This window comes from Diadema setosum, chromosome 8 (assembly GCF_964275005.1).
Source record: "Diadema setosum chromosome 8, eeDiaSeto1, whole genome shotgun sequence".
NCBI lineage: Eukaryota > Metazoa > Echinodermata > Echinoidea > Diadematoida > Diadematidae > Diadema > Diadema setosum.
Window position 1 is genome coordinate 25,647,266 of NC_092692.1, and position 107,293 is coordinate 25,754,558.

The 107,293-nt window shown below is 38.2% G+C and overlaps 3 protein-coding genes across 4 annotated transcripts; 2 read left to right on the forward strand and 1 right to left on the reverse strand.

Annotated features, from left to right (window-relative positions):
* The first annotated feature begins 1,672 nt into the window (after positions 1 to 1,672).
* Positions 1,673 to 16,339, forward strand: LOC140231420 (enoyl-CoA hydratase, mitochondrial-like). The gene is made up of 7 exons (XM_072311544.1): positions 1,673 to 1,818; positions 7,795 to 7,989; positions 8,668 to 8,795; positions 10,563 to 10,662; positions 12,009 to 12,113; positions 14,085 to 14,272; positions 15,352 to 16,339. The coding sequence occupies exons 1-7, from the start codon at positions 1,698 to 1,700 to the stop codon at positions 15,415 to 15,417; spliced, it is 903 nt and encodes a 300-aa protein (XP_072167645.1). The 5' UTR covers positions 1,673 to 1,697; the 3' UTR covers positions 15,418 to 16,339.
* Positions 16,340 to 21,448: 5,109 nt separating this feature from the next.
* Positions 21,449 to 82,465, reverse strand: LOC140232165 (polycystin family receptor for egg jelly-like). The gene is made up of 31 exons (XM_072312306.1): positions 82,300 to 82,465; positions 62,285 to 62,851; positions 57,269 to 61,601; positions 56,620 to 56,771; positions 55,367 to 55,537; positions 53,370 to 53,665; positions 52,875 to 53,012; positions 51,868 to 51,897; positions 50,236 to 50,370; positions 49,379 to 49,469; positions 48,786 to 48,919; positions 46,331 to 46,576; positions 43,711 to 44,197; positions 43,025 to 43,218; positions 42,473 to 42,697; positions 41,137 to 41,307; positions 40,254 to 40,414; positions 39,412 to 39,508; positions 35,273 to 35,509; positions 34,700 to 34,927; positions 33,908 to 34,183; positions 32,872 to 33,022; positions 31,886 to 32,127; positions 31,165 to 31,369; positions 30,054 to 30,220; positions 28,144 to 28,488; positions 27,276 to 27,474; positions 26,311 to 26,573; positions 25,316 to 25,483; positions 23,376 to 23,538; positions 21,449 to 21,675 (listed from the first exon to the last, which is right to left on the reverse strand). Exons 1-31 carry the CDS (start codon positions 82,463 to 82,465, stop codon positions 21,449 to 21,451), a joined length of 10,665 nt encoding a protein of 3,554 aa, XP_072168407.1.
* A 14,938-nt stretch (positions 82,466 to 97,403) lies between these two features.
* On the forward strand, positions 97,404 to 103,754 carry LOC140231431 (uncharacterized). Of its 2 annotated transcripts, none has more exons than XM_072311554.1 (5): positions 97,404 to 97,474; positions 97,929 to 98,235; positions 99,467 to 99,616; positions 100,931 to 101,132; positions 101,471 to 103,754. In XM_072311554.1, the coding sequence occupies exons 2-5, from the start codon at positions 97,981 to 97,983 to the stop codon at positions 101,575 to 101,577; spliced, it is 714 nt and encodes a 237-aa protein (XP_072167655.1). In that variant the 5' UTR covers positions 97,404 to 97,474; positions 97,929 to 97,980; the 3' UTR covers positions 101,578 to 103,754. The 2 variants fall into 2 exon arrangements, with proteins under 2 accessions (XP_072167655.1, XP_072167656.1); XM_072311555.1 differs by lacking the exon at positions 97,404 to 97,474 and adding an exon at positions 97,785 to 97,821.
* Positions 103,755 to 107,293: the final 3,539 nt, after the last annotated feature.

Genomic DNA, 107,293 nt, shown 5'->3' on the forward strand with positions numbered 1-107,293 from the left:
GAATTACCATTTTGGTAAGTTTTTGTTTTTTTGTTTTTTTTGCCAGCGGATGGGGGGGGGGGGGGGGGGCACGTGCCCTCCCCCATCCCCCCCCCCGTAGTTACGCCACTGACTTTATATATTGTTAAAGAGCATCCAATTCTTATTCAAAACTTGATGAAAATCGGTTTTGAAATGGCTGAGATATCCAAAAAAATAAATAAATAAATAAAACAACAACAACAAAGCCATCAAGACGATAGGTCCCTTTTTCTTTTTTTTAGTAGGATCGCTTTGGTTTGGATATCTCAGCCATTTCAAAAGCAATGTTTTCAACCTAGACAATAGACCTTAGTCTTTACACAGTAGAGTTTCTCTTAGTGCTCTATCATTTCATAAGATGTTTCTAATCTCAAATCACCATCAAAGAAATTGGACCCGGAAGCATCATCTCGAATTGTACCATGCGGCGAGAAAAGGGGAAAATTAATTTTCTTTATATTTTCTTTATGTAAATAAAATCGTTTTACACATGTTACATCCTAGCAGTAGTAGTCTTCTCATCCACGGTGACTGAGAAGAACCCTACTTCGCTACTTCAAAAAAAAAAAAATGAATCGGATTAATCCGATTTTCCTCAAACTCTCACTGGGGTGTTTTACTAGTATTGCTGCATTCACTCAATTCATTATGTCTATCATTGGAGTGGTGAATTTGTACATAATATAGTTGATTCCCCCTGATTTCTGAAAGAGGTAAGTCAAGCGCTCTTTCTTTATGCTGGGAAGGTAAAAATATGGTGAATTTTCTTCTTATTTTCTTCATAATGTTGCGGACTTGCCCATTATAACATAAAACGTAGGGTTTTAGGTTTAGGCCTAAAGTTTGATGTGAGGATTAGAATGTTATGTTTGTGGGTAGAATTCATGTTTGACTTTATAGAAATACATGAAGAAATTTATGAAGAAATATTTCATGGCTCTGTCATTTAGAACCCGCCCTAATTATAACCGTCACCCACATCGGAAGCCGTTAGGAAAAAAATAGGGCCTATAGGCCTAGATCAAAGAGGTTCTATATAGAACCTCTTTGGCCTAGATCCAGAGGGGGTGCAGCCGGCGTTTCGTTATAAACAAAAGAAAAAAAAAAAGGAAAAAAAAAGAAAGAAATGAAACCCGGAAGTGGCACCAAAAATATAAGTTGCCCCCCCCCTTTACATAATTCCTGAATCAAACTGACCCCCCCCCCCCAGAAAAAAAAAGAAAAAGAAAAGAAAAGTGTTAAAAAGTTAAATTTGTTCAAACTGACAAAAACAGTAAAAAGAGGTTCAAGTGGTTCACACTGACACGGAATAAAGATCTACATATAACACAACAGAGCTCACTAAAGTGTCTTGCATGCGCCACTGATGAGACTTTATTTTTCGAGTTGATAGCAAGTGGTTGCTCTGATATTACGAGAGGATTCTCGTTAAATGATATCCGAACGAAACTGCGATTGCTTCAGAGGTTGTACTTCCGGGGTCCTCCCCCTTCCTGCGACGCAGTTGCACGCTAAATGTTGATACTCTTTTGACCTCTGTTTACACGTGAGCGTGCAATTCGCTACTCCAGCTTGCTGCGCTGCATGCACTAGAATGCTGCTGCGCCGCCGGTTGGTAGCTAGTTACTGTACTAAAAATACACGCACGAGAATCCCGCGATCGAGACACAGGTAACATGGCAGCTTTACGTAGTATTTTGACTTCGGCAACTCGTGCCTTTATGGTGCCAGGCCTTAAGATTTCTGCCAGTCCAGCTGTGCATCAGTCATCGAATATTTGCAGATGTCTTTCGACAGGTAAGAAAGTGAAAAAAGTGAGAAACTAATGACATGTTGCATTCAAAAAGAGACTTGATGACTTGCGTTTTCTATACGCTGCAGCCCAGTCGATGTAAAAACGCGACTGGCATCTGGTCGACGGCGTCTGCCTGGTCGACGTCACGTCAGGCTACTGATAGGCCCTACCTTTGTTTGTTTGTTTCTTCATTTTGTATCTGAGAAGATGGCTGGATAGCCCATATAGGCCTACTAGTATTTCAGCTACACTAAGATGTGTTGCAGCAAAAGTTTTATTTGCTGCCTGTCAATCATTTAGCTAATGGCAATGCGTGCACGGGCCTATATTGAGGTAGGGCCTAGACCTATGCCTTGGTCCTACGGCTACGGTTTACAGTTGTGGCAAAAGATCCAGGGTCTTCCTCACTTAACGTTAAAGGGAAGGTAAACCCAAAGAGCAATGCGGATTGAGTGAAAGCAGCAACATTAGTAGAACACATCAGTGAAAGTTTGAGAAAAATCGGACAATCGATGCAAAAGTTATGAATGTTTAAAGTTTTGGTGTTGGAACCGCTGGATGAGGAGACTACTAGAGGATATGACGTATGAGTGGACAACAATACAAAGAAAATATAAAGGATATTCAACAAAAATTCACTTTTCTAGAATTATGAAAGACCAGTGGACCAACCGCTTTCAGAAAGCAGGGGGAATAATTGCTACCCTTAACATTATGTCAATATCAAGTTGATGGAATTTGTAATTTTCATGAAAAATGGATTTTTGTAGTATTTTCTTTATATTTTCTTGATATTGTAGTCCACTCATACGTCATAACCACTAGTAGTCTCCTCATCCAGCGGTTCCAACACCAAAACTTTAAAAATTCATGACTTTTGCATCGATTGTCCGATTTTCTTCAAACTTTCACTGATGTGTTCTACTAATGTTGCTGCTTTCACTCAATCCACATTGTTCTTGGGGTTTATCTTCCCTTTAAAGGGATCGTATACAATGTAGTTTTAGTTGAGACCTAATTTCAGGTTTCTAACAGCTTTTGGCGAGATAATGAGAAACCTTCCATGAGGAATTCAACGTTTATTTAATGAAAATTGGTTTTGAAATGGCTGAGATATGATATCCAAAACAGAGCAATTTTAATAGACCTTATGCATTGACGTCATCACTCGCTTGACAACCTCTCGCGGTGAAGGTAGCTGCATACAACCAACTCGTCGGACCTCAGCTTGAGTACGCAACCTGCACCTGGAACCCACATACCCAGAAAGACAGCCAGATCTTAGAAAACGTCCAGCGCCAAGCAGCCAGGTTCGTGTTCCATGATTACTCAAGGGAATCCAGTGTCACCCCCATGCTCTCTTCTCTCGGCTGGGATACACTACAGCATCGTCGCATCCTCCATCAAAGCGAGATGTTGTACAAGATCCACTATGGTTTTGTCAACATAACCATGCCAGAAGAAATCAGGATAGCACAAAATAACACAAGGAACCACAACCTGTCATACAGTACCTCCAACCATACTCCAGAGTCAACTGCCACCTCTACAGTTTTTACCCCAGAGCCATAAGAATTTGGAACACTCTCCCTGCCAAAGTAGTAACATCAGGTACTTTGATGACCTTTAGGAGTGCAGCCCTACCTGTCATTAGACAGATGGCACCGCCCCCTACTCTTAAGATGCTGTAATGAGAGGCACACCCGCACAGCACAGCCCCCTCCAGGACAGCGTCTTCGCTTTTGGGAGAGTACTCATTCAAGGTTCAAGGTTCAAGACGCCATCTTAGAGGGCAAGCGAAGTCCTTGACATCGCAGAGGCGTGCAGCTAGTTATGTGCTTTTCCTATGCGTGCTAGCGGCGATCGCCTCACTCGCCGCCAGTCCCCAGGCTAGTAGTGGCAGGTTTTTTTTTTACCATCAACAGAGATGCCAAGTTCCAAAAATTTCTATGCGTGAGATTTTCATGACTTGGCGTCTTCGGCGCGAGAGCATTCGCGCGAGCGAGTGAGCGAAGCGACCGAGTGGGGGAATCAGGAGCACGGTAGGGAGCTTTTTCAATTCTTAGCCGCCATAGTTTTGGTTGAGACCTAATATCAGGTTTCTAACATTTTTTTGTGAGATAATGTGAAACCTCTTATGGAATATGAAAGAGCATGTAATTCCATGAGGAATTCAATTTATTTGATGAAAATTGGTTTTTAGATGGCTGAGATATCCAAAAGAGAGTGATTCTAATAAGTGTGGGACGCACACTTTATTGCGATCGCTTTGTTTTACTTTGTTTTTGGATGTTTCAGTCAAACCCGATTTTCATCAAATAAACTTTGAATTCCTCTTACAGTGGTATGCTCTGTACTATTTCATAAGTGTTTTCTTAGTATCTCGCAAAAAGTTAAAAGCCCAATTCTCATCTCCACCAATGCTGTACTATCCCTTTAATGGTGTGATCTGGTGCATACTTAAGTGACTATTTTTAACTTATTTTGAAAGACAAAAGGGATATATACCTTCAATTGCAACTATCACGTTAATCCTTTGACCTATGCTCCCGATGCGTGAGAAAAAATGGTTGCCATGCGTGAGATCGTGAGACGGACCCTAAATGCGTGGGTCTCACGCAGAATGCGTGAGACTTGGTAGCTCTGCATCAAACAAGTTTGACATGACATGACACATTATGCAGCAATATTTGGGTAATTTTCTCACATTGTGCAATCGAAATACAGTAACTACAGAATTCCTAGGTTATATCGCAGAAATTTGTATCCATAGCGCAACATCGCCGTTCGCTGAATGTATGTCGCCATTTTGAATTTCATTAGCCAATCACATGTGAGGTACGTGTTTTAGTAAAAAAACACATAGAAATCTACCTCGCATGTGATTGGCTAATTAAACGGATTCGTAGGTTGATGAGCTGTTACGACCGCTGGTAGTTGCATATTTGTTCATGAAAATTGTGCCAAAATGTTGGATATATCATTAACCTGGTGAGTGCAATGCATACATCAAATGTCGATTTTGCTATACAAGTTTGAATTTCCCGATCTAGGGCTGTAGATTACATGCAATAGAAAAGACAGTAAAAGAAACACCGATGTTGTGTGTAAATGCCCATTGCCTCGCGTGTAAAAGCACGCTCTAGCAACGCATCGCTTGCCCTCTGAGGGAGGGCGCCCTTCAGTTGGTAAGACCGTGTGACGTCATATGCATAAGGTCTATAAAGTGTGGGACCCACAATCTATTACGGTCGCATTGTTTTACTTTGTTTTTTGATGTTTCAATCATTCCAAACCCGATTTTCATCAACTAAACTTTGAATTCCGGTTAAAATGGTATGCTCTGTACTACTTTAGAAGTGTTTTCTTGGTATTTCGCAAAAAGTTAAAAGCCCAATTCTCGTCTCCACCAAAAAAGACCATACTGTACCATCCCTTTAAACGAGTCCTAACTGGTTTAATAGTACTAGTAGATCCCAGGAGCTGGGATTGAATCCCCCATGCCATAGGCATAGATGCAAAGTCATACCTCACCACGACACAACGCTTGCATGTTGGTGTTAGGAACTTGTTTAATTCCCCAAACTGCCAGTTCGTTGGTGTCAACTATGTGTTGACACAGGAGTAGGACATAGCTACGTAGGGAATATTAAAAGCCAAAAGAACGCCTTCGCTTCAGATGATTAGGATTAGGCTAATAATAATACTAATAGAAATGGGAATTGATTTGTACATATATGGATGATGGACATGGACTGATAGAGCTTGCTGTCGAGTGGATTGATTTTATGATAATAATTGATACGCTGTATGATGAACCCAGATTTAAAATAATAATTAGGGCCTGGGGCCTAGAGTAAAAGCCCCAATTTTCGGCTGGCCTCCAAAATCCGGACACTCATCACTTATCACAAGCCAGCAAATTTGCACTGTCACAACACACGCATATCACGTCGTTTCACATACTGGCACACTCGTTCACCACGGGAAAGTGCCCGAGTCACCTCCAAAAATCCATCTAGAATTCCAAATTTTGCCGTCAAAAACGCAGAATCACTGCAACTTTTCCAAAGCGCGTGCGAATTAGGTCCCGTGGAAAGAATAGGGGTTTCTGGAAAAGCGCTAAAAATTGTAAAATTACGCCATTTTGTTGCAGGATTTTTCACTTATCGCAAGCTCAGAGTGTGATGGTATCCTCAAAAACTCAAAAGAAAAACAAAATCTCAGTGCGTGTTGATGCAGTGAATAAATGTACAGGGGCAGAGTGCAAAAGCAGAGTCACCAAAATTCGGACACGAACGGGCGCCCCAACGTCCCCGATGCAACCTTGCGCCAACAAGGTATGGCGCGCTCATTTTTCAGCGGCCTTGTATGCATATTGACATTGCACGCGTGTCCAAATTTTGAAGCGGCTGTCCGAATTTGGGGGAATTGACAAGGTGATAATATTTGGGGATTCTGTGAAATTTTATGATGTATTTAACGAAATCAATATTGGGAAAAAATAGTTTGATTATAACATACATTATTATAGATATGATTTTGTGGAGTATTATTTGAGTTGAATAAATATTGTAAAAAAGCTTAAGTGTCCGAAAATTGGGGGTTTTACTCTAGATCTAGTCTAAAATAGATTCCAGCCTAGGTTTACCCTACACTCAGTGCCACATCCAATATGTCCTGGCCAAATTAACCTACAGTGTATGTTAATGTAAGTAATCATGTTAGCCCCAATTCTTAAATGGGTGTACAAATCAAAATGCATGCAGTTAGACCTACATGTAACTAGATTGACAATACAAATATTGTCAGTCACAAGAAAACAATCTTGCAATTTCCCACACACTCATTACTCAACTTTAGTCCACAGAAATGTACTGTTGGGTTTGAAGCATTGATCTATGAACAGTACATAACAGGCAATAAATGTTTTAGTTACATTATTGTTGGATTAAAGTAAGTATAAGCAAGTCCACGTAGCATAGATCTTATGTATTTGTATACAATGGATTATCAAAAGACCGTACTATTGATAATACATGTAATTGGTTGCTACTTATCCAGGTACCTGGTATGTCAAAAAGACCACTTATTAATGCAGATAATGATAAACTGATAAATGCTTTTTGGCCTTGAATCTATGACTCGTGAGGTTATTTATTCCTCATGAAGGACTTGTGTCCTGATGAAACAGAATTGATATGCCTGAATCGCCTTTGTCTACTCAATGCCTTTATTCCAGGTCATACTGTTGTAAGCCCTCCTTTTACTGTATTCTACTCAGGCATCATAGTAATACTAAAGCTGATATCTCAGTATTTTCCTATTTCTGTCCTATTTAGATATTTAGCTAGGAAATGATTTGCATTTGAGAATGAATATCAAGAGTAAAAACTAAAATTATGTTGAAAATGCAATATATACATATTCAAGTGTACTTTAGCTGCAGTGGAAAAGTTGATTTATGTGCAATAAACTTTTTTGAGGTTTGTGAAATTCTAATAAGAAGTTGGTATAGAAACTATTTTGAATGTTTATGATCCATAATGTCATTTTTTTAGTTATCAGTTGCACACATTTATAACAGTTTTCAACTTTCAAATTCTGCAAATTTACAGACAGTACAAATGTCTTCTTGATATTCTCATTTCTGATGGCCACCTGGAGTTTCTGTTTTAAATACAAGTTTGTACATACAGGTGTATATTAAAAGAAGATTGTAGGTGTGCATGTCTGCATTATAATAGAAATCTCCAACAGATAGTCAGATAAGTTAGAGCATAATGGTAGATTTAATCATACATGTACTTTGCCAGTGCCTTGGAATAGATTGCACTGCATGAATGTATGCATGAGTATACTGAGGTCAAAGTGTAGGTCTGTATTCTAAAGTAGTCAGAAACCCCCTCTCTTCCATCATGTGCAACCTTTTCTACGCAACGACAGTAACTACATGTTGTGTTGTGAACCATGTTCAGGGGCTTACCAGAACATCCTCGTGGAGCATGTTGGTGAGAAGAAGAGTGTAGGCCTGATCCGGCTGAATCGACCCAAGGCCCTTAATGCCCTGTGTGATGCCCTCATGAACGAAGTGGCCCAGGCTCTGGAGGACTTTGAGGCAGACAAGACGGTGGGAGCCATAGTCCTCACAGGGAGTGAGAAGGCCTTTGCAGGTCAGCTGCTCTGAAATTCCTTCCATTTCACTTCATATCTAGTGTGATGGTTGTTGTGATTGTAACACAAACTGTAGGTTCTTTGCTTCACCATGAATCAGGTAATATCAATGTTCAGGGGTGGATCCAGAAATTCTGTGAAGGAGGGGAGGGGGGAGCGCAACTAATATTTCTGGTGCCATTTCCACGTTTCATTTCATTTTTTCTTTTTATTTCTTTTGTTTTTAATGAAAAATAAAGGGGGGCATGCGGCGGTTGCACCCCCCCCCCCCAAAGTTACAATTATGGTAACTTTGCCATTCAATGGTAACTACCATGGCAACAGTACTAGATAATGGATTAATTCACCCCCATCCCTACTGCTTCATGAACAGGAGAAAAATAAAGGGATTTCTTATTTTTTATGTGAACCATATGAGCTGCAGTGCTATAAAGCTTGAAGTTGAAGTGCATTCATATATATACCAGTATATGCAAATACTGTTGTCAATGTTAGCAAAATATGGAATTTAAATTACTTGAAACTTTTCTTTTTTTCTCTGTGCCATTGCATTATGGAAGCATGTATAAAATGATTTAGTGTTTGTAGTGATGATAGAATAGAATCTCTTCAGCCAACAAATGCCATGATACAAACGGGGGGTTATGGTTTTGGTTCGATTGTATTCTCTTCCTCAGCTGGGGCTGACATCAAGGAGATGTCATCAAGGACCTTCCAGGAAGTTTTGGGCGCCAACTTCTTGGCCAGTTGGAACAGACTCGCCACCACCAAGAAACCAACAATTGCTGCTGTCCATGGCTTTGCTGTAAGTCAGCTGTGGGGTATACTATCCTCACAGAAGAGACTTGGCATTGGAAAAGTTCACATTGCATGTGTTTTCCCTGAGAATGCTAGTGTTTGCTGGTGTTTAAATGTTCTGCTCATGCTGAGTTTAAGGCATCTGGTGTAACGTAATCATCATATTGAATTTTATATGAAAGACCTCCTCCCCATGACAAGAAAACAAAGTAAAATGCATGGAGGTCATATCAGCCTTTCATTCATTTCTGATCTTCAATTTGATATGCTATTAAAAGATATTATTTTGCTTCTGTGTCTTTGTAGATCACTGAAATGTGCAATATTGAGGGACTAGTGAGGTTTTGCATATAAAGACATATTGGTATTCAATTGAAATTGTCAAATATGAACTACATTGCCACCATTTAACAGTTTTTATGCCTCCGCCACGAAGTGGTGCCGGAGGCATTATGTTTTCGGGTTGTCCGTCCGTCCGTCCGTCCGTCCGTCCGTCCTTCCGTCCGTCCGTAATGAATTTTGTGGACAAGGTAACTATCGAAACCTGTTGAGGTATCCTCATGAAACTTGGCATGTATGTGTATTAGGGGGTGAAGTTGTGCCTATCAACTTTTGGGTGCACATGCTCAAGGTCAGAGGTCAAAAGGTCAAGGTCAAATACATAAAATTTCACTATTTCCACCATATCTATTGAATGCCTAAAGATATTTTCTTGAAACTTAGTGTATACATGTATTACCCAATTAAGATTCTCTGGTGAAAGTTTGGGTCATGAGGTCAAAGGTCAAAAGGTCAGGGTCAAATACATAAAATTTCACTATTTCCACCATATCTATTGAATGCCTGAAGATATTTTCTTGAAACTTAGTGTATACATGTATTACCCAATTAAGATTCTCTGGTGAAAGTTTGGGTCATGAGGTCAAAGGTCAAAAGGTCAAGTAAAAATATTAAAACTTCTTTTTTTTCTCCGTACCTTGGAAAATTGTTCAAGGTATCTTCATGGAACATAGTATATACATGTACTGACTGGAAGTGATTATCTAGAGAATGTAGGGTTCATGGGGTCAAAGGTCAAGTGCAAGACTTCAAAATTTTACTATTACCCTCATATTCATGCAATGCCAGCAGGGTTATTTTTTACACTTGGTGTATGCGTGTGTAACCTAATAGAAATTCTCTGGAAAGTTTTTTTTTTCTCTTTTTGCCTCAAAGGTCAAAAGGTCAAAGATCAAGTGAAAGTGCTGAACTAACTTTTTCCTCCATATCTCGGAAGTGGCTCAAGTTACCTTGAAACTTAGTACATTATGCATGTTCTACCTGAAAGTAATTATCTTATGAATTTTAGGGTCAAGGGCCAGATGAAAATGGTAACAATTTACTATTCAATTCAGAAATTGCACTTTTTCTCCACACCTGTACCTTGAAAATTACTCAGTGCCTAAATGTATGAATGGGTCAAAGTCAAGTTAAAGTCCTTAAATCCCTAGATACATACTCTCTTATTCATCCAATTAAACCTACGTCAAGGAAGGTGAACATTCAACACATTTGTGACAAACTTGTCATTCCAATATTTTGCCAATTTTGTGAAAAATGTAATCACACAGTGTCCACATGTACTATCTAGACCTATTGGGAAAATCATGCATTATGGCGGAGGCATACCAGTCGCCAAAGCGACATTTCTAGTTAAACATATTTTGCAATTAATATCATTGGCCAATTTAAAAGTGTTGTTTGCTGTATTTTGCATAAATTATTTTTTTGCTAGCTTGGAGGTGGCTGCGAGATTGCTATGATGTGTGACATCATCTATGCTGGAGAGAAGGCATCGTTTGGACAGCCAGAAATTCTCCTTGGGCTCATTCCAGGTGAAATAAAAAAAAAAAACAAAAAAAAAACAAAACACTTCATACAGAGATTTAGTTCAGAAAGTAGACAGGTGACTGATGAAAAAAAAAAAAAAAAAATTGCTAGCAACTTCCATTCTAACAAAGTCCTTGGGACTGACATTTTTCTTCTGTTACATCAAAATGTCATTATAACTGAACAGTAAAGTACACAAAGATATACACTGTATGATGATTTTATGACCAGGGCCCCGTTTTATCAAAAGATATAATCGATTATAAATTTCCTTACCTCACAGGCTGCCATAGACATATGACAGAATCAACTATATAATCAATTGAAACTCTTCATAAAACAGGGCCCTGACTTTGTACTGTGTTGTATCAAAGATATTGCTATAACTGTGTTTGTTATAACTGGAGTGCACAGTACTTGTCTCTAATGGTCAGCAAGATGCATGTTACCCATCAGTGTGAGATGTTTGCATTGCACTAATTTGTAGAAGGGATTAGGATTCCATTGAGATTTAGAGTTTTGAAGTCAGGCAAGGAAATGCGCCTTTAGGGCAGAATATACCAAGCTTTAAAGCTGCAGATGTGCTGGTAATTTAAGCAAGGCTTTCCTTCTTCTTTGACTGAGATAGGTGGGACAGGGTGATCTTGTTTCATGATGATTATTTGTGAATGAGGGAGAATGTTGCCATTTTTATGCCTCCGCCACGAAGTGGTGCCGGAGGCGTTATTGCAGATAGAATCGGACACAAGGAACTGGACTTTGTCCATACTGTGATGAATGAATTCTTCATGTATTTCTGCAGTTGTAAACTAGTTCCGTCGCAACATGTTGCTAGCATGCAGCTAGAAAATGGCTTTTGGCTGTTTTAACAAGTCCTCCGCACCCCCTATAACTAATATGTTCTATCTCAGAAGCACAGAGTGCATTACCTGGTACGTAATTGATGTAATATATCTGGCTATTTGAGTGATTTTGATCAGCTTGTTCTTTGCATTGTTAAAGACTTTTGTTTTAGCTTATATCTTTGTGGTTGTTGACTTAACATCGCATCTTAGGTGAAGCCTGAAGAAATGTTCTCTCTCTCACTTAACATTTTTGAGTAGTATGAAAATGAGTTTCTGAGAAACAATTCCCCCCTCAAATGGCTATCATAAGCATAATAACAATACATTTCTTATTGTATAACCCCAGCTCAACAGGTTCTATGCCCAGAACTTTTATTACAATTACAAAGTCTGCCATCATATAATGAGTAAAGGTGCCCACTTTAGATGCTAGCCATCTAGCTCCCCTGTGCACTATTATTGTTGCAGACTTGTGATTTATATATGAGGTCTTGTTATTTCTACAGGAGCTGGAGGCACACAGAGATTGCCCAGAGCTGTGGGGAAGTCTCTTGCCATGGAGATGGTACTTGGTGGTGACAGGATTACAGCACAACAAGCCCTCCAGGCAGGTAAAGTGAATCAAATCATTTTTGGTTTAGAGTAAACTTTATGGGGTGAACATCCTCCTGGATATTTGTCTTTTGAAAAGAACCCTTTTCTAGATGTTTGTCAAGAAAAAGTTTCATGCTTATTTTTTTATTTTTTTTTTGTCAGCCTAAATGTAAACTCAAAGTATGTTTCTCTGTGACATGTGTCTCAATTGATGTTTGAGCACATGTGGGCAGAAGGTGTTTTCCAAATGATTTTAGGTATTCATTTGTATTCTGAATACTTTCACCTCCAACACAAGATCAAGGATCAGAGCAGATGCCCATCATGATGTTGTATTCACTACCACTATAGTCTGAATTAATGCCTCTGTACTCATGTATGTAATCATATGTGACCCGCTACAACAAAAGGATCCTAAAGTTGCTGACGGCCGAGCCAAGAAAATCGAGTTTGAAGTCACATCATCAAAATTAGTCAAAACAATCGGATTTCTGTTTTTGGCATAATTTTGTAGTCTAATGTTTTGTCCATCATCTGCCGAAATTTCGAAGCTAAATGATTACAGGAAAGGCAAGAAATTAGCGTTTTTCTGGGCCATGATTTTTCTGACTTTCAATGTAAGAGAAACATGTCCGAAGATTTGGATTTAGCGCCGCAGCTAGACTCCGCCCCTAGCAACGACGGAGCGATCTTATTGGTCAGTGCATGGCATCCTGATTACCGATTGGTCGTGCATAGACCGCTGGCGCTAAGCTTGACTGAACGTGGCGGAGGTCGCTAGGAGCGTGCCTTCTATTGTCAGGCGGTGAAAACTGTCTCGGCTCCCCATGACCATGATAGCGTCGGACGGACAACTATGAAGGCGTTTTTCTCGAAACTGATTTCCTCAACCACTTGACATGCGCTGATAAAATCATCAATATCCCCGCAACCGAGTACTTTTCTTGGTTGTGCTACATATGAAATTAAAGTAGAAGAGTACGGGAAGAATATCATGCCATTTTCGGAAAATCGTCCTCCCCTGACTTTCGGATCCTTTTGTTGTAGCGGGTCACATATAGAACGTTGTATCTCTGATTGACAGGCAATGGTGTTTGTGATACAGCTGTCGCATGGAATGTTGTTTGCAGCTAGCGTTCAGCGAAGGAGACTCATTTTCCATCTGATATCCTGACCCGCTAAACAGTTTTCGAAATCTGTTTTAGAGACATGATTACAAATGCATTCTGTCATGAATATCGACCCATCCTTCCAGGTGTGAGAAATGGCATGAGGATATAGAATCTCTCCCTTCGAGGCATTTGTATGATAGTAACTGGTGTTTTACTGCACTTTACTATCGATGAACATATATTAACCTTTCAAGTGTACAGTAGATACATTAATATGTATTATGAGAAATTAACAAAATTAGTAGTTTTCTGAAATATTCGCCAACATTGTTTGACCAACATTTCCATCAGCATTTGTCCTCTGCTCTGCAATAAATATGTGTTTCACCTGCAATACAATCCAGGACTTCATTAGCAGATGCTTTTCTTGTGGCTTACCTTGGTAGCTTTCTGTAGCTGAGATTGCATTGATTGATCTTTATAATTGTACAAACCAATGCAGAATTAGATTAGATGATTAATGATTATACATTCTTTCCACAAAATATAATTCTTTCTTTGCTCTTAAATTATTGATGCGGCCAGAAAGAAAGATGGCGAAATTTGGGTATTTGTTTTAATGTAATTACGTTACTGCCGTGAACTGGCTTTCACACAACTAGTAATGCCTCTGCTCAGTAAGCAGCAGGTGGTGGGTTCATTTCCAAGGTGGATACTTCATCAGAGATTCCTATTTATGATTGCACACCCTGTGCAAGTTTAGATACAGTAAATGAATGGGTAAATGAATGCATGGATAAATAAGTAAATAAGTGAATAAATAATTCAATTGTTATTGAAGTGAATAACAAAAAGATCCTATTTCATTCATTGTAGGTCTTGTGAGCAAGGTCTACAAGACAGAAGAGCTGCTTGACAAAGCTATAGAGTTGGCAGACAAGATCAGCAGGAATTCCAAGCTGATCAATGCTCTGTGCAAGGAGGCCATCCTCACCGGCTATGACGTGACCCTGAGTGAAGGGATGCACTTTGAGAAGAGGCTCTTCCATGCTTGCTTCGGAACGGTGAGTCCGTACAAGGCATACCAAAATTGATCAAAGCAAATCAGTCAGATCAGGGTCCCGTTTCATGAAGCTTGTTATCAGTGGCAGCTGCCACATTTCTATGAAGTATTTGCTCTTAACCAATCAGATGCAAGGATTTCAGTAAATTATAACAACTATGAAAACTTGTCACTGATAACAAGTTTTATGAAACGGGGCCCAAACCAGCTTCAAAGTCATTCAAGCCACTGTTGAGCCGGGATATTTTCTGTAACTGTAGCCAGAGTTGGAAGATGAAAATACTGCTTTTTGTTGTGCATCATGAAAGGGCAAAAGCCAAGCTGTCTACTCTAAAAGAGTACATGTAGTTCAAAATTCCAAAGATATCGCTGAGAATTCATTATTTCTGAATTGAAACCAATAGGAAAACAGTTCACATTCCATTCATCACAAAGACCATTCTCTGTATATTGTATAAAACTTCAGTATTTTTCAAACCCACAAATCCAAACCGCGCTTATGTGATTCAGATATGTGCACTCTTATTCATTTGACCAAAACACCTCTACGAAACCTCCAAATTAATGTGCAAATGATATTTGCAACTTTCCATGTAATTTACTTCCTTTTGCTGCATCAGGTACTGTTCTTCTTGATGTCAATATGAAATGAAACAATTCTTTCTCTGAAGAGTGTAAACAAGCTTTTAAATTATTAGATTTAGTGTGTTTATGCCTTCTGCATGCCTCATGCATGACATTTTGTTCTGATATATTCATGCATGTGGCAATGTTTGCTCATTATGTCATTATATGCAACCCACTAGGAAAACATGTTGAAAATTGAGTTTAAAACACATCAAATCTAATCAAATTATTTAAAAGTACATAGTCATCTGTTCATATCTGGTATGTTTTTCACGTCAATGTATCTTGATATCATCATACTTGTACAGTGCTTTTGATGTAATCATAATTCCCAGTGGCATTGTAAAATTCCGTAACCGTTCAGTTGCATATCTTCCAGAACTGTGAGGCTTTGTTAGTAGTGACTGCTATTTTGAACATCACATTTTAATGCCTGTACTTCATTTCTTTCAGAATGACTCACGAGAGGGCATGGGTGCTTTTGTGGAGAAGAGGCCAGCTAACTTCAAGGATGAATGAAATAAGCCTGATCTTCGAGGTGCGGACGAAGTCAAGCAAAGATTGCGCAGATTCGTAGGAATGGGGTTGATGTCATCCATACTTTGAGATGAATATTTTTGAAAACTGTTCGCTGTTTGATGGTGATATAAAGGTAATGTATGGGGATGCAAAAGTTTTTTTACTTGCTGTGCAAGACGACTGTACAAAACACAAATTATGTTAAATCTTTACTTGTGTGGAATCAATACACCTAGTAATCGTAATAAATTTCATAATTTTTGTGTGATCCTCTGGGCATGTCTTCCTTCTGTCCAACATGTGGCAACTCTGTATTCATAATTATGTCAATGATACATATTCCCAAACTATGCTGGGTGCAGATTTACAAGACAGTGAAATCCCATTCTGGTGACATCAGGTATAAAGAGGGTGTTGTGGTAGAACCATATTCATTCAGTGTTGTTGCTGGGAAATTAATGCTCATATTATGAACTCAATGTAACGCATTATCATGTACTGTATACGCCATATTTTTTGCGAGTCTAAATTTTCGCGAATTGTGAATTCCTGACGATATTGCGAGTGGTTAAATTGGCAATCGTGGAGTCCTGCACCGAACAGAGAAACACACATGCGCACGTCACATTCACATCGGGATCAGAGTCAATATTTTCATGTGTCTTTAATTTCCCGAATAGCACCTGATTTGCAAAATTCGCGAAAATAAAAACCATGCAAAATATTCATCGTATACAGTATTTAGAATTGTTGTTAATGATCTGAGACATTTAACTTTCCATACAAATAAAGAAAGGTAAACGCTTGGCGGACTGTCACACGTGATGATTGTTTTGGATTCCCTCCAAATAGACTGTGAATTGGTTGCATCAGTATTGTAGAAATGACAAATTGCAATGTACTAAATCCTGCAGTAACATTATTTGTGTCACTCCAGTCTGTACTGTGGTCAGCTTTTCAACTAGGGTGCAGCATTTGCTGGTATGTTAAATATCTGTGTCATGAAACGTGCTGTGATGTTGTCCTGTAATGCTTTAAGGGCACTCTGATTTTTGGTGCAGGGGAAACTCGGTATAACGAACACTGCTATAACGAGATATCATCGGTTATTACGAGGAAATTTTCCCGGTCCCAAATTTCCTTCCACACAAGTCTATGTAAAATGCTACTCTTATAGCGAGATCGGCTATAACGAAATAACTGCTATAACGAGATGAATTTTGTGATTTCCAAACAAAGTAAAACATAGCCAATCAAACCTATTATAGCGAGATAAAGCAAAATGTCCTCGGGTAAAGCTTTACTTCGCCTGTGCTATCATGTTACGAGATTGTAAAGCTGGATGCGCCAAAAACTGTCTTGTACACACATATTTTCTTCAGTGCACTCCAGCTACATCTGTAGCACCGCATGTTGTACGTGTATGTGTGTGTGTGCGCACTGATACATGTAGAAAATGTGGTGGGGCGGCCGTAAGTATACATGACATCATCATGACGTTTAGCAGGTGTGAGGCCATCTGATGCTGTGATTGGCTTTCTAAGTAGGGAATTCCCCATCTTCACACACATGCAGTCATAATGTACACAGAATGTGTCACATACACACACAGCTTTGTGCAAACCATACTCGTACACCCTACCATAACCACATACCAATCCACAGACGATCTTGACACAATCGCAAGCTATATAAATTTACAAATTCAAACATCTACAATTAATAAGAAACACATTCTACATATTGGATTTCATTGCGAAAAACATCTTCTTACCCATAAAGGCGAGTAATTCCCTCACACACATTACCAAGTTATCACTATTGATTGAAAGGTGATGGGTAGTCCCACATGTGAAAATTAATGTCTTTATGTTATGTTTATTTTATGCCTACTGATATAACGAGACATCGGCTATAACGAGGAAAATGACTCGGTCCCCACCATCTTGTTATATCGAGTTTCCCCTGTACTCTGATCTGGTATTCTGATTTTTAATCATAATGCATATTTCTGTTTTTTTTTTTTTTTTTCAGTCAAAAATTTTAAACTGAAAGTATTCACCAAAACCTGCATTTTTAGCCAATAGTCTATTCGAAAACTGGCACTACATTGTACCAATTAAAGCCAACATGCTGATGACAATGTCATTTAAGTGTTTAAAAAACTTCATGGAAATTCTAGAAGGCAATTTTCATTGACATGAATGTGCTTGATACAACATACCCTTGGAAGTTGATGTGAGTTAAAGTGTTGAGTTTGTATGTGTGCTTACGTTAACATTTATTGCTTCAAGCAATCAGCTTAATGTCTGTAAACCAGAGAGTGGCTACCCAAAGAAACTAGTACAAAGTACATAGAGATAAATCGAGTTCTCTGCATCAGGGTAGTGCTCTTAAAACCTGGGTAAGCAGTAACCATGCCTAGATAGGAGAATGGAGACAAGTACATACAAAGACATATACCAGTGGCGGATCCAGACGGGGGGAACACCGGATGTGCACCCCCTCTTTATTTTTTTGTAAAAATAAAAGAAATAAAGAGAAAAGAAATGGGGGGGGGGGGCGTGTGCCCCCTTTAATTTTGTAAAGGTGCCTCCCCTTTACGCAATTCCTGGATCTGCCCCTGCACACAACAACAACTACAATATCACCCCATTTAAAATGGCCAAAAAAAATAAAAAAATATGTGTACCGTGTCACCACAAAAAAAAAAGAGGCATACACATACAGTTAAGATGTGCCAGAATACATCAGTTTATTTCAAGGTGTAATTCATTTTAATCATGAAAGACAGATGTTTCAGTAAGTGCTTTGTCATTTCAGTTTGCTAATAAAGTATGCAATGTATTCTGTAAACTCTACTACCTTGCCTTCTTTGTGTGTATTCATTTTTACAATTCATTTTAGTCCATGTGTAGCTGTACCTGATATGTTGCCCATGGCAGGTATACACTGTTTTGTCAATAGGAGGGTTTACCTAGCATGAGTTTACATGATTTTTGCTTTTTTCCATACATCCAGCATGGTCCAGTCAGAATGTCCAGGCAAGCTGTTATTCAGTGAAAGACATGCCATATTTTGCAACGGAAAGTTTCTTCTAAAATTATGAGCTAACATTGCAATCTGGGTGTTATTTTTTATTCTAAGCTGTATTTTTTGTAGCCTAATAATTGCTGGCCAGTTACATGGCAGAGCCAAGTCGTCTAGCTAGCTGTTGTGATTTTGTAGTACAAATGTACATGCTATTGCATACGTGATCACAATCTCAGAGCTCGTTTTGCAAGATAGTAACTGCAGTCCATGGATGACTTTTTTTCTTCACATGCTAGGCTCTTGATCACCCACTGATTTCCCTTGTGTGTGTCAGGGTGTGTGTTTGTGTGTGTTATTAGAAGGGTCTTTGTGCGAATATTCTGTGTTTTTCATTTTGAGTGCAATTCATACACAAGTTTGGAAATTTACTGTGATTTGATATAGGGATGCTGCACTTTGATCTTCATTTCAATTTAGTTACCAAGTTGAAAAATCTAAAATGAACACAATATTATAACTTGCATGTTTCTTTAAAAAAAAACAACAACAAAAACACAAATGCTTATGTCATTCAGGTCTATTGCATATTGTTGACTTCTCGAGGACAACATACAAAGTACACTCGGGGGAGGGGTGTAATAAACTAGACACAAAACCTACTTCATAGCTTACATTCATTACCCATAATATGTTCTGTGAAATGAATGCATGTGTAAATAAATTGATGAATAAGTAACTGCCTATCAATTCCTGTACAGTGTATTTGTATTTATTTCATACCAACACAAAGATGACCTGATATTCTATTAATAGTTTTTCAACAAACCAGAGAATTTGTTTGGCGTTCTAAATATTTTGAGTGAGGGGATGTCATTCTGTTGGTTTTTTGCAACTTTTTTGTACAGCTGTGCAATGGAATTTGTGTCTCATCTATTAAAAGCAAAAACCCCTTCCAGATACACAATACCTTGTACAAGTTATACAACATCTCGCAACTCTTTCCTCAGGCCTTCGGGCTACAAGTAATAGTTACGTACGTGCCGAGGGAAAATTATGTACAAAATGACTGATGAAGAGAACTACAGCTGCTTATTGAAATTACGCAAAGATGAATGAATGAATGAATCAATCAATAAATAGATAATAAATAAGTAAATAAATAAATAAATAAATAAATAAGTAAGTAATAGAATTACCCATTTTAAACAGTTTTTATCAATAGGCACTGCATGGCTTAATTCATGAAAGATTATTGGGTTTCTTAGAGATCTGCGTGCTGGCTAATAACATGTCAATATACATAAACGTGTCACTTACAGGTATGATACTGTAGATTACTATACATTGTACAGTGGACCCTCGGTACAACAAACACTCATCATATCAAGCTCCCCTGGTAACAAATTTATTTTGCTGCAATTTTCTGTCTTTCTATTGCATGTTATGTCAAACATAGACATGAAAAATTTTCGATAAAACAAATTGATTTCCTGGATTCCAAGGAATTGGTCATAACGAGAGTCCACTGTGATACATATTTCTTAGATAAAGTCTCTCAGATTATAATTATTTACACTGCATACCTATTATGCCTACACAATAATTTCTTCTCCTATCAATACCTATGGTATGAAGCGCAGATTCAGAGTTCGCTTGAACTAGCTTAAAATATTCAAAATTTGCCAACGTGATAGGAATAATAATTGCAAAATTTGATGACCACTATGTACAAGCGACTTTGTGAACGCATATTAACCCTAACTTACCGGGGGGGGGGCATAATGCCCCCCCCCCTCGACGAATTCCGCAACCATTCCGCCGCGCAAAATTTTTTGACCGCGCCGCTCGCTGATTTTTTACTTTCAAGTCTCGCGCAACTTTTGAGACCAAATTTGTTGCGCCCGGGCATACCGTTCCGAAGCCACGCCACTTCAAAAAATTTTCGTCAACCCCAAAATTGCTCAAAAAAATGATTTTGTGTACAAAGTCAATACAAATTGTGTTTTTTCAATTAATTCATATAAAGATTCATATTTTTAATTTTAATGGCTGAAATAAATTTATTTTAGTATAATTATGCTTCTACAGATGCGTATGACAAATTCTGCTGGAAAAAAAAACAAAAGTTCAAAAAAACAAAGAAATTAAAAAAATGATAAAACAATAAAAAACATAAGAAATTAATTTTGATACTGATTTTTTTTTTTACGCACAAATGTTCGGAATGTCACTAGGAATATTTACACCAAAAAATCAGCATTCCATAAGCTTTTATAAGCCAATTACAGACGAAAATGAAGTTTTTTGCATATATTTGCATAATTAATTAATTTGAAAGAAAAAATGCAAATTTTTTGAAAATTTAACTTAACAGTCTTATAGATTACTTCCGGCTTTATGTTCATGCAAAATTTTGCGGCGATCGTGCGATCAACGGCCGAGATCTGAAGGGGGGCCCTAATGCTTCCCCCCCCCCCCTCCAGGAATTCAAGCTTGCTAAATAGCCCAGGTAAGTTAGGGTTAAGTTGGCATTAGAGGGTGTTTCACAAAGATGCCCTTCAGTCTTGACTTAAATCGCTCTCAAGCTCTGAATGGCCATCACTGCCCAAATGAAATATGAAAATTTCCCCGAAGTATGTACAATAATTGTATGACAACGGTCCAGAGGCATGATCAGCCAGCCATAAACCAAATCCAACGCAAGTCGAACTTAGTCTTTGTGAAACACGCCCCGAAAAGACACATTCGGCTGGCTATGATAGCATTTGAATATATTTTTTACAGGGCTACTGATATCCTTCTAATAGTAAAGCTTATTCTAAAGATTTTTATAAGACTTTGTGATATAAAGTGATAATTTGTGCGACCATACTAAGGCAAAATGTTATGCAAAAAAAAAAAACCAAAAAAACAACCTACGAATAATCAATGCACTGCATACACCAATGTTCTAGAATACGCTCGGTTATTCTTTCCTTTGATATATCTCCCTCCGTGGTTACGAAATCATTATATTACGGACCTTCTTCTGTCGTGCGTTCTCAATGTCCTTCTGCACCATCGCCTCGAAGGAGTTGAGCCCGTCGCGGCTCCCCAGGCTGGCTTTGCTCCCGATCGCCCCTCCCTTCACATTCTCGCCGTAATTCTTGATGACGTAAGTAATGAGCTGGTCGACGCGCTTCTCAATGGTCGACATCATGTCCTCGTACGTGGGTCCGTCTTCCTCTGTAGGAACAAATAGGCATCGAAATCGATGAACTCACAGGAGCACATAGTATTTGATTAATGTGTCAATGCCACTCCGATTTCTAAGCTTTAAATGAATATTATATAATTCAAACTAAATGTTAATGGACATTTTCCATCTAGAGTCAGTTCTTCTTCAAAGTCAGTACTTCTATGAGATTGCAACGCAGGTGGAAGCGAAGGATACGATTTAATTTTTCTTTTTGATTCATGAAAAAACAAACAAACATGCAATTAGCGAAGATTTTTATTCTTATTAATAATGAGAGACTGAGCGATGTCGTCAACTGCCTCAAGCAATACATTCTTGCAAATCACATTAGTCTCGAGAAAATATTACGTAAAGCTTTACATTTTGATTACACTTAACCATCCTGTTTGCTTGTTTTTTCGCTGAATTCGTTATCATGAGCCAACTTGACAATGAAGTAGACCATGCCCGTTAATTCGCCCAACTTTTCCGATGCACGGCATCATTGTACTTGGTTTTTCACATCAAGCGCAGCACATGCCGTTTCAACTAATCCTGATAGGCCGAATGCAGTCAAGAAACCCCAGATTGACATACCGTTGGTATGTGTATATGGGAACCATGATTATTATAAGTTTACTAAAATGGATATGGGAAGACAGAGGTTTTCGAAAATGGAGTTTCTTTCTTAAAGTGTTAGGCGGAATGATTGTACGTGAGGGCATCTCGTCGTGGGCTTCTTTAACCATGTCATAATGGAAAGAGCCTGCAGGTTGAATTTATTTTATAGATCCTTTAGAGAGAGAGTACTGAGCATACTGAACATGTTGTCCTCTACTTAATAGAGGTAAGAGGAGGGTTTGTCTGGAGGAATGTGGAAGAGCATCTACAGGAGTGTTATGGTAAGGAGCAGAGCGAGCCGTAAAGCAGGAAAACAAGACCTAAACAAACAAAAATATGAAAAAAAATGTTCGATTAAACTTTGACGTTTCACAAGCAAAACTCCTACTATTAACGCACACCCAGTCTATGCATAAGCGGGTTCTATAGGGCAATTAACCCCAGGACAATTATCCCGGACCCTTCCCCTAACCCTAACCCTAATCCAAACTCTAACCCTAAACATAACCCTAACCCTAATCTCTATACTGTATCCTCTCGGGGTAATTGCCCTGATACGGTATAAACGTCATAATTAGGGAGGGGGCATAAAACAAAAGATTATATTGTCGAGTTCGCCAGAAAAATAATGATACAGCAGAATTTTGCACAGTATGGCAAATGGACCCCCCCCAAAAAAAAACCAAAAACCAAACAAACAAACAAACAAACAAACAAACAAACAAACAAACACACACACATTCTTTAGAAATTAAAATAGTAAACTTGCCCCTGCTGTCCCCTCCACAACACATAATTAGATTAGATAGTATAAGCCCCTTTTTTTGTTTAAAATTCATGGTGAGAAAAACCAAGCAATTCCAACCTCTTCTATGAGTCAGATACATTATTGCGTCATCTTTCTATCTCTCCCTGTCTTTATCTCTCCCTTCACTATATCTTACTAACTCTCCCCTCTCTCCCCTATCTATATGTTTCTCCCTATGTATGGTCATCTCTATAGCTCTGCTCTTTCTTACTCTCTCTCCGCATCCCTCTATTTCTTCTCTTTGTCTTCCCATCTCTCTTTTTTTTTTCCTTATCTCACCTGCACTATTTTCGTCGTTCACTTTGTCACCATCCTGCGGCTTCTTTGGAGCAGCGCCCACAGAATTCGACCCGATGCCATAGCTGGCCAAGGAGAGTTTCAACTTCCGCCAGAGATGTCCCATGATCGAGAAGGTGCTGTCATCATCGGGGTCCGATTTCATCTTAGCCTATACAGAATCAAATGAAGACGATTTGACGTGTAATACAGACCGTGGGAACGGATGAAAATGACACGTTTTATCTTATTCAGGGTTTATCGTCATTATAATGATGATTAAGATCTTCGTCATTATGGTACCATTGTCATTATCATAATTCTTGTTTTCATTTATAAAGAAGTAGAAGAAGTGCTATACAAATGTATTGCGTTATCGCTCTTATCATATCCGCTATTTGTACCATCATTCTTCTTGGAATGAAGCGCTGTAGAAATGTTATTTATTATCATCATGGGCAATATTCGACAGGATGTTTCCTGGACCAACATATTTCAAATGCAACTGGGCATTGTTCAATTGTACAGTTTTGGTTTAGATGGGACTGCGTATTCCCAACTTTTGTGTGTGTTTGTGAGATAATGAGAATCCTCATATGAAATATGAGGATTCTCATGTAAAAGAACATGTAATTCTTAGGGGAATTCAGAGTTTATTTGATGAAATTTGGTCTCGAAATGGCTGAGATATCCAACAACAACAACAAAAAAATCCCAATAAAAGCTATCCTAATAAAATGTGACAGGGCACGACTTTTTTGGATCTTTTTGCTTTATCTGGTTTTGGATATCTCAGCCATTTCAAAACCGATTTTCATCAAATAAACTTTCAATTCCCCTTACAATGTATGCTCTTTAACATAGAGAGTGGTTTCTAAATGTCTCGCAAAATGTTAAAAGCTGAAAACTCACCTCAACTGATACTATACCATTTCTTTAAAGTAATCCACGCCCATTAGAAGAGAGTAACAGAGAATAATTATGTATATGATATCACTTTTGAGAATAACACACGACGTTCCTACGGTAATACTAACCAGTGTCTTTACAAATACTTTCTATCTCTATTAAATGATATAACAGTGACACAAAGAAGTTATTATTCTACATATTATTTTTTTTTGTGAAAAGCGTTGTGGAACTTTGCTGACTAAACTGTGCATTAACATCAAAATGGATGAATACACGATCGAAAACACAAAGTTTGGAAACATATTATAGCACAGTTTACAGTTCAATCACTGTCTAGATACATGTGAAATAGATTGCCGTGGACGTATAGACGGTTTTCAGTCACCATTATGGTTTACGGAGGAAAATGAGTGTGGTAAATCCAACCACTCAAAGACTTTCACTAATGGCAATTAATGGCAATTATCAACCATAATTAATAGGTGAAACTTCAGATTGTTTAACACAGTATCAGAGAGACTGTCAGAGAATAGGACAATAATTATATAGATGATGACTGGCGGGGGAGGAAACATACCGAATGTTCCATTCGAAAGGTTTGAAATGCTATTGAGGGAGGTTATAAATCCAGAGACGAAGTCGAGGGACTTATAGCCTACCGAAATGGCATTTCAGACCCTGAGGGTGGAACGTTTGGTACATGTTCCCGACAACAAAGTCATCATCTGTTAAATTATATGGGTTAGTCAAATACCATCATCTGTTATGGGTGGAATAGGCAAATTCATTCTATCGACTGCTTATGATCATTCAATTGTTTGGTATTGTTTGTCATTTGTTACGTGAAAATGTTTTCCCATGGGAGAACATTACAAAAGTGTTCTGCCCATGGGCGAACATAACCAATGTGCCTCCATCACGTGACTGTGTTTAGCCAATCACTAACCGGTATTTGACTAACCCATTTAATATTGCAGTTTAGATTTCTCGTGACAGGGAATAGCGCATTTAAAAGGCTTGATGATACAAACCCTCATGAAAGCCTCGACAATGATGGTGATGAGCATGTTTGACAGAATAAAGTAGACTGTGAAGATGTAGATGAAAAAGAAGATGGGTCCCACGTAGCGCTCGGCAGCCTGCAGGGCGTAGAAGTCGAATGATCCCAGCATCAGCGATAGCAGGGACTCGAAGGTTGCCTGGATATGGAAAGAAAATCACACACCGTATAACAAGGGAATTATCAGTGTGTCGGCCAAAAAACGAACAAACAAACAAACAAATTTACTTTCTTTTAAAACAGAATGAAAAATAAGTAAAGAAAGAAGGGAATTCAAAAGTCGGTGTACAATAGATACTGAGTTGTAGATATGTGATCGATATATAGATTGACGATTGGACGTAATGATGATGATAATGGTAATGGAATTTCAATGATTATAAGTTATATCGGCACAAATTTGCCCCCCCCCCAAAAAAAAAAAGAAAAAAAAAGAAAAGAAAAGACAATCCTGAAACATAGATGTAGACGTTACAATACAGAAAATAGATATAAACGTATCACCAAGCATGATAGGCCGGTCGACATTTTTAACAGGATGACAGACGCTTTGCTTCCGTGGTGTTCTTTTCCTTTCCTTTCTTTTGGTTTTCTATCATGGAACTCGTACTTCCGAATTGGCGTGTGTCTCTGGAAGGATTGCTCCATCCAAAAGAAAAGAAAAGTCTTTCAAAATGAGCATACAAAGGCAGAAAGGCACCGAAACTCCGCGTGGAATCGCACAAAACATAGGACTTCTCTGACCATTTATGCTCCAGCTAGTACAATTTCCTGTACTTTTCAATGGAAGAGTCAATATAGCGAATATGAAAAAAAAATAAAAATTATATTACACCACGGCTTCTTATTTTACAGAACATCAGCACAAAGTCTTGGTAAGTAACCCTGGGTAAATTGAGCATGATTACAACCCACTCAGACTCCGCTACATGTAGACATACAAGACCTGGAGGGAAAAAATAGTACCTGAAAAGTGTGAAAAGTATCGACGGATCTACTGAAGACGGCATAGGCCCAGAGACCGAACGCCAACAAGATGATGAACCACATCAGCAAGAAGTAGAACATGTCACGTGAAGCTAGGTGCAGCGCCTGCGCAATTTGGGTCGCACGTGAGCTCATGCGCAAGACGCGCATAAAACGCAAAACTCCGCAGAAGGCGAGAATAGCCAGCAAAAATCCGAAGAGTTGATCCCACTTCGCAATGTGGCTGAAATTCACGAAGTAATCTACCGGTTAAAAAAAACAGTTAACCAAAAACATTAACATTGTTATGACAAGTCCCATTTACTGTTTTCAGACGTCAAAGGTCAAATAGATTCTAATTTTCCTAAAGGCAACTGTTTTGATAGAATTTCAACCCGACATACTGTACATGTATTATGAAATCTGGCAGCAGACGAAAACGTTCTCTCTGCAGAGACAAAATTAAAATTAAAAAAGTGGATTTTGACATATTTTTGGAGATTTGGTTTTAGAACTACCGATTTTACATTCACTTCCAATGCTGAATTATCATTTTACATATTTTTAAAAAATAGTCTTCAATTCATATCCTAACAAAAAACAACGCGTGCATATTTTGAATGAATCATATATTTTTTCTATTCATCTTTGTAAAGAATATCTTTAGTGACCATAATGACACAATATCGAACTATCATCATCACCACCACCACCACCAACACCACCATCACTCTACCACCATCATCATCTTAAAGTAGAGTCGCAAACAACATCTCCATATTTATCATTTCAACGAAGATTTTTACTGCCCTACTCGATTGACTTAACTGTTCGGCACGTTTTAGCAATTTCTCACGGGAACCAATGTATGGAGAAGAACTACGTCTTGGAAGCCAATTGTTAAGTAATGTTTACCTACAGATGGAGGGGGGGGGGGTTCCCGATTGACGTCATTATTTGCTCACCTGGCTTTTCCTTGACTTCAGCTGACGTAAATTTGATAAAGAGCTGTCTCATAGCGAACATGGCCACGGCCCCGATCCCGACAACGAGCATACTCAACTCCAGGATGGACCAGAAGTTTTTCAGCTCCTTCCTCCCCTCCTTCTTGAGTCGGTAGATGAAGTGAGCCAAGAAGTACACGAGGTAGATGCAGAAAATTCCCTGCAAGTTCGAAAAAGTGAAATTGCCAGCGATAATCAACCACTTTCCAACACAATCTCAACAAATAGCCAAAAGAAATTTCGAAGGAAATACCAGTAAAAAACACGTTTCTTCATATATGACACCGACATCTACGCCAATGGAAAAAAAAAACACTATTAACAAAGGATTAAAACAATCACTTCGACTTCAGCACAAACATTTAAATCGGTGACCTGTTTTGAAACAAATGCTCACTTACATATTGACAGTTTTAATAAAAACTGATTAAAGCTGGTCTGTGGACAAGTGGTAGACTATCCACATACATTTGCGCAGAGTTCTCGTTTGAATTGGGGTGGGGTAGAGAAGGGGAGGAGTCGGGTGAAGAATAGAGTAGAGCGCGCATCAAACCTCTGTACCTGTGTTTAACTTGATCTCGTTGGTCTTGATTATTTGAGTGTGGATGTCTCAATGCTACCTTGTGCACTCAGTTATTTGGATGGTTATAATAATATGTAACTGCATAGTTTTAAAGTTTGCATACGGTATTTTGCATGACATTTCTTGATTCAGAGGGGAATTGATGTTGCTATCAATTAAGTGTGTTTTTTTAAGGCATGAAAATAATGATGAAAAGAGTTGTTTTAAACTTTCGTTTTTTGCAGATGAACAGACAGAATGACATACTTGTAATCCTAGAGAAATAATCCAGAGTGCGCCGATGTATTGATAGAGTCTGAAGGTATGTATTTCATTGGACACAATTCCGCCCCCTTCCGTTGGCGTCTCCACTAGCAACGTGACCACACTGAAGAGATTGACGTTTGCGTTGTACACTGTGAATTCCAAGAAAATGGCGCGCGTGTACTTGTCATACCAACCGCGTTCGCGCAGATATTGCGCAGTCGCGATCGCCTCGTCACGCGTTGTTCCAAACTGGGCGACATAGCCGCCTCCACTATAGATGTAGGAGTTGCTAGTATGAGGGAGCCCGTTCAAGGCTGATGCCGACTGGTAGCGCCATGGCTTCGTCTACAAAAGGAAAAAAAAGTATGCCAAATATCCATTGCATACAGTAAATTTATTAGATTATGATGGCACGTAAACTTCACAATGCTATTACGGGTGCTGTTCGTTATTCCGAAGGTTCGTTAATCCGAAACACACAAATTCCCTATACCCAGAGGTTCGTTAATCCGAAAATGAAAAAGGGTTCGTTAATCCGAACATTTGTGGCGTTATTCGGAAGGTTCGTTATTCCGAAGGTTCGTTAATCCGAAAATGAAATAGGGTTCGCTATTCCGAAGGATCGTTTATCCGAAAATGAAATAGGGTTCGTGATTCCGAAGGTTTGTTAATTCGAAAATAAAATAGGGTTCGTTATTCCGAAGGTTTGTTGATCCGACAATGAAATAGGGTCCGTAACGAACCTTCGGAATTGCGAGTTTGTTTCATTTTCGGATCAACGAACCTTCGGAATAACGAACTTATTTCATTTTCGGATTAATGAACCTTCGGAATAACAAACCTTATCACATTTTCGGATTAACGAACCTTCGCAATAACGAATCTTCGGAATAACGAACCTTCGGAATAACGAACTGTAACCGCTATTACTACTCCACGAAAGGAAACGGTCATGTGTAGTCAATTCCCATGCAATTTTTGCCTTAACGTTCCACGTTTCTGTCAGTATCAAGCCAAGATGATCTTACAATCCGCCGGACACAATGGTCGAAAGTCAAATGATAATATATTAAAAGGATATACGCGTTGGTATATATATAAAATTCGTTATTAATAGAAAAAAAAACTCAAATCCCTGACCTATTGACATTTTTTTTTGCAGCAGTTGTCATCAGCAATAATGATTATAGCAAGTCTCTGTCAACGTGAGTTTTCACGAATTTATATGTTTTCATTTATGCGATTGTACTCCAGAATGTGCATTGACGCAAAGGAACAATTCATGCTAATTACGGTATTTTTTAAATTCTGTTATGTATTGCATTGAAACAGAATGCAGAAATAAATTGAACCGAACTGAATTAAACCGGTCACTTTTAGTGATGAGTATTTGAAGATGCGTCTTTCTCTTCTTACTGATGGTATGAAGACTAATGATAACAGGAATATGACTACATTGTAATTGTAACAATGATTTTTACACAACTGTCCCGGATTTCCAGTTTGAAGGATGCGTAGGCTGAATGCATAGTTAGAAATGCCATTAATATTTTAAAGATGCATGTGTTTTGTATCAAATTGTATAATGTTGTCTACGTGTATGTCTGTTTGCAAAGTATTGTTCAATTTCTTTCTCCCTATCGTTTATTTCTTTTGATATCCAAACAATTCAAACTTTTTAGGTTTATAGTATACAGATTCTCAGCCCCCCCCCCCCCCAAAAAAAAAAAAAAATAAATAAACAAATAGATAAAATAAAATAAAATAAAACGAAATAAATAAAAAAATATGTCATGTTTGATCTGAAATTTGTCAAACTTTATGCAATGATACAGGAAACTTGAAGTGAAAGTGACATGCTGCAACAACCCTACAATCAAGTTATTTCCACTCATAGATAAACTCCACACCTCGTCTATTCCAGACACGCTGTTGACGATGGGATCGCTACTTCCGGTGGGGTCACAGGTATAGGTCCAGTTCTCGGCGAACATACCCTCATCCTGATTACTCCAGGAATACTCCAAGGTACAGTCATCGATGTGACCAACCATCTGATCAGCGATGTCACACGGTACTGGAAAAAAAGGGGCGCGTCGTTTGTAAAAGAAAAATCAAATCGTGGTTGCTACCTAAGAGAGATGAAACCTAGTTTACAGGTACAAACCCTTGTTGGTCATAAATGAGTCTGTGGCAAAGCATCTCTTTCATATTCCCTCCTCTGTAGGCCTATCTGCCTATCGGACAGTGCCGATGCCAGTGGTGCATGTAGTGATCTTGGCGCAGACTCCTTTGCGACCAACAAGGGTTTGTGCCTAACAAACTAGATGAAACCCATATGTATGGGGGATTGAGTGAATGCAGATATATAAGAAGATCAGTAAAGTTTTTAAAAAGATATTACAATCCGTTCAAAAGTTATGAACCTTTAGAGTTTTGTTAGCACCATCGCGTGATAAGAGGACTACAAGTCGTGAGTCACAGTAGAACAATAGTAACAAGGAAATACGAAGAGAATTCAGCATGAGGAAGAGGTTTGCGATAACACAATGAATTCAACATATCTTGATTTTTCAGCCATATTGTATCTCTCTTCCATCGATGGCCGGCAACACTTTAAAATTTTTTAACTTTTGAACAGATTGTAAGTTTGGTTTTTTTTTTTTAAATTTCACTGATGTGTTCTACTAATATTGCTGCATTCCTCAGTCCATAGCTTGCATTAAAGGCCACTGCTTCAAAACTCGCGATGCAATTACAATAATAATGATAAAAATAATAAATGTTGTACAACTGAGAAAAAGAAGAAGAAAATGATGACAATCATAAATTAACATGAAGAAGAGGAAAAAGAAGAAATAGAAACAGAAGAATAAGAAGAAGGAGAAAAGGAATCCTGTGGGAACAAGAAAGCCAATAAATACTTAACTAATCTCTGTAGCAATTTTGTACAGTGTCGTGCTGGCCAAAGAAATCAGACCCTGTATAGGTTCTCGACACTCTCCTATACCACATACTTACGAGGTTTAACTCTCAGCTGACGCAGTCTTGCGGGACCGACTCGGTAACTCTGCCAGTCCCTCAGGTAATTGGTATCCCGCGGCAACATGTTTTCACCATTGTAGTACCTGTCACCGTAAAGTCCGGGAATGAATCGCTGCTCCACGTAGTCCCAGAATGCCTCGGGAGTAGACTGGGACAGGGAACTGAAAGAAGCTGGGTCATCCTGCAGTAGGTGGATGGAAGCCACGTTTGGTTTCTTAGTGGGCGGGTCTCAAATACAAAGTCATGTGTATACAGCAGAAACATTAGCATTACGACCCTAACTTTGCATTTGATATCATATTCTGAACATCTCCTCTACCAATGAAATTTCTTTTAATACGCCCCTTTCAATTTACGATAAATGAATTGCTCATTATTTTCTACTGGGCAACATTTTTTTTCCTTAGCACTACTAATTTGTTGAAACGTAAAGTAATGATCGAATTAAAACATCAAAGCAAGGCCAAAACAACTGGCTCTGTCACAGGCATGTATAGGGCCTACATATTTTATTCATCACAGCCTTTTTTAAACCCTTTCCGTTCCCATTACAATTATTCCATGTTCATAGGATTATGTATCCGTGCTGTTATTGGCACAAAAAGAGCTACTACTTTCTGGTAGCTATACTGAAAGCAGGAAATACAGACATTGATATATATCCATTAATCTGATTTAATGATTCAAAGAACTATACCCCGTCGACGAGATAATCCACGTGTTCGGACACGAAGATATTTCGGATGGACTCTGACATGAAGAAAGCGGCTGGGTCTCGGTTGGTGTAGCACAACGTCAGGACGACTCCGAGAAAGAAGGCGTAGAGGAGAACGTCGCGGAGTATGCTCAGCATCTGTATGTCTCGAAGTCGCTGCTTACGGGCCTCCTGTAAAAACTGTTTCGACGGCGGAGTCGCCGGCCGGGCTGTGTAGGCTGGGGCTAGAGAGAAACGTCAAAATGTGAATGGAAGCGTTTTATTTGACTGACGATACTGAATGAAAAACAGATAATACAAATAATGATATAGGAGCAATTATTTTATTTATTCACTACCAAAACTTGCTTCCAATGTTTTCGTTTGTTCGTGGGTTCACATCCCTTGAGCAAAAGAGTGATGTATTCCTTCACGCAGGTGCAAGCTCTAACTGAAACAATATGTGTGTAAAACAAAGAAAAAAAGCACAATCAAAGTCATTGTTACGCGACCAAAATCGTGATATCCATGGTTATTATGTTACTCATACTACGCATTCTAACAATATTCCCTTGCATTTAGAGCGAACATGCAATTTATGCAGAAAATTGTCTTAATACATTCAAATTTGTTGTTATAATCCAACGTTATGTTTCACTACAGCTGTTGAAATACAAAACGCCTTCATTTTTTTTTTCCAGATATATAGAATAATCAATTCAATTTCTCTTTCTCTGCGTATATGATACCTTCACATTTTTATTGTGTTATCAATTATCATAGCTCCATTTTCATCCGTGCCTTCTTGTTTATAATTCGTCATTCTGACATCCACAGTGGCTGCAACACAGCCACCCCAGCATAGCAATAACTTCACAGATACGACAGCTGTATGTATGAAGCAGTGAAAAATGACCCTGAGCATTAAAATGGCCATTGTCTGGCCATCGTAAACCACGCATGCGACGTCCACCTCGTTGATGACGCACCTTTACCGGCAGTCAGTGACTCCTCGTGCAGGTACTCCTCGTCGGTTTGCAGTCCATTGGCCGATTTGTCCTTGAGGTCGTCCACCTCTACGTCGTTCATTTTAGACGGCTTCTTGAAAATGATTGACACTATGAACACAATGACGATTACCTAGGAACAGCCGATGTCCAGAAAACAACGTTAATTACTTTTGTGTGAAAGGACAACGTTTGATTAAAGTTTCCCATTCACAAATACATAGAGCAAAGTTCATAAAAAGAATTAACAATAGAAGGTTGAATAAAAACAGAGGTAAAATGAAAAGCTGTTGAATTTGAAGGTCAATATCTTATACAAATTAGTGTATTGATAATATGCACTTAATATATCACCGCTTACAAAATAAATGTACTTCCATTTCATTGCACACAAATCGTGTTCCTTCATTTGTATCATATACACTACAATATCAAAACACCGCAAGGAACAAAGGGAACTCAGAATTGACATAACGAATACGAATACGAATTGACGTATCATCGGAACGATAAATAATCATACTCGCAACTTCATCCTTTCAAAACAGAACTCATCGACTTTTTTTGATATAGAAGAAAAACAATGCAGAAAGGAAATTAGACAGGAAGGTGAAGATTAAGCACATGCTGGTTTATATCAGTCTCAGTGTATCATTTAAAACGAGTCAGGAAGACAATGTGAAACTTATACTTTTCCTTTATTATCAAATTGCTATTACATCGACTTTGAAGTCCCGTTGATTAATTTTTTTAAAGCTCAATTTAGGATGAGAAAATGATGAAATAAAAACTACACGAATGAATACATAACTGATTGTATAGACATCCCATAGACATCGCATATTGCTACTTCAAGTTCTGCAAACAAGAACAAGAACAACAAGAACAAGAACAACAACAACAACAACAACAACAACAACAACAACAACAGCAAAGAAATAAACAGTGATAAAGGATTGATGATACACTGGAAGACAAATTATTGTTCTCGCATTGTACATGTTGTATAAAAACTTGCCTTCATGGGCTGAATTAGAAGGGCGGAGCTAAAGAAGGAGGTAACCATGGAGACCAGCCACTCCTGAGACTGCTCCTTGCCCCACTGCAGACTGTAGAGCACGATGAAGAAGCAGGAGACAAAATTCGCCAGAAAAGCGATCACGTAGGCAACGTACACCATCCAATGCGGCATGGGATACTTCTTCTTCGCCGCCAGTTCGGCGCCCGTCGGCGATGAGGACTGCTCGTCTTCTGATGTCGGTGACGATTGCGATGATGCGCCCTTCTCTTGTTCCTGTCAAGTAATTTGTTGACACAAAAAAGTAGACAACACAAGAATCTACTAAATATAGACTAGAATCGCTGAACCAGAAAGTGTGCTTTTCATCCCTGATTGCCTACTTATGAGGTATAATCTTCGTTTTCCTTTTTTTTTTTTTTTGGTGTTAATTTATTATGCGAGGAAAACATCACGTCTGACTCATCGTTTTCCGTTGCTAGTAATCTCGTTATTTCAGACGAATTGTTCTTCCTCCTCACATTACATTGGCAGTGCTTTCTCTTTCTCCAATCAATAATCGCAAAAGTGGACAAAATTGTCTGAAACGAAATATCAATAAAACAAACACACTCATGCATAATTTTACGAAGTTCGTCTTCATGTCACTTGATGATATCAATTGAATGAAATCTAATCCATCTCCCTTGGAAAGCGATCTTTTAACCTTGTTTGTTCGTTTGTTCTTCTGTTTTGTTTTGTTGTCTTTGTTTGTTTGTTTCTTTATATGGAATGCTCTGTAGATATACCAACCTTTTCCGGAAGAGGAGAACCGTGTTGTTTTTCCTCGTAGTTGTACTGGTCTAGTTTCTTATGAGCGTTCGACGTGCATCTTGCCTTAATTCCCTTGAATTTTCGCCTGAACCAGTCGTACAGAGGGTCTGGCTTCCCTGCCTCCAGCGGTCTAGACTTGCGGAAGATTTGGACTATAATCATGTTGACAGGCATCACAACCAGGGAACTTATGATTCCAATATAGATCTGAGTTTGAATGAAGTATGAATACCAAGACAGAGAGAGGAGAGAAAGTAATTCTGATTCAGACGGGTGTATCACAAGCCCTTCGTATTAGAAAAGCGGGGAAAACATTAATCACAGTGGCAGGAATCCCTTTAAGACTTATTTTGATCAAATTATGTATTATCATAATGGTTATGCTTAAATTAGGTCAATGAAGAGACATTTGTCATAATTAGTCAACAAAGACAAAAAAAAACATGTCAGCCTTTAAGGTTAAGACAAGCATTAAAATGATCCTTTCTCAGAATATACTGTGCACTATTTAACAAAATCTCTCAGCTCCTTCACCGTCAAGCCCGCCCTTACCTGTTTCGGGTCAACGTTTATCCCAGCGATCCTAATGATGGTCCGAGATCCTCGCTCGTCGCCAGAACTCCTCCAGAACAGGGCGTTGGCAATCATCGACGTGTAGAGTAAAGTTAGGCAGCAACAGAGCCGCTGGCACCGATTGAATTGGCTACGCGTGGGTCGGCTGAAGATCGAGAACCAGAGGTGCTGGTCCGACAAGTTCTTGCGACCGCTGGTGTAGACCAACTGGCCTACCTATGGAGGTAACGACATTGTAATGATAGTCATTGAATTTATGTATTATTATCACCAACGTCAGCTATGTGTTCCTTTTTGAGGGAGAAAAAAAAATAAGAGAAATGTTCCAATGGTAGCTGGTCATGCCTCCGCTATATCGCACAATTCTTCCTTATTCTTACAATTCATCTTGCCAATGTGAGACGACAATTTCATTGGATTGGCAAATACAATTATTTGGTAATCATACGTCTTTTTCGGCGACATTTGTGTTATTTTCAAAATACGGAAAAGGTGAATGTTTTGCATTTCCGCTTGACTTTAACCCCATGGCCTAAATCTTTCCCAGTAGAATTATTGTAAACTTGGTATATCATAAACATACAACGATCAAGTAGATACACTTAGTCATTTTGACGGTATGGAGAAAATTGTTTATTTACAGCAAATAATTTTACAACTGTAACGTGACCTTTGACCTTGACCTTCGACCACACGACTCAAAACTTTCAAGATAATCATTTTCAGGTAGTACCTGATATAGCATGTATGTACTAGCATCATGATGATACCTGGAGCAATTTCCGAGATGTGGAGGTAAAAGCTCAATTTTAGCAGTTTCAGGTTTTTTTTTTGTGTGTGTGTGTGTGTGTGTTTTTTTTCTTTTTTGATAACTAAGCATGTTTCCCAAATCGACATCATTGTGCTAAGAAAACTCACGAACGACGAAAAACGCCTACGGAAATTTGCATGCCCAAGGGCAATTATTTTCATTACTCTGCGATAAAATAATGTTGCCGTCATGCGCAAATTGAATGCAAGGCAACAATTATGAAGCAACGGTAAGACCGTAAGAGACATACTGTAACTGAAAAGAATATGATCTTAAATATAGGTTTTCCCGGCCAATTTCGCACTTTTGTCAGTCTATTTGATAAAAGGTTCATTCAATTTAGCGAAAATCCTCGTCACTGCACATTCTGTCATTCAAAATTGCAACTTGTTCATTCAATTTAGCATTTCGATCAATGAAATTCGCACATGTGCCTTTCACATTCGTAAAACGGGCATTCAAATTGGCACGTGCTCTTCAGTCATTCAAATTCGCCAGCACTGGCGGAAAATGGTATTTCAGTCATTCAATTTCGCGTATGGGCAGTCAAATTCCAAACATGTTCATTCAAATTGGCGTAATGTTAATTCTATTTTGAAAAGGTGAGAACCGTGGTTTATACGTATTTAAAGGTAGATTTTTGTTTCATCCCACACTGTTAAGTATATAGCAAAGGTATCTTTGACCCTAAATGATTCAAGTTTGTTGTTCTGTAACGCCCCTCTTCTTTTATACATGTTATCAGAACTAACATGCACCAGTACCATAGATCACTTCACTTTCTTATGTCCAGTCATGGCAGTACGAGTAAGATACAGGCGTATCTTTCAAGAAGACAGGGAAACAATCATAGAAGCATTTGAGGGTAACAACCTTGACAAATTGATGGCTAAAGCCGATCCAAGAACTTTATTCTTAATGATGATTAACGCAATATAGCACCCACCAGATGAAAATAATGAAACATGCGGATGAAAGAAATAATCAAGATGTAAGAAACCTCCTTTTCCCAATTAATGTCAAAACAAAACAAGATTAATGTATCTGTGAATGAAATAATGCTATCCAACAGTTTAAACGCATACACATATTTTGAAAGTACTGTTGCAAAGGTGATATCAGAATAAAGAATGAATACGAAAAATGAAATGTTAAGATGCTTGCAAACACTACCTATGATGAATGAAATGGAAAAAAAGGAATAAATGCTTAACGTGTCTGCTAAATTGACTGCAGTAAATGCGAAATTGGATGCCCGAGAATGAATTCGAATGAACGAGCGCAGAGTATACGTGATCACGTGACTATATCATGCTAAATTGAATGAACGATTTGCGAATTGGTGCTTGTCTTACGAATTTGAACTGAAAAAGTACTGATTCGAATGATGTTAAATGTAATTTGAATGCTCCAAAATGAATTTGAATGAAAAGATTACAAAATTGAAATACCGAACATGCCCTCTAGGCTAAATTCTGCTAAATTGAATGCACAAATTAGGAATTGGACTGAAAAAAGTGCGAAATTGGCCGGGAAAACCTATATCTACAAACCCATGATAAACTCGCCGCCTGTTGTGTCCCTGTTTTTATTCTAAAGGGCACCAAGATCATCGGAGTCGCAAGACGAGCCTTAGATTATGATGATCACATAGTATAGGTTTTCCCAGGCCAATTTCGCACTTTTGTCAGTCTATTTGATAAAAGGTTCATTCAATTTAGCGAAAATCCTCGTCACTGCACATTCTGTCATTCAAAATTGCAACTTGTTCATTCAATTTAGCATTTAGATCAATGAAATTCGCACATGTGCCTTTCGAATTCGTAAAACGGGCATTCAAATTAGCACGTGCTCTTCAGTCATTCAAATTCGCCAGCACTGGCGGAAAATGGTATTTCAGTCATTCAATTTCGCGTATGGGCAGTCAAATTCCAAACATGTTCATTCAAATTGGCGTAATGTTATTTCTGTTTTGAAAAGGTGGTTTATACGTGTTTAAATGTGAATTTTTGTTTCATTCACACACTGTTGTATTTATGGCAGCACTGGCGGAAAATGGTATTTCAGTCATTCAATTTCGCGTATGGGCAGTCAAATTCCAAACATGTTCATTCAAATTGGCGTAATGTTATTTCTGTTTTGAAAAGGTGGTTTATACGTGTTTAAATGTGAATTTTTGTTTCATTCACACACTGTTGTATTTATGGCAGCACTGGCGGAAAATGGTATTTCAGTCATTCAATTTCGCGTATGGGCAGTCAAATTCCAAACATGTTCATTCAAATTGGCGTAATGTTATTTCTGTTTTGAAAAGGTGGTTTATACGTGTTTAAATGTGAATTTTTGTTTCATTCACACACTGTTGTATATATGGCAAGGGTAACTTTGGCCCTAAATAATTCAAGTTTGTTCTGTAACGCCTCTTTCTTTTATACATGTTATCAGAACTATACATGCATCAGTACCATAGATTCACTTCACTTTCCTATGTCCAGTCATGGCAGTACGAGTTAGATACACGCGTATCTCTCAAGAAGACAGGGAAAGAATCATAGAAGCATTTGAGGGTGATAACCTTGACAAATTGATGGCTAGAAGAGCTGATCCAAGAACTTTATTCCTAATGATGACTAACGCAATACAGCACCCACCAAATGAAAATAATGAAACATGCAGATGGATGAAATAATTACGACGTAAATTGGAACCTCCTTCTCCCAATTAATGTCAAAACAAACAAAGATTAATGTATCTGTCATGTCTGTGAATGAAATAATGCTATAGGAAATTTTTAACACATACACAGTTTTTGAAAGTATTGTTGTAAAGGTGATATCAGAACAAAGAATGAATACGAAAATATGAAATGTTAAGATGGTTGCAAACACTACCTATGATGAATGAAAATGGGGGAAAAAAGAACAAATGCATAACGTGTCTGCTAAATTGACTGCAGCAAATGCGAAATTGGATGCCCAAGAATGAATTCGAATGAACGAGCGCAGCGTATACGTGATCACGTGACTATATCATGCTAAATTGAATGAACGATTTGCGAACTGGTGCTTGTCTTACGAATTTGAACTGAAAAAGTGCTGATTCGAATGATGTTAAATGTAATTTGAATGCTCCAAAATGAATTTGAATGAAAAGTTTATAAAACTGAAATACCGAACATGCCATCTAGGCTAAATTGTGCTAAATTGAATGCACAAATTAGGAATTGGAATGAAAAAAGTGCGTAATTGGCCGGGAAAACCTATATTACTCCAAGACACTCGGGGTACTATAGCTGTGGCAGTCTTACCTTGATCATATCCTTCTTGCTGGCCACAAAGAGTGTGCGATCAACCGCTCCGTCTCCTTGTTCTACTGCCAACCATTGCTCGCAGAGGAAGAAGAATCTGATTGGAGATGATACCATTAAGGTATGGAAGGAGAATGATTAAAGTCTCTTTCTCTCCCTCCCTCCCTTTTAATCCTCTCTCTCTCTCTCTCTCTCTCTCTCTCTTTCTTTGCCTCTTGTACTTTGTGCTGCTATTGCTTCTACTAACTACTTGGTACTGCTAGCACTACTGCTACTGCTACTACTATTACTACTACTACTATACCAGCCGCTACTGCTGTTGCTGCTGCTACTACCACCACCATTTCTTCTTTTTCTTCTTCTTCTTCTTCTTCTTCCTCTTCTTCTTCTTCTTCCACACCTTTTTGTGATTTTACACTTTTTGTCTTGACAATTGTATTGATCGGCCTTTCAAGTTATCATCACTGGCATTTCAAAAGCCAGTGATGATAACTTATGATCACCTGGTCTCATTGAGTCACAATGTCATAGTGATATGCCTGGTAATCCTGCCAAACTCTAACCCTCTGTTTGTCTTCCCATAATTCACCTATTCTCCTTTTCGCATGCATAGCTTTTGATAAGTCACGAAAAGGTTGACAAAGTTTCCACAATCCCGTTATGATCACGAATTCCATTGTTTTGCATATAGGGCTATTAACTCATTCTGTGCCAAAAGTTCAAATGTGCACAAATCTCAAACTCAAACCTATGGACAGATAATCAATGAGGCACAAAGAGGGTTAAAATCTCTGTGGGTTCGTGAAGGCAAGTCTTTGATTGCTTAGGACTTTGGAGCTCACTCCTTGCCAGTCTGCAGATCCATGATAGAGATCCTAGAGAGAAACCAGCCAGCCTGCCCGCCTCCTCCCGAGTTGTCGTGCCAGATGCGGACGTAGGTGAGAAGTCCAAGTGGGCGTGGCACGGTCATCAGAAAGCTGTTGATGCTGCCTACTTGAAAGATCTGCGAAATGTAACAGGAAAATTTGGACGTTGCTTATAATTATCATAAATATCTGCAGTTCTTCACGCTTCCCTAACATACGTGATGAGTAAGTCAAAAGTAGAGGCGGCAGATCACTGAGAACAAAAAATGATGAGATTTGACCGTTCAAGTAAGGATGTGTAAATCTAACAAATTGTGTAAATCCCATTCTTAGCAGTAATGTGCATTATAAATCAAGTCAGTATAGGGCCTACCAGTGTATCTACGTTTTTGTGCTACTGGCGCTTGACAAGAGCTTTCCAATGCTGAGTGGTGTGATCTCATAAAAGCTTCCATACGTCGCTAGCTGTTGGTGATGTGAGCATTGTATACATTTGACGACACAAGCTAATGTAATAATGAAATTATAATTGTTTGTTCCTCCCCGATTGCCTTGTCATACATTCACTGAAGTCATTTCCTTTTTAAAGCTTGTTTTTTTGTCCGTTACGAGTGTAGTGGGTTTGTTAAATCCTTTCAACACCTGAAAATATTGTTTGCGAACAAGCTGATCGCTCTCTATCATGTCTATGAATTTAAATTGTTGGGTCTTTTTTCGAAGGATAATTGTCTACGTATATAGCAACTTTCATGAGATGTATTGACAGCTTGTATTATATTGCAACGGATCGACGACGTTCCGTGTATAATGGTCCGTGTTTGCACAGCTGTAGTTGACGGACGTGACCCTATACGCTCACCGGTCTTTTGCTGTCCTCGAGAACCCTGGAGCCGCTGTCGGCCTCCTCCCCAGTGACGATGATGCCCACTTTGGACTTGGTGCCCGCTCCAGGCCGCACCCCCGTCTCCACGGTGATCTGATAAGCGTAGGTATGGGCCGGGTGGTTGTCACTCATAGGTGTCACTCCCCACTGAAATACAGAGTACCATTAGGGCGCAAAAATGTTCAGAAAATATTTATTTTAAGAGTGACATTCGACGCCACGTTCAAATTGGCTTTAATCATAAAGTAAAATCAAGCAAAATAGATAAAGGAGGTTTCCTCAACTATCTAATTTTAGACGTGAAAATTTATGAAGTTTTACGTCTTTAAACAATAGCATACACAAAGGCAAATCATATGATACTATGATCCTGTCAACCCGACAATTTAAAAGCAAGGTTAAGGCGGCTTATCTCGCCTTCTCGCTTTTCGTCATTGTATAAGCTCGCGCCTCGTTCGGGTGATCACGCCGCTCTCTTGTAGTTTAACGTAGCGGACATTCATTTATTTTTTGTTTGTTTGTTTTTTCTTATATTCATTCATTTTCTAACGTCATATTTTGTTATTCTTTACAACTGCAAATTTCATGTAAAGGCAACTTAACACTAGAGCGAATTCCCAACGAATTCGAAAATTTGAAGATACTTTAGCATCCGTTGCTAGTACTAGAATAGTTTGTAACAAATTTTGACGTCCTGTGTATTTATCAACTATCGTGTATGGTGATTCGCAGAGACACGTACGCTTGAGATTTTGGTATCTTTTCAAACTCGTTCGGCAAGCGTTGGTCATTCGCTGTAGTATGACGGGCAAATCAGTTTGTGGGTATCTACGCCCTACAAACAATACTTCTATGTGGATTCCTCATATTTCACATGTATTAATTCTCTTAGTTGTTGCATTCATCAATTAACTCATTAATTTTCTTGGTATGTCTAAGGTTCATTTGTTACTAAACGTGGAATATGGAACAATAATAAAAAAAAAAAAAAAACTTTGCCACAATATACATTCACCGGTCATACGACCTAGTGACCACAAGTGTGGCCAGAAGTGTGTTTTCAGTCTTGCGACTGGGTCGCAATGCCAGTTTGAAGATATATGACATGTCGAATTTTCACAAACGGTCGTAGACTTTCAGTCAGTCACGCTCCTGTATGTAGACCTACTGACGCCCGTCCCATCGTAGAGTATTGTTCAACTGTTTAGTCTAATCGTATACTGTTGTGCGGTGTCGAGTCGTGCGACTTGTCTTACGACCGGTTTGATTGTGTATTGTTCGGTGGTCTTAAAAACGAGAGATATACATTAACCTTTACGATGTCTTGCTTGTCCTTCCTCCGGGCGTAGATGAGCAAGAGAAGATACACGCCGGCGAAGCCCACGACTGTGCCGAACACGAGGGCGTTGTCTGTTATGGACTTGTCGAACACTGTGTTGAAGTCGATCGTGTTCACCGGTACGTAGAAGGTGGATGCGAATGACGTGAGGTGATTGCACAGACATTCGGTCTGGAAGCGAGTAGTCTGTACTCCAGACTAGTGAGAAAAAAATGCATTGCGAATTTAAGAAGAGTGACACGGTGGACATATTTGATTATGAAACCTCATGACATTAATCGTATATAAGATATAGTAGCATAAAGGTATTTATTCATCAAACCTGTATCATTGGCAAGTAGATTGCGTGATAGTAGACCTCTTCTACTGATGCCATTATTCTGCTACTGTGAATTAACCGTGAATACTATACTGCTGCTACTACTACGACTACTACAAGTAGTTTACCATAACTATCAATACACTGATTTTGACATGACTGACAATTAAAACGAACAGTAAAGGTTCACACAGCAAATGAAGTACCTCGCATCCCTTGCCGCTCCATGTTTCCGCTTCCTCGTCGAAGTACCGACATGAAGAGAAGTAAATGCTCAACCAATAGGCCAGTGGAGTCACAGTGTTGTTTTCATTCTTAGGGAGTGGTATCGTTTCGTTGTAGGAGGACCGATTGCAACCACTCACCGTTGAGTTTAGCTCATCAAAGTGTGCATCCGTCCCTGATAAGTACATGACACGTAATTTGGACAAGACGTCACTTTACAGTCTACAACTGTCTCTTCCATTTGGTCACACACGCTCTCTCCCTCCGCGTCTTTTCATCCTTCTTCATCTACCTCCAAAACGTATATACTCACTCATCCTCTTTCTTATATGTGTTATCTCTGTTTTATAATGATCGAAGCAAATAAGCGCATACAAATAAAATCTTAACGTACGTTTCAATCACATTTCAGTCATTTTCTAGGGGTGGCGTTTATCTCAGCATGCTGTTTCAAGGTCTCTGCATAGTTTACGTGACAGATACAGCCAAGTATCAAAATAAATTACAATTCACAAACAACATATCACTTTTCTTCTCAATGAGCACAATATCGAACCCAGTGCATCCGTATAATATTATGCTATGTATATGTGACAGTAATGTGATAAGCACAGTGCAATTGAGCTTCTATACTCTTTGGTGTTAAGGGAGTGGTTTTGGGTCTTACCTGCAGGCATTATGCCAATGACGTACTTTCCTTTCCCGCAGAGTTCACTTTTAGTCATGCTGAACGTGTAACGGCTTTCCTCTCTCAATGTCTCGTTTTCCCAAGATTCATCCGGCGAGACTTCGCGCGGGAGTTTCTTCACTGCGTAGTACCTGTCAAGCTGAGGCGGTCTGAGCAACCTGATGAACACCCAAAACCGTTGCCCTTCTCTTTCCGGCAATACGACTGCTCGAATGTCGATGTAATCTTCGTCAACATCCACTCCATGATACGACATTGGATCCTTTTGCGTCAGATTTGCCTCCGTCAAGTTCACCTCTGTAACTTGCTCGGGTTGCGTCTTCATAACGATTCGAATAGGACTTGTTGTATTGCTCACATCTATCTTATTCGCTGATTCGCTCTGGAAACTCAAGCTAACCACGGGTGAGGATATATCTCCGCCATTATTCGCATAGCTGAACGGGTTACCGGACATTGTAACGGCCTGAAAACGAGATTAATCAGCAACATTTTTATGCACAGTTTTCCATGGATTGTAAAAGGCTAAGTAATCACTTTTCACGCCAAAAGAGGTACAGTATAGTGCGGAATAATAAAATATTTGCTGTATTTGCGTATATACTGTATAGAACTATGATGAATGTAAAGGTTACTACATGTATACAATAAGAAGGGGACTGTCAGTGCGTTCATCAGAAATAATTTACACTATTAAATGTTTTGGCAAATGATTGTCAGATTGTCATCTCAGCCTCAGGAGCCAGGTTCCGTGAAGGTAACCTTAGAATGGGGTTTTCTTTTTCTTTTTCTTGAGAATTTGTTACTTTTCATCTGCAAATTTCGTTTTCTCGTCCAAAATGATATGTTTCGAAGTCAGCTCATGACTCCTTCCCACCTCAACCCTGGCTGTCAGAAGGCGACCTTGTGAAGGGCTTTGTAGGGTTTTATTTCTGTTGTTAATGTTCGATGTATCTTAGTCACTTTATATTAATACTTCTGTTACCTATACATGGTTATATTTTCGTACTTATCGTAGTTATCATTGGTTTTAAGGGGAAAACATATTTCAAGCTCTGCTTTTTAGCTTCCCTCCATTTTCAACATTATGCAGTAAATAGCATGTACACGTGCATTTATTTCTTCCTCTGATCATTGTGTTTATATTATATTTCGATGTATTGAGAATATGTATCTCTATATTGTTTGTACTTTGTCGTGCTATGTTTTGTATATTGGCACTCTCAGTTGAAAAAAAAATAGAAATTAAATTAAAAAAGGAAAATCTTCGACAGTACATCCGCCTAATATAGATGAGATGATAGTTGGCATTAAAGTCCCCTAGCCTCCAACCCCGGGATTGTCAATCCCACTCCAAGGTGTATATTCTGCTGATGTGGATATGTTTTCACATCACTACTTCTGGAATTTATTAAGATATCGATCCTTTTTAAATCACACATTTCCCCTTTCTCAGCACCAACTGACTTCCGCCCCTTTTTCTTTTTATCATAGTCAGCTAAAATAAGCATAAAACGCCAAATGCAGTACACCATACCATGATCGTGTGAGTGATCTATGCACTTGGTCTACTCCCACTTCGTCTAACAGCCATTTAGTCTCAACCCACATGGTCTAGTCCTGTTTCGTCTACAACCAGTTCGTCTAATGATCATTTAATCCAATTGCCACTGAGCCTCATTACCAGTTGGTCTACTTCCAGATGGGCTATGCCCACTTTGTCTAATACCCACAGTTTCTTAGACAAAATGGGAAAAAGTTCAAGGAGACAAAACTGCAATGAGACCATCTGGTCATTAGACGAAACGATAAGTAGCCAAACTGGGCATTAGGCCAAGTGAGAAGTAGACCAAACGGGCATTAGACGAAATGGATAGTAGACCAAGTGAATTTAGCCGTAGTGGTGTTAGACGAACTGGGAAGTAGACCATCTGATAGTAGACCAAGTGGCAATAAACCATAATGTGTACTAGCTCACCACAGGTTGCATACAATTCCACATCTCCTCACCGTGGAATTGTATGAATATCATAGAATTGTATGAATATCATATAATCTTGAATGAATATCATATAATCTGAAGATTCTGATGTCCTTCTCGGACACCTGCCTTTCTTATAATGAGTTAAAAGCATCGTGGTGCTTATTTTAGCTGACTTGATAGCTGATGAAACCATAAAGGGCGGAGGTTAGTGGAGTGACAAAAGTCTGAAATAAGATGTCTACAATTTCGTGATACATATTTTTTATCGCAAAATTCAAGAAATATTAATACGATTTGCAGACGTATTCAAATAAGCTTTAGAAACATGGAATTTGATGTCAGTGGATCTCTGTTGACGATGACTTGTGTTTGTTCTTTGTGTGTTTACTCTCTTAGCAAGCAAGGACATTCTTGTTCTTTATTTACCGTTTGATTTTATGGTTGATCCTTTCCTAAGATGTTTGAGGAGAGAAAAAAGAATCGGCAGTTTCCTGCTAATCAGACACTTTTCCATGAAGAAAATGATTTACCAGATCCCGTTGTAATAACATGATCTCTGTATGGGGCTTTTTCAGGACGTGGCCTTTTTTCCACTGCAAATCAACTCGTTAATACCTTTAATTGCACGCTGTCCTGTGTGACGCCATCGCCGAATAACTCTTCAGCGCTGGGCATTCTGATCTCAGACCCGTTCGCTGAGATGTTCTTGTTGCCCATATCTGCTTGTGATTCGACCAGGAGACTTGCTTCGATGGTTTCTGTCTTGGACACCACAGGCTCCTGGCCAGGCACCATGTTACGAAGGACCAGATCAACCATGGAATTGAGCACGTCCTGAAGCATGTTACTTATCATCATTTGCTACAGTAAACCCGAGCAGATAAAAAAGGACAAAACACATGAATGAAAATGAAATATAATTCTATAGGACAAAAAAAAAATAGTTTACTATAAGCTATCTCTCCAACCGAAGTCAATATGTTGTTTTTAAATCAGAATCTTCATGCAATTTACCAGTTAGATATGGCGTCCCAAAAGGTTCGATTCTTGGACCATTATCATTCCTCATATATATTAAAGGGGATGGTTAGTAACTGATCAGTGGGAATCAGTGGGAATGCTGGAGGATGATTGTTCCAATCCTTGTGGGATTCATTTTAGAGTACATTATATATCTATTGTTGTGTAAAAATTATTTGCTTCAGAATGGTCTCATATTCAAGTAATGTGCAGTTTAATGTTTCCAGGTTAGCATGCCTGTACAGTGACGGGTTCTTAAACTGCACATAACTTGAATATGAGACCATTCTGAAGCAAATGATTTTCACACAACAATAGATATATTATGTACTCTTAAATGAATCCCACAAGGATTGGAACAATCATCCCCCAGCATTCCCACTGATTCCCACTGATCAGTTACTAGCCGTCCCCTTTAACGATGTTGTTCGTTCTTCCTCCCTGATATCTTTTATTCTGTTTGCAGATGACACCAATATCTTTTATTCCCACACATGTCTTTCCACACTAGTCAGCACGTTAAACACTGAACTTAATAAAGTAAAACAGTGGTTTGATAGCAATAAATTGTCATTAAATATTAATAAGACAAATTTTATTCATTTTACAACAAAAAGTATACCGATTCTACAAATTTAACCATAAAATTGATTTTATACCTCTTGAGCAAAAGGATTCCTCTAAATTTCTCGGCGTTTATTTGGATAGAAATCTTACTTGGAAAATGTACATTCAAAAAATTGTTTCTTCAATATCTAGAGTTATCGGTATTCTTTATAAACTTAAAGATTATCTTCCACCTCACACACTTTTTCTTCTTTATAATTCACTCGTACTTCCACATATTTCCTATTGCAATATAGTCTGGGGGAAAAGCTCTAAATTAAACACTAATATCATTTTACATTTACAAAAGAAAGCCCTTCGTATCTGTAAGGGTTCCCATTATCTTGCCAACACGGATCCTCTATTCCATCAACTCAACACTTTAAAAGTATGTGATACAAACACTCTACAAACGGCATCTTTTATGTTCAAATTTGTTTCTAATCTATTACCCCCATTTTTAATAACATATTTGTGTATAATAGAAATGTACGTAAAAATATCCAACCCGAATTTCTGACAATTTTCATGTTACTAATCCCAGAATTCTCATAAATCACCGCTCAATAAGTCACTACGGGCCAGATATGGAATCCCCTACCGGATCACATCAAAGAGTCCAAATCGGTCAGAACATTTAAGAAAAAGCTTAAGAATTACCTAATTTCGTCGTATAATTATTGAATAATTTTTAAATCTCCAAAATGCACTGAAGGCCTCACCACTTTCAAGCACTCACCACTCTGCGCATGCAATTCACCTCGCACCCCTCCACACCCCCCCCCCCCCCCGGTCCCCACGCTCCCATCCCAATACTCACCCTGGATAAACAGTCATTATCTATATTATTTTGTCAACTGGGCTTTTTCCGCTCTCAAGCCATGCAATGGTAAGCTTATAGGATACAGCCTTTTTCTGCAATTGCTCCCCTTAGATTGTACCTTTAAATTATTTTTCTTTTTTATTGATGTACCGTGTAATTTGTATCAAACAATTGTATTTTGCATTCATCAACTTTATTAATTCTTTTTCAAAAATCCTATGGTTTGTACAAAAGAAAATATATTTGTTCGTATATTACGCTTGTCGTGGAATTGCAGAAATGAATAAATATCAAATATCAAATATATATTCCCGTCATGGGGGGGGGGGGGGAGGGGAGGGAGGGGAGAGGAGGAGGGGGAGGGGAGTTACCATTGACTTTGACATCCCCGTACCCCCAAGCGCCCCCCCCCCCCCTTGAAGAGCGGACCTTGCGGACCTTGCCCATGGCATGTTGCAAGTCAGACATTTGTTGTTTATTTAATTAAATACAATGAGAGAACAAAAGTGGAAATGAAATCAACTCAACTTATCTCAATTCTTCATCTATTCCTAGGGGGTAAGGAGAACTTAACCGAGCCATATGACAACACATCAGCGATTGAGTGGCCATTGCCCTTACTTCGTACGCCTTGTCGGTCATGTTGGAGGTTGTTGCCTCCGTAACTGCCTCTTCATCTTCCTCTTCCTCTGTCGCCGAAGGCTCTGAGATATCCCCGAGTTTTGCGACGATGTTGCCGACAACAGCGACCATTGCTAAAGGAGAGAAGGATATTCGTCTTAGATCTGTTATCGTAATTGACTTTCGGTTTTTTTGTTTGTTTGTTTTTTTGCAACTGCCCGTTTCTCCACATCAACAGAAAGGAGATCTTGAATGGAATCATGAGGTTCGTCATCATGTTTTGTTACTGGAGTTTGTTATTGCTCAATAATATTATTGCCCAGTTTGTATCCTGTCTGATGATTACTTGAGTGATAATATGTAGCTTCCATCTTCACAGTTTTGTTACTGTTATGCAGGAAATTAATAAAAAATAAGCATATTGAATTCAACTGTCTTCGCAGGTAAAAATATAACGTCGTACTAATTACGAAATCGCGATAAAAGCGTGTTCAAAAATCCAGCTTTTATCGTTAGTATAAATTTTCAAATGATTTCTTCGGCTATGATTTCATACGGGATCTTTTGACCCAAGGCTAAAACTGCCGAGTTACCGTCGGTTGTCCTTTTCTTGTCTTCTGAGCTCTCTCGTGGTAGGTTCTGGTAGGTATCAGTCATCTCGTTTATTGAACCCGCAACTTTGGCCTGCCGGGATTGACGCAGGCAAAACACATGACATCGTTGTATGCATGATCGATTAACTATAATTTATCAAGCTTGGGGAATCAGTATCTACTGTATCTCAAATACATTAAATATTTTGAAAACAGACACGGCGCGATATGATGTTGAGAGATGAAGTGAATAGACCTCATCAAGGACCTTAAAGTTAGATAGTGTCGCTTTCATAAACATGCGCATAACAGTGATTTGTGTCATCTTGGGAGTTACGCCCAAAATGTGTCCTTATCGTTAAGTATTATGTATTTCCGCGATTGTCTTGACCATTACAAATACTGGGGCAGATAAAAGAATTAAGCTCGTCTTGCAGACTAATGCGGAAACATTTATTCAATTATATCCCATATCACATGAATGTCATATGAAAATGAGGAAGGAGTCTGACGAGCCAGCAATACTGTATCACCTTCAAAAAGTGGGACAGCGACATATCTGGGCTTTGAAACATGTATAACCTCTGTCATCTTGGTGGCTTGGTGTGCAAAGTGTCATCAAACTGATTAAGCAAACATTTTTTAATATCTTCTTGCTTCTACGTACTTGAATGCTACTGCCGCATACTTTCAGAGCTGCAAGCTCATTTTCTTCGGGTCATCAATAACTTTCTTCATCCTGCTTCCCAAGGTTCTCATATAGTTTTACCATGCTCTTACTCAACTATCTTTATTACACTTAACTTGAACATAACATCACTAAGTTTCCCAAAATATGCGTTAATGCAAGTGCTTACCGTGGAGCTCGCATCAGGTGGCGGCGATCCAGCCTTGAAGATATTTTTGTACGTGCCAGCGAACATCAAGATGTCGCCAGCTGACTTTGCCTCGGCACTCATATTTGTCGTGATGGGTACAATAGTGTTTTTCAGCTGTCAAATAAGTAGCGGATGTAAATTGATATTTTTTTTTTGCTCAATAATGGATAACCAACACAAAACACACAAGTGGTAAAAACAGGGAAGACCATGTATCTCATCTCACTGAAAATTATGCGATAACACATTGGTATCTTAAGAATTGATACATGAAATAACATTCCTTGTATGTATCTTTATTCCTCAACCTGTCCTTAGCCGGTAACATACAATTTGACACAGGTAATAAAGTTGCAGCTTCGCACTATAAAGAGACTTAAACCTGGCATCCGCTAGAGCCTAAAAAGACTCGGAATGAAAATGTAGTAAATATGCCATTCATTCAGTAACCTCGTCGCATTTATGAAAGATTCCTTTAAGTTTATCGTTCTGGAACACTTTCCGGCGTTTTCGTACTGTCAGGAGAGGAACTTTCCGCGTCTACATTTTGATCAAGACTAAACACGAAATTAACTCTCTGATATGTTCTACAATTTGTCTACATTGTCGTGCGGACAACGTCAGGATATCATGCCTTTCACTAACACTTCCGCCTCTTCCGTAAACGCTTCTGCCTTAGCAGTGAGGGCAGATTCTCAAAGGCAAATGCGGGCTATACGCTCATAAGGAGAAACGTGGTGCCGATAAGGAACAAGAGTGCGAAGCCCCTGCAGACATCTGCGGTGAAGTCTCGGAAGAGACAACAGGTGGCATAAAGGAATTTAATGTCTAATTTGAATTCAGCATTATGCCAATAAAATACGAGAAGTCAAAGACGGAATGCAAGGCTTTGTCTCAGCTTCCTCTGATGATGAACCGGTGAATGTCTAAATTTCTTAAAGCCCGAGGAAGAAAGCAAGACCGAAGACTGTAGATTCTTTGTCTACAGTTTCTGCAAGGAAAACGAAAGTAGACTCCTATAGCTCCTGATGTACCTTTATATTTCCCACTTGTTTGTTTTTGAATAATCCCTGTGATTTCTGAGATTTTTTTTTCTAATCATGTACTCCATACAAGTCGTTACACTTGTAAAGTAAGAAAAGTAAAGACCGGCGCCAAATGTATTACCTTGCATTATTTCTTTATACGCGTTTCTAAATAGTCATTACAAAGTCATCCAGGTTGTCCTAAAGCATGACTTAACCACTCCTGGTATTTTGCATCCTTCCCGATTGATTCCAGGGACACTCCCATGTATGTCTGCATTCAATACGTATAGATTCGTCATAGGCCCTAACGTACTAAGAAACAGTGAACGACACACTTTAACCGCCTCTGATTTGCTGATGACTTGTCGAAAGAATGCTGAAATGACATAAAATATATGAATATATATAAATATATATTTTTTCATTTTTGAAGCGCCATGAGCACTGAAAAGTGGACCTGTGTGCTATACAAGTAGCCACTATTATTATTATTATTATTATTAAAACCTTCCACACCTTTCCTAATCTTGTCGGAGCTTTAATGGACGCAAGACCATAGAATTAGAATTACACATGGACTTACCTCAGTCTGTTCAGCCTCTGTCATGTTAACCTGGTGGTGAGACAAAGAAACATGTGTTAATGAGACTTATTCCTCTATTTAGTTTATTTGTTGTAATGGTGGGCAAGTATAACGGGTACCAACTCTAACAGCGAACATCACGAGTATTCAGGTATCACGAGTATTATTCCCTACTCCGAACTTCATCGAAACTTTTTTCATGCCTGGAACAACTTACCCTTCTTAAAACTCGTTTGCTATAGTGTCTTTATTTTTGTTCTTCTTATTTTGGACATTTTGGCTAGCGTAGTATATATATATAAAAATATACATATACATATATATATACATATACATATATATTTGACATATGAGAAAGGAAGGAGAAATCGGTGCGTAGCTTTGAAATCATATATATATATATATATATATATATATACATATAATCTTTGGGATGATCCGACCGTATTTGATATGAGTGCAAATCCATGCTGTTATCTAAAGTTCTGATACTGAAGCTGAATGCCCTTGTGACCATATTTCTCAGGATGTTCTATTTCAGATAACTTCAACGTCATAGAAAACACTTTTCAACTCTTAGTGAATCCCCGACACGTAGAGTAATTCACTCGTATTCACACACAAAACACCAGTACATAGGTAGTGGCTTGGACTTATAAACGCGGATAAATATAAGCTCAGGTAATCACAAAGAAAAAAACTTGTACTCGTATGTCTGCCGACATTGAAGTACATGTACAATTGTGATATTCTACCAGCAAAAAAAAAAAAAAAAAAAAAAAGGGAAAGAAAAAAATGGAAAAGATTTTTTTTTCTTATTATTATTATTTGCATTTCTTTCATGGCAAGGGTCAATTCGTGCTTCAACAGACCTGCAAACGTACACACACGTACGGGGTACTCCCACAAGTACCTATTGCTAGTGTGTGTGTGTGTGTGTGTGTGTGAACACACACACACACACACACACACACAGTAAAATAAAAAGTTATCATGCCTGTACTGACCTCGGATGAAATATCAACGACGACACTGATGAAACGGATCCCAGCCTCCACGTCCTTAGATTGGACGAGTTGGGACACAAGTCCTCCCGGCTTCAGTAGGTCATCAATCTTCTCCTTGTTCACGTTCGCTTTTGTTACCTAGTGTTTAATCGTAAAGCGGATCATAGTAGGACAAGTGCAATCAATGGCTGTAATGAACGCTTTCCAATGGACTTGCTTATTCTCACCTAGTGTCAATAAATGATTCAGCTGCTTACTGATTCGTTGCATGAAATTGTTCTTATTCAGTTTTGTTTCGATTTGTTTTTCTGCGTTAGTTTTCAGTTTGTTCGTTGTTAGTTTCTTTATCGCTAAAACGAACGCTTTCTATAATGGGCTTCACTTGCTTTGAGTCAATAAACGATTAAACTATTTAACTACTCACTTGTTGCATCTGTTTGTTTTTATACTGTATTGTTTTGTTTTCTTCGTATCAATGTGCATACATGTATATACCTGCACGGTTGTATTGATCGTTGCTTTCCCGTCATACTTGTCCAGTATGGTGAACCTGACTTCGAAGGTGAAGTTATTTGCCTCGAGGCCGGCCTTCATCTTCAGACCTGGCATGACAAGGGACTCCCCCGAGACTAGTTGCGTGTAGACTGAGTCCCCTGGATTACGATACTCGACACGGTATCGGAGGGATGGCACGTAGGGGAGGGATTCATTACGCCCAGGGTAATTCTTTTCTTCACCTTCGTCTTCCCAGTGCTCACAGGATGCTGTGAAATCGGTGGTCAGTGCTTCACCTTGGGAGAGAAGAAATATAAATTACGATGAGAAGGAATGACGAAAATGGAAGGAGGAAGGAAGTGGCAGAGGAGGAGGAGGGGAAGAGGGAGGAGAATGGGGATGAGAAGGAAAAGAGAAAGTGGCACAAAGCAGCTGAGGAAGAGAAGAATATCAGGTGGTCGGGGAATATGTTAAGGTAATAGTCTATAAAAATATATATTGAAGTACAGATTTTAAACAGATTCATTTGATAAAAGCAGTAACAAACTTCAAGTTTTCAGTATAATTTTCTTTTACTTTCTTAATTCTCTGATTTTCATTGGATTGCTGTTACGGGAAATTCTTGTGATTTAAGTTGAAAGTAGACGAAAGGGCAACCTTGTTAATTTATTTGATTTGATTTCTGTATTCCTTTTTCAAACAAGAATATAACAGAAAAGTTATTTATTAATATTTGAAATGAATTGCATGGATACAGGTTGATGGTCAACATAAATGAACCACACTGTTTTTCTTTATCGATTAATACAAAATGATTACGAGCAGGTGTATTTTATGCATTGAAATAAAAATAAGGTTTCATAGAATTGCTGTTCAAAAAGAAATAAATCTAAGAGCAACCGAAATGCAGGAGACCATTAAATTTATCACGTGCTTGGCGAAGATAACTGTCTCACATTATGCACAGAACATAATACAATCAAAGATAATATACCAGTCACCACTAATCAAACAGATTCCAAGTGGGGAAACATGATGGGGAATGGTTCAGCATGATGCAAAATGTAGAGAGTTTGTGTAGATAGCAAAGTGCTGTGTGCGTGTATGTATACGGTATACAGATATGTGTGTGCCTGTATGTGTGCGTATAAAAAAATTGTAAGTTTAATGATTGTTCTGCGTACGCGAAGCTCCAAACCCTTTCTTAAAAAGATGAGAGAATTGAAATTAGAAAGTGATGAAGAAATTATTAAACACTGAATGGGGATGAAAAGTGCTGTGTGCGTGTATGTATACGGTATACAGATATGTGTGTGCCTGTATGTGTGCGTATAAAAAATTGTAAGTTTAATGATTGCCCTGCGTACGCGAAGCTCCAAACCCTTTCTTAAAAAGATGAGAGAATTGAAATTAGAAAGGGATGAAGAAATTATTAAACACTGAATGGGGATGATTAGACGTATACTGATTTATGCATAAAGATTGTTCTTTGAAAAGTGTGGATGTCGTATATGTGGATATATATTGATTTTTTTTTTCATTTGATATAAAACAATGAAACGGTGGGTGATATATAGTGAAAGTTCAACATGTAAATGAATACGGTGATAACGCCTTACTATAGTCTTCCAATGACATACGCACAAATCCTCAATATATTTCCTTGTTCGGAATTATATCTAGAAAAATTGCTTAACTCGCTCGAAACTGACTATCATCGACTTGTAATGACGTAGTGTATCTTCTTCAATCAAAGATTTGTGAAATGGCATCGTCACTGTTCCATGAAATCCTTTCATAGACTTCCGTGAAAACTTATTCCATTTTTTATGACCATTTACATCATAGAATTAGCTTTGAATTCACCTTAAAAACTCTTCTCTAATGGAGGGAACAAAATTAAATATAATTAACCTATAAGCTCTGAGGGAAAATGCACTTCCTTTATATACGGATATAGAGAACATAGTCCTCTTAATTCTTCTACTAACACTTACCGATGGTAGGTGAAATTTGACAGCTTCCACCCCGGGGCGTTAGGTTTGTGAAGAATTTCACAGCAGTAAATCCCTCTCGTTTGCCAGGTTCCTGCATGTAGAGCCAAATTGTGTACGACTGGCCCCCTTCTAGTTTGTCAGCAAGGATCAGAAGACCGCTCTTCGTCAGATCTTGAGAGGGACATAAACAACATAAGGGTATATGTAGGCGTACAGTATTGACATACTGCAATCAGGAAACGCGCAGTCGTTAACTTCGTCCTTTTCCCTGGATGTATGGGACATACAATTCTGTCATATAATAATAATTAAGAATATGAGTATATATAGTATATATGAATTGCATACATTAATATATGTATATATATATATATACGTATAAATTTTGTCAAAGGAAGAGAAGATACACAACATAATACTTGATCCATTTCCTTATTTTGTGTTTCATATGTGTTCTCTCAAAAAGACGCAATTGTATGAAATAAACATAATACTGGTACATATGCACTCAGCAAAAAAAAAAAGACAAAAGTTAACACTTTTTTATGTTCAGATTTCTCGTAGACTATTAAGCTAAATATTAATGTTTTAGATAATGAAAACTTATTTCTGGTTTATCATTCATGTATCTCACTGTTAAATTAGGCTTTCGTTATGATTGCTATCTTGAAGGATATTTGAAAATGAATGACAAAATGTGACTTTCTGCAAATTTTACTTTTGTAGTTTGGAGGGCCAAAACGAATGTTTTCACTTATGCGCAAGTTTCCCTTGATCAACCTACCAGGTGGATAGCCAATTAATTTCCTTAAATATGGTCTATGATAAATCAATTTTTATGTTGTTCTTGAATGAGAACCATGAATTGGAAAAAGTATTCACTTTCTCTTTTTGCTGAGTGCATATAAGCATATAGAGTATAAAACTGTGTATATATATTTTGTAAAAGGGAGAGAAGATACACACACATATACACAGATACACACCATAATACTTGACCAATTTCCTTATTTTGAGTTCTTCCGAAAATACACAATCCTATGAAATAAACACACTTTTACACGTCGCGTGATGACTTTCGATCACGTGACCTTGTTTTTGTCGCGGGTTTCCCATGTCAATAACTGAATTTTGACTTTTGAGCTTTCTTTTCATCCTTGTACCAAATGTTGGTATTTGAATATTGCAGTGTATCTTTGGATACCGAGTTGTATGAGGTTCTCGCAACAGTCGTCCGTCTAAAGTGTGAATACCTGTTTCTGCAATATCTGCCAGATTGACTTTCACTTCGTTCTTTTGCATTTCCCATCGAAAAGTGGCGTTTTTAGTGTCGCAGTTCTCGCATCTGGCTTCGTATCCCAGCGGCGATGTGGGGTTCACCTTTGATAGGCAATTCTGCTTGCATCTGAGTTCATAAAAAAATAGGAACAAGCTCTAGAGTTACTAAGAAGATACAACCTTTCTTCAAATCCATCTAAGGACGTAGACTTAAATGCTGTTTTTTTAAATCTGACTACATAAGTAATTCACTGAACTACAAAACTAGTCGACGGGAAACACTATACCACCCGTCAAAATTTGACTAACTGGCTATTAAACATTTGGATCAAACTGACGCATCTACACACTTTTGATACAGGACGAGGGTTTTTGCATATACACCTCATAAACTGGACGACCGTTTATCTTTATAACTACTGTGTTGCTATCATGTACGTATATTTTTTTTTTTGTATATTGTTGACAAGGTAAAAAAAAAGAACTTGTGCTGTTATTTTTGATATGTTATTGATATAAGAGAAGTATGAAAATAAACTGAATTTGATTTAATTTAATTAAATTGAATTGATTAACGCCTATTTCCAAAAAAAAAAAATAGATATAAAACAGCATCTTTCTTACATGATGGAGGCTACGACTGGATCCCCGTCAACTGTGATGATGGTCTGAGGAAACGTCGTTGATCTTGACCCGAGGACACCTTCAACTTCAAATTTATACTCTGCATTGACCGCCAGGCGCAGCGTCAGAGTCATTTCAGTTTCATTTGGTATACGCTGCATGCTATCCGATTCGCAGATGGCATTGCTGGCTGAGGGTACTGTGGGGACCGGGGTGGACAGTTGGGTTCCTCTTTCGCACCGCCAAATAAACGTCCAGTTTGCGAAGTTCTGTGTTGTGACGTCAGGGTCAATAGACTCTGAGGCATCGAGGGTGATATTTTTCAATCCGTTGACCGTTCGAGCAATCCCACCGCTTATTGTTACAACCAGGGCCGAGGCGTTGATTCGCATGTACGTATAGTCATACCCCGACAGCGGTGGACTCGTCTCCGTAATCGTCACTGTCATTGTAACGTTGTAGAATCCCACGGGAAATGTCCGGGGTGGGAAGTCGTAATTTGGATAATTTTCTGAATCGAGATCTTTTGCTTCATCCGTGTCCATGTCGTATGTTGCCCACTGAAAGAGGGGCTTTTGTTCCAGCCCATAACACTCGAGACTAACGGTCGAACTGAGACGCACGTAGTCGGAACGATAGGAGAATTTCGGGTACATCATATTTTGTGCAGCTCCTTGGATGGACACCATAGGAGGGCGTACACATCCGGTTATCGTTAATGTAATAGTGCGATGCTGATCGACGTCAATGTTGTTTGAAATAATTATGGTAATGTTGTACTCTCCTGGGGTGTTGAACTCTACGTGGGTTAAGACTTGGCCATCCGCAGTCCACACCAATCCTGGCTCGTAGTAGTCGTAAGGGGCGTTATAACAATTAGGTGGTCCAGAGAAATACAGCGTTTCGTTGCAAAACACCCACAAAATGCAGAGAGGTGCATCCAATCCATCACCTTCCAGTGTCATGTTCAACTTACTATATGCTTTTAACTTTAAATCCTTATTGCCTGAATCGATTATATCAACGTCCGTAAAGTCGAATCCTGATGTTATATGAATGAATATCACACGTGAGTCTTCATACAACGGATGTATGGCGTACGCGCGAAGAGCATACACACCAACGTTGCTGTATGTATGTTGAAATGTATGTCCGCTACCATTCGTTTGACCACCGTAGTCCCATCTATATACCGAATCACTGTATGGTCGAATTGGGCTAAACTTCAATTCTTTATCCTTATGAAACCAAGTGAAGTTTGGTCCTTGTCCCGACATCCACTGCCCACCCTCATAGACTTGAACTTCAACATCGAAAGACCTTTCCTCTGCAATAGTAAGATCAGTTTCCACGCTGCCTTGCCATAGGCCAGAATAGTAGCTAATGTTTACGCTAAGAACATATGCTCCTTCATCTTGGAAACTGAACAGATACTCGGTGTTAACAGAGTCTAATTCTTTATGCTCTGTCAATATGTTTCCACTTCCGTTGTTCCACAGAAATGTTCCTTTACCGAATGGTATTTTCTCTCCATCCTTTACAGACAAAGTAACGTGAGCCGTTGTCCCATTATCTTCGAGCCAAAGGAATTTTTCCAACAATTGTAATTCAAATATCTCATCGATTGGTTTCTTTACCTGAACTACGTGAGGGTACTCAACAGCACCCAGGAGGTTACTACAGTTGACTACGGCTCTATAATTCTGAACACGTACGCTATACTCATTCATCGGGACTAATAACGGCAGACTCACGTCAATATCCTCATAGGGTGTAATAGTACTATCCCCATAATCCACTGAGCATGTCATTTGAGTTGGAACATTGGCTCCCGGTTGCAGACTGATTTTGATGATCGATTGTGCAGGAGATGTTATTATAAGCGGTTCGGATGTGATTAAAAGATTTGCCACAGGGTACAATACTTCAGCATTTATGCACTCTTCAAGTGGGGTCTCCAACAGATCGTTTCTAACCGTGGTACAAACAGAGTAAGTTCCTGGACTTTGGAATGCATGGGAGAATGTTACCATCACTGCATCTTCTGTTTGGTTTCCATCAGTAGTCCCGTCACCCCATGTGACATTGGTTTTGATTTCAGTACCACTTCCTGGACTTACGGTCACAGTAAGATCCTCACCAACTGCCAGTATTACATCGCTGGTAGGCGTCATGGAAAAGTTGCTCAAAGGATAGTTTGCACTGACGTAAATTTGTTTGACAACTGCACTGACACGATTAGCAATGATAGCAGTGACGAGGAAACTGCCGCTCACATTATAGATAGCTGCCGTGGTTGTATCGTGACTCAATAAGGGTATGGATAAGCTACAGGTGCAATGTTCGCTGAAAAGAAATGTCACGAAAATGTCATCCGTTAATGGCTGGCTGGAATCCAAGGTCAACGTAAAGTTTATGCGCTCCGTTGTTGTTAGGTCTATTGTGGAAGGGTACGCGGTCAGTGTAAAGTGCGTTGCTGCAGGCACATTTTCCTGAACAACGACAGTAGCATTACTTGGCGAACAATCAAGAGAGGACGTGACGGCATTAGAGGCTGTTGCAGAAATGTTATACTCTCCCGTAGCACTATACATATGAGTAACTTCTATATCACCCGGAACATCAGACGAAGCCATTTCTGTCGACCCGTCTCCAAAGTCGACTGTGACTGATATATCGTAGCCACCTTGTACAGAAATTACTGTCCCATTACCTTCCGATATCTTGAGACCAACTGGAGTTTGAATGGTGCACGACTGGATGGTCCTTCCAACAGCGATCGTTACTTCAACTGTCTCATTGCTAACGTCATTTTCACACGTAGCAGAGATCGTGGCTCCTTCGTGCTTAACCACTGAGTAGTTGAACTGACTGGAGAATAGATATGCATTTGTCAGTGTGATGTCAGCATCGACAAATTGACGACCATCGCCAGTATAGATTGTGCACGACACATTCTCAATACTCTGAACAATGCCTGAGGTCGATAGGCTTGCGGTTACAAGATCGTTGACGTCTACGTCGTCTGGATTTGCCGAAAGTTGCAGTCCCTTTATTGAATGCTTAATGAGCAGGCTCACACTGTCAGTTATGGAACCAAGAGCGTTTGATGCCGTAGCTGTAATGATCATTTCTCCTGCTGATGTATACGTCTGAGTCCATGTCATGGCATTATCGACCAAAGCCTCATCAGGTACAGTATTACCGTTTCCAAAGTCCACGTTTAAAGTTACGCCAGTTCCAGTGGTTAAAGAGACCGTAATCGCGACTGGTTTATCGGTGCCAGCTGTACCGGGAGACGAGATCTGCAGCCCAGAGATTGTAACTCCGACCATGACATTTGCATTGAGAGTAATGTCCTGTTCGATTCCATTTGACAAGGTCGCATTTAAGAGAAACGTTCCAAAGTCATGTGGATCCCAAGTTGTCATGAACGTGTTTCCTGTCCCTATGAAGGGACTTTCCTTTCCATTCAGAGTGAAAGTCAGCCCACTTGGCCAGGTGCCAGATGATAATGTGACAGTCAGTGTGACGTCCTCTGATGGTGATGGAGTTTGCCCTGTTTGTTGCATACTAAATGTAGCGTCTCCGAGTGAATCCGTGATAGTTGCTTTTGCAGTGTCTGATATTATCGTTCCACAATTGACATCAATAGTATATGAGCCAGGATTTGAGAATGCGTGGGGAATCAAGCTTTTCCGGTCTGCTTCCGTCTGAGTCTCAGGCGTTGATCCATCTCCAAAATCCCACGCGCAGGTGACCGTGTCAGTAGCTGAATGCATCAAGTAAGTTACATTGACACTTTCGCCACTCAAACCAAGGATATCGCCAACCTCAATAAATTCAGCGCTTCTGCGAGTCCTATGATGGATGTTACCTGATTCACTCTCCTCCTCGTAACTTGTAGCGCTCCGTCTGTAACGCCTTCGGTATTTGTGTTGATCACGAACTTCTTCTTCTGTCATGCCATCAGCAATATGACTTTGTAAAATCTGGTCAAATACATTTGCATGTTTTTCGTCACTTGTACCCTTGCGGAGACTTGTCGATAGATAAACACTTGCCCGTCTACTTGTTGTTCCACATGGCAATGCTGTATACCCTGGGCATGTCGAGCCGCACCTTGGTGGCGCAGATTCTGGAGTAGTCGCCCTCTCGCTCCCGCAAGCACATTGGGTATCGCTCACAAAGGCAAAATTGTGGTCTCTCTGCCAGCAATATTTTCGGCACTGCCAGACGATTCCTTGCAATGGGAATGACATCTTGTCTCCGAGGAACACGTTGGAGTAGATATTCAGGTCCAGACAGCCCAAATAATACGTCAACAATTCATCTGTAGGGAAATATCAATGTTTGCCATTGTTAGGTGTCGCATGAATTTATGCTTTGCTCTTTCCCTATATTATATGATTAAGATATATTACTTTTTAATGGTAATTATAAAGACTTTGATGTATTCAAATAAGACTGAATAGCATACTTATACCATGCTTACCTACGCAAGCCCAGAATACGTTAAAATTATTACATCAGCGGAGAATGGTCTACTAAAGGTACCATTTTTAAGGCTAACGTGAAATGCAACATGATATCACAAAAGCTCAGTGTTATCATCTTTCTTCAGGCTTTTCAAAGATTTTAAAAATCATTTGCTGAAATACGGTCGATTCTATATGCCTTTCAAAATGTTGACAAAGACAGTTTAACCTCGATTCATCTTTAACCTTTAACGTGCAACTGCGGCCAAAAGATGTAATCCTGTATCGCATGAATTGTTACTTTCCTACTGCAGGAGCAATGGTCTTCTGACAAACGACCGCTTCTTTTTGGTCGACACCCACTTACCCCTTGTGATAGTTGGCTGAATTTTTCTGCAAAAGATTGTCCAATTGTCCATCAATGGCCTACCAGTACCTTGTGGTGCTGCAGAATGTGCAAAATTTGGCTTTCACATTAGCACAATTAAGATTTAATCCCTGCTACTAGTGGTGAAAAAGATAACACTAGTGACAATACCTTCCCCGTCCATTTCGTTCAATGTCTGGACAGGCCACAAGAAGTCCGCGAATCGTAGCGTGTCGGCTGGCATGAACGGAACCCCACCGTCAACAACGTTTTCGCGCGCACTGGGTTCCGAAACGGATCCAATGCAGACACCATCGACGTACGCGTCAAGACCAATATCCTGTCTCCAAGTCACTCCAACAAGGATCGGATATCCCAGTAGGGCTCGAAATGATGCAGTCCAAGTGTGGATTCCTGTCTGAATCCGTACTTCAAAGTCGCCTGTTTGCCTGCTGAGTTCGTTACTCAGGACAACGTGAACCAAGCGAATGGCCAGACCCGGCATAAGATCTGGCCAGTCTCCTTTCTTAAATAACGGCACAAAGTCTATGGACGTGACATTTTGAAAGAAGTAGGCAGGGTCGGGCGTGAACTTGACAAGGGCGCTGAACCCTCTACTGCACTCGGCAATGTTGCTGAGGCAGCCTGGTGAAGTTTGTGGTGCGTCAAGAGGGCGTTCTGTTTCATCATATAGCAAGTGGCGTAGGGGCAGGGGCCATTTGTAGATGGAGTTATCATCTGTGAAGAATTCGATTGTTTAGAAAATAAAGACATGGTGTTAATTGTAGTTATCTAGTGTTATAAGTTATAGCGCATTTTCCATGTAGAAGTTTAAGTGCAATTAATAAAAAAAAAAGAAAATCGCGCATAATATAAAAAGGGTGGTTTATGTCACAAATTACTGATAAACAGATAGCGTGTGATAAGAACTCAATTGATTATCATAAAGGAACGCAATACGAGAATATCAGTAAGAAAAGGCTGTATTGATTTTGATGAAAAACGCACAGCACTATGGTATGCAACCCAACATTAACGAGTAATATGTGTGCGTATGAGCTGCGCATACAGCCCACAATTTGTTACTGTCATGATTACCTATTAGAACTTCAGTTCAGTTCAGTTCAGTTCAGTTTTTATTTCTGCATTTCATTTCTGACATGTATATAAGTAGAAAAATGTTGAGACAAAATGTGATACAATGAAACACATGAGACGTCGGATGGAAATATTTTATGAGCATCGAAAGTGTGCAATGATTTTTTTTTTTTTCATTTGACATAGATCTTGTGATAACTGTCAGTGGAGTATGAAGAATAAAAAAAAAAGGTAATGATCGAATCTGCAGTGACAGGCTCAGTGAAATATCGCGATGATAACAAGAACAGTCGCAAGAACAGCATTTAGGTAGTTGAGGCTTAGTGGCTAAGACCAAAGACTCGCAATTATGAGATCCTGATTTGAGTCTTCCTGCAGCAGCGGCTGTGGCCTCGGGCAAGGCACTTCATTCTTATTGTTTAACCCTTTGTAGGGTACTTGAGTCCACAGGGGTCCTGTTGTTGCTTGCTGACGGGCATTATTTGCTTTCTTAGTGACCATGTTCTTTAAAAACATACAATTCAATCTTATTTTTCAAATTACTACATTGATATCTTCATTAATGCCAAATCAATACTTAATTAATACTTAGATATTACTTAATTAATACTTAAATATATTACACTATATCCCGTTCCATAATCCTGACCAGTCCGTTAGATCTAATCGTCATTCTGTTCAGGGCTCAGGTACCCATCATGACTGTCAAATTTAAATGTTAAACATGTTATTCAATTCAATAAAATACTTTGTTTTTGGCAGAATGTAAAGGAGCAAATTTGCGTAGATAAACCGCAACTACATCGACATCAATTAAATATTTTTAATTATCTAAGTGAAAAGACTGACAATGGCAGAAGCGGCCCGTCATGCTATAGGGAAAAAAAGGGTAGTAAAGTGCTACAGTCACCACGCTGAATGACCGTCGCTATAGCAACGCCACGCATGCGTGTCCTTCTGTGCCATTATCTGTCCAACTCATCCTATTTCGAGGAGTGCTTCTGAATATTGTATATTGCCTTCCCTTCAACACGTTACCATCCACAGTTCTTGCTCTGAACCCAACAACAGTGAAATAAAAGATTGTTTCCATCTTGTTGCTAAGCAGTTCATAAGCTCTAGCTGAAATAATTTAGAAATTAGGGAGATGCTCTCGTGGTATTAACACTGCATTGATCTTCACATGTAGATATGTGGTTCCCTCTTCATTCCTTTTCGCTATCTTATACAAGCCGTGATCTGCTGTATTCGTTTGATTTAAAGTTGTTGTTTTTGTTAATTTCATCCCTTATTAAAACAATTTTGCAGCTCCCTCCTCAAACTTTTGCACTCTATCCCTTTCATCCAACAACAAGGCATTACAGCATAAAATGTAATGCTTTCATTTCATTTTCAGCAGTTCAGGGCTTAGAATTCCCTCACGAGACTTTGACAGCTGCAAGATATACGTCTACATCATGGTTATGAGATATTCCCTTCCAAAGATCGGAATATTGTAGCATATTACAGACAACTACAAATAGGACGTTAAAAAAAAAGACAGACTGGTAAAGTTCCACATGTTCTCGTAAAACAGTGCTATAGATGGTAATGGAGATTGTAGAATGGAGAAGTGGTGCTGTCATTGTCTCACTACTCTTTCTTTGACTTTCTCTCGTTTCACTCTTAGCTATATCTATTTTGATTAAGATCATAAAAAAGAAGTATATCTATTGTTGTACTGTACATCGAAAGTTGTCTTTTATAGGTGAGGGGTTAGTAGATTATCGAGCACCAACATTATTTTAATGACATCTTTGTGCACAAACTAATCGGAGAGTAGTTAAGTCACTATGATGACATCATGACCAAATGTCATTTGGTTTCTGTGGTCAAGGCTGTAACCTTAAAGTTCAACTACCTTTTTATCTATGTTTATGGCTGATTTTTACGAAACATCTATACTCTTCTAAATTTGGCTGCGTAATAAAAATGTCCATTTTCCCCCTTCTTCAAGTTTGCTTACGGAGTCGTTGATGTCATTTCTGATGATAATATTTAGCGCGCAAGGAGTCACTGTAGCTGGATACTCCCCTATAGCTTACCACGGATGCTTTGCCACTAAGTTTCAACGTGAGAGCTACCCGCTCCAGAGTCATCGTACAGTGTCGTACCAGGGGTCCGTTTCATGGAAGTGTTATACACACTTATACACTTATGAGAGACTTCATGAAATGGATTTGAAACTCTCATTTGGCCACATATGAGCAACTTTGGCCATTCGTAGATTTATGCCAAGACAGATTATGTGGTGACCCCGCGGTAAACACGGTAAACAGATCGCGCAGCTGGCACTGAAACTCACCAAACTTGCAATTCCCCATGTTGTTTTTGATTGTCGTCTGCACAAAGAGTCCATGAGTCTTATATCCTATCGACCCCTTTCAATTCACTAACATTTGTTCTCAGATGGTTTCTTATCGTGGTAGAAAGAGGCATGTTTTCAGCACTATACTGACTTTCATTTTCATAGGGGAGGGGGATGTAATGAACGACAAAAGTGTTTCTTTCAGCTGTTCACGAGCGGTCGAAAGAGGGGTAACTTTGGCAGCTGAATATTCTCTAGCTCATCATATTTCAATTGAACTGTGATAAGACAATATTCTTGAGATTCAATTTCTCAGTCTTATTAGAAACATTGAACAAAATAGGATGTCGTGTCTGGTAGATCGTTACAAACGCTGACTTCTGTCAAAGATAAGTTCGATTAATATATTATATATATATATATATATATATATATATATATATATATATATATATATATATATTTACATATAAATATACATTTACATATATATCAAAGACTTTTGATAGATAAACACAATATAAAGCTCTTACCTCATGTATACATGTTGTGTCAAATGTCTGCTACCCATAGATCTTCATCGCTAAAAAACTAAGAACTATTTCACTAATGAGGAAAAAAAAAGAAGAAATAAATTTTTACCAATCAGAGAGGACGCGTTTTTTCTATCTTCTTTAGGAGATGAAAATCACATAAATGAATAATGAGCAAAACAGGGGGAAAAAGGTTACAATTTCACCTTTTCTGAGGGAAACTTGATTGAACTTTGAGGGGAACAGATTGAGGTGGGTGTAAAAGGCCTACTATATGTCATTGATCGGTCCGAGTTTGAGGTTCATCGATCCCACGGCCACCCGCCAACCCATTGATACTTGATGAACACCTCAGATGAGGACTTCGGTGGAGTTGTAAAGTTGAGCAGATTTATTGGAACCTTCGTCAGTTATATGGAACCCGCTCTGACAATAAGTTATAATATTCATAACACTGCGCAGACATATATAGAGACAAACACTCAATTCACATGTATGACTCTATACCACACACGGGGATCATTGTCATATCATGGCAAATACCGTAGATATTCTTCTACGGACAAACAGTATTGGAGAACATAAGTTCCAGCTTCTGAAAAGTCATTTTATTGGAAATAATACATTTCATTTATTGTGAGTGTAATTACCGTAATAGGTTACATGAATGATGAAAATGATAAAACTGATTGTTGTCAAGCTTATACGATGATATACCAGATTATCATAATGATCATAATAATCATGAATGGCTATACAATAATGATTACATAATTACAACAAAACGAAGACATCTGTACATCGTAATAGTATGGTTGTATTGTATTGATATTCAAGTACCTCATGCCAGGGTACATGATAAGTGCCTCTATACCCTGCCTTTTGAATTACCTCTCTCTCTCTCCGATTTTCTTTCAGTCTTTCCGCCTTTTCCTCAGTCCCTATTGATCACGAAGGGTAAGTCTTCATAATTTCGAGGATTTCAATAATTATATCATGTGCTGAGTTAACTCATCAAATTATTTGATATTGCATACTTCTTCTTTTTTTGCCACCACTGAACCGCTCCTCCCCGCTTCAATGAGGAACATGAAAAACAGTCTCTTCACAATGTTGCGACGATGATATTATTTCCTGAATTATGAATATGTGACGCCACTGACAAAGAACCGACCTCGTTCATCAGGCCTTGACTACCATGATGGCTGTCTATCTAATTTGACTTTCATCAGCAAGAGGGGAAACTGACAAGAGAACCACGGACGCTCAGCTGCATTAACTATATGCTAATTGATTACCCGATGAAGAATCCTGCACCCTATATTGATATCGCATAGACTGTGTGCAGGGTACATTGTACATACGTGCATACGTGCATAGGTAGGCCCAATGTCTTCTTTTTAAGAATAATTGAACAATAAACATGACATGTGGATAGCAGGTTACAAGAGGGCTTTTGTCAAAATTGCAAACTTTTACTTTACCTTTTTGTCTTTTGTAAGTCCAGTCTATTGAGTGGTCCACATTCCTACTGGCTTTTTCCCTGCAGGTGTTTCATAAAGCTGTTCTTAAAGTTACGAACGACTTACAAACGACTGGTGATCAGTTCTGATGTGCTAACTTATCAGAATTTCAATAATTCAGCACAAGAAATGATCACCAGTCGTTCTTAAGTCGTTCATAACTTTAATAACAGCTTTATGAAACACCCCCTGGACCTTTATATACCAATACCGCAATGATTTTGAACAAATGGTTCATATGAGTCTAAATGCATGCACTGGTCTTGCTCACTTTTCTTCTCCACTATCAATATCTATGTTCATATTCATTTTGAATTACATTGATCTGTTTTAATTGTGTTTTTGGTCCTGGAAATATGTCGACTCATTTACAGCACGAAGTCTTACTTTTCGATGCTGCTCTTATTGCCTACACAGATGTTAACTCACAGGGACATACAACTATTCGCTAACGATATCAGGCTGAAGCTATTATCAGGTCTGTTACACCTATTGTAGATAGAAGCTTTCAACATCAATCAAAGTCATGTGTAAAATGATGATAATGATAATAATAAAAAGAATGATAATAATAACAATATTAATAATATAAAATCGTGGCTACTTGTATGGCTCACAAGTCCACATTTCGGTGCTCATGGCGCTTTACTATCGTGGTTTTGAACAAATTGTCACAATGTTTTAGTGCATGATTTTGGGCTAATGTATCGCAGAATTTTATAAACACATATCTAACCACTTCATCATCTACAAATTTGTGTTTTACTCTCAAAATCATTAAAGGACAAGTTCACATATAAACTTCAAAAATTCATAACTTTTGAACGGATTGTCCGATTTTCCTCAAACTTTCAATGATGTGTTCTACTAATATTGCTATATTCTCTAAATCCTTATGTTTATAAAGGTGAACTTGTCCTTTAAGTATTATTCATCCAGTAAATCTACTTTTGGTAGAACATCGGTAACGTTTCTGTACACAAGTTATTGGAATATTCATGACATATGGGCTCATTGTTCCAGACCTACTTGCATTTATTAGTCAGACAATATCGAAGTGGCTAGGCAATCGAGGTGCGCGTTCACTGACTTTAATCAGTAACATTGATAAAATCAAATCGCAATGTCTGTGCCACAAAAAAAAAAAAAAAAAAAGGTGTGCTACAGTGTGTTCGCTCAAGGTTGAATCAAATCAATATCATGAAACCTAGAACGAGGTTTTGCATTTCATTTCCATAATGAAAACTTTAAGTAAGCAAGCATACACTTCTTCAGATCTCCTCTCTCTCTCTCTCTCTCTCTCTCTCTCTCTCTCTCTCACCTGTCTGTATCCCTTCTCTGTCAGTCTGTCTGTGTTTCTTCTGTTCATTTGCTATCTGCACACTTAGTTATTTTAGCGGGTTTTTTTGTTCACTATGTATTTTACATCTTTTTACAGCATTCAGAATTGGTCCATTACTGGTTTATTTCACCACAGTTCAAAGTACTTTACAGAAAAAACACATGTACTCTGGCACTCCAATGAAAAATGTGCTTTAAATGTTGTAAGAATTTAAAATAATCGTCTTTTTTTATGTTTTTTTTTCTCTCTCTCAATTAGGTCCTAATTGGTCTGCCACCAATGGCACGCCCTCACGTTTCTAAATAATACAGTATTTACGTTTTATTTGATATCTAGGGCCCGTTGCATAAAAGTTGCTATTATGGTAACTTTGCCATCCAATGGTAACTTCCATGGAATTCTTGATTTTGATTGGCTGTTGAGTATTTTCGCCATGGTAGTTACCATTGGATGGCAAAGTTACCATAATAGTAACTTTTATGCAACGGGCCCCTGGTCATTATATTTTGCGATAAATGATGGCTAAATGAATGAAAGCAGACAAACACGCACATTCGCATAAATATTTATGTTATTTAAACATTATACATACACACAAATAAACAAATGAACGCCAATTCACTATTTTTTGGAATACCGCCATCATCAAATAGAGAAAATTTAAATCTTCTCAATAACATACCTTACTTGTTACATTACAAGAAACATTTTTGAAGATACACGTATTTTTAAATCATCGCATACTTTAACATTTTCTCTGTTTTTAACAGGCTGCAATCTGAAATGTTTTATCGAAGGAGACCCCTGGAAGATTTTCAGACTTTTGTATTTGAACATCTATAAATTTGTTATTCTGGGTAAAGAGTTTCAAAATTTATAGCGATTGGGGCGAGAAATAAGAAGGTCATTTTCAAAATTCATAACAAATTACAATGAACAAGGATGGTGACATAATATCAGCTCCACATAAGAAAGCAAAATTAAGGAAGAAAGCAGGCATAGATTCTACACAGATGAAGCTGTTAAGTAAGTGAAATAATTGTAATGGAATTACATTAATCCATTTAATACATGAACTTCCTTGTCATCATCCTTGATCAATGAACTTTTTTTTGGGGGGGGGGGTGGGCGTTCAGACTATTGTTTGTTTGTGTTTACCCGAGGACCACAATGAATTCCACAAATCTATAACCATGGCACTTCCGATTTCCCGGCCAATTTCGCACTTTTTTCAGTCCAATTCCTAATTGCTGCATTCAATTTAGCACAATTTAGCCTAGACGGCATGTTCGGTATTTCAATTTTATAATCTTATCATTCAAATTCATTTTGGAGCATTCAAATTACCTTTTACATCATTCGAATCAGCACTTTTTCGGTTCAAATTCGTAAGACAAGCACCATTTCGCAAATCGTTCATTCAATTTAGCACGATATAGTCACGTGATCACGTAAACGCTGCGCTCGTTCATTCGAATTCATTCTTGGGCATCAAATTTCGCATTTACTGCAGTCAATTTAGCAGACACGTTCATGCTTTTATTCTGATATCACCTTTGCAACAGTACTTTCAAAATAAGTGTATGTGTTTATAATGTTCGATAGCATTATTTCATTCACAGGTACATTGATCTTAAGTTTGTTTTGTCAATAATTGGGAGAAGGAGGTTTCAATTTACATGATTATTTCTTTCATCTGCATGTTTCGTTATTTTCGTTTGGTGGGTGCTAGATTGCGTTAATTATCATTAGGAATAAATAAAAGTTCTTGAATCAGCTCTAGCCATCAATTTGTCAAGGTTATTACCCTCAAAAGCTTCTATGATTCTTTCCCTGTTTTCTTGAGAGATACGCCTGTATCTAACTCGTGCTGCCATGACTGGACATAAGAAAGTGAAGTGAATCTATGGTACTGGTGCAAGCATGGCATGTATAGCTCTGATAACATGTATGGAAGAAGAGGAGCGTTACAGAACAACAAATTTGAGTTATTTAGGGTCAAAGATACCTTTACTATGTACTTAACAGTGTGTGGATGAAACAAAAATTCACATTTAAATACGCATAAATCACGGTTCTCACCTTTTCAAAATAGAAATAACATTACGCCAATTTGAATGAACATATCTGGAATTTGACTGCCCATACGCGAAATTGAATGACTGAAATACCATTTTCCGCCAGTGCTGGCGAATTTGAATGACTGAAGAGCACGTGCCAATTTGAATGCCCGTTTTACGAATTCGAAAGGCACATGTGCGAATTTCATTGACCGAAATGCTAAATTGAACGAACAAGTTGCAATTTTGAATGACAGAATGTGCAGTGACGAGGATTTTCGCTAAATTGAATGAACCTTTTATCAAATGGACCGACAAAAGTGCGAAATTGGCCGGGAAAACCTATATTTAGGCCTACTAAAAGTCATGATGCAAAATTATCAAAATTCCCCTTTAAGGTAAAAGCGGATATGTCTGTTTTGCACTTAAACTCGGATTTACAGTGAGAGAGAGAGAAAAAAAAAAAGCCTTTTCCTTCCGCCTCCCCCAAACGAACGATAAAACAAATGTTTCTATAGGCCTTAATAAACGCCATCAATTTTGTTTTGCAGACACGGAACACCAGTGTTTCATTATTGAAGCAATGAATGCAAGCATCAACTGTGGCATTCATGACGAAAGCCAAGCAAACATCATGCGCTTATGTGTTTTCAGCGAGAAATCATTGACTGCCACTTAGCGATGCATAGAGAGAAAAAGAAGTAGAGGTCATGTGTGATTACTGTCACAGCAGCGAGGACTACAAACTGATGGATTACACCAGCATAACTTAAAGTCCGGTTGTATGCTGTAACTTGGCAGTTAACCGATTCTGATGAAATGATGTTTTCAGGAATAGAGACAAACCGCTGTGATTTATAATGCTTTCTAATAAACAATAAAGCGTAAAAAAAGTATGGAGCGAGTCGTATCGGGATCCTCATTTCACGAATAAAGTTTTCCACACAAATTGAATTTGCAACATACATCTTCTGATAAATCAATAGTTTGAGTTTGAAAGCCCAGTGTATCCATCGGACTGAACTTAAATATAAGTTTTCCCGGCCAATTTCGCACATTTGTCAGTCTATTATATTATATATATATATATATATATATATATATATGTAATTATATTTCATGATAGGCCTATGAATATAAATAAGTCTAGAGTATAATGCCTTATCTATATTTGAAAATGACGTAAATATGAGGGGAAGCTACAAAAAATAAACAAACAGATACTTAATTGTGGGGGTATAGCTTACATTGTTCCCAGAAAAGAAGTGTAACTCACTTACTCACACACAAATACACTGTACGCACGAAATTACACCTCGACAAGAATTATTGTAAACACCCCCCCCCCCACACACACACACACACATACACAAACCCACACGCAATAACAACATTTCAGCATTGGTTTCACGCTCTTCTCTGACTTTTCCCTTTTTTTTTTTTTCTTTTTCAAACGTTCTAAAACGCCAATTGATAGAAAAGTATTTGACGAGCTTTGGGTTGTACGTGACAGTTACGTGACATCTCATTTTTTCAGGGCGATTCTCTCTTCTAATCATGTCCACTTATAATATAGATGATAACGTGAATGATCGAAATTACACGCGTTTCGTGCTGATATAAGTTGTATTCATGCACGACAAATAATTGTCCTTTGACGAAGTATGCCAGTGTGACAAAGAGCTTTTGACATAAATCAGTCGTGTAGAAGGGAATAAAAGGAGGATGGTTAATGTCTATCATGTCTATGTATCTATGTTACAACTCATACGTGTGTTTTGTATATATATGTAACCGGATATGCATGCAAACAAAACAAATTTCCAGAAACGGACAATAAAATTGAATTGAATTGAATTGAATTGAATTATGATTACAGGGACATATAAAATTGATGATTGGCATAGTCACCTTACAATTTTGTTCTTGCTTTGATGTAATCGCTGAATGGTAAGCGTGTAGCTGAATAGTTTCTGAATGCACATTCCACTATCTTTAGCACAACGTGATAAGTTCCTTTTAATTCTCTTTCTTGTTTCGGTCTGTCATTGCCATTTAAGATACAAGTTAAGAGATGAGCTTCGTCAAGCTAATGTTTATTGATAACTGTGTTTATTAAGAAGGAAGCTTTTCTGAAACTGCTCTTCTATACTCCATACTCCATACAGCATTTTCTCTTGAAGATAGTACTATCCCCATCTCTCAGTCCGTCAAAGATCTCGGAGTTATTGTAGATAAGCATCGGAACTTTCAACAACACATTAAGAACTCATATTGTTGTGCTGCTTGGGGTATTTGTAAAATTGGTAAAATCCGTAAGTAATTGGATCAGTCTTCCACAGAACGTCTAATTCACGCATTTGTTTCTACTCATCTTCACTACTGCAATTCCCTCCTTGTTGGCCTCCCTGCTTCCAGTATTGCACCACTTAAAAGAATTCAAAATACAGCTGCAAGGCTTGCGACCCTTGCAAAAAGATCTGACCACATTACTTCAGTTCTCCAATCCCTCCACTGGCTCCCCATACATCAACGTATCACATTTAAAATCTCAGCGACCAGGACGGGTGTGTTGACGTCGACCGTGTTTGCTTGTTTGTTTGTTTGTTCATTCGTCTGCTTAATGACGATTGATGCAAAATGGTTTGCCACTCTATGCAAAACAGAATTCAGTATGCATGAAGGTCAGAAATGAGCCCCTTAACAACATCACATAAAAAGTGATCCGCATCACTGTCAAGGTCCGGATATTTTTTCAAGGATTTTTCATCATTTCGCGATAGACGCAGTTTCAACGTTTTATCATTTCATTCATCAGTGAAGCTCCATAGTATGGTCGGTCAAAATGCAGTGAAACAAAATGACATGTTTCATAACACCACAAAATGCGATTGGGATGCCAGCAATAATGGGAATCTGAAAAAAAAAAATGGCTAAACATTACGCAGCAGTATTGCATTTCTTCATCAACATACTTTAAAAATCCACAAAAAAAAACCTCTACAAGAAAGATCTTTAAAAAAATCCCGATAGAACGTTCCAAATATGACCCCAAAAAAAATCTGATAAAAATGATGAAGATATGACATTTTGAAATTTGACATTTTTTCGGAAAACATTTCTTGACCAGTCCTTACGAATATTCAAATGTACGAGCTGAAGATGCTATGCCCTCACAATTTTTCGTGTATGTTATGTATGAATTTTTGTATTCTTATTTTAATATTTATATAGCTAATACAGGTAAAGGCAAAGTTCCACAGCAAAAAAGAATGATCACAGTTAAAGTTTGTTCTTTTTTATTTTGGGTGGTTTTTGAGGCAAGCCTTTCATCTATAGAGCTGAAATATGAAATGCTTGTCATTTCTGTATATGAAATGGGTAAGAAATTGTGATAGCATGATATCATCAAATCCTGATTTGAATATTTAAAAAGACTGGTGAAGAAGAGCTCTCCGAAAATTTTCGATATTTCAGAATGTCATAACTTCCTTATTCTTATCTAATTTTTATAATTTTTTTTTTTGCACTTTGCAGGGATTTTTTTCTCTTTCGTATGAAATTGATAAAATTCAGGAGTGGATTTCTCCTTTAAGGATTGGCAGCTGAGCTACTTCATTTTATCATTATTATTGTTATCATTATCACTATTATCATTGTTATTGTTATTATTATTATTATTATTATTATTATTATTATTATTATTATTATTATTATTATTGTCTATTAACGTGCTCTTTTCTAGTGATTGTAATGCATCTACGGACATTTTTTGCCTGATTCTTTTTTTAAGCGTCATATAAAGATTAGTTTTCAAATGTTGCAGGGAATCTTTGCGTCTCCCTATGAGCTGACATTGCTCTAGTTGCCTGAACAAACAAATTGTGAAGGGTAATGGCATGTGTCGGTTATGAATGAAATGTTTTTCAACTTTCTGTCCAGTTAGGCGTGTTCCTAAATGATATGCTCCGTGACACTAAATCAATCACTCGACCAAATATATTCATTTTTTTTTTCCTACGCTCAATGCCTGATCATAGGAAAAAAAATGATTTAACAAAAACCCGAGCCAATTTCGGATAATTGAAAATGTACATGTCAGTCCGCCTGGTTATTGGCCAGCAGTGCCGTGTTTGGCATCAGCATGCATTCATTGTAGACTGTTGAGTACCAAAAAGCCTGAATTGATACTAAGTCAACGGAGCTTGTCTATCTACTCGCCATGGCCATTGTATTGTTAACATGTTTGATGACTGTGTGCACTTTATGCTGACATACAATATTAATGGACAAACTCATTGTTTTGAATAAACGGTTTGACATATAAAGCAAGGCAGAGGGCTTGCTGCTGTTTTGATCCTCTCTTTCCTCCTCCTCTCTCCCCCCCCCCCTCTTCCCCTCTCCCTCCCTCTTCATTTCCTCTTTCACTCTCTCTCTCTCTCTCCCTGCCTGTCTCTCCCTTTCTCCATACTTCATTTTATCATCATGCACTATTCAATGCCAGGCTAGTCGCACACACAATACAAACATACACACCCACACACAAACATACACACATGCAAGACACATTCAATTATAGACGGAGTTCGACATCAAAATACATTTCAGAAAACAGTACACTGGTATACAAGGGCCTCGTGAAAGCAGGAGAGAGGCGTGGGCATCAAACACAAGCTAAGGACTTTTATGCTTACCTCCTATAAATCATTTCAAAGTTATATGATATCATTGCTGCATAATGTTACACACAGATAGCTAGAATATGATTTGATCATTCAAACATTCATGGCATGTATATTCCAAAGAACAAAAAAAAAAAAGTATTAGAACTAAAACAAACGCAGACTGACATTTCTTTACATTAACACGTCTGGAAAATGGTGATGAAGTGATGATCTTTTTTATATTATTATTCCAAGTACGTGAAAGAGGTGATTTTGCCTTTTCATCACCTCGATCGTCACATGACTAAGCTGTCGTTGTTGTTATTGCCATGATGGAAGTAAGAAACGTTCTTGCAACTTTTGTGATTACGATAATTGACTCCATTTAATATCGTTTATCGCATGGAGACGAATGCGAGCGACAGACATGGCACAAATCGATAGTATATTGAATGCTTCCCCTTCACTTTATTCATGGAACAGTTAGCACTCTTTGCCATGCCCGAGGTATAAATGGGAGCAGGAATCTTCAGGGGGTGGAATAACCGTGCTGAAAAATAAAATTAAACGAAAGCGTATAGAAATACACAATAATGACACATCCCCTCCCCCCCCCCCCTCTCTCTCTCTTCTCCACCGTATTTTCTTTTTGTGCTCCTATAGCTATCGACTGATATCAAACATATATCATATCATATTGTATAGTTTTTATGCAGCTTCAAGATACAAATTTCTCACAAATTGTAAACAAAGGTTCATTTCATGTTTATTTTGTATTTACATTACCATTTGTTGTTGGAAATACAAGACAATTGAATATTGTATCGAATCTAATTAGGTAAACAACTTCCGTGCTGAGACTCTAATTATTGGAGGTTCTTGTCTTTGACACAAGGGATTGTAAAAATTTTGAGCACTGACATTATACAGAAGCTATAAACTCAGAGATGTTGCTTTATGCTCTAAGATAATTCATATATTCCCTTTTAAAATATAACAATAAGTTTTGACTATTTTTGGATGTCATCTTACGTGACTGTAAATTCATTGAAAAGTCATGATTTCTTGCCTGTAGAATCTCGATTAGCTTGCAATAAATGATTACTGGTAAATTCTTTTGATGAGATCTACAAGTGTCAATAAAAAAAAATTAAATTAATTCACATCGATTTGCCGATAAAATGCTTTCTTACTGATTATCACGTTTTATGTTGATCAAAAGACCAGTAAATCAAGACCAGTAGGTCTAGGCCTATATGGCCACAGTTTTCATATACCGGGTCCACTACTTCAAGTGGAGTGAAATGGAACGACTAAACAACACAGCACACAGTGCCATGGCGATGAATAATGGGCTATTGCATGGCTGTAAAGCTCTAGCGATCGAGAGCCGACCTAATTAATCTAATTTACCTTTATGAATCTCACACAATAGCGGTGATCATCTCTAATAAGGGGTGGTCATGTTTTGATTTCATTGCATCGTACTTCAAGCGTAATGGAATATCTTTTCACTGGTGTGTGTGTGGCTGTGTGTGTGTGTGTGTGTGTGTGTGTGTGTGTGTGTGTGTGTGTGTGTGTGTGTGTGTGTGTGTGAGGGTGTGTGTGTGTGTGTGTGTGTGTGTGTGTGTGTGTTTGTGTGTGTGTATGCGTGTGTGTATGTGTGTGTGAGTGTGTGTGTCGTTCTGATTATATTTATTTGCACCACATGTCATTGAAGACAAACCTTGGTGAGTGGAAGCTCTTTTCGTTTATGTTAACTTCTGTTAGACGCACGAGTCATCCAGCTCACGAGCTATATTGCCCACGATGTAGACACTATAGGCAAAAAAGGCCAACATTGTACCGCGGGATTGAATTCATACGTACAGTCGAGCTTGTTGACCATTTTTGCTTAATATGTCGAGCTCCTAGGTGGGCCTTATATGCCTAGTGTCGAGCTCATTGTTGTTGTTGTGTTTTGTTTTGTTTTGTTTTGTTTTTGCCTACTGTCTATCTCTTGGGCCTGTTCTTCTTATTGTATAGCTCGTGGGTTGTGTGAGCCGTGAGCTGTTTGACTCGTGGGTTTGTGACTCATGGACATTTTTTTTTTTCAACATCTAGCGCCGTATCAGTCGCGGTAAGACCCATTACAACTTGCATAGAACGGCTGACGCATCATTTCTCATGGTGGGCATATTATTAATTCTATATCTTCAGAAATACATGAATACGAATTCATAATCACGCTATATATCGAGAGTATAATGACTGATTATCTGTGGAGGATTAAGTTATTTGCTGTTTTTATTTGATTTTTTATCTGATTGTTTTTAAAGAAAAAGGTAAAAGCAAAGTACTTATTCATTTCATTACATTTCTGCATACCTTTTTCATACAAGAATACACAAAGTCAAGTAACCAAAGATATATTGTGTAATATTTGAATCCAACAATGGAAATACTTGCAAACCGGTAAACGATTGACTTAGATGAAGCGCATTGTTTTTCTTGATAATACAAAACTGAAATGAGCAGATGTCCTTTTACGCAGAGCAAGATTTTAAGATTTCACGTACCAGCGATTTAAGAGACAAGCTAAAGATATCTAAGCGTATATAGAAATGCAGGAGACCATTATCATAAGCAGATGCTTGACGAGGATAATGGCCTCAGAAATACGTATTATACAATACGATAAATTATGGATAATCCAGTCACCACTCACTGAGTGAGGATAGTCAGTGATGCCTAAAGTGCAAAAGCATGGAGGAATCGGGATGCTCAGTGCGGAAAGTTAAGCGTGTGGAGGTTTCTCCAGTACGAAAATGTTTTTTGTCTATGGTAGATGGTAAGAGAGCGGTGTCATACTTGAAACCAAGTCACTCATTTATTTGTTGTTATTTCATCTCTTTTATCATTCTCTTTACGATGTAGTGGTTAGTTGGAAAAAAAAATCTGTTGAGAAAATTGTCTGTGGTGTTGTCACTTTCAATATGCCTTATTTGTTATGTATCACCTACTTGGACATTTTCACCAGTATTTCACTCTGTCATCAGCCTCTGATAACGTTTCACCTGTTTTGTTTTTTTAAGTCAGTAGAATAACATGTCTTCAAATTATATTTTTATATTCCTATTTATGTATTCTCTATAGTTCACATATGACGTCAGATCATTTAAGACGTTTTCACATCTCAAAATCATGATTGTTTTGTGCTGCAAGGCTTAACACAAAGGTTTTGTATTCCACATTTTCCCCTGTACTTCTTTACATACAAGAAGTATGGGTGGGTTTTTTTTTTTTCGGAAAACGTGGATTTGCTCACTTCCAAGAGAAGAAATAATTCTCTGTATTAGGAAAACGAAGATTTCCTCACTTCCAAGAGATTAAATTCTCTGTATCAATCACACGTGTCATTTGTTGCTGTTTTGTTGTTATTTGGTAGCACCAAATCGCATCACCTCTTGGAAAATAAAATTTCTGTTTATAAACAGGTTGGAAAGTATGAAAGAACCTTATTTTTTTTTTTTTTTTACAATCTTTTGAAATATTTTGATTTTTCAATGCGAGCGAGTCGCAGGTCTATGTAACAGCCAGCAGTTTACGCTGAGAGACCGAGCGATAGCTGGATATTGTGGGTTTATGTCGTGTGGGCAAACCACCGACCTGTAGGGTGACAGTATGTCTCGCATATAGTGTTGTGTTACAGAGAATACAGTATTACACTATGAGAGCAATTAGTGACTACAGGGGTGGGTTTTCTTTTTTTATAGTTTTTGTTTTAACCGCAAGGCCAAATAGGTAATTTGGAACTTGCTGTTACTGTACACAAAACTTTACATAGTCGGAGCTACATTTAAAATCCGACGACGCAACAAATGCAACCACCGTCCTGTTTGATAATTTCCGATTCCCGCCCGGTTCATAGTATTTTGATATATTGTCTGAAACGATATTACTTCAACCACATAACAACGTTTTCATTAACTTAATAATCTTTCATAAAAGGCGTCAAGTACTTGGCCGCTATTACACGTGCCACTTTATATATCAAACTGTTCATATAAATATAAATATAAATATATATATATATATATAGAGAGAGAGAGAGAGAGAGAGAGGGAGAGAGAGAGAGAGTATTATGTTTGCATATATTCAGATTAACACTTTCAAGTTAATTTGCATAATTGATTTATTTAAAAAATATGAAATCAACATTTTTCTATTGTATGACCATGTAATCTTGTAGTTGACATCCGGCTCTATGTTCAGGCAAACACGTGACTTTACTGCAAAGTTGTTGCTAGCAAACATACCACTTCCTAAATTTCTACACAATTTTTACAGTGTGTTAATGAAATGACATGGAGTGCGCTGTTGCCATCATGAAAAGGAACCCCCCACCCCCCCCCCCCTCCACGTCAACTACAAGCAAGAAACCGATCCTTCTTGTGTTCCGTTTGGGATTATAGGAGTAGTCGCAGTGATCAACTTGTAACAAAATACAGCTTATACGCAATAACTGATTAAACAGTACATGTAATAGAATTAGCATGTGAATATAATCATAAAGATTCAATGAAATCTTGTATGTGGGAAAATAGAAAATTTTCATAGGACATTTTGTAGCTCGAGTAAATTCCGATAGACGAAGATGCATTCCGTAAAAACACTTTGATGGGGTGGGTGTACACAAATACCAGTTTACTTCCTATCAAACGTAGACAAAGACAGGGATCGGCACACGACGGAGTCAACAAAGCCCCTCTAATTCATTTTCGTGCATGAATTGGTGAGGCTGAGCACAGAGCAATTGCATTTCCTCCTAACTGAACATCGGCTTATTCCACTGGGATCACCTCATTATGAAGGATAAAGCCTCAGCAATATTCCCCATCTATGAAAATAATTGGAATATATGACTGAGCAGAGACGTTTTCATGCGGCGGTTATGACGTATAGTCATTGGTTGTTGAAAGTCAAAAGCATACGCAACATGCAGACGAGACGTTAATGATTAGAATATTTTCATATGCATGTTTCTGCTTGAATGTAGAACCCTGCCGTTGAAAACGTTAATCGTGCCATTGTCTAAAGCTGTTATTGAAATGTATTATAGTGCAGTTGACAATTATTGTCGGCGTTAGTTTTTGTTTTTATTGAGAGTAGCGATGCTGCTTCAAGAGGACTAGAGTACGAGAATTCAGAAAAAATAAAAACATTAATGACTTCAACATTCATCTCTTTTACCAATAATCAACACAATGTCCTATGTTAGTAGGCTTATCTCCAAGAAAGCGACGTGGTCTCGAGATATTGGCCTATCCTCGTGGATTTCTCTTGTATTGAAAAATAGCATGGATGTTTCCACTGAAATTGCTTTTGTCTGAACAAATCAGGTTATCATATTCTTGCATATCCTTTGCATATTGTATAAGATCGATAAGGCAAGACTCTCTCGCAAAGTCAAGAACTGAACTCTCACAACTTTGGTCATTCACTGAGCAAGCCTATACATGGGAGTTAGACGCTGAGTAGTCTAAAGTTAAACAATGCTAAAGGTGTCAGTGCTTAGGGTATATACAGTGCATGTTGCGCAATGTATCGCCATTCAAAGTGATTGTCAATTTGAGGCGTAAATCTATGCCGATGTGTTGTCTCTCCCTGACATGTTTAGCACAAAACAATATCCCTTCACGGTTTGTTTTATTATTCCATGAAAATTGATAGAAAAATAACATTGCATGAAAACAAGTAATTACAAGTCAATAAAGCTGAAATTAAAAAGATTTACAGTTTATTCAGATTATTCTATGTAATCGCCCCAATCCTGTCAAACGCTCGATGTGCTTCTGTTAGCGTTCACTAATTTGATGTTCATTAATTTAAAAGCATTTTTAACATCATTAATCTCCATTACGGTACAAACCTTGTAAACAGCTTTCACACATCACTTATACTCAATCCTACACAACGCTTCGTACATATTGATTAATACATTAAATGAAACGATAACCGTGTGCATCAGCCAGATTGGCATCAAGCACGCTTGGAAAGTAGAAATATAATTCTATCTGAATGACCTCAGATAGGATCTTTTCGTTTGCGCTTTTCCACCAACGGGAAGCCCCAAAATTTCTGTGAAGCGTGTTTATCTCGACATGTTTTGTACACATTCTTATAACGTGAGACAGAAGAAACGTGCACAAGCTTGATCTACAGATCAAAATGTAATATTCGAAATCATTAAAAAAAAGTAGTTTATAGTGATGTGTGATTTTCCTCATTATACACTGGACAGATTTGATGGATGAATTTATATTTGAGTGCTGATATCCGTGTGTTTTCATCTGTTTTATTTGATATCATAAGATCACTTTGTTTTAAGGCATTTATCATTTAAAATCAATCTAAACATTTCATTACTACACCATTTTACTCTCTGGCGCTCAAATAACTATCACGAATACTAATTTTCTACGGCCTACGATATCATCCGTTAAACGTCGTTTACGAATTGATTGCTCTTCGTACATTTCTGTTTAGTTTTACATTGATTTTCAAAAGTAAAATAGCGTCGCAAATATACCTTTGAGATTTATGTCAAGAACTAAAAAATCTAAGCTTTTTCACATACCTTTGATGTCGTCATCGAAGGGTATCTCTCGGCACAGCTCACCAAACTTCCCGTAGCGAAAGTCCGCCAACCGACGTCGAATCGCAGCTGCATTAGCGCCGGTACCGAAGTACGAAGGCGCTCCGCAACCGAGAGCGAGAAGGACCAGTAGCGTTAAGGGATCCATGTCCGAGCTTGGAGCTCGGTGTCTGCTCCTAAAGACTCTCTTGTTACTTATTTGTCCCTTTTTTGTTTTATATCTCGAAGTCTTGTGCTGGAGTTGATTTGAAATAGCCTGTTGGCAAAGTTGTCACAAGGGTTGTATACCGATGTTAATTGAATTTACCTTCTATGCTTTTATCGACTTAACTGGGAACGGCAATTGCATAAATGAGATCATCTCAGCAGCGTTTGAGTTAGTCAACTGAACTCCGATACAGTGATCCGAGCTCTGACAGGGAGAGTTTAACGTGTGACTCTCGGTGAAATTCCCTTCAAACCCAAGCGCCGTATACGCCTTCTTGCCATGCTGGCCCCCAGCAGCACAATGAAGACCGGGATGTTTATGACATTCTGTCCAGCGTTCATCAAATCCACCTGAAGGCCGACACAGGGAGACATCCATCACGTATGCAAATTTATATGTTTATATATATATATATATATATATATATATATATATATATATATATATATATATATATTGTACATATATATATTATTTTGTTATTGTTCTTTCAGTATCAACACTTGAGAAAGGGCGGCGAGACGCTCGAAAATTTGTGTGAAGAAATAAACCGTTGGTGAATACAGCATGAACTTTGTTGCAGCTTTGTTACTTATATATATATTGTATATAACTCTCAATCCAGTTTCAGGGAGACATTGTGTGGACAAGCAATCTCAGGAATAAAGCATGCGATTTGAATGGGATATGATATAGTTTAAAATGTTCAAGTGAAGCAAAGTGTCTCCTTATAGCTTCATCCATAGCTATATACATATATCAATTATGAAATGCATATAACAAATGGCATATTTACTATTATACTCACACATTACACACACACACACACACACACAAACACGTACGCATATATATATATATATATATATATATATATATATATATAGCGAAGAATCAAGAAATAAACTAGTAATGCATTATTTCGCCAATAAGAATGAGTTTATTGAACAACTCAAATTTTCGGTGGCCTCCACCTTCTTCAGGAGTCTCGACGCGGAATGTCAATACCAAAACATAAATTGAACATGAAGAGCCACCGAAAATAATGCATTACTAGTTTATTTCTTGATTCTTCGCTATATTGGAGCCAATACGTGAATTCGCAACATATATATATATATATATATATATGTATATATATATATGTACTTTAGTGTATTTGTTCTTACAGATAAGGCGATGAAATGATTAAGTCCCGACGAAAAGTTGAATTGTATCAGCGGGTTGTCTCTCAAAGCATTCGGAGCCAACCCCAGTAGCTGTCCCTGCGTGGCTTCCCTGATAGTTTCTGCACGGAGATGGCTATACGCAGCGTGTCTACCGATCAGACCATTTACCATCATTATTACCTTGTAATCTACCAATCATCTGTGCGCTATTGCTGCATCGTTTCCAGAGGTTACAAATTAAAAAGAACGCATTACGCAAAACGCATTAAAAAAAAAGCAACAAAAGCGGCAAAAGCGATCACCTCGCGCATGAGCAAGTTTATACTTTATTGAAAGCCTATAAGCTGTATCATCATTTTTTACACACCACACGACATCAAATACATAATGAAATTTGAATTTTACGTACAGAAAGAGAAAGGAAATTAAAAAGAGAAAATTTAGATAGAACAAAAAATTAATATTCATATACTTTTTATATGGCTTCTGAAAATTCATTAGTAATTTGCTATTCTGTTTAGCTTAAATATCTCCTTCATGAATGGGAGCGAGGGGAGAGATTCAGGGAAAAAAAAATCAGGAAAAAAACCCACAAGACCCATGAATTTCCAATTTTCGTGACAACCCCTCCCCCGTCTCCTCAGCCACCCCCCCCCCCCCGAAAAAGTTTCGCATCCCCTTCCATTTACATCTCATCAACTCCATAATGTCGGAGCCATTATTGATTTCTGTCAGAGATGTATTTAAAATTTAGTTCATAATGCTGCAGACATGTATGATTATATTTCAACAAGTTTAAATGACTTTTGTTTTGACATTAATTCAAGGGCCGCAGAACGTTTGTGTTGTGTGTGTGTGTGTGTGTGTGTGTGTGTGTGTGTGTGTGCGTGCGTGCACGGGGGAAGGGGTAGTGCTCGAAGTGAGGTCAAGTAGTGATGATCCCTTGTCACATAACATATTTTGCGTACGCACATGTATAAACAAGCACAAAAACAAAGAAGAAAAACAAAAAACAACAGGTATCACCTAGGTTGAAGAAATTGTTTTTCCCCTTAGCAAAATGCGTTTGGTATATAACGTTGAGATTAAGAGTTTCATGTGTAGATCTATAGGTGTTGTAATATATTCGTATATATATATAGGTTGGGCCTCATCCATGCACGTCGAGCTCTACTTATGATTACGGTCCCCTGTATTGATTTCTCCTTTGTTCATATATAAATACGGTATGCCTTAATATGTTGCTTTGATTTATATATCATTACAGAGTGATGTTGTTATGAAATTGGCATTTGAATGAATGAATGATTTTATCATCCAATGCAATAACAATCATTGTACATGTTTATAGTCGTATCAGTTACATAAAAAAGCGAGGATAATGGGAACCAGAAAATAGCATGAATGCTAGTCAAGTCTGGCCCCTTACAGTTTATGCAGTTATAAAGTATAATTATTTCTTAGTTTATTACCGTTCAGTAATGTGTTACGATTACCAATTATCAATAACTCTAGTACTAAAGAAAGGAAAAAATATTTGATTAAATGAACAGTTTGTGACGTAATGAATATACTGATAATAATCTCTAGTCCATGTATATCAAAAACATATACAATGTCTATAATATAGATAGTGAAAAAATAGTATTTACATCTAAAAAGGTAAAATATATTGATATATATTGATATATATTGATTTTGTATGTTATACTCTCCTTTTTTTGCATAATCTGTATCATAATCTGTATCACTTTGTTTTCATTTGTTATTGTATTTGGAGAAAGAAAATGCAGAAATAAACCAAACCAACCAAACCAAATTTTGTTACAATTTGATCAACAACAATATTTTTTTTTTTTGGTCGGAATTTCATTGGGTCAAATATTGAGCACTCTAATAACAAGCTAATAAATTTTGATAGAAATATTATAGGGGACTTACAATGTTAATGTGATAGAATTTTGGATAGATTATTTTTGTATTAAGTAGATTATGATCACAATATTAATTGAATAGAATCTCATTACAATTTGAGCAAATTCTTAGTAGAAATCTCTTAGGTTCCCTTTTGAAATGATTCCAATTCAAATTGATAAGGCTTTTTGTTTCAGTTGTGAAGAGTGAAGTATATCTTCTTACATATTACTCTGACGGTAGCTGGTAAAAGATGGTTATTATTATCATTATCATTTATTTGGTATTTCAAATACAAGCAGAAAATCATATTACATGATATAAAGAATGAGATAATTCTAGGCGCATACCGCTGGTTGCCAAGGGAGGAAAAGGCAAACTTAATCACCGAGGCTCGAGGCCTTCCTCCCCGACCAGTGCATGCACCCAGAATCATGCGAATGTAAAACAATTACAAACAATATCAAATAATACATAATTACACAAAAGAAATATGCACTTAAAGTACAAACTTTAATAAATGCAAATGGAAATAGATCTAAAAATAGAATCAGTCACTTCAGGCTGTTAGCAAAACTGAAGATTCAGTTTTTCTTAGAATTTTCTTAGGCCATGTATTATCATCATATCATTAACATACACATCAAATATTTCCCGTGTGAATCAGGACAATATCCCGCTGATGCAAGCTTTTATGGGCAGGTTAGAGTTTTCTTATAGTGACAACTGAAGTTTTAATCTATCATCTGGATTAATGACACTTCATTCAAGTTTAATTTTACAGTACTTTAATTACGAAATTCTTGCCGGGGAAATACATATAGACACTTTCAGATAAACTTCTGTTATTGCAAAAAGATGACGCTCATAATTTTGTTTATCCTCAATACAGCAGCACATACTAATGTGCTTTGTTTTTTGAACAAAAAAATGAAAATAATTTTTTTTTCATTTATTTCAACTTCGCCAGTTTTTGTTTAATCATAGCTGCAATAATCTACCCAAACCATTTCATCATTCATTTCATCAAAATAGACACGTAAATAATTATCCCACGCGACGATCCATTGAATTCTATCATCCCTTAATGAGAATTGTACATACCCAAAGTACATTCACTTATACCCAGATTTTGGAAGAACTTATAAAAGAGGAGTATTATAAAGGAATCTTCTAAGTTCATTACATTCAAATACAAACTGCAAAAAAAAAAAAAATATTTGCGTTCACCATGCAGCACATAGTAACTGAATTGTTTACAATAACCTCCATACTTTCACCTGTCCTGGCGATGGAGTGACGCGTTCACAGTACTCTCTTCCATATTTCTCTGCCCCTCCTAGATATTCCTTGTTCTTTATCGTGTTGTCATATCTTTGTGTTCCTTCTCTCTTTCTTTCTTCTTTTTTTTTTAACGTGATCAACTGCGTGTGTTTGTTTGTACCGTTGTTTTTTGTCACGACATTATTTTTGTACACACGGCTTAGTGAATAGTGTTTGTGCCGCAACATTTATTTCATTTTAAGTTGTATGTTCTCTCTCTAGATACTTTGCAATAAGTATTGCAAATATAACTTATATTACTTATATTGCATATAAGTATGATATGTTGGGGTTTTTTTAATTACCAGCAGCATATTATATTTGTCGTAAAATACTCTACATGCACTTGGATATTTAACATAATTTCAACATTTTGTTTTTCCAGTGATCAACGCTGTACAAGTTCCTCTTTTCAGTAGATCACTCTTTTCCGTCCATTCATCTATTTACTTTTGTGTTATTTCTGCAAAGTATAAATTGTTTATATATTCACTCGTTCACATATTGTATAAAAAAACTTTATGATTTCCATTTCTCACAAATTGTTAACAATATATTATTTGTTAATGTATATTTTGTATTTGTATTACTTTTCTGTTGGATGGAAATAAAGGCTTAGTTGAGGTGAATTGAATTGGAATCTGACAGCGGGAGGGAGAGGGAGAAGGGAATGAAAAGATATATCAACAACAACAAAATAACCCCCCCCCCCCCAAAAAAAAAAAAAAATAATAATAATAATAATAATAATAAAAATTGATATCTTATCATTTTGGCAGAGCTATCATATCCCTTACGGAACAAACACATATTCACACAGTGTGGTTTATGTGAAAATGTCCGAATTTTATATATGATCCTGAGTGGTTAGAACCCACGCTGCATGCAGGTATAGAACCCATGTAATTTATGTGATTAATACATGTTAAAGTTGAGTGGATAGAATAGTTAATACCATGCCGCTGTGCAATTAAAATCAGCAGTGAAAATGCTGCCCGAGGATTTGACACCTAATCATTTTGTTGCTGAGTGGCTCTCTTGCAGTCTGTATGATAGTCTGAGTTTGATGCATTTAGAGGGAAATTCCATCCTGATGTTATGAGGTGGGGATAAATGAAAAATCAGAGAAGCAAATCTGTGAAAATTTGGGGAACATCAGAAACATATAAAAATGTCATGAATTATAAAAGTCTGGAGAGTTGAAGAAATTGGAAACACAATGTGATCTAGGGCTTGAGCAATTCATCATATTGTTAGCACACAAAATTTCACTAGTTCTATGTTCTACACTATGTTCTATTCGTCAACTCTTGATGTATACTATACTAACGGAAGGCGCCATTAGTTTTATTTCACATTGATGACGGCACACTGCAAAAAAGATCGGTGTTAGATTTAACACCACTGTGTTAATCTAACAACAAAGCCAGTGTTAGCACAGGACCACACCGACATGTGTAGAAAGTATGTTGTGATGGTGTTGAATAGCGTTCGCCGGACACCTCGTGGTGTCAAGTTGACACTGTTGCTGGTGATATTTTGACACTGTGCTAGTATTAATTTAACAATGACACTGTATAGTGTTAATTTCAATGGTGTAACACCCGCCCAATGCGAATGGGATACCACACCCTCTGTGGTGTAAAAATGTTCACCATTAGATTTCAAAACTCAAGTACTTTATCGGGAAGTTGGTTCTTGTTGGTCATGTTGAAGTTCTTCAAAATCAACAAGAAGAACAGGATTTAACTGCCTATTAAAAAGTTATACATTTTGAAGTGACTCCTGTGTGTGTTAATGTAAACCACAAATGAGCACCGGGAATTTAAGACCAGCTCGGTGTTTCATATCAATCACCCGATTATTGTGCAATGCAGTAGCATGTATGGTTGAGTTGCTGCACGTTACCAACGGATACAGGAATAATGCAAATTGGCAAATTGCAGCTACAACTCTAATCAGTCCTTCCATTGTATGAGGTACATGAACAAAGCCTTCATTATTGCCGAACGCTATAACCGCTTTGCTTATAATAGCGTTTCAAAAAAAAAATATATATATATATAATTTGAATTAGTAATCGCTGTATTCCATCATTTCATAACTATCTTTGTTAACAGAAAGTCAGCATCCCCAGATTTTCGCACGGAGTTAATTTTCAGCCGGATATTATGTGCACATTCAATTTACAAACAACAATGTTGCAACCTCGTCTCCTACGTCAGTAGTGGTTGGATATAACGATCCATCAATCCGATTAATGAAATACGAGCCACTCTCGTCTCCATGGCAACAAATAACTTGCTCGCCATTCTTTCGGCATTCTCCTTGTGTTAACCGCACCGTTATAAGCATAAGATAAAGCACGTTCTTTATTCGTCTAGAGGCGCCATATACCTCTATAGCTTTTGATATCAACAGTGCCTAGCAAATGATTCTGGAAAAGGGACTTTTGTGTTCCTCTAAAAGGGGGTTTAGATTACATTATACATGAAGCAAAACATTGTATTCTCGAGTGTAAAGAAAGGAATGTTTTATGAGTAAATTATGATAATCAATTTGATCTGCAACAGCCTCAATACCTTCAAGTCTGAACTGAAGACTTATCTTTTCCAGCAACTTTGTGGATGATGTGTGACACTTCGTGGGAGCTGGGCGCCTTTGAATGTTTCAACAGATAAATGGCGCTATATAAATGCTGTTTCATCATCATCATCATCATCATCATCTTCATCATCTGTGCAGGGAGAGAAAGAGAAGGACTGAAGAAGAGAATAATTGAGACAGAGACAAAGAAATCACAGTGAATCAATGATGATTGTGTAATAAAATGATAGAAATTAACACAACAATTGTTTACTTATTGCTAAGATCACATTATCATCATTATTTTTATCATTATCATTTCATTATCATAGCATCAGTAGTAGCATCTAGTAGAGAAAGAGAAGTATAGTCATAATAGTATATAGTCTCTAGAAGTATGGAAGTGACAGAGAGAGAATTCTATAATAAACAAAAGAAATATTGACTGTTGTAATTTATTCAGGAGATAACCCATTTTCCGCTTAAAATTGCTGCAGCCGTCAGTGGCTACAAAGGCGTAAATCCCGGGGGGGGGGGGGGGGATGGGGGGATATATCCCCCCCTGAAATGGAGGAGGGGGGGATGGCCTGTACAATCATCCCCCCCTGAATTTTGAAAAAAAAAATGGAGGAAGCAGAAATGTGATTGTATCAATTTTGGCATATTGCATGACGTTTGTACGCCGGCCTTCAGACAGGTAACAGAGCTGAACAGTATTCTATCTTGTAGGAAAATGTATACATAATTTTCTCAAGCGCTCGCTCGCTTCACTCGCTCGCGAAGAAAGTAACATCGACATACACTGTAAGGTATGGCTCAGACGTTGACAACGTCAAATAGTATAGGCCTATTATGTAAACATGCTATGACGCGAGTAACTGGGGACCATCTGCAAGATGTACGAAAACAAACAAACAAACAAACAATAACAAAAACTATATTGCCATAATTGAACCCCCTCCATTTCCTGAATCATTCCTGAGAAACGACAGTGACTGGTGACTCAGTCAGGATACATCTATGAGCATACCCAGGGAAGATCAGGGGCGTCGAATCTATCTCGGGGGGGGGGGGGGGGGCAAAGGAGCATTTGTCCCGCCCCTACGGAAGTGTTTAGGCAGACAAATCATTATCCCCAAAGCAATTCCCGAGATGAGGACAAATCTCGAACTTTCTTAATGGAAAATTGTCCAAATATCGCCAGAACTAAGCACCAGATCGTTGTATTGCAATCATAAACATGCAAGAGCTCCGCTATACAGGATCCCTTTTGATAGACTTTGTACACTTTTGAGATAGACGTATATTTCCCTAATTTATCAAAGAGTGTGCAGCAGATCTTTCACTTAACAAAAGCACCCTCATATGCAGAGGCGTCGATGGGGGGGGGATGGTTCCCCCATAAAAGTGGGACAAACAAAAGCGAAAAATATAGCTCCAAACGGCAGTGTTTGGAGTGTAATGTCAAAATTTTAAATCTCGCTCGCTCCGCTCGCTCGCATTTAATCGCTATGCCATTCTCCTGATGCATGCTGCCAGTGAATGGCAGCAGTTGCGCCCGGTGCGCCCCGGCCCCTTAATTTCCAAAGCGAAAAATATAGCTACAAACGGCAGTTTTTGGACTGCAAAATGTCAAAATTTTGAAGCTCGCTCGCTTCGCTCGCTCGCATTTAATCATTATGCCATTCTCCTGATGTTGCAGCTAGTAATTGCCAGCAGCTTTCGCCCAAAGCGCCCCCTTAATTTCCAAAGCGAAAAATATAGCTACAAACGGCAGTTTTGGGACTGTAAAATGTCAAAATTTTGAAGCTCACTCGCTTCGCTCGCTCGCATTTAATCATTATGCCATTCTTCTGATGTTGCTGCTAGTAATTGCCAGTAGTTTTCGCCCGGTGCGCCTCATTAATTTCCAAAGCGAAAAAATACAGCCACAAACGACAGTTTGGGGGACTGTAAAATGCCAAAATTTTCAAGCTCACTCGCTTCGCTCGCTCGCATGTAATCATTATGCCATTCTCCTGATGTTGCTGCCAGTAACTGCCGGCAATTTTCGCCCGGTGTGCCCCCCTTAATTTCCAAAGCGAAAAAATACAGCCACAAAGGACAGTTTTTGGGACTGTAAAATATCACAATTTTCAAGCTCACTCGCTTCGCTCGCTCGCATTTAATCGTTATGCCATTCTGCTGATGTTACTGCCAGTAATTGCCGACAGTTGCGCCCGGTGTGTCCCCCCCCCCCCCCTTGATTTCCAAAGCGAAAAAATACAGCCACAAACGACAGTATGGGGACTGTAAAATGTCAAAAGTTTCAAACTCGCTCGCTTTCATTTAATCGTTATGCCATTCTCCTGATGTTGCATGCTGCCAGTAATTGCCAGCAGTTGTGCCCGGTGCGCCCCCCCCCCTTAATTTCCAAAGCGAAAAATATAGCTACAAACGACAGTTTTGGGACTGTAAAAAGTCAAAATTTTCAAGCTCACTCGCTTCGCTCGCTCGTATTCAATCGTTATGCCATTCCCCTGATGTTGCTGCCAGTAACTGCAAGTAGTTGCGCCCGGTGCGCCCCCCTTAATTTCCAAAGCGAAGAAATACAGCCAAAAGCGGCAGTTTTGGGACTGTAAAATGTCAAAATTTTCAAGCTCGCTCGCTTCACTCGCTCACATTATGCCATTCGCCTGATGTTGCTGCCAGTAATTGCCAGCAGTTGCACCCGGTGCGCCCCCCTTAATTTCCAAAGCAAAAAAATACAGCCACAAACGGCAGTTTTTGGACTGTAAAATGTCAAAATTTTCAAGCTCACTCGCTTCGCTCGCTCGCATTTAATCGCTATACCATTCTCCTGATGTTGCTGCCAGTGATTGACAACAGTTAATCACTGTTATAGCTCCATATTGCAATCATACTCGCTTCGCTCGCTCGCATTTAATCGTTATGCCATTCTGCTGATGTTACTGCCAGTAATTGCCGACAGTTGCGCCCGGTGTGTCCCCCCCCCCCCCCCCTTGATTTCCAAAGCGAAAAAATACAGCCACAAACGACAGTATGGGGACTGTAAAATGTCAAAAGTTTCAAACTCGCTCGCTTTCATTTAATCGTTATGCCATTCTCCTGATGTTGCATGCTGCCAGTAATTGCCAGCAGTTGTGCCCGGTGCGCCCCCCCCCCCCCCTTAATTTCCAAAGCGAAAAATATAGCTACAAACGACAGTTTTGGGACTGTAAAAAGTCAAAATTTTCAAGCTCACTCGCTTCGCTCGCTCGTATTCAATCGTTATGCCATTCCCCTGATGTTGCTGCCAGTAACTGCAAGTAGTTGCGCCCGGTGCGCCCCCTTAATTTCCAAAGCGAAGAAATACAGCCAAAAGCGGCAGTTTTGGGACTGTAAAATGTCAAAATTTTCAAGCTCGCTCGCTTCACTCGCTCACATTATGCCATTCGCCTGATGTTGCTGCCAGTAATTGCCAGCAGTTGCACCCGGTGCGCCCCCCTTAATTTCCAAAGCAAAAAAATACAGCCACAAACGGCAGTTTTTGGACTGTAAAATGTCAAAATTTTCAAGCTCACTCGCTTCGCTCGCTCGCATTTAATCGCTATACCATTCTCCTGATGTTGCTGCCAGTGATTGACAACAGTTGCGCCCGGTGCGGCCCCCTTGATTTCCAATTAAGCGAAGAAGTATAGCTACAAACGGCAGTTTTTAGCATGTAAAAGCATTAGGGCCTATGTCAAAATTTTCAAGCTCGCTCGCTCCGCTCGCTCGCATTAATCGCTATGCCATTCTCCTGATGTTGCTGCCAGTGATTGACAGCAGTTGCACACGGTGTGCCTCCCCCCTTAATTTCCAAAGCGAAGATTATAGCTACAAACGGCAGTTTTTGGAATGTAAAATGTCAAAATTTTCAATGTGAAAAGATTTCACCGTGGGAGGGAGAAACCACCTTACCATACCCTCCCCCCCCCCCGCTTGCTTCGCTCTCTCTCACAGATATTTCAAAACAAAAAATGTCTTCATACTTTTAAGGTCTGATTTTCCGCCGCAAGTCATCTGACACTAAGCAAAAAAAAAAAGCAACAACAAGAACAAAAAGTCTTCATATTTTTGCTGCCACTTTCCTCTCACTTTATATTTCATGCAAAAGAGTGGGACATCCGATCCCTGTAAAGTGTGTGTGTGTGTGTGGGGGGGGGGGGGGCACCAAGCTTCTACCCCCCCCCCCCCCCCCCAAAGGCTGCGCCGGTCCGGTTATGGGCTTGTAATCGTGGTGATGGTGACCATCCCCCCCACTCCTCAGTACGGATTTACGCCGTTGCTACAAATACATACTATATCGAGTGAGTTAGGTAGTGAATTTCGTCACTGGCTACATTACTCATTGTTATTACTTTTGTGATATTCATCGTTAAACTGATTCACAATACATAAAGTGATGCATTGGGTAATCCTTCTTTAAAAATTCAGTGGCGGTTTGGGTAAAGATTGCTTTTATCCGTCAACCTCCAACGAAAGGTCATCACCATTGCAACCTGTTGTCAATAAATCATAAACCAAGCGATTGACAGCGTTTATAAGCTAATGTGTACAGAAAACCAACCACAAATTGATTTTAAGTCCTCCGTTGATCATGAAGCATCATGGCTATTCACTTAGAGTCATCCAATCGACATGCCAAACTACTGCACAACAATATAATAACTCATGATACATGCAAACACATACAAGGTTCAATCACGCGTATACAATACCTCAGTATATTGATACATTTTTAGGCATAATGCTTCTGTGTCTGTGTGTCTGTTTCTGTAATTTTTTGATAACGATATTTAACGTAGTCACCATGTTGTGCTTAAACAAAGGAGGGTTGTGATACCCCCTGGCTTAAACATGCAATGCCCCAAATCATTCCACTCCCTCGTTTTTATCATTCATTTTCCAAAATAGTACAGTAGGGGGCCTGAAAGTATATAAGAAAAGACTAATCATTTTCATCGACAGCTCGAATTCAACATTGTGTAATAGAATTAGCGTTTCAAATGTCAAAGGTTCCCTATAGTCTGGGGCTCTGTGACAATCAAGTTGTTCAAAAAACCGTCTAAACGAGAATGACGCATGTGCGTCGTGGTCTTTATTACCAGCAAACTCATCTTTTCATCAACGATATTATTCAGTTGCAAATCAATCATCAAAATTATCTCCCTTTGATCATTTATTATTTCTATCCATGGGTTATTTGTCTCCATCTATCAATCATATTCATCGGTTATCTCTGCATAGTTGTTGTCTTTCTACCTATTTTTTTTTTATTGTAATTCGAAACTTTCGGTGATGGCATGTACGTGATGAAGCGCCATATTCCATGTTCCGCGTTGTATAGGTTCGGCTCTATGTACCGTTTCACACATCAGTGAGAGTGATTACCCTAGTTTTAGAAGTAATCGTACAGGCATCTGCACACCGTCACAAATATTAGATAATGGCATATGAACCAACGTACTAATCAGTATACAGTCTAGGAGAACAGCTCGAATTATGTGCATTTTGTTCAATCATGGCAATCTTTTGTGCATCTCATGATTAAATTCGTTGGGCGACTATTATAATCTAATCACTTTTCTTGTTGTGCATTCGCGTAATCGTGTTAATTAGTTCGTCATATCAAATTCCGTGTCTGACAGGCAGGTGTGGCTACGTGAGCGAAGATGGAATCTATTCTTTCTTTACTCGGTCTCTCTCAGACATAAGACTGCTTATCATTCCTTGATGCATGCCAATATACATTTTTTATCATCTGCATAATGTTGTGCGAACATGTCTCGTTTCAGAGGGTGAAGTGCTCTACTACACTTCAAGAAAATAATCTCAATAACTTTCCTCTTATTTGAAGGTGTTGCAGAGTCTTAAGACACCATAAACTTTATCGATTAAATCAATAGCAAGAAGAAAATGAATAAGATGAATAAATCATAGGCGCGTCTAATATTGTAAACTGAAAATTCGTTGAAAACAGAGACAACCGCAAGAAGCAAAAACCCTGATGCCCGCCCTCTTCCGTTTCACTGTGTAACAACTAATATCGAAAGGTGCGTTTATTTTGATTATGCATGATTAGGATGAACAAAACAAGAGCATGAAATTGACCACAATCCTGTTTGATAATGATACATTAACTTTTTCCTAAAAGCGTAAATATGTCTACACTGTATAAAGATACACACAGACATAATTTCACACTAAATAAACGCCACAAACCACTTACTCAGAATCTCATAACTATACGCGATTATGCTTACATTTTGAATTAAACAGGAAGATTGAATTTACATACCATTATATAGTCATATCAGCTGGCATTTTGGTTTCGAAACTTGCATAGTGCATTTTACAAGGTATTTGGTGACTGCTTGCGGTTTGGATTGAAACAAACAAACAAAAAATCTCAGTCTAACAGCATATTGTGTTTCTGGCTGCTATATCATGGAACGTGGGGACGCTATTTGCAAAACGCATCAAGCAAGCTTTTTCGTCAGCTTCCTGTAAACTCCCTCTTCATTTCAAGCCAATCATGTTTCATCATTTCAGTGTTTGTTCGGGTAACGGCAGTGTCACATATCTATTTAAGTATTCGTACATACTGTATCTATGAACACAATTATTATACTCCTGAATTTGAATTGGACATGAAACCACAATAGACTACAACAAGAATCACAAGAACAACAACAACAACAAAACAAAATTAAGGACAAAGGCAAGATAACTCTATTATTTCCTTCCCTCACTGAATTAAAACAGGTAAATAGAAAATTCATCTTGCATATTGTTATATCTGACAACTTTGATTTTAAACCGGCTATCAAGTGAAGCTCCAGTGCCGTTTTATTTGCAAGATCAGTGTATTCAGCAAAAGTAATGGGTATTAAACATAAAACAACAACAACAAGCAAAATTGTATTCAAGGATGGCCTATAATAAGCGGGTTTTTTTTTTCTCCCCTTTTTCCTCTCCGTGACGTAAGTGCTGCTATAGAGTTAATCAAGCGCTATGGAGAACATTACGGTGTTCCATACTACCATTGTGCTTTCATTACTGATGGCGCATCATGCATTAATGTCACCATGATATCGTTTGTTAATTCTCTTCCATCTACATCATTCGACTGGTGCATGAATTTTTCACGAACAAATTTGCTGATAAGTTCTTAAACATGCCATTGACATATGGATGGGAGTTTTTTTTTTAATATATAACGGCTAATTCTCATTTTATGATTTTGGGGTTATTTATTGTTATTGTACTTTTTATTCAATCGAATCATTTCTTATTCTATTTCATTTCACTTGAATAAATATAAGTTTAGTTTGACTCAATTTCATTTCCACGCTTTTTATCTATTCTCCTTACACAGCCGGATGCATTTACTTTACCGGTTGAGCGAGATTCGTGCAACAGGCCAGGGCCCTGTTGCATTAAAAGTTGAGATCGAACATACAAGTCAGGAAATCAAGCATAAGTGTGTTATTCAATAACAAATTATTGTCTGATATACCTGATTTATGTTTGATTGTCTGACTCATGTTTGATTGTATCTTTTGATGCAACGGGGCTCAGACAGGGCCCAGCGAGAGCTCCATTTTATAAGAAGTTCCTCTAACAGCAACTTTTGCTGCAGTGGCAAGTGTCATGCAAGATTCTCTCTTCCTGATCCGCTGTTGCTACAAGAAGTTGCTGTTCTAGCAAGAAATGTAAGATGTTATTATAAGATCTATTAAACATAACAGGCGGATTATGATAGACTCACAAGTCAGTGCTGTGGTAATTTACGGCAGGCTGCGGCAGGCGGTGTCACGCCCTCTTGTGATTGAATATAGACAGCTTGTTACTATGGAAACGCCAGACACCTGTTGTAAACGGATAGCAGCAGCGAATACTTTTTTCCCACAATACAATGATAAAAAGAAAAGTATGCAGCAAAATTGACATTATCGATGATGTAGTAATTCATCTTTTACATAATGTATGTTAGATGCTTTGTAAAACGTCAACACTAACGTCATAAGCCATTGATTTTGTTTGAATAAAGAAATGAAGCAGCCGCTGCTGCGCTATCCGCCTAATACACTAAAGTCTGCAGCGCGTGCGTCAACTAAACGGGTAAGAGTACGCTGTTTGTTTGCGTACATGTTTTGTGCCTTCTCCAATGTTGCATGCCTATACTGTACTTATATACACGGAAAGTATGCGGTTACTATATAGCGGTTGCTAATGCGTGGGATTCTAGCCGTGCTCGAATGTTAAGCATGTGTCGAGGTTTGTCAATATTGTGTCTTAGATCCGTAATCTGATTATCAAACCAGCGGTTCGACGTGGTTCAACGCTACACCTTTATTGATACGTTACTATTGTATTCCCATTAGGTTCTTTGCTTTGGGTTGTGATAAGCTCTTAAATATAGTGACACCTCAAGATATGACCGATGATGGATCTGCACCCAGCGGCGTTGCCGGCATGCCTCTCGGGAAAACGTCGGTGACACGGCAAGGGCATTCTGCGGGAACTATCCTGACCAACCGATCAAGAAATTTGCCGATTATCACTCCACTGAAAGACCGAAAGTCAGTAACTGCCCCCTCACTGAACAGAGGAACAAGATGGATGCACAGAACAACTCTAACAATGGAAAGAAACCCTGCAGATCCTGATTTCAACACATCGACCAAAGAGGTGGGTTTCTTTTGGCACCCAAAAGGTAGCACTCTAACTTATCTAACGACAGACGCAATAACGTGCGTTTAAGAAGAATTTCCTAGTCTACCAATCTACAGTATATAAATCTGTGGACAGCGCCGAGAGATGATAAAGCTAGAAAGACGTCCAAGTTGTCTCAACAACAATAGGTAGATTTCTACCGGTACGGTATCTAACGTTAGACGGTTTACATACTGTCCGCTCTAGTCTATTCCACTGACTAGATTTCAGTGGGCTTTACTGACTTTAATTTGCACAAGATGGTACCCATTAAGGACAGATGCAGGATCTAGAAATCTAGAAATCATTCATAATTTCATTTGGTTCTCCTGCTTTTAGAAAGGTCCTGTCACAATTCAACAAAAAGGAGACATCTAAATTTACTATGACTACAAATGACTATTTAAATGGACCTTGTTCATTTCTGGTAGGTAGATCTAAACTGAGATACATAATACATTGATTATTATACAAATAATGAATGTTTATGAGTGCAATGGACAGAATATTTCATGAGGTGAAAGATGAAATGATCCATTCAACGAGGCGCAGCCAAGTTGAATGGATCAAAAATTTCATCTTTCACCGAATGAAATATTCTGTCCATTGCACGAATGAAAAACATTTATTATTTGTTTTATATAATGCCTAGAAGAGATCCTTGTCCTTTCATATATTTATTAATTTAGAAACGAGAGAATCTGAGATCGCGAGAGTGCTCACTGGGCGCTTTACGCTTTGTAGCGTGCTGTCGCATGTACATACACTGCAAAACGCAAGCGTATACGCGTAGTATGCCGGGCTCTCAGTGAGCGTGCAATGGAGCAAATCATATGGATCCAAAATTGCACGGTAAATGGAACCACAATTGCACGGATGATGGCGTCATAGTGAAATGGGCCGAATAATCAATGTCAAACAACCAATCAAATTACAAGGATCTCTTCAGGCGTTATATAACATGATTTATTACTGTTGTATATCCAGTGTGATTAATATTATGGCAACCAACAATATTTCATTAGAGTAATGTATGTACTTTGTAGCCTATACATTGCATAATTTCCCTTCTGAAATCATTTAGATTCTAACATAGGTTTTCTTTAAAAAAAAAAAAAGTAGAAACTTGTGTGCTTATGACTGAATGTTGTGTTTCTACTGTTAGTTTGCTTTGTTGTCATTTTTTTTTTTTTTTTGTATTCATCAGGCATACAGTGGAAGCAAGAATCTTTCTGGTGCACAACGCCCCACTCCATATCCAACCCTCCACACATCTCACTTTGACATCGGCACCAACAGACGACTTCATCACAAAACACATTACAAGATGCAGTTCCCACAGCATGACTATGAACACGTAAGTGCTTCTGATTGTGTCAGTATTGTCAGTCCTATTGTTTCATTCATGAATATTCAACCATACTTCAACAGTTGATCGAAGAAATTTGTTTGTTTGTCTGTTTGGTTGCTAAACGGTACAGTATATGATGGGACCTGTTGTTCCTCCCAGACTTGGCAGGACATTATGATACCAATTAAGCACTGTGATAGCAGTGGCAGTAACATACTTACATTCAGTATGTCATAAACATCAAAGAGTACACATTTGAATTTCATTGACACAAGAATTTTGCTACAGCAAGCTGAGATGGCACCTCATGAATTCATTAGAGCAGAGACTCCAACCCCAAGCACCTTCTGATCTGAAGATTCTCCCGCCTGAAACCCCTTGCAAACGGGAGACTTCAACTTGATGTGTGCGAAGCACACATCATGAGCACGAGTCGTGAAGTTCCATGCCGCCGGGGTCCAGGGCCCACTTAAGGGCCCTGGAAGCTTTAGGGTTCTAGATGCTCTCTCGTGCTATCTAAGGCTTATTTTTCAACATACGATGACATTAAGTGAGAAATCACTTCAAGCGGGAGACACAGAGCCAGGGTGGGAGAAATTAAATCTCAAGCGGGAGAACGGGAGATTTTGCAAAAATGGGCTTTGAGCCGGAGATCTCCCGTCAAAAGCGGGAGAGTTGGAGTCTCTGTTAGAGCCAAAGTAGTTTTTAAAGAAATATTGTACTATACACCTTTGAAGACATTCCAAACACTCAACTTCAACAACCAAAGCACTTTGATAATCTGAAAGCAAACCAAACATAAAAATGCTATGTCAATACCACAACCAACCATGACTTGAAGGATGTCAAAGAACTCACTTTTGCCGAAATGAAAACACTGATGACTAATGCTTGACATATTGTACGTGATGGTTCTTTGATGATTATTCTGGCCATCTGCGAGATCAAACCAATGATGGAAAAGATTTACACTCGTCATCTTCCTTACAGCACTCTAAGATTTTAAAGACTTGTAGTGAACCATACATATCATAGCATTGCCACTAAATCATGTGTCACATTGTCAGTTTTTCCCCGTTTCTATCACACAGTTGAATTTTTGATCATGTTCAGTTTATATACTGGTATGTCAACTAGACATGTCACCACAGGCTGTTATTATCTTTGGTACAGCTCAAAGAATTTTGATTTCATTGAGCTTACCAATGGCTGCACTCTGTCCATACTCTGTCTTCAGTTGTTGAGTGATGTTGTATTGATTTATTTTTCAGTGTATGTACTTGGTCTCACTTTGCGCATGTTATTTTTATGTCTATGCAGCCAAACAAGCTCCATTACAAATCTATAGCCAATTGGACTCGCAATGTGGTGGGCACAGATATGCAGGAGGCGCTCAGTAGGCAAGGTCACAAGCCAGACTACTGGAGCTCATACGCAAACGTTCACAACAGGCTTGGGCTACGCCGCGGTGAGGGAGTTCCCCATGCTAGAACAGCTGCACCCACCTATAACATTCTCACAGGTTGGTCACAGAATCTTGCAGTAGAATGCATTTCATGTATCTCAATATACAGTCATAGTAGAAATTTAATGAGGTCTTAATTAGACTCATATATATATATATATTATATAAAGTATCAAATGCACATTTTTTTTTTCTTTTTGTCATTAGGGATGCATCTTTTTATCATCAGGGATGTATTAATTTCACGTCTTTGGAATGTGATTCATTTCCTTTTTTGTTTCCATTGTACTTATATGTATGTATCTTATCACTCATTGCAATCTTGTACTCAATTTTTTGTAGATGTATTGTTTATAGGTAGTCATCACTTTACATTACTTTATGATCTTTAACAGGTCAAGAAACTGGAGCGAATTTGGATCGGGACCATCATCTTATCTCTGGCAACAGGGTTCTCAACAAAGTACGCCTTAACCCAGAGCAGAGCCTCATTTTACAATGACAGTATCCACAACAGCCTCACGTCTGTGTGCCAGTACACCAGAGGCCACAAATAACACTCAGGCTATGACATGGACATCCCTGGTATTGAAACGAATGTGACCTTAGGTCATGGGTTAAAGAGAGTGAAAGATACACTGTGTGTCCTCCATTGATTAAAGAAACTGTAATCATAAGAACATACTTTCAAAGACGAATTTTTATTATGTACTAAGGATGCTTATTAGTGCAAACTACCATTCATTCTAGATGTGTCACATTTACATTTTCAAAAATTGCTAGTGATTAATGATACAGAGCACTTCTGTTATAATGTTGGGACCGGTGGTTTTTTGTCATTGTATCTAAATTTCAAAAGTATAGAAAGATATATAGATTATCATTTTTTAATCTGTGCTCATTATTACGGGAGTGCACTGTATCAACTATGATGAAAAGTCTCAGCAGTTGTGAACAATAGTGGCTGTAACTTGGGTAGTTGTAATTATCATAAGCTTAAGGTGGATGTAAAATGGGATTGTGGTGCTTCTGAATTGTATCAATTCGATAAGTATTTCTGTAATTATTTGCTGTTGGCTTTTCTTGATGCCGGTGGTTACATACGTATATATAAACATAGTATATCTATGTACTCTTAAGTATTAAATTTAACTCCGTCCATGTCGGAAAAATTAATTTATACAAATTCAGCATTTTTCACAAGTTCTCATCACAATGTGTGTTTTTTTTTTTTATGGTTATTGGCAGATTTAGTCTTCCATTGCAAATTTACAGAGATGCGAGGTGCTCTGTTCAATCTGGCTTCTTCCTCGAAAACTAGTCAGTATTAATCTGGAGCAAGTGTTTGAGAAATACTGGTATCAACTTTCAATGGCTGAACCACAATTAATGAAAATGAGGCTGTGTATATCCTAACTTTGCACATTCTTATCGTAGATTGTAGAAGGTCGAATTTGGGGATTGAACAATATCATTTTGATGAAGAGTTATTGTCAAAACCGTGATGCAACCTGGTTTTTCCAAGGGTGAAATATTCTATTCTTGCATAATTTAACTGATGTCAGTCAGCGGCATAAGCTGCATACAGCTGTACATGTACTATTCCATAGTACCAGTGTCCTACTTTGGTTAACAAGTTGGTCGAGGTGACATGAGTTGCTGAAGACCTCACGCAAGAAGAAACCCATTGAATTCTGGAATAAGTTTAGAGCAGAAATCGGTATCTTTTCCTCATTTGATTTACTGCATATTCCATAAAGGAGAGATATAAGATGGAACTGGTAATGCTCAATGAATTTGAACAAAAGAAGTGGGAAAAATTGCCAGTTTGAGAGAGAAATAAACATTATCCCATCACATGTTTCCAATTTAAAAAACAGTTACATATCTAGAAATAAAGAGGCTTTCAGAAAGCATGCACGCACACAACAAAAGGCTCAAATTACGATTTTTTTTTCTAGTCTTCATGAAAAACTAGCAGTGAATGAGAAAAATTATGATGAAAAGACATTACATGTACTTCTTCATTCCTTAGAAATGCCTTCTGAGACCTAATAAGTTAATTCATTTACATTCCTGAAAGCAGAGAAAATGGGTGAACAACTTGGGTGCTGTTACATATGATGCAATTGAACCCAATAATTATGAAGCCCGAACATGTACATTTGTTTAATATTGGTGCATTTTTTTATGCTTTGTATGCTAATGTGTCATCAAGGATATGGATTCCACAATGCCATGAAATCCATGACTGACTTGCAAACATATTGCTGAAGATACGAGATACGAGCTTTTTCAGGTTGCCTATATCAAAAGAAAGAAAGAAGAGGTGTGATTCTGTTTGGCTGTATAAACTACCATTCTGTTTGATATTGTGTTTGGAATTTAGATACTATTACGAATGTATGAACTGTTCTTTTTTTTTTTTCACTTCACATGTTGATATGTATATTGTTCAACACTTTTCCTAATACCTTGTTGCTTTCACACTGTAGTCCCCTTCTCCATCAAACTCTTAATCTGTTGGCTGAATCCTTATACATTGTATCAGTTTCTTCCACCTTTCTACCTTTACCAATGACAAGTTGATATTGTGCAATACATACTTTTGTGTACAGTATGTACACACTTCTGTGTACATATGTGTAAAGTGTACAATGTATTATATAAGTGCAGAGTCTCAATAAATTTTCATGCATTCAATCAAAATTTGCAGACATTGCCTCATTTTAGTTGCAGGCTGGGCTTCTTTGGCTATGCTATATCTGCCCCCTCAAGATCTCTGCCAAGGAGCACACAACAGCTGCCAAATTTGGCACACATATTTTAAATTGATTGTAAGTTATGCAAATTTATGCACAACATTGTACTTGGGCCTGAAATGCTAATGTAGGCTATGGGAATGCTGGTGTTTTTGTTTTGTGGAAAAACTTATTCCAACAAGGTCTAACATTGTACCAACATGAAAATGGCTATACTGAAAGCAATTCTTTTGTATTTTATTGTCTTTGCAATCTCTAATTCAAGAATCCAAATGCAAAATTAGCCATCATCCATTTCTTTCTCTTCGGCCTTCAGCCTCGGTGAAATCAAACTCACATAGGCTAATTATGTATTTGTAGTCCATGCAATCAAGTACATGTACAGTGCTTTCACGATCACGCTCGTGTTGGTGTGGTGTGGTGTGTGTGTGTGTGTGTGTGCGTGTGTTGCGATAACCTAGCAGTAGTGGCCACAAGTAGTAGGGGGTTGTTAACTTATTGATTACAACAAAAAGATATTTATGATGTTGTGCACAGAATAGTGGGAATATTGTGAATTGATCATCATTGCTAATTCCACAATTTTGCAATTTCCTGCATCATTCAACAGTATTTGTTTGCTTTTATTCTGGCACTCATTTAAGTCAACTTGAACACAGTGCAGAATTAAACTTTAGTTATGCATCACTGAAAATCAACCCTCACAAGATTAATAATTTCTGTGGTGGTGTGAAAACTACTGTTGTGACTTTCGCACTGTTATTTATCCTATAAGAGCTACAAGAACCTGTATGTCACAAAGTCTGCTTACTCCTGCACATCCACTTCACTGCATTTGCACGGTCACACAGGAAAAGAAGCGACAAAGGGGCCTGGACATGAGACATATAAAACATACTTTACTGAAACAGAGAAGCTAAGTATTTATTGACAAAAACAAGATACACTTTCAAACTGACATCAAAACATCTAACACGTGGAGAACACTTGACTAATTGATAAATGAAGAATGTTGTATCAAGTACATGTACTAAGAACAGAACACATGCTTGATTTCCACTTGTTTTGGGCATGTGATCTGCTAGAAGAAACTACACGTTTGTAACATGAACCAAATTACATGCTATTACTTTGCGATTAAATCATTCTTTCCACATGTGTAAACTGCAATACTCTACATTCACTAACATACAAGATAAAGTGCAAGATCTGTGGTTATATATGAACTTGAAGCATTCTGTTAGAAAGAAGTGGTGTTACAAGGCTAGATAATAACCTGTCAATTCACCTTGAAATCAAATTGGTGAACAATTGGGAAACAGCACAAGAAACCTTTGTAATACTTTGTTCATAAACATCTGTAAACAACAACAGCACAGAATGGCATGGAATAACACATAAAGTTAACATCTTATCATTACAACATGTAGGTTTGTGGATGTCTGAAGTGTAGTAGCAAAGAGGAAACATGCAGTAATATGCTTTGTAGAGAGTGTATAACAGCTAAATGTGGAGCTCTAACAGAAAATTTGAATTGTCTCTCCATCAATCCCTCTCTTTCTTACCAGCTGGAACCTTGAGGGTAAATTTTTATTACCGGGTATGCACTTGACAAAATATGTGACTGGCCTTTCTTTCTTTTCTAGTGACAGTGAAGAAAAATCATAAAACATGTAACCATTCATGTAACATAGTGTAACTGTAAGACATGTGATATGCATCAAGAATGATGCATTTTGGAATAAGATACAGTTATATAATCCATGGTAAATTCAAATGCTTACATAAATGAATGAAAAACTACACTGTGTCATGATGTTATCACAATATAATGCCCACATACTAGCCATCTGCACATGCTTGTGAGTATGTCTGCATTCTTCATATGTAATTAATGTAACTACAAAATTTGTATGCCAATATTTTGTGCTAAATATGTTAGTAATGTAAACATCGCCTTTCCTAACACTAGTTAGCATCTATGACGAAGCTCAAAAAGGAATATTTTACTCAAACAGACAAAATATGGCATGAAACATGTTTGTGTACTTTTTTTTCTCCTTCATCTTTTTCCTAGAGATGATGCCTAGCATGGTGGCTAAATAGAGGAACACCAAGTGTGAATAACATTAACATGTACACACTAAATATCACAATATCACTTCTATGAGTAGTAGTCGGGTACATACATCAATTGACACTACATAGCTCTTTTTACACATCACAAGCTAATAACTACTCAAATACAACACACATTATCAGAACCAGAGCAACATATCTACAAATAATTATGTTATAACATATGCCAGCTGTGTTGACATGAGTCACTGACGTGCATCATGTACCTGTGCTCAGCAGGATTTCAAAACCTCCAGGTCAAGCAACCTCGGCTTTCTCCTCCACATCAGATGGCATGGCAAAATATTAGACAAAAACGACACAGAACAAGCGTTTGGATTAAGTGTGTCCACAAGTATGCTTCTTTGCCGGCCATTACCACTGACTTTACTTCGATGACATGAGAAGAGTTAAAAATGCCAGCACAAATGACCAATTGCTTTAAACCCGTTGTCATGAAATCTGAAATCATAGGTCAAAATGGGCAAACACAGCTTGGCAATTGTTTGTGACCAAAAGGTCACCAAAGGGCATCCCTGCCCTTGCAAAGACAGTCTTCAATTTAAGCTGAAACATTTACTTCATGGGCATCTTTCTTGCGAGTACGTTGGGATATTACTCCAACTTCTCAATCTTTCTAGCATCGATCACCAACCACAAGAATCTTTCTTCCTTCTCAGAGATCAAGTCAGCTCTCTATTTCATGCTGCAGTACCATGAAAGAGACATGTACATGTCGTAAGAGAAACAATCCAACTCTCAATCCTGGTCATCCGCTAAGGCCTTGTCTTACAATGTGTCATCTTCAGCTTCAGTGTCTGTACCTTGAAAGTTGTGGGGGCAAGTAGCATGGTCTGTCATCAGCACAAGCAAATTCCACATCCTAAATCATTATCATCTCCATCACACACAAGTGTGCTACAGTGCTTTCAACAGGTCTGAAAGCGTATTGGCTTTATTCCACTCTACTTCTTTAGCCTGAAAGCTGCATGGGGTGTGCATGTACATAGGGAGCTTTACCAAAAATTGACCAGATCTGGCCAGCCACATCATTACTACCTTGGGTTGCGACTAATCACTTTACTAAAAATGCATTAATGTAAATTTGGAAGAGGTTCTGCTACATAGCAACAAATCATTATTTTTATCACCAATACAGTGGGCAGTCTAAGAAGTGAAACAAATGACAGTAACAGCATTACTTGAATTCCTTCATTTGTGTTATACATCAAAATGACACAATCTCAAAATAAACCCTTAATGTGCCAAGTTTACATGAACTGACAGTCAGTAGAATGCCACATTCATGTTTACAGGATGTGCCATGCGTATGATTTC

Excerpts from the sequence above, each read along its gene's own strand:
- LOC140231431 (XM_072311554.1), top strand. The coding sequence starts at position 97,981 with ATGACCGATGATGGATCTGCACCCAGCGGCGTTGCCGGCATGCCTCTC. Across the intron at positions 98,236-99,466 it reads TCAACACATCGACCAAAGAG|GCATACAGTGGAAGCAAGAA; the intron begins GTGGGTTTCTTT and ends TGTATTCATCAG. Across the intron at positions 101,133-101,470 it reads CACCTATAACATTCTCACAG|GTCAAGAAACTGGAGCGAAT; the intron begins GTTGGTCACAGA and ends GATCTTTAACAG.
- LOC140232165 (XM_072312306.1), bottom strand. The coding sequence starts at position 82,465 with ATGGATCCCTTAACGCTACTGGTCCTTCTCGCTCTCGGTTGCGGAGCG. Across the intron at positions 33,023-33,907 it reads TTCTAATTCAGCCCATGAAG|GTAATCGTCATTGTGTTCAT; the intron begins GCAAGTTTTTAT and ends GGCTGTTCCTAG. Across the intron at positions 25,484-26,310 it reads ATACTTTTCACACTTTTCAG|GCAACCTTCGAGTCCCTGCT; the intron begins GTACTATTTTTT and ends TTCCATATCCAG.
- LOC140231420 (XM_072311544.1), top strand. The coding sequence starts at position 1,698 with ATGGCAGCTTTACGTAGTATTTTGACTTCGGCAACTCGTGCCTTTATG. Across the intron at positions 1,819-7,794 it reads TTGCAGATGTCTTTCGACAG|GGGCTTACCAGAACATCCTC; the intron begins GTAAGAAAGTGA and ends AACCATGTTCAG. Across the intron at positions 12,114-14,084 it reads ACAACAAGCCCTCCAGGCAG|GTCTTGTGAGCAAGGTCTAC; the intron begins GTAAAGTGAATC and ends CATTCATTGTAG.